The sequence below is a fragment of the Lithobates pipiens genome, unplaced genomic scaffold (assembly GCF_037356315.1).
Source record: "Lithobates pipiens isolate NorthernLeopardFrog02 unplaced genomic scaffold, aLitPip1_a1.2 Scaffold_19, whole genome shotgun sequence".
Taxonomy (NCBI): Eukaryota; Metazoa; Chordata; class Amphibia; order Anura; family Ranidae; genus Lithobates; species Lithobates pipiens.
Window position 1 is genome coordinate 468,660,428 of NW_027507764.1, and position 136,860 is coordinate 468,797,287.

General features: G+C 42.9%; 1 protein-coding gene across 1 annotated transcript; it reads right to left on the reverse strand.

Annotated features, from left to right (window-relative positions):
* Positions 1–1,040: 1,040 nt before the first annotated feature.
* Positions 1,041–65,550, reverse strand: TRAM1 (translocation associated membrane protein 1). The gene is made up of 11 exons (XM_077492855.1): positions 65,320–65,550; positions 48,032–48,095; positions 36,124–36,242; positions 32,879–32,995; positions 28,793–28,851; positions 25,359–25,443; positions 15,890–15,960; positions 14,925–15,029; positions 12,747–12,890; positions 4,580–4,728; positions 1,041–2,348 (listed from the first exon to the last, which is right to left on the reverse strand). The coding sequence occupies exons 1-11, from the start codon at positions 65,440–65,442 to the stop codon at positions 2,275–2,277; spliced, it is 1,110 nt and encodes a 369-aa protein (XP_077348981.1). The 5' UTR covers positions 65,443–65,550; the 3' UTR covers positions 1,041–2,274.
* Positions 65,551–136,860: the final 71,310 nt, after the last annotated feature.

Below are 136,860 nucleotides of genomic sequence, written 5' to 3' on the forward strand. Positions count from 1 at the left end.
CACTCCCAAAATGCCCTGCCCATTAGAATGAATAGGCAGTGCTTCAAAAGCACTTTAAAGCGGAGGTCCACCCTAGAGTGGACCTTCCGCTCACTGGAATCCTACCCCCCTCCGGCGTCACAATTGGCACCTTTCAGGGGGGAGGGGGGTGCAGGTACCTGTACAGTACAGGTATCTGCACCCACTTCCGGGATAGCTCTCTGCGGAAAGGGGCGTAGATTACCCCCCTTTCCGAAAGTCCCCCGCTGCCTGCTGGGAAACACACAGATCCCAGAGGCAGCGGGTCCATCCTTATTGCGGAGCGCGACTTGCGCATGCGCAGTAGGGAACCGGGAAATTAAGCTGAAAGGCTCCACTTCCTGATTCCCATACCCAAGTGAGCGGCGGCAGCACCCAAGAGACGATCGAGAGATCGGCTTCGGGTGCCGACATCGCGGGCTCGCTGGACAGGTAAGTGTCACTATTTTAAAAGTTAGCAGCTGCAGTATTTGTAACTGCTGGCTTTAAAAAAAAAAAAAAAAAAAAAACGCGGACTCCCTTTTTAACATGGGAGTTTTTAAACCCCTCCTTAAGGTTAAAAGCATCCCTCTAGCGTCTAAAAAGCGCCACTTAAACAGCAGTAAAGCTAGCTTTAAGACCCCCTGTGTGAAAAGGGTCTTAAAGCTAGCCATAACATGTGGCAACTTCCTGGCACTTACAATCATCCATGAGTTGAATATACGGTATGAATGAGTGGCTGTCTGAAACCAAGCAATATACTACCTATGAGTTTGATCGACCACCTGAATCCAATAGATTGAACTGGGATATAAATTGACAGCCAATATAAAGTATTGTAATTTTTTTTTTTTTTGCAAAACCACAGAAAGATGAATTTCTTAGAAAGTGATCACATTTTTTGCCAGGTTGGATGGGAGGTAATGCCAGTCCTATCTTCTTGCTCTTGATCAAACCTCTAATTTCTACAAAACACTTACCGTTCCCAGCTCAATATAAACTGAAGTCCTCTGGCCTCATCAAATACAGCCATTGCACACAAGCACAATTACATTTTTTGTTTTATTGTTTTTAATCAAATAAGAAAAAAACATTGGCTTATAAAAAAAACTGAAGTGAAAATACATGTATCACAGCATTTACATCTTTTAAACATTTCAGTTGGCATATCAAAAGAGTAGGATGCTGGAACTGTACAACAGGAAAAGGACAATTTTACCAATACTCTTTTGCAGTTTTGCAAAAATGTTAAAAAATGACTCCAGTTTTATGTACTTTTTGTACCCCATTATTATTCATTGATTGTGTATCTTGATACATTCGGCTTTGACATAATTGATATACCATGATGCATTGGATAAATGGGGAACTGCTCCTCCCTGATTAACTCAAGTAGGGCACACCCCTAAATTACATGTGGCAGCCCCCCTCCACCAGGAGAGATAAGCCAACCTTTTTCTTTTTGAGTTTTTTTTTTAGTTAATTTCAAATGTCCAATCTGATTAGACACTCCCCTCTTGCAAACATCCAATATATACAATAAAAGGACTCTTTAATATCTTGCTCTCGTTCTAGTGTGGGTGGCATTTTTTGGCGATCAGAGGCAATGAACATAGAAATTCTACTGTATTCCATGACCAAACTAATAGATTTTACCAGCGGTGGTGCTGCCGGTAACTGTACAATTACAATCCCTGACATAATGTAGGAGCTTCAGATGTGGGTAAAATCTGTTTTACTACACTGAGGGGTCCAAACAGATAGAGGGTTTCCACTTAAACTGGAAATCCCTCTAAAAGGCCAATTATTATTTTGTCCTATTTAGCACTGAATTTCGATTGTGACAGTTCTAGCAGTAAAGAAATGCTAAAAATGAAAATATTAAAAAAGGAAAAAAAAGGAAAGACACCCTGTACAGTCAAAGTATACCTGTCACCATTTATGCAGGAGGCAGCCAATTTGTGGGCTGAACCAATGCACACCCCATCAATTCACCAGAGGCCATAACATGACTGTGGCTTGAAGTGCCTTACAGAATGATGAAGTCACTAGTGAATGGATAGGGTATGGTCCACGATCGTTCCAGCTCCAGAAGTGGCCACCTTTCCTGTATATGCGTCACAGATACTCTTGAAGGTCATGGCATATGGTTGCTTAGAAACACGCTGCATTTATTGTAACAGTAAGAATTCTAGCGCTGTGGGGCTCTGTACAGCACAAGGCAACTTCTCTTTGGGAGCAGAGTACATGAACTGCAAAATGACTTTTTTTCCTTTTTTAGGAGTGTTTTTCTTTTCGGCTGCGGGGAGAATCTGCTCCATTAGAGGTTACTGTTCCATTAACGCCGTTTTCTGGAAAGAAGAGAAAAAAAAAGTTGAAATACTGTGTATTTTTGTACCATTAATGACAATTAACCAATTTGCGATCCAACCTCCCGGCCCTTTAAGAGTTCTAAAAGCCAGGACGCAGAGGCGGGCATTCTGGTCACGTGACCGCTGTTTTTGTCTGTCACAGTGGTCACATGATCGCAAAGTTCCCAATTGCAAGTACGCATTGGGAGCTTACCGATTCCCGACAGCTACCATGTAGGGAGCGGGCTCTCAGAATGACAAGTTGTAAACACATGGCCCCATATATGCGGCTGCTCTGAGACAAAGCCCACCCGCCAAGAGGTCACATACAGTATCTCACAAAAGTGAGTACACCCCTCACACCAGAACCAAGCAGCGCCAACAGCCAATCCCCTCCTATGTGTTCCTACTGGCCAGTAAGGCCACCTAATGTATAAACGCATCTCTAACTGTAGGCATTCACTGAGGCTGAAGAGGCCATCTGAAGGCATGCATGCCTGACTTGCTCTGTGCTAGCAATATACTGCTATGAAGTTCTTTTACAGCACAAGCAGGTTAACTTATGGTTAACTTGACTTTCGTGGGAAAAAACAATTAGCAAAAAAATATTATAGCGTAAGCAATTGAGACACAAGCTATAGTTTTAATTAAGTTACTAAAAAATCTCTTTTTCCATCTGCAGCACTGTTTTCTGTGAAATGCAATGCACTATGGCTACCTGGCTGCGTTCTATACACAGTGTCCAGAACGCCCCCCAGAAATGTAATTTCCTGTTTGTGTGATTGGCTGAATGATTTTCTCAGAAGTCTGAACTAAGATGCAAGCCATGTTTTAAGCACCCCCTGCAACAAAAATAAAAATTTTGGTAAGATACTTTCAAAGGGAAATCAGGTCAAAGGGATGCAGACCCTTCTGAATTCCTCATTAGAGCCCTGCAGGTGCAGCAGCTGGCTGATGATTATAAAACCACTCAACCAGATTCACTTAGCACATGGACACAGATAAACCGTTATTTCTTCAGGATAACAAAAGGTAGGACTCTGCAACAAAGTTTGTCACAATACCTGCAATGCACATAGATCACCCAGAGGGGAATGTTTTTTTTTTTTCCTCAACAAGTGGACTTATTCTTCAAGCATTCCATTCTGTGCATGTGGTGCAGAATGAGAAAAAGCCCAACAGAGGTAATCTATTAAATGCTAATCTTCAGGTGGATAGTAAGAAGGTCAATTGTATTCATTAAAAAATCATGTTTTACTTAGCACCAATATGTGTACCTTAACAGGAAGTCAAGTCTCAGGGATGACCTCATCAGTGAGCTGCTGTTCCTTCAATGTCCACCAATAACCTGAACCAGGCTGTAATACCTTAAGCCCAACTCTCAATCAATTTCCATACCCCCTACAGGACCCCTTGGATATATGTATTTTTTTCTTTATTTTTTTTTAACACCCATTTAGAACTCTTAAGGGTTATTACCTGAAACACTAGCCTCTTTTGCCTTCTTAAGGGGGCTCTAATGATGTAAAGAGCAGCTCTGACATGACACCAGTAAAGCTCTATGCTTTATTACAGTATGAACGAAGGGTGCAGTGGAGGTTTGGAAATGACACCCTGTACTCAAAGTAGAATATGGAGGATATCTTGGGGCAAAAAGGAAGTGCTGCTGGGGACTGCTATGGTCTGAAGGAGAGTATTTCAGCTGTTTTTTTTTATTTTGTACAAAGCCAGCAGGCCATTTTAACCTCTTCACGCCAGTAATGTGCATATGTACGGTCTCTCAGAAGGTGGGCCTCAATACCGAGCGGCCACATATATGCAGCCCTGTGTAAACCACTTACCGCGCTGAGTGCGCGCTCCCAGTATGGTAGCCGGCAGAGATCAGTAAGCTCCTGATGCATACTCACGATTGGGAGCATTCCTATCACGTGACAGCCAATCACAGCGGTCACATGACCTGCCTCCCAGCTTTTAGAACTCTTAAGGGGCCAGGAAACAATCAGTGTGAGAGGGTTAATAAAAAAAAAAAAAAAAAAAAAAAAAAATTGTGGGGAGCCGAGTTTTAACTGCAGTGTTGGGCTTTAGTCTGCTCAAAGTGTTTGACAATGAAGTCTGGATCACAAGACTTAATAGAATCAGAAATCCTTTAACAGGTAAAACAGATTACATATATGCATTTGTGTTTTTTAGCGGTTTGCCTCGAGTTCAGCCTAATAAAAATTGTAACGCACCTTTTCCTTTCTTGCTCTTAGAAGGAACAGTTCTCTTCCTCTGGGAAGGCTGTGGGGATAAGTGCTCTCTCCACCGTCTCAGCTGGAAATTAATGAACTTCCACATCATAAATGCCTGAGTTATGCAAATAGATGCCAGCACGCTGATTCTGAAAGATGAAGTGAATTATAGATCATATGCTTTAGGAGTTCATTTAATCAGGTAACAGTCTTCCACTTTCTGGAATCAAATATGCACAGGTCTAGGGTTTTCCAGTGTTGCTCTGGTGACTTGTACTGCAGCAACGGTAGGTATTTTAGAACTTTTAAATGCAATGATGGCTGTACAAACACATGGACAAATATGTATCCAACAAGAGAAGGCTATGTCACATAATTGATCTGCAGCAGTTTAAAAAAAATAAAAAAATAGTATTTTTTATAACAGCTTACCTGTAAAATCCTTTTCTTTGAGTACATCATGGGACACAGAGCCATAGTATTAACTTAATGGGTATATAGGCACTTTCAGGTGATGGACACTGGTATACCCAATACAGGAAGTTCACTCCCTATATAACCCCTCCTCCTACCAGGATTACCTTAGTTTTTGTAGCAAAGCAACATACTTAGTGCCTTGCGAAAGTATTCGGCCCCCTTGAACTTTTCAACCTTTTGCCACATTTCAGGCTTCAAACATAAAGATATAAAATTTAAAATTTTTTGTGAAGAATCAACAAGTGGGACACAATTGTGAAGTGGAACGAAATCTATTGGATTTTTGAAATTTTTTTTTAACTAATAAAAAAATGAAAAGTGGGGCGTGCAAAATTATTCGGCCCCCCTTGCGTTAATACTTTGTAGAGAATAATTCTTGCCCATTTTTCCTTGCAAAACAGCTCGAGCTCAGTGAGGTTGGATGGAGAGCGTTTGTGAACAGCAGTTTTCAGCTCTCTCCACAGATTCTCGATTGGATTCAGGTCTGGACTTTGACTTGGCCATTCTAACACCTGGATACGTTTATTTGTGAACCATTCCTTTGTAGATTTTGCTGTATGTTTGGGATCATTGTCTTGTTGGAAGATAAATCTCCGTCCCAGTTTCAGGTCTTTTGCAGACTCCAACGGGTTTTCACCCAGAATGGTCCTGTATTTGGCTGCATCCATCTTCCCCTCAATTTTAACCATCTTCCCTGTCCCTGCTGAAGAAAAGCAGGCCCAAACCATGATGCTGCCCCCACCATGTTTGACAGTGGGGATGGTGTGTTGAGGGTGATGAGCTGTGTTGCTTTTACGCCAAACATATCGTTTTGCATTGTGGGCAAAAAGTTCGATTTTGGTTTCATCTGACGAGAGCACCTTCTTCCACATGTTTGGTGCGTCTCCCAGGTGGCTTGTGGCAAACTTTAGACAAGACTTTTTATGGATATCTTTGAGAAATGCCTTTCTTCTTGCCACTCTTCCATAAAGGCCAGATTTGTGCAGCGTACGACTGATTGTAGTCCTATGGACAGACTCTCCCACCTCAGCTGTAGTTCTCTGCAGTTCATCCAGAGTGATCATGGGCCTCTTGGCTGCATCTCTGATCAGTCTTCTCCTTGTCTGAGCTGAAAGTTTAGAGGGACGGCCAAGTCTTGGTAGATTTGCAGTGGTCTGATACTCCTTCCATTTCAAAATGATCTCTTGCGCAGTGCTCCTTGGGATGTTTAAAGCTTGGGAAATCTTTTTGTATCCAAATCCGGCTTTAAACTTCTCCACAACAGTATTACGGACCTGCCTGGTGTAGTCCTTGGTGTTCATGATGCTCTCTGCGCTTTCAACAGAACCCTGAGACTATCACAGAGCAGGTGCATTTATACAGAGACTTGATTACACACAGGTGGATTCTATTTATCACCATCAGTCATTTAGGACAACATTGGATCATTCAGAGATCCTCGCCGAACTTCTGGAGTGAGTTTGCTGCACTGAAAGTAAAGGGGCCGAATAATTTTGCACGCCCCACTTTTCAGTTTTTTATTTGCCAAAAAAGTTTAAAATATCCAATAGATTTCGTTCCACTTCACAATTGTGTCCCACCTGTTGGTGATTCTTCACAAAAAACTAAAATGTTATATCTTCATGTTTGAAGCCTGAAATGTGTCAAAAGGTTGAAAAGTTCAAGGGGGCCGAATACTTTTGCAAGGCACTGTAAAGCGGAGGTTCACACAAAAATGGAACCTCTGCTTTTCGGAACCCTCCCCCCCTCTGGTGTCACCTTTGGCACCTTTCAGGGGGGAAGGGGGTGCAGATACCTGTCTTCGCCTCTCCCGCACTGCCCAAAAAGCACTAACCGACCTGGTAGAGTGTGCTTTGACTTGAAGAGGGAATCTTACCCCTTAAATAATAAATCTAAATTATAACTTGCTGAATCCACTTAGCGACAGTGGATTTCAACGCCGTCTGTTATTTTTTTAGGATCCTCTGGCAGAATAAATAAGACAGTCTTCTGACTGAGCAGTCGTCTTTAAAATAGACTGACAGCTCTCATCACATCAAGAAAACGTAGTGACTTTTCTTCCATGGAACATGGTTTTGGAAAAACGATGGCAGGATAATGTCTCAGTTCTGGTGGAAACCTGAGACTACTTTTGGTAAAAAACCTGGACGAGGGCGCAACACCTCTGTCTTCATGAATAATCAAATATGGCTCTTTACAAGAAAGAGCAGCCAATTCCGAAACCCTCCTTGCTGAGGATATAGTAACCAAAAATACCAACTTCCTTGTCAGAAGGACTAAGGGAATATGTTGTATCGGTACAAATGGCTGTTTTTGTAACACTGACAAAACAAAGTTCAAGTCCCAAGGGTTCAAAGGAGGTTTGACTGGCTGGTTTAAGCCGCATCCCACCTTGCATAAAACCCCAGACTAAAGAATGTGTAGCAAGTGGTCTTTGAAATAAGACTAATAAAGCTGAGACTTGACCCTTAATAGTACTCAAGGTCAACTTCATCTCTACCCCTAATTGTAGAACGGCAAGAATTCTGCCTATGATATACCTCCAAGAGTGCCAACCCTTGGATTCACACCAGGAAACATAAGGCCTCCAGACTATAATATATAGTTCTGGAAGCTGGCTTCCTTGCATTAAAATCAAGGTAGAGTTAAAGGACCCGGAAAGCCCACGTTTCTTCAGAATGTGGGTTTCAATAGCCAAGCCGTTAAATTTAGCGTTCGTAAGGTAGGATGGAATATCAGCCCGTGAGACTAGGTCTGGCCGTAGTAGAAGGGACCATGGATCCTCCACCGCCATCCAGTACCTTCTGGACCATGCTGGGGATATCAGAATTACTGACTGACTTTCTTTCCAGCTTAATCCTGCAAAGAAGAAGTCGAGGCAGCAACTGAATAGGGGGAAATGCATAGATCAGTGAGAACTGATCCCACGGGGTCACCAACACATCTGTTCCACATGAGTGGATCCCTTGTCCTGGACACAAAGTTGACTAAATTTATGTTGAATCTGGACGCTAGAAGATCTATGTCCAGAGTCCCCCTTTGGCAAACAGCCCGAAAAATGTCAGAGTGAAGAGACCATTCCCCCCGGGAATAACTGCTGGTGACTGAGGTAGTCCGCCTGCCAATTCTCTACTCCCGGAATGAAGACTGCTGATAGGCACGGAACATTCCTTTCTGCCAAAGAAAGAATATGGTTCACCCCCGTGATGATTGATATAGGCCACAGCTGTGGCATTGTCGGATTGGATCCTGACAGGACAATCCCGTAACCTGGAAGTGCAGGCATTCAGAGCCAGACGCACTGCCTGAATCTCTAGGATATTTGATGGGCAAGGTTCTTTCGGCTCTTGACCACTGTCCCTGGACAGTTGTCTTTTCTAGTACTGCTCCCCAGCCTGCATCTATCATTACCACTTTCCAGATAACAGGTCTGAAGGATTTTCCTTTCAGTAGATTCTGGGTTAGTAAACACCAACTGAGGGCTTTGGGACACCCTTGGGGACAGACGAATTGGCAAGTCTAAAGCCTGAATTGTTTTGTTCCAAGTAGACAGGATAGTATTTTGCAACAGTCTTGAATGTAACTGGGCATAGGGGACAAATAAGCCACCATTTGTCCTAGTAACCTCATGCAAAGGCGAATCGAGGGATTGCCTTTTGACCTGACCATCCACACCAGCTCTCTTATGGAGTTGATCTTTGAGGCAAGAACACCTTTTTCTGGGCTGTGTATGATCAGACCCAAGTCTTTCCCCCTCCGACCCTGGTGGGGGGGGGGGGTGCCTCTTCATAATGAGGCTTTAGGATTCTGCTTTGCAGGTTTCCAGCAGAAGCCCCTGGCACAGGAGAAAGAGCCTGTTTAAATGAAGGGCTTTTATACTTTCTTTTGACTGGCAAAAGAGTACTTTTCCCACTAGAAATTGTTTGGAAGCGTTTGTCCAAATCATCCCCAAAATAGCCGATCCCCATGAAAAGGGAACCCACTCAGGAGCTTTTTACATGGTGCTTCGGTTGTCCAATTTTTTAACCACAGGATTCCATGCATGTGTACCAACATTAGCATAAGGCGGGATGCCTGGTGAATAGAATCTTTAATGGCATCTATGGCAAAGCATAATGCTTTTGGTAGTTTGGCCAAATCCCAGGCTTGTTGTGCAGGAAACTCTTTAAGGGCCTGTCTAAATTGGTCCTTTAGGGACTGACAGACAGTAACGGCACCTGCCAAGGAAAAAGTGAATTTTAACAGGAATTCCAACCTTTCATCTGTTGGATCCTTAAGCATTTGTGCATTGTCTACTGGACAAGTTACTTTTCTTCATACTGGAAATCGCAGCGTCAACTGCTGGTACCTTCCATTTTTTGGTGAATTTCTCCTCCACGGGATAAAGAACTGAAAATCTCTTTGGAGGAAGAAAATGCTTATCCGGGTGATCCCATACAGCATAAATAAGCTGTTCTAGTAATGCATGGACAGGAAACGCATGCAACGGCTGTGAAGGTTTTAAAGCACCCAAGGAAGAAACCAAGCTTTTAATAGACTCCATTGGGGTAGCATGAAAGTAGAACAAACCATCTCCGTAAGAGATTGTATCAGCAATTTCTCAGATTGTGAGGCTGAAAAAGGTTCATCTACCGTTTTTTACTCCACAGAGGAATCATCGGCTTGTCTTTCCTCCTGATCGCCTGAGGGTAACACCTCATCCCGTGCCCACTGTTCCCCTTGCATAGGGTCTAAGGTGGGGATCTAGCACGCTTCCTATCCATTTGAATGGAGGATGCGATTAAAGCCGCTAATCTTCCTTCCAGGCTCTGCAGGGTGGAGGAAAAGACATCTTCAGTCATGTATACAGGGGCTGAGATGTGAGAAGTAGCTGCACCACAAATTTGTTCCAATTGCTCACACTGGCTTGCCATAATTGGTATTTCAGGCGAGGATGACAGTGTGGAGACACGACTGGAGTTCTTAGCACCTGGGGGTGAAATTTTTTTTTTTTTGTGGTGTCTTTTGGTACGCATAGTCCTAAGCGCAAAAGCAGAGACACTATTAAAATTGTACTACTTGCTGAACAGTCATGACAGAATGATGCCTCTATTAAGTTCAGCTTAGTGCTGGGAAAAATGTCCTTCCGTTATTAGGAATGCTACTTGCAGCCCTTATGTGCCTTACTGCTTCTGTGTCCCATGTGCAGCCTGCTTGCTCCGCCTTGCTATCAGCCAAGGAGAGATTGCTCCAGCTGATTTTTAAGTCTGCTTGTTTTGCCGTGCGTCCTCGTGGACGTTACACGATGCCGCGCCTAGGCCCCGCCCCCTTTGTAAAGGCTTTGACATGAGGATGCAAACTCCTCAAAATGGCCCACTCCATACAGACACAGCGCAAAACAAAATATGGTAAGTTGGTAATGGGAACAACCAGCTGCAGGGAGGCTATGGGCAACGCTGGTGACTACTTTGCCCTTTACTTGCCTTTTTTTGAGAAAATACAAAGGAATGCGCTGCTAGGCTTGTGCAATTCGTTTCGTAACGAATCGAAATTCGGCCGAATTTTGCATCTTTCGGACATTCGGATGCATCCGGATGTCCGAATAAAAAAATAACGAATTACAACGAATACGAAAGAAATAACAAATGAATTTGAATGAATTCGACATGATTCGGTAATTCTTTAAAGATCTAATGAAACAAAAGGTCAGCTCAAAGTAAATCTTATAGTCCAATCAGCTAATTAATTTTTTGCTGGAGGATGGATTACTGGCAAAGTGCATTCCTGAGAACTGAGTTAGAAGGGTGTTGTATTGTATTTGAGCCGAAGTACTAAATGATTTCAACATGATTCGAAATTATTTCAACCGCATTCGAAATGATTTCAACATGATTCGACATTATTTCAACCGCATTCGAAAATATTTTGTGACCCGACTTTAGGGCCATGTATCTCGGGGTCACTTGGTGCTAGTAACTCCAAATTTGGATATGTTGTAGTGCTAGTACTATTGTGTTTGCATACCAAATTTAGAGATACGTGGCCCCAAATTTGGGTCACAAAATGTCAAGCACTTTTCTGCAGCAGAGAATGACATTTTTACGACCCGATTTTGGGGCCACATATCTCGGGGTCACTTATAGCTAGAAACCCCAAATTTGGTATGCAAACACAATAGTACTAGCACCAAGTCACCCCGAGATACATAGCCCTAAAGTCGGGTCACAAAATATTTTCTAATGCGGTTGAAATAATATCGAATCATGTTGAAAACATTTCGAATGTGGCCGATTTTTCGAATTTGGTAGAAAACTAAACGAAATCCGAAAACGAATTTAAGGAAGTTAACGAATATGACTAAATGAAATTAATGAATTAACGAATCAAAACGAAACAAAACGAAACAAATTTTTTCATTTTGCACATGTCTATGCGCTGCAGGACAAATTTTAGGAGAAAAGCAACTTTATATTGTTCACAAGAAATATTTTTACTACATTTCACGCATTTGTGGTAACCATCTACAGCTGCTACAGACTAATCATGTGAATAAACGGACAGCAGACACTGCCCATTAGCAGTCGGATTTAGAAAGTGCTGGCATTACATTAATTCTTTTCTGGAGAAGTAATGTAGTAATTGGGACCTGTAATTGGCATGTATATATTTTGCCTATGGGGCATTTTATCACCCCCAAAAAACTGGAGTTTCACATTCATTAAAGCAACAACAAAAATCAGTATAGCCTTTGTTTTAGTAGCTTCCTGTTCTACTCGAATAACAGAGCTACTTTACTCCCATGGCTAATCCTACTTCCCAAACACTGAAAATGTGCTAAGATCAGATTGGTTTGCTTAACTCACCTTAAGGGAAAGCTATACTGAGAGAAATGGAGTGGCAGCCTCATTATTTCTCTTAGTACAGGTTTCCTTTAAAGCTTTAATCCCTGGGACACTCCAGGCAAGTAGCAGCTAATACAAGATTCCTGCATCTAGCACTCCCTGAAGTATTGGATGCTGAAGATTTTGTTGATTTATATAGATCTGTAAGACAGCAAAAGATTGGAGGCGCAGGTATCGGGGAAGGATTCACTCTTATTTAAGCAGTTTTTTATTTTCCTTTGCACAACGTCAAAAAAGTTGAACTGCTGCGGTCAAGCTATAGACAGGCAAATATTTACATATTCCTAACAAAGCAGTACATTTTTTTTTTTTTTTTTTTAAAAGCTAAAGGAAAGCTCTCACTGACTTTTGTGGAAGCAAGTCATAGCTCACAAGTGATGCAGTCCAAGTCAGATCTCAGCACTTTACTTTCACCTTTTTGGTGCTCCTAGGAGGAAGGCCAAGTCACTGCTGAGAGGGGGGAGCACAGTAAGCAGATCTGCTGAATTTAAAGCGATAGTGTCCTTGCTGTAATGGTTGAAAATGAATCCAGTTTGTCTGCAGCAAAAGAAGCTTCTTTAGACTATATAAATATCTGAATGGCAACAGCATGGCCATTTTTCTGCTTACAGCTCACTACCTGCAACTGGTACATGTCAACCTGTAAATGTCAACAGTATCTATTTTATTCTAAAGCTTTTGGCAGCCTCTAGATCAGCAATGCCACTTTACCAGCTAAGCTGTGCCTTATAGAAGGGGACTGTGCACAATACACAGTGCACAAAAGTGACAGTAAAAACATGCAATGACCACAAACATAGGGGTTCTACCTGATTGCTAGAATATTGAAATTTCCAGAATTGATGTCCAAAACTTGGTTCTCTGCTCGAGCGAGTCCGAATCCAACAGTAAGAACAGATAGTATGAGGGTAAGAAGACGCCCCAGGACAAACAGAATAGCCCACAATGTAAACCTGGCAAGAGAAAATCAGTTAATAGAATCACAAATTTTCTGACATCAGTAGATATACCAAACATGATGAGGAAAGATTAAAAAAATAAAATAAACACAAGAAAAAAAACAAAAATACACAAACAGTGGACAATTAATATGTATTTATTTTATTGGAGCCAGGTATGTCAACTGATAATAGAAAAGAGATCCGAGAAGTTAGGTGCCAAAGTGTTTAAAGATTGACTGGCTATCTGGATCCATGGATTTGTCAAGCCTTGGGTAACTGAACTAGAATGAAAAATTAAGGATAAAGACACTGAGGAGTCAGCGGTTTAATTGTAGTGGCGCTTTACCATAGTTTTAGAGGTGTTTTTCGGCCGCTAGCAGGGAGCTTTTAACCCCGGCTAGCAGCTGAATAAAGGGTTAATAGCGCCTGCAAAGTGACACTACTGCAGGCGCTTCAGCGGCGCTGCCCATTAATTTCAATGGGCAGAGGCGCTTTAGGAGCGGTGTATATTTATTCAAAGATGCTGCTTGCAGGACTTTCACAATGAAATGACAGCAGAGGCCCTTTGCAGGCGATATTTTGAGCACTGTGGTGCCTGTAAATCACCTCAGTGTGAAAGTGGCCTACATTTTATACAAGATTTAGAGAGGAAGTAAACCGCGATGGGTTTACTTCCTCTTTGTCTCCCTGCAAAGGTAAAGCATAAAGGGCTACTATGCATCGCTCACTCAACGCCGGAGCAGTGATGACGTCACTCACGCGCACGGAAGCCGCCACTAACAGCATATAGCCGTTAGCAGCATGCGCCATAGACAGCAGTGCCTGTCTTTTAGTAAATATCTCCTTGGACCTACAGGTAAGCCTTAGTCTAGGCTTACCTGTAAGTCAAAGTGGTTTGTAAGGGTTTACAACCACTTTAACAATAAGGTGAACCTTACTCACATTAGAAAATACAGCAAGGAAACAGTGCCTGCCACCAATTATGTTACACCACAAATCAATGCTTTTGTACTACCAGGTACCTGTGTTATCAAATTACCCATAAGAAAAAAGAACTTGAACTGTGAAGTAAATGGCAGTGATTTTCCTCTACGATGTGTTTATTTTAGGTCTTTTTTTTTTTGGGTGTAAACAGGGTTTGTGTTTATTCGATGCTGAAATGCATTAAATCGTTTGTTACCCCAACACTTCATATTCCTGATATGTGCCTGCTGTACCATGTACTTTTATAAGAAAGTATCCTTTTCTCTTTGTATTGCTTCCTTTGTGTGGAATCCCTGGTGTGCTTGCTAGTCCCCTTGCTTTCCCATTTAAAACTGACCACACTAAGCAGGAGAACACATCGTGGTCAGTTTTCCAGCTGTGCTGGGAACTGTGTGTACTCTCCAATGCTCAGACCTGTCCTGAGACACCCCCACTGCACAGCCCTTCACTGGCAAGCTTGTTGTGCTACTCTTCTCCTCCTCCCCCAGCTCTTATGCAGCTGAGAACAGAAGAAATTGTATTTATAAAAAAAAGGGGAAAAGGGGCATTTCTACATGTTTTTTATTTATAGCTATACAAAAATGGTTTGCCTTTCATTTCTACTTTAAACTGAAAGGGTTGTTTTACAAGGTAATCGTTGGCAACCACTTTAAGGGCCAGTTTACATCAAGAGTAGGTGTGCAGTCTGCTGTGCCAATTTACAGTATATATACTGCAATAGCATGTGATTTGGTGTGGTGGGTTTTTGAAAAGTAGAGCATGCACTACTATTTGCTCTAGTGTGATTTCAGCTTATTCAAATGAGTGGGCTGAAAACACGACACTGAGTCAAACAGGCATGCAGACTGTATTCCCGTGTGATTTATGTGTGAACTGGCCCTAAAACTGCTTGTGGACAGTCAGAAATTGGAACTAAAGTGTAGACTTCATCTACCTGTATGTAAAAAAAAAAAAAAAAAAAATACCCAAAGAGAAAAATAAATCCGGGTTCCAATAATGCCAACATTACCAATGTGTCATTTTTACTTGTGACTGCAATTATGAACTAGTATTGATACCTACCCTTTCTGATATTTCTCATTACTGAAGTAAAAAAGTCGAGAGATGTGAAACAGAAATTCTACGAAGTAATGAAGAACCAGCAGAACAAGGCCAAGGTGGGTTAGGCTGTAAAAAAAAACACAGAAAAAGAAAGTGTAGGGAAAACGCATAGATGTTTTTCAAATAAAACACATTTCATAGTGACCATAATAATATCAAACATAGGTCTGTAATGTGATAACGATACATGCACTCCAGGGACATCAGGGGAGATGGTGACCACATGCAGATGGTGAAGCTAAACTCCTAACATGCATCCTTTTTCTAGAAATACTGAAATAATGAACCTATTGCCTTGACAGCCAAAATTCTAGTATTTTCACCAAAACACAAATTCCATATAGCTTGGTCCAGGTTTAATATAAAGGCAAACTCCACCCTTTCCATCATGTTGCAGCCGAATTTATGGTGAAAATGGGACCCTGCCAACCCTCCGCTTGTTTGCCTCCCCCCCCCCCTCCCCCTGTAAAGTGCCAAATGTGGCAGGTGGGGGGGGGGGGGGGGGAGGCAAACAAGCGGAGGGGAGCGGGTACCTGGTTTTGAAAAGGTACTCGCTCCCACTTCTGGCTGACTTTGTCGCAGCGAACTCAGCCAGACGTTTGGCCCCTCCCCCCTTCAGGCTAGTCACAAAGTGCAGCCCTGCTGGTTTCTCATAGCCAAAATGGCAGCAGCAGCCCCCAAGAGCGGATTGAAAAATCGGCTTGGGTGAAGACATTGCTGGATTTGTGGACAGGTAAGTGTCCTAATATTAAAAGTCAGCGCTACAGTATTTGTAGCTGCTGACTTTTTTTTTTTCTGAAGGAGCCTGGAGCTCTGCTTTAACTGGCCGATTTCCCTATATTGCACAGTGTATAGTCACAACCTTCAGCTTCACTTTAGTAATAACCTCAGATGAGCAAAATTATAGAACTCATAAGTATACTTACTTTAATACATATGCACCTATAATATGAAAGAGGTATAGTCCAATATACACCAGCTGACGAGGTATATCTTCCTGAAAAGCAGAGAATTCACTGTGAACATCCTAATCATGTTTACTTTTTAATTCAAGAATATGTACAAATTCACATATGTCCTGCCTGCTAAACGTCCACAGAAAGCCTGAATCTGCTTCTCCACCTTTAGCTAGCAAAGTGTTCCTGTGTTCACAAGTATAAACCGCGTTTTAGAAAAGCTTAAAAACAAATTGGGGAATATAAATGTATCCCCTTGGATTATCCAAAGTGCAAGGCTTTGCATACATCCAAATAATTTAAAATGACTATCCAGAAGGCAACATATAGATCATGGCAATATGGTACCATCAACTATGTAGCCCATCAAGGAAAGTGATAAAATCGGACATAGCTATGGTGTTGTGCTTTTGCTCCCCATTTTCCAATGCCACAATTGCACCTGCATAAAAAGGTGGCATCTGTGTCCAGGGGTACCGAATTGTAAAACTTGCAATGTTGTTAGCTTTTTGATGGCCCTTACGATGTTACTATGTTTTCAAAGAGTTCCTTCAAGAGACTCAATGTGAACACTATTAATGCAAGTTAGAGTCAGTAAACTTCTTATGCTTCAGTGTATGTGGACATCGATCGCTTGACCACTGAAACAGCTTTTTAATGTTCACCAACCATACTAAAGTGGTGTTTTTGGCAGTTTTAATACACCCTGCATGTTCCTTGCTGCAAATGTCATGTACTGTGTACACCTTTGCTGTGTAGGTCTGGGTGTGCTCTGTGCTAAAAATGGGCCCAGCACTATTCCCTTCACCTCCTGAGAGTGCATGCCACATTCAATATACTACAGGGTGGGCTCATCATAGCATTACATAACCTTAAATAATCATCTAATTATTAAACACTAAAGTCTGGCACAAGCCAAGTTTTTTTTCTGTTCAACCCAAAAAACAAACAAAAAACAAACAAAAAAAAAAACAATTTTATACAAATATGGAAGACACGTAATCTGTATTATGTAATCAGGCTAGGTTCACAAATGTCCAGCTGCGGTTTGCAGTCCGGAGCAGTTTTATTCACTGGTTCAGGTGCGATTTTTTACTTGAATTCACACCTAAACTGGACCCAAAAATCACACAGGACCCTTTTCAAAAATGGACCGTGGCCGCCCAAGACATGTGTGAACCAGCTCAATTGAAAGCCAGTCCAATTCACATGTTATGCAAATTGAATGTGGTTAAAAATGCATCCAATTCGCATATATATGTAAACCGAGCCTTATAAAGGCATGCTGACAGATAAGTCTTGTGTTAGAGTTTTTGTGTGTGGTTCTAGTGTGCTCAGTGTGATATGCTGAGTCCCTCATGAATGTTAGTATGACATAGAAAGAACATTTGGGCCAATGACAATCTTCTTTTCTCCGTGTCCAAACAAAGCAATTGCCGAGTGCTTGCAATTCCTCTGCCTTTTTTTTTTCTTAGATTGCTGAAAAATAGGATTTTTGTACTAACCGTAAAATAATTTTCTCTGAAGTTCGCTAACTGACACAGCTCCATTAATCTTGACCATAGGGTTGTTACGCCACCTTCAGGAGAGGACTAGGCAGAACATGTTATACATGTGAAAAAACCGAAACTTAAACGTTCTGCCCAGGGGGCGGTCCCTCCAGTAATTACCCCTCAGCCTGCTTCCTGCAGCTCAGTACGTCAACAAGCAGTATAACGTAAACCAATAGGAGGGGAGGGTGCTGTGTCAGTCCGTGAACTTCCGAGAAAAGGATTTTATGGTGAGTACAAAAATCCTATTTTCTCTCTTTCGTTCACCGACTGACACAGCTCCATTAATCTTGACCATAGGGACGTCCCCAAGCAGTGTAATAACGAGGGGTGGGAACAGCATAAAAACTTCACCCACAACCAGAAGTGCTCCCTAACAGGGGAGTCACCACCTTATCTAGCCACATCAGAATTTGCGGACAACAATGCATTATACTCAAAAGTAACCATTTAAAAAAAAAGCAGTAAAGAGTGCAGAATTGCAACATTACATGGCCGCCTGCAAAACTCTGCGGCCACAGCAGGCATCAGACGATGCACTTACATCCACTTTGTAGAATTTGGGAAAAGTGTGAATGGACGACCAAGTGGCCACCTTACATACTTGAGCGACTGCCGCTTGATGTCGGAAAACCCAAGTGGTTCCAATTACCCTGGTGGAATGGGCCGTGACAGGAAATGGGGGCATCTGCCACCTCAAAGGAGCGCGCCATACCCTTTTTCAGACCAGCTACCAAAACAAACAGAGTGACTAACGAAAAGGGAGCCGTGGCAGACAAAAACACTCTTAGAGCCCGGACCATGGCCAGGGAATGAAGGGCCACCTCCTTAGGATATGTCAGTTTAGGACAGAGAGATGGTAACAATGTCTTCATTGAAGTGGAACGCCAAAACCACCTTCGGCAGAAAAGAAGGTTGCAGACACAACACCACCTATCCTTATGGATAACCAGATAGGGGGACTTGCAGGACAAGGCCGCCAGTTCCGAAACCCTCCTGGCCGATGTAATGGCCACTAGGAAGACCAGTTTCCGGGAAAGTCAATAAGGGAATTTCCCTGATGTTCTCCAACGGCGTTTTCTGAAGCGCCGATAGCACCAAGTTCAGATCCCACTGGGGTATCGGTGAACGCACTGGAGGAACTACATGCCGGACCCCTTGAATAAAAGTGCTCACTAGAGAATGAGACGCCAGGGGTCGTTGGGGAAAAAACAGCCAAGGCTGATATTTGTCCCTTAATGGTGCTTAAAGCCAATTTTTGGTCTACTCCTCGCTGTAAAAACAGCAGGATCCTGAAAACGGAATAGGTGTGGACGCCACCCTTTCTCCTCACACATGGAGATGTAGGCCTTCCAGGTACGATGGTATATCTGAGAAGATTTCCATGCTCTCAACATAGTTGAAATCACAGAGCCCGGCTCCTTAGCACCTGGCTCTCAACAGCCATGCCATTAAAACCAGCGATGGTAAAGCAGGATGGAGAATCGGACCTTGACACAGAAGGTCCTCTCGTAACGGTAGTCACCAGGGAGCGTCCACAACCAGGCCCACTAAGTCGGCATACCACGGGCAATCAGTATTACTGGAATCCCTCGGTCTTCACACTGCGGAGCAGACGTGGTAACCGTTTTAGCAGAAGAAAGGCGTAGATCAGTTGGTACTGACCCCACGGAGCCACCAGCGCGTCTGACGTCTGCCCAAGGATCTCTTGTCCTGGATACGAATCTTCGCACCTCCCGATTGAGACGGAAAGCCAGGAGATCCAGGTCTGGTGTGCCCCACCGCAGGCACAGTAGCCTGAATACCTCTGGATGCAACGCCCAGTCTCCTGGGTCCAGCATCTGGCAACTTAGGTAGTCCGCCTGCCAGTTTTCTACTGCCGGTACATGTCGCTCTTCCCACTGAAGAATGTGAGCGACCTCCCTTGCTGCAGCCGAGCTTCTTGTTCCTCCTTGATGGTTGACATATGCCATGTCTGACTGGATCCTGATCGGACATCCTCATAGTCTCATCGACCATGTGGAGAGGCATAGCCTGAACGCTCGAAGCTCAAAGCTCGATCGGCAACTTGGATTCCTCCCTCAACCAGAGGCCCTGGGTCAACTGTACTCCCAGTACTCCACCCCAGCCGGTCAGGCTGGCATCCATTGTGATCACTGTCCAATGTATAGGTAGGAACGACTTTCCGGACTGACTGGCTCACCCGAATCTGCCGATCCGGGGATAATGGAAATTTGTCCCAATTGGTCAATATCTCCTCCTGCAAGAATCTGGTGTGAAACTGTGCGTACGGTACTGCCTCGAAGGAGGCCACCATGAGGCCCAGGGCTCACATGCAGAAGCGCAGCAACGACCACCGGTGGTTCATCAATAGTTTTACAGTGGCTCTGAGAGTTTGTAGTTTGTCTGAAGGGAGAAAAACGCTCGCTTCCATGGAGTCCAGTAATAAGCCTAGATACGCCAAGTGCTGAGTCCGTATGAGCAGCGACTTTAGGTTCAACAGCCACCCAAATTCCTGCAGGGTTTGCATGGTTATCACCACATCCTCCTTTAATTCTGAGGCGGAAGCTGCTCTCAGGAGGAGATTGTCTAGGTAACCTACGATCGCGATCCCGCGTTGTCGTAACAATGCCAAAATCGGAGCCAATACCTTGGTAAAGACTCTGGTGCTGATGCCAAGCCAAAGGGGAGAGCCACAAACTGGTATTGGGCTTCCCCAATTGCAAATCGCAGAAACCTCCGATGCCCGAGGCATATGGGCATGTGCAAGTACACATCCCGGATGTCCAAAGATGCCAGGGAGTCCCCATGATGGAGTGCAGTGACCACCGAGCGAACTGATTCCATTCTGAACCTCTGACTTTTACAAAGCTATTTTTTAGGTCCAAGATTGGACGTACCTCTTCCTTTTTGGGAACTACAGATTGGAGTAGAACCACTGGAACCTTTCCGACTCCGGAACAGGTACTATCAACCCACGGCTTAGCAGGTCCCTTACTGCCCCCATTAGGGCCTCCCGGCGAGCAAGGGTATGCTGGAGGGGAAGAATCTGTTTGGTGGCCAAGAGAGGAACTATCTTGTAGCCAGAGGAAATCAGTTCGCAGACCCATTGGTCGGATAGCCGAGAGGGCCACCGGGCTGCAAACTCCCGAAGGCGACCCCTCACCCGTGTGATGGGCAGGGGCAAACCTTCATGCGGTAGCACTTTTGTTCGCAGGCTTGCGGTTCCGGGGACGCTTTTGTCCCTCAGAGGTCATCCTGTCGGACTGGGAGCGTTTAGTTCAAGTCCCGGATGGACGAAAAAGCCTCTTAAGTGGAAAATGAGGGCCCTTGCCTGCAGCTTGGCTGCTTAGTTTTCCTGGCCTGTGGGAGCAAGGTACTCTTCCCACCTGTGACAGTCTAAATAATGTCATCCAACGAGGCTCCAAAGAGCCGCTCGCCAAGGAAGGGTAAATCCATCAAGGCTTTAGATGCCTGGTCCGCAGACCAGCATTTTAGCCAAATCAGGCGCCTCAGCATCACTGCTGACACTGAAGCCCTGGATAGCAGGGGAAGCGTATCAAGGGTCACGTCACAAACGTACTTAAGGCCGTGCACTAACTGGTCTGCTAGTTCCACACAGACGGGAGTAGCCAGCTGCTTCTCCAATTCGCCGGTGCAAAAGTTTTGCCCATTCAGTGTCTGCAACACGTGCTGTGGCCAGTACTGGTCATATTGTGGACCTCACAACCATAAACAAGGAACGGCCACTGCCTTGGCCTTCCTGTCATTAGGGTCCTTAAATGCAGGAGTCCCCTCTAGCAGGATCGTGCTTACTTTATTTAACCTGGATACTGGGGGGGGCCCACGACCAGAGGAGCCATTTTTTTTTAAGAAGGCTCTCCTCAAAGGGGTAACACACCGCCATTATTTTTGGGACCAAAAAGGTCCGTTGCGGGCTTACCCATTCCTTGTATATGAACTTATCGAAATAAGTCAGATATGGAAACACCTCAGGTCTACGGGCTGGTTTACGGGACCCAAAAGGGGCCGCTACTTCAGCAGAGGGACTTACGGTATCCTGAATTTTCAGGGTATCACGCACAGCTGTGATAAGTGCTCCAACTAGTGCTTTGTCTTGCGTGGACCCAGAAGGGAACTCATCCTTTACTGTCCAATCGGTCCTGGTCAGTGTTATCTGAAGCAACAGAGCAGGGGCCGCCAGTCTCAGCGGGGCCCGAGTGTGTCAGAGCTCTCCATGGAGGACGGGGGGGGGGGGGCAGGGGCCTTTTTTTGTACCACTTTTGCACCCACACACCGCCTCCACCCTGGCAACTAACCTTTCAAGGACCGCTGACAAAGCGTCCAAAGGCACTGCACTGTTTGCAGAAGAGCCGGCTGCAATTGCAGGGAAATCAGAGAAGAAACACCAGTTTATGAAGCCATGCTGACTCACCCTGTCTGCCACCCTTGGGGACTTAGGACAGGTGGACAGTCCCACCCCTCCTAGCTGCAGACTGAGGAGCCCCCACCGCAGGGCTCACCACCCCGACCGAGTGCTGTGCCGTTCAGTTAGAAGTGCCTGTGTCCAGTATCAGCTCCCAGGTGTCCTGAGCGAAAAAAGGCACTGTTCTGAGCAGCAGGGACTAGCGATGAGCATAAAAACCACGCTGGGCTATAACAAAATGGCTGCCCTGTATAAAGGACATAAATCACAGAGAAAATGGTCCCCGAGCTACAGAAAAAAGGCTCCTGACCATGCTTTTCACTGAAGCACACCAAAAACGTCCACTGTACTTACCATCCAGACGAGCAGGAGACATGCCATCACAAACCCACTCTCCGATTAGTACGGGGTGGCTGCTGGCCATGGCACACTGTGACAAAGACATCGGTAGTCCGGTCATATGTGCCCCGGAGCATTGCACTCACTGCCCGCCCCTGGAGCCTGAGGGGCATGTCGTGGCCGACCCAGCACATAGCTAGGGTCTGCACATGCTCAATGGCCAGGCTGGGGAAACTACAAGGATCTAGATTATCCAGCCTGTCACCCAGCCGGCTGTTGATAGCAGATCACAGGATCTTAAAATCTTGCGCAAAAGGCAAACTTCAGCAAAAAAAAATCCCAGGACCGATGGTCCTGCAGGGATCCTAGTGCCATCTCCTTCACTAGGCAGAAAAAAAAAAAAAAAACTGCAGGAAGTAGGCTGAGGGGTTATTACTGGAGGGACCGGCCCATGGGCGGAACTGTAAAATTCTGTTTTTTCACATGTATAACATGTTCTGCCTAGTCCTCTCCTGAAGGTGGCGTAACAACCCTATGGTCAAGATTAATGGAGTTGTGTCAGTCAGTGAACGAAAGAGAAATTGGATTTATAGGATCTGATTTTTGCCAGTTACTACACAAGGATGAAAGACGCATTATAAATCTTCCTGCTGGCTATCTTTTAAAGCCTTGTACACATGATAAGAATATCAAATGAATGATGGTCTCTTTATTTTAACATGCTAATCTCATATCGAAAACCAATAGGTTACTGAAGTTATGAAAATTCTCGTACAACAATACAACTTTGGAAGTGATTTAATGTATTCAAATGGAATAATATGAGAAACTGCGCTTAGAGGATGGTTATAGCTGCTGGCATTTCACTAGAAAGAAAATAGTGCATAATCAATCATATACATTATAGTGCAGCGCTAAAAGTAAAGTAAACACCGGAAATACAATAATGTCAGAGATTTTTTTTTTTTTTTTTATGAATTCAGAAATCAAAAGTTTATTTGCATATATGGAAATAACCTGAAACAATTATAGTGCAAGAAAATATATAGTCCTGCAAATGATGGAGACAAAATCAGTAACCCAATAAACAGATATCAACAATCTGTGATTCACCACTAAAACATAAAGCAAACTCGCTTACCAGAAAACGTGGATTCATATACTATTAGTACCGAGTCAAAAAAAAAGCTGCTGAAAGATCTCCATCTTTCCAATAAGGCTCAATCGCACTATGTGGGGATGCTTGGTATTCCTGTACACGTATCCATGAGGCGGTGACCTATCTGGATCTGGAGCATTGGGAGACATGCAACACCTTCTATTGTGTGATTGAGCCTTATTGGAAAGATGGAGGAGATCTTTCAACAGCTTTTCTGACTCAATACTAATAGTATACGAGTCCACATTTTCTGTTAAGCAAGTTGACAATGTGTTTGGTGGTGGATCACAGATTGATCGTTGAATCTTTGGATTTCGTACTTCATGTGGTAATCTGGCCACACTTATCTGGGGCTTACTTTTCACAGTGATCTTTCTGTTGATTGGGTTACTGATTTTGTGTTTCCATAATTTGCAGGAATAGATACAGTGCCTTGAAAAAGTTCATACCTCTTAAAAAATTTCCACATTTTGTCATGTTACAACCAAGAATGTAAATGTATTTTATTGGCATTTTATGTGCTAGACCAAGATAAAGCGGCACATATTCGTGAAGTGGAATAAAAATGATAAATGGTTTTCAATTTCTTTTTTACAAATAAATGTGAAAAGTGCGGTGTGCATTTGTATTCAGGACCCTGAGTCAATACTTTGTAGAACCACCTTGCGTTGCAATTACAGCGGCAATTCTATTTGGGGATGTCTCTACCAGCTTTGCACATCTAGAGAGTAACATTTTACCTATTCTGCTTTGCAAGATAGCTCAAGCTCTGTCAGATTGGATGGAGAGAGAGTGTTGCCACAGATTCTCAATTGGATTTAGGTCTGGACTTTGACTGGGCCTTTCTGATGTGAATATACTTTGAGCTAAACCATTCCACTGTAGCTCTGGCTGTATGTCTAGAGTCGTTGTCCTGCTGGAGATTGAAACTCTGCGCCAGTCTCAAGTCTTTTTTTCTTCTGAGATCACCCTGACCAGCTTCCCTATCCGTGCTGAAGAAAAGCATCCCCACAACATGATGCTGCCACCACCATGGTGGGAATGGTGTGTTCAGGGTGATGTGCAGTGTTAGTTTTGTTTTTAGGTCAAAAAGTTTAATTTGGGTCTCATCTGACCAGAGCACCTTCTTCCACATGTTTGCTGTGTCCCCCACATGGCTTCTCAGAAAACAGGAGTTTTATGGCTCTTTCAACAGTGACTTTCTTTTCGCCATTCTACCATAAAGGCCAGATTTGTGGAGCACACAAATAGTTGTCCTGTGGACAAATTCTTCCTCCAGAGTTACCATGGCTGCTTTTCTGAATGGCTGCTTTTCTGAATAATGCTCTCCTTGCCCGGCCTGTCCATTTAGGTAGATGGCCATGTCTTGGTAGGTTTGCAAGAACCATTTATCATTTTCCTTTCACTTCATAATTATGTGCAACTTTGTGTTGGTCTATCACATAAAAGCCCAATAAAATACATTTACATTTTTGATTGTAACATGACTAAATGTGGAAAATTTCAAGGGGTATGAATACTGTATTTTTTTGCACAGTTTTATATTAGTTCCATATATGCAAATAACCTTTTTGTATTGAATCAGTTTATATCTCTGACATTATTGCATTATTTTGGGTGTTTATGCACTTTACGTTTAGCGCTGCACTATAATGTAAATAAGTGATGCAATGTATTGTATTCTTTCATTTCAGAGCATGTGTGGTCTTGGTCAGTCACACAATTTTGTTTTCACACAAATAGCATACTAATTACATGAAAATCGTTCGTTCTGATACCGTACGAGAACATTTTTCATGAATGTCCCTTTGGATATTTTAGCATGAACTGTCGTGATCAACTCTCAAAAGCTGTGTACTAATGATCAGATCGGACGGTCGCTCTGCAAGTGGTATTTTTCAACCGATTTTCTCATCGTGTGTACTAGGCCTGGTTCTTAACGATAAGGGAAACATTCTAATTTACCTTCTTTGTTTTCTGGAAATAAAGTTCAGGGAAGGCATGGAACCAGTAGGCCAGTTGTGAAATATAGAAAAACTTCATCTGGAATCTACAAATAAAAAACATTAAAGAGATATTTAGATTTCAATTATGAATATAAAAGTGTGTAAAACAGGACAATAAAAGAAAACTTTTGTGCACTATACTGTAACACAAAGTATTGTCATTCTGCAAAGGAAGGTCGGAGCTGGAATCTAAGTTTTCTTCACTCCACTTTTTAGGTATAAAGGTTATACAAAGATCGGTGTGACAGTTTGAGCTTTGCTTTTACTCCTGCGTACAACGGTTAACGTACAAAGGGCAAAATGTATAGACAATGCATCCCAAACGCCTGTGTATACTAGACATTTGTTGTCACATACATGAGACCTAGTGCTCCATGGCCAATTCTATTCTGAGAAATGGGTTACTTGTGAACAAGGGCTATACAAAATGCAACGAAGGTAAAGACAAAAATAAAAAAATCTGTTTCACAAACATTTTTACAAAAAAAAAAAAAAAAACAACCCCATAAGAAAAAAAAAAAAAAAAAAACACACACTTATTTGTTGCAAGGACCTGGTAAACTAAGTTACCAGTTTATCTCTAACTGCTTTCCGACCACGATATAGCGGAATGACTACAGCACGGCTCGATAACTCTGGGAGGGCGTATATTGACATCCCCCCAGAATCTTGCTCCCAGATTTTGGCCCAAACTTGTGTTGTATACACATGGTTGGACAAAGTTGTCGGAAAATCGGATCGTTCAGAAGGAGGTGACGTAGAACACGTACGACGAGACTATAAAGAGGCCAGTAGCCAATAGCTTTCGTCTTGTAATTTGTAAGCATGCGTGGCACTTGGTCCATCAGAATTCTCTACACACGATCGGAAAGAGTCAGATTGGATTTTGTGGTCTGAAAATTTTAGATCCAGCTCTCAAACTTTTTCCTTCAGAAATTCAGACGGAAAAGGTCTGATAGGGTCCACACGCGATCGGATTTCCCGACAACATAATCCGATCAGACTTTTTTCCGTTGGAATTTCCGACTGTGTGTACAGGGCATTAGAGGAGAAAAAGTCTCCCATTTGCTGCTAGAGAGTATTCCTCCCAAAAAAACAAACAGCAGCTTAAAGAGGGATTCCGCCCAAAAAAAAAAAAATATTAAAAGCCAGCAGCTATAAATACTACAGCTGCTGACTTTTAATAAATGGACACTCACCTGTCCTGGGTTCCAGCGATGCCGGCAGCCGAGGCCGATCGACCGCTCGGGCCTCGGCTGCTGCCGCCGCCATTCGAGGTGAGGGAATCAGGAAGTAAAGCGAATCGGCTTCACTTCCCGGTTCCCTACTGCGCATGCGCGAGCGGCGCCGCGCAATAGGAAATCTCCGCGCTGTCACTGGGACCCGTGTGTGTCCCAGCAGACAGCGCGGCAGGGCAGGAAATGGCGTAGACTCCCGTGGGAGTCTATGCCCGGAAGTGGGTAAAAATACCTGTCTTTGACAGGTATCTCCATCCCCCTCCCCCCTGAAAGGTGTCAATTGTGACACCGGAGGGGGGGGGGGGGGTTCCGATCAGCGGAGGTTCCACTTTAGGGTGGAATCCCGCTTTAATGATTAGTACTAAAAAGTAATAACTAAAATTTTAACAGAAATACGACAGAAAGCACATGTTTACATTAGTTATACCCCATTATCATAGGCACTTACTTGCTGTTCCCAAATATGAAGTGGGGTGAATCATAAAAACTAGGGCAAGGTGTGGCTCACGGGAGCCAAGACGACTTTCTAAAGCCAGTAAAATAAACCAAAAAAGTACAGCTGCGTGTTATAAAAATATATCCACTATGCACTAGTTTTCACACATTAGCCATAGCAGGATACCCAGCATGTCACTGCAACATTTGAAAGTTGAACTCAAGGCAAACATCTGAATATGCAGCCCAATTCAATGCATGGATAGTATGGGCATAAAAACAGGTTATAAGGAATGTTAGACTTGGCTTGTAAGCCATTTGTACTACTAAAAGATGATTACTGCCAGCATATTTTCAGGCTTGGGGGAAAGTTAAAGACTTCCGTTAAGGAAAAAAGTAATAAATGCATTTTTGGAGAAAAGAAAAAAAATTGCGTATTTATTCTTTTTTTTTTGTCCCCCCAGGAGCTTATTCACTGGCACATATATATATATATATATATATATATATATATATATATATATATATATATATATATATATATATATATATATATATATATATATATATCTTTCATACATTCAAAATGTATTGAGTACTATGTAACTATTAATGTGTACTTATCTTACAGCAGCTCTTTTGCATATGGTGTACCAAGGCCTGCTAATATGAAATACCTTGTATTACATTCATCAATGTTTACTATCTTTCATGTGCTGCCAAGTTGACATATATGTATCCATTATGTTTATACCATGTGCGTATGTATGTATATATGAAAATACTTTACTAGTGTTACAAATAATAATGTTTACTAAATACTCTACCTCCAAAAGTCAATTGCCTAATTTAAAGTCCCACATTCCCTCTTACGTGTTAATGAATAATGCGGCAGTGAGAGCACAGCCCCACACAGCCGATTTTAAATGCGATAGGGACTTTGGGGGAGAAGACCCCCCACACGCTGTCATGGGGAAATAGCCTCAGAGGGTGCTTAGGACCATGATACATGTTACAACCTAAATATGGGTGTAACATGTTCCAAAAGTTGAACTTATTAAAAAAATATATAATAATGATAATAAATAAATGCACTTTTTTGCAAGTAACAAATGTGCATTTATTTTATTTTCCTAAGGGGCCTGCAGAGCATTGCACCAGCGATCAGCAGATCACAGGTGCAATGTCCAGCTCCTGCAGTCTCAGGATAAGTGTCTGCTCGTACCTTGTAGGAGGGTAAGGCAAAGTTACCCGAGAGCAAGAAAATCAATGGATTACAAGGACGCTTACTAGTGTCCTCGCAGCTCATTGAAGACTACAAGTCATCAGCCACAATGGCTTAGGGTACCTGTAGGCATTCATTCAAAAGGAACTGTGAATAAATAATGCAGCCCAGTGGGCAGAGCCCTTCACAGCTGTGCTGTTTTCAACTAGTGACAGCAGGTACAGGGAGAAGATCCCTGGCTCACTATCACAGGGAGGGGAGTCTTCGGATGCTAGATAATGTTTCAAAAGTGAACTCATCCTTTAAGGGTTCATTGAAAGGGCGTACTGCTTGTGATGGCGCTACCTTTACCAAAACGCTGCGCAACAAAAGAACAAAGATCCTGCACTGTTTGGAAGGAAAAAAAAAAAAAAAGCAGTGGCCAGAATCTGCTGGACTGAAATGCCATTTTGTTTTGTTTAAAACATAAAAAAACAAACCAATTACTGTACTTACGGGAAGTAGGTGTGCGGGTAGCCTTTCCATAAACTTGTTGGATCTGCGAAATAATTTTCCTAAACAGACAAGAACAATTAGCTCTATAATTACAACTATAAAAAAATATTACCACTAACAGCACAGTTGCATGTTGACTGAGCATCACAAAACATTTTTTGCAGTAAATTAGGCTGCATTCTTTAATCATTAAAGCAGTATCCAAACATTCTAATTAGTGGTTGTGCAGGTAGCTATTTTGCTGAAAATAACATTACTGTTCAGAAATGGTCTCTATGGCAACTAATGCCACAAACACGGCACACTTCAGTTTAGCAGAATGACAGGGAGTTAGATCTATTCATTCTGAAGAGGACATCACAGCACTGCTTTGCCAATATTATTCGATGATTAATGGCACACTGCTAAGAAAACAGTCCGGATTATATTGTTGACATGTGTAAGCCTCGCAAAAAAGAATTTCCCCTTTAATTTTCACCAATATTATATGCAAAGTGCAAAAGAACCTTGCAAAACGAACACCACACCTTACACTGCTACACATTACACACACATGCCTAGCCCAGATTTTTATCAATTTTTCTCCAATTTTTATTGGGTACCACTGAGCTGAAGCTTCCACTATGTCACATCCTACTTACATTGAGCATCATCACTGGAGTCCTCAATGATAAAAAGCCAACATATTACTTAACATGTCAGTAACCACCCAATGCTAAAACACCTGCTTTGGGTGGAAGTGTCCTTATGGCTGGGTTCACACTGCTGCGGGGGGAGATCCGGATGTGATTCGCACCGAAAATCACATCCGATCTCCGTAGCGATGCGAGTTCAGCCATACAGATAGTATGGCTGAATTCGCAGCGCTCCCGCAGCAAACTCGCACGGGACCTTTTTTTGGTCCGCAACAGAATCGGATCGCATGGGTGTTCACACCATGCGATCCGATTCCTGTGCGAGTCGGCAGATCGCACTGCGATATGCGGACGGATCTGGGGGTGTCATTAACATAACATTGACACTCCCAGCCGTCCGCATAGGGCAGTGTGAACTGCCGGCGGGAGGTGTGCGATGCGGGAAAACGCCGCGGATTCGCGGCGTTCCCGCATCGCAGCGGTGTGAACCCGGCCTAAGGGCCCTTTCCCACAGGTGGACCAATCAGATCTGCCTATAATTTTGCAGACTGACCCTCCGGTCTCCTCCATCTGGCCATCTGTCCATTGATAACCGCCAACATCCGATACTATACGCCAGTGATGGCGAACCTTGGCACCCCAGATGTTTTGAAACTACATTTCCCATGATGCTCCTGCACTCTGCAGTGTAGTTGAGCATCATGGGAAATGTAGTTCCAAAACATCTGGGGTGCCAAGGTTCGCCATCACTGCTATACGCTCAAAACAGTTGGAATGGAATCGGAACAAGCAGCCCATTTACAACCGACCGCCCATAGAGGAGAGCGGGCTGTGTCTGTCTGCATAAGCAGAGCAGACACAGACCAGACTTGAAGTGGAAGTAAACTCCCCTATCGTTTTCAGCCAAGGAAGCTGCCATCTTTGCCTCTGTTTAATCTTCAACTGCTATGGTGCTGCACATGTGATTCATTATGACACCAGCCATTGGATGGTTTGATAGTTTGGCTGAGAGCACAGCCAATGTGCAGTTAGCATTCTCGGCATGCCTTTTTTTTATTTTATTTATTTTTTTAACTGTTTAAATCGATGGGTTTCCTTCCACTTTAATGAATTTTGATGCCCAATATAATATTACCGGACGCCTTAAATGCTTATTCATTTCTTTTATTTTTTTTACACTGCCTTTTTTTTTTTACCAATTTTATTCCTAATCACAAGAAAATGTAAACATTCCTTGTGATATAATTAACAAATGATAGGTCCTCTTTAAAAAGGAGAAACCTGGGGTCTATAATACCTCAGATATCTCCTCTACCCTGAAAAGCATTAAAAAAAAAAAAAAAATAAAAAAAAAAAAAAAAATTAAAAAAAATAAAATAAAAAACACATATCTAGGAGAAAAATAATTATTGACACCACTTTCGGCCTCCTGGGGTCATAGAGACAGTCTGGTCCTCGGCCAGCCCTGTGGTAACCCGCCACCGCTGGATCAGATATCTAGATACCCAATCACATGAGAGAGCCAGGAAGGCTTCTACATTGTAGGGAATTGATGGCTAAAAAAATAATAAAATAAAATTTAAAAAAAAGGTGCCTGGGTGATGTCTCTAGCTGCAGGCGTTATCCCCATATCTCTGCTCATAGTCCAAAAAGGTGAAGTCAGTATTTTTTTTCTTAGTTACATTGGTTCAGTTTGGTCCATTGTACATTATTGCATGTGCCATACCTGTGGAATTTCCCTGGAAGCTGGAAATCACAATAGTAAGCACTGCTACTACAGTGATTCCCACGAATTCCTGGTCCTAAACCAAGCAGCTGCATTTCTTCTTGATGCAAGACAGGAGGTCGCCCGCTCAGCACTAGCGCCATTCAGATAACACTTTGCATTTTCAGTACAGAGAGAATGTTTTATCTTTTTTATACAGCATGACTGGAGCCAATTCTCTATGTGGATTCTCCAGTGCATTTGACCTTTTTTATTGTTTGCTAATGAGAGCAATTTGATCCCCAATGTCAGAAAAGCAGGTGGTTTAGCACACAAGAAAACATCAATTTTCTTGTTCATTAAAATTTTCCAGGAAGCCACATGGCATCATGCATACAAGTCCAAGCTTATCCACACATCATTTAGGTTGTCCAAACCAAGGTCAGAAACAAATGGACCAATCTCAAAAACACAATGCAAGAAAAATAACCATAAAGGATATTGCTTTTCTGGAAAAATGAATCTAAGTAGAGCTTACAATCTAAAGGGAGGGGGTGATGGTACAAAATGTAATAGCTGCAGGGGATGATATGATTGAGGTGACTCAAGTACGGTATTTTAGGTGGAGTTGGGGTAGGCTTCCCTGAATAAAATTAGTTTTCTATTATTAGAATAGAAATCGAATTTATTCAGGGATGCCTAACCTCACCTCCACCAAAAAAAAAAAAAAAAAAAAAAAAAAAAAAACACACACACACTTCAGTCACCTCCATCAGATCTCCCCCTCCCTTAAATTGTAAGCTCCATGAGCAGGGCACTCCTATTCCTTCTGCATTGAACTGTATTGTAATTGTACCATCTCCCTTATAATATAAAGCTCTGTGCAAACTGTTGGCGCTATATAAATCCTGTATAATAAAAAAAAAAAAAAAAAATAGAAGTAGAATAGTTTATTAGTCATACAGCTGCTTTATAACTGGGGCCCCTAAATTGTCTCTTTATAACTTTAAACAACTGTCAATACTACATACGGTAAGTTGTACATAGGGATCTAACTAACACATTGTAATTGCTTCCGGCAAACTTTTTGTTTTAGATAGAATGATGAGGTATTAGGACCCCTGTCAGGTTTGTATTGCTATCTGTGCTCCTGCAGTTGGGGAGATTCACCCCATTAGGTCTGTTTACCATTATTGCTGAAAGTAAAAGTTTTGGGTTGTCCCCAGAACAGGAACAGAAGAAATCTTCCAAAATGGGAACACTAGTTCTGGTGACAACCAGATATTTCCTCACTTTAGGGGGATTTTCTCTCACTTCCTACTTTGTCTATGGGACAGGAAGTGAATGGAAATCTACTCATCGGGACACAGATGGCTAAAAATTAACCTTACATGGATTATAAACCTCCCTTACTTTATCAAAAAACAAAACCCAAACGTTGCCTTTAGTTCTACAATAAAACCGAGACTATAGATTTCGATTATAGAGAGATAGAGAGATAGAGAGATAGAGAGATAGAGAGATAGAGAGATAGAGAGATAGAGAGATAGAGAGATAGAGAGATAGAGAGATAGAGAGATAGAGAGATAGAGAGATAGAGAGATAGAGAGATAGAGAGATAGAGAGATAGAGAGATAGAGAGATAGATATAGATATATAGATACATATACACACACACACACACACACACACACACACACACACACACCGTATTTTATGAGACGGTTATCCAAGTGTTTTACTTACCGAGACAATGATGCTCGTCCCCCATACACAAGAGAAAAGGTAGAAAGCGCTCAGCTGCCCAGACTCATTGAACTTGCTGTGTTTTGTCTTGGAGAAGTGCATGCGCCTGTTAATTTTCTGAAAGAAGACAGCTAGATTAGATAAACTAAGTTAACATCTCATTGAGTGATCTAAAATTCAGAATGATACACGAGATAAAGAATAAATCAGTGAGAACTGTTAAATATTTTCAAAAAGCTGACGGCAGATGATTAGCAACACTAAGGTTGAAAATATATAATAATGGTAAAAAGAAAAAAAGAAATAAAAGAAAAGGGGGCACTATTCACATCTATGCATGTTAGATGCAATGCATGATCAGTGCACTGTGTGTTTTAGACATGTTTTATGTGCTTTACCACTGAACGCTAACTTGTTTGGAGAAAACAGCATATCTTTTTTCAAAGTACCTAAATCACAATCACCTAAAATGTGCAGATGTAAACTGAGCTGTAATCTTCTGGTGCTCACACAATCCAAGCACTCTCCTCCAACTACTAACATGGCTGTTAAATTGTAACCTTTAACCGCTTCCCGACGGTGCACGCTGATTTACGTCGGCAGAACGTCACGGCTGGGCAAATGGGCGTACATCGCTTTAAATTTGTCACCGCGCCATCGCGTGTGCACACAATCCAGGACCTCCGTGAGTCGGGTCACGGGTCCTGCGGACTCCATCGCCGCAGGGATACACGCGATCGCCTCACGGAAGGAAGAACAGGGAGATGCTAATGTAAACAAGCATCTCCCCGTTCTGCCTAGTGACAGTGTCACTGATCTCTGCTCCCTGTGATCGGGAGCAGAGATCAGTGACGTGTCACACGTAGCCATGCCCCCCACAGTTAGAAACACTCCCCAGGACACACAACCCTTACACTGACCCCTAGTGGTAACCCCTCCACTGCTAGTGTCATTTACACAGGAATCAGTGCATTCCCAAAAATGTGTCAAAAATGTCTGATGTGTCCGCCATAATGTCAGTCACAAAAGGAAACAAAAAAAAAAAAAAAAAAAAAAATCGCCGATTGCTGCCATTACTAGTTAAAAAAAAATCTTAATAAAAATGCCATAAAACTATCCCCTATTTTGTAAACGCTCTAACTTTTGTGCAAACCAATCAATGAATGCTTATTGCGATTTTTTTTACCAAAAATATGTAGAAGAATACGCATCAGCCTAAACCGAGGAAAATACGTTTTTTCTTATATATTTTTGGGGGATGTAAAAAATAATGCGTTTTTTTTTTTTTCAAAATTGTTGCTTTTTTTGACTATAGCGCAAAAAATAAAAAACCTCAGGGGTGATCAAATAACACCAAAAGAAAGCTCTATTTGTGAGAAAAAAAAAAAAAGGATGTCAATTTTGTTTGGGAGCCACATCGCAAAAAGTGCTCTGGTTAGGAAGGGGGTAAAATCTTCCAGGGCTGAAGCGATTAAAATGTACTACTACAGACTCTAGACTTTTTTCCGCCAGTGCTGCCCCCTTTAAACCACAGTTTCCAGCCTTACAGAACATCATGCTGATCGATCAGCCATGAAACCCTAGGGTTCCTCCAGAGGTTATTTGGGTTGTGGCTGATCATCTGATGCTGCTGCATAGTTGGAATCCAATGGTAGTTGTCAGAGCCAGCAGCAGGACACCAAATTACCTCCAATTTAAAAGAGGAGCTAAGGGTTTCAAAGAAAAAAACATTTATACTCACCTAGGTGGAAGCAGCATTGATCCAATGCCAAATCTGTCCCCTGCCAGCTCTGTAGTGAGAACTGAGTGATCAAACATAGCTAATCGCTCGGTTCTTCCCCTCTACTTTAAGCAGAGAGCCGGGGGTTTCCATCAGTGACTCTCTGCTTTCTTCGCAGTAGGGGCTGGCTCAGGCTCTCAGTGGATCGCTGAGACTGAGCCAGGTGCCATTCCAGCCTTCTGGGCGGATTTCGACCATACGGTCAGGCATTTTTTTGGAGCCTGGACCAGCTCCGCTGTCAGCTGACAGCAGACTTCAGCACAAAGTCAGCTGAAAATGGATCACAGGAGTGCACTCCTGTGATCCATAGGAGAACTATGGCCATACTTCTTTCATTTATTTTGGCAGGGGTCCCCAGAGGCCTCAAAATTTTAAAGCGTTCCTCTGCGGTAAAAAGCTTGGGAAAGGTGAAGACAACCAACATGGACATTTTTTTTTTGTCAGTTATGACATTCTGTGGAGCAATGGGGGACACACTGGTCCTGACTACTAGGACAGGGATACCCTAAGGCCCCTTTCACACTGGGGCGGTGCGGCCGTCGGCGGTAAAGTGCCGCTATTTTTAGCGGCGCTTTACCGTCGTTTTAGCGGCGGTCTGCGGGCACTAGCGGGGTGGTTTTAACCCCCGCTAGCGGCCGAAAAAGGGTTAAAACCGCTCGCATAGCGCCGCTGCAGCTGCGCTATGCCGGCGGTATTGCCGCGCTGTCCCATTGATTTCAATGGGTAGGAGCGGTTTAGGAGCGGTGAATACACCGCTCCACAGATGCGGCTAGCAGGACTTTTTTCACCGTCCTGCCAGCGCACCGCTCCAGTGTGAAAGCCCTCCGGCTTTCACACTGGAGTGAAAGGGGCCGGTTTTTTTCAGGCGCTACACAGGCGCTATTTTTAGCGCTGTAACGCCTGAATACCGCCCCAGTGTGAAAGCAGCCTTAAGCCCCATACACACTATCAGATTATCTGCTGACTTTTTCCTTCAGATTTACCAAAACCATATAATACGAGGACAAACCTTAGGAGTTTCAATGTGTATGCAATCAGGCAGGCCCTTCTACTACATGGTTTTGGTAAATCTGAAGGAAAAACTCAGCAGATAATCTGATAGTGTGTATGGGGCTTTAAGCAGAAAGCATATTTTAACCTGAAGGCCTTTTCCTGTCACGTGGACATTTCATTTACGAGAAAGCACATACATTTTTGGTGAAAACGTTTTATTATGAACTGCCTGCATGTTGAAAACTACCAACTAATTCATTTTGTTAAGCGCTGTGCAACCCGTTAGCACTATATAAATCCTATATAATAATAACTAAGCCGCAATAATAACTAAGCCGCATGGTCCCTTCTTGAATACAAATGGGCAGACAGAATTCGAAGTACACTTAGAATTGTGCAGATTTATCAAATGATCAAGGTAGTTATTTGAAAGCAATAAAAAAAATAAATAAAAAAAACACACTTTACTTACATCTAGGACATATTCTTGTATGACAGCATGTAATATTATTGCCACAAGCATATAAAAGAAAACCGTTGACACGTCTTTGATGCCATAGTGATAGAATGAAACTGGTTCACCTAGAACCCCTGAAAAACAAAGAAACAAACCAAATCAATGTCCTGAGATTAAAACCAGAAACATGTACATGGCTAGGAATCGATGGATACCCTTTGACTTCCACATCATATAAAACAACGTACTGACGTGGAGGTTGGTGGGTAGAGCCACTGATCATTTCTGTGGGGGACACATGAGATCACCAGTCTCGGGAAACGCTGGTTTCTTAGTATTCAGGAGGAAGAAGTCTTTGCATCTGGAGGAGCAGTCAATGGGAGGAATATTTACCCTCTTTTGGAGAGAGCTTACTTTAAAAATGCCAATTCTGTGTAACCTAATATTCAGTGTCCGTGTCCTACCTAATATTGTGTCCGTGTCCAACTTTGTCCAAATACATCATACTACTACTCACAAGGTAGATTACACATAGCTGAACAGGGAAAACCTATTGTGTCACTGTAGTAGTTTATTTTTTTTCCCAGGCTCACATCTGTACAGCTATGAGCAGCTGAAAAGGAGACGGCGTGGACAATTCAAGTTCTCATTTTCTGGAAATGCAGTATGATTATTATACTATGTCAGGAAGTTAGATGCAAACCGAACTATGTAAAATTTTTCTGACTAAGAAAAATGGACAGATGTTTGTGACATGCTCTCAGTTATAACATGTACCTTCTGACAACCAAAGACTGGGAACTTTTCATCTGTCATAAGTGTACTGCTATTTACCTGTAATAAAAAAATTACCACTTGACACATGTAACAGCTGCCATTTAACATCATCTGAAGTGCTGCCAAAAGCCAAGGACGTGCCAAATATATTTAATTCAAGGATTAGACAGAATGTATTAATACAGCAAGCATAGGTAAAATTATAACTCAGACATCCAAATGTAGAAGACAAAAAAGGAGTTTGCAGACTTGAGCAACCCTGGGAGAGCCATGGCCATCCAGCAACCCCAGGGGACTGTCCACTGTCCTATGGCTGAAAGTTCATCAATAGCTGGATGGACTCAAGGATTCTCATTTTTAATATTGGAAGGGATTCTAAACTTCAGGGATGAAAATACATTTACTGATGTATCAAAGATCACAGAACTGTGCCAATTTGGTCCTGACATTCAGTTCTAAAAATACGTGCTTGCCTAAACTATTGCTTCCGGCTGAATCTAACGTTAAACCCAAACTTCATAACATAAAATAAATAAAATACCACCTTTATAGTGGTGCTCTGTTATGTCTAGGCAGGGCTGGTGCAAGGATTTTTGACACCCTGTGCGAAACCTAATTTTGCTGCCCCCACGTGGCTCTGCCCCTGACCCCACCACCTTTGCCCTGCCCATGTGACAGGAGCTGGAGCTATACAGGAAGTCTTGGCTCTGCTTCCTCTAGTGCTGGCTCCGTTCTTCAAACTGATGCTCAGGGACGGCGAGTTGGGACCTCCAAAATCAGGGGTTGCCAACCCACCATCCCAGAGGAGGAGGTGGCGAGCCACATCAGAGAGCCAGCAGTTGGGCATCCCTGCTTTAAGGAATGCATTGTGCACAAGGCAGAGCTGGATCAGAGAGTCTCAGAGACAGACAGGTCGGTCACTGATGATCATAGGGGCATGCAGCAGCAGGGGATGTTTGCTTCTGTTCCGTTGGGAGACCAGTGCTGTGCCTCTAGTTACACTATAGGTTGGACGGAGCGGCTGCCTGAGACTGAGTTAGTTACATGCTGCAGCCTGGAGAGCATGCAGACGCAGAGGGAAACCAGTGGCTGGGCACCCCAGGCGGCTGCCTAGTGGTATCACCAGCCCTGTGTCTAGGGGGTAGAACAGGTTGTATTACTCACTTTATACATTATTCTGGCACTCAATTTCTCCCCAAAGCTCCATGACAGGAGTGTGGCTGCATCTCACAGTGCCTTAGAGAGGTGGCTGCGGGGACTGGTCACACCGCTGGAGGACAGAATCAGGTTATTTCTCCTTTTTTCCATAACCCCTAGACATAAGAATTTAACCATAAGTGCAGAGGGGCCCCACTGCAAGGATAGGTTTTTTTTCTAATCCCTGGAGTTGGGCTCTATGGACATGAAAAATCTTTACCTCTGCAGTGGATCCCATTACCCACTACAATGATTGGCTGCTTGCTTTGTGTAAGAGATGATAAATTGGGTAATATACTTACCTTAGCCCTCACTGTCTTGGCTCTCCTTTGCTGTCTGACACTCTTGGGTTGAGAGTGGGTCTGTGTCCTGCATTGGTCAGGTTGATGTCAAAGAGCTGTGACCAGTCAGACAGCAAAAGAGAAGGCTTAAGGGGACTGCATGAATGAAATATATATATATATATATATATATATATATATATATATACACACATACACACACACACATATACATATAGTTCAATATCGATATTGAGTTTGCCCACCCTTTGCAGCTGAAACAGCTTCAACTGTTCTGGGAAGGCTGTCCATAAGGTTTTGGAGTGTCTATAGGAATCTTTGACCAATCCAGAAGCACATTCGTGAGGCAAGGCACTGATGTGGATGAGAAAGCCTAGCTTGCAGTCTCTGGTCTAATGCATCCCAAAGTTGTTCTATCAGGTTGAGGTCAGGACTCTGTGCAAGTCAGTACAGTTCCTCCATCCCAAACCTTGCTTTGTGCACTGGTGCGCAGTCATGTTGGAACAGGAAGGGGCCACCCTCAAACTGTTACCACAAAGTTGGGAGCATGAAATTGTCCAAAATGTCTTGGTATGCTGATGCCTTAAGAGTTCCCTGCACTGGAACTAAAGGGCCAAGCCGACTCCTGAAAAACAAACCACACCATAATCCCCCCTCAACCAAATCATTTGGATCAGTGCACAAAGCAAGGTCCATAAAGACATGGATGAGCAAGTTTTGGGTGGAGGAACTTGACTGGCCTGCACAGAGTCCTGACCCCCTGTAGAACACCTTTGGGATGAATTAGAGTCTGCGAGTCAAGCCTTCTGGTCCAACACCAGTGCCTGGCCTCGCAAATGTACTTCTGGAAGAATGATCAAACATTCCCATAGACACACTCCTAAACCTTGTAGAAAGCCTTCCTAGAAGGGTTAAAGCTGGTATAGCTGCAAAGGGTGGCCCAACTCAATAGTGAATTCTACAGACTAAGACTGGGATGCCATTAAATTCCATGTGTATGCAAAGGCAGCCACCCCAATATCATAATCTGGCAGGACTTTATCCACTATTGCTTTAAATAGGACTTTACATAATAACTAAGCCAAATTAATAAAAGTTCAGTCCTGGTACATCGCACTAGGATAAGCACAAGCCGTGTCTTTAAATAGAACAAAGCACACAGATTGCATCTAGTTTCTATTCTGGAACTTTTCTTTTGGATAACAAGATAACATGGATTTTCTGCTTGCAACCGATTTCGTAAAAGCTTTATAAAAAGCTGGTCATTAGGGAGCATATACGAACATACAAGAGTCATGGCTAGTATCTGTACTCCAGTTGTCACGGAGCTGAAATTCTAATGCTGTCAAAGTATAAATATGACATACATTACAGTCTGCATTCCAGCCCCATCAGTTTACAAAATACAACCTATAGAAAACGCTGGTCATACATGCATTAGTTTTTTTATGTGATCAACATTTCTAATTGCTTTCATTCTCCAGATGTCTAAACTGATTGCTGGGTGTAAAATAAACAGGATTTTTAAAACCGCTTACCTGTAAAATCCTTTTCATTGAAGTACGGGGCACAGGGCCATAGTAGTTACTATGTGGGTTATAGGCCACCTTTTAGGTGATGGACACTGGCACACCCTGAATTACAAAATGCCCTCCCTATGTAACCCCTCCCACTGGTGGGAGTACCTCAGTTTTGTAGCATAGCAATAAATGTGTATACCAAGAAGGGGAGGGACCTCTGTGTCCCGTGATGTACTTCAAAGAAAAGGATTTTACAGGTAAGCGGTTATAAAAATCTTATTTTCTTATCGTACATCATGGGACACAGAGCCATAGTAGTTACTATGTGGGATGTCTCATAGCAATGCCAAATGAAGGGAGGGAGACTAGAGGACTCACTGTACCCAAAGGCGATGTCCTCATGCCTTTTACATCTACTTGATATAATCTGGTAAATGTATGGACTGAAGACCAAGTTGTGGCCTTGCAGATTTAAGCCAAGGAGGCTTGGTGATGCACTGCCCAAGAAGCACTAACAGCCCTGGTGGAAAAAGGAGGGATTTTCCTCTTTAAATCATAAGTTTGAACAATCATTTGACAAAACCACTTAGAAAGTCGATTTGGATGCTGCCTTGTCCTCTTTTAGGACCACCTGGCAACACCAACAAAAAGTTTACAAATCTGATCGGTCACTTTCAATAGACCTTGACCGCCCTCACCACATCAAGAGAATGTAGTGACCTCTCTTTCACAGAAACAAAGTTCTGGAAAAAAAAAAAAAGCAGAACAATATCCTGGTTTAAATGAAAACCCGATACTACCTTTGGTAAGAATATAGCTAGCTATACTTATGACATGACATTTCTTGGGGTGCCAACCCCTGGATTTACACCAGGAGACATATGTCTTCTAGATTGGTTAAATGCTATTAAGCCGGCCTCCAGAGTCAAAGTAGAACTACTGAGGCTATCAGCCCACAATCCTACAGAATGTGGGTCTCAAAAGCCAAACTGCTAAATTTAGCATTTGTAAGGTAAGATAGATAACCGGACATCGCGAGAGAAGGTCTGGCAATACCGGTAGGGTCCAAGGGATTCCACCGCCATCTTTATGATCTCTGCAAACCAAGATCTCCTGGGCCACAAGAATCACCTCCTTCCCTTCTTGCTTGATCCTGCGAAGAAGGTGCGGAAGCAGCAGAACAGGAGGGAATGCATAGATCAGTAAAAAACTGATCCCATGGGGAAAAAAAAAAGTTCCACATCCGGAACTCCCCATCTTCTGGTATATCAACAAAAACATGTCGGGGTGAAGGGACCATTCTCCCGGGAACAATTGTTGGCGACTCAAGTAGTCTGCCTGCCAATCACTATTCCTGGAATGAAAGTTGCTAATAGGCAAGGAATGTTTTCTGCCAAGATAGAATATGATTCACCTCTTTCTGGGCCACGTGACTTCTTGTGCCCCCTTTGGTTAATGATAAAAGCCAGAGCTGTGGCACTGTTGGATTTGGATCCCGATAGGACAATTCCGTAGTTTGAGCGTACAGGCCTCAAGGACCAGGTGTACTGCAGAAACTCTAGAATATTGATGGACAAGGTCATCACTGATTTGGACCATTTCCCTAGGACAGATGTTTCTTCCAGGACTGCTCCCCAGCCCAGAAGGCTGGTGTCTGCTGTTATCACCTTCCAGGTAACTGGTAATAAGGATCTCTTTTTGAAGATTCTTGGATATCAACCACCAATTGGGGCTCTGACGCACATTGTGGGATAAACGCATTGGGAAGCCCAGAGCTTGGGCCTTCTTGTTCCCAGTTGACAGGATACGGTTTTGCAGCAGCCGTAAATAAAAACACACATAAGGAACGGCCTTGAAAGAAGCCACCATCTTTCCCAACAAATTCATGTAAAGCTGAATAGAAGGATTATTCTTGAGTAACTTAATCAGTTCCCTTATTGAATTGATCCTTTCCTGTAGAAAAAAATAAAATAAAAATCCTCTTCTGAGCTGCATCAATGATCAGCCCCAAGTACTGCAATCTCCTTGATGGATTTAAGGAGGATTTCTCTAGGTTGAGAATCCAACCTAGGTAATTCCAGGTAGCTAACTGCGGTGACCAAAGTTTGGATTAAGCAGGCTACCAAATTGATCTATGAAGAGAAGATCTAAGTAGGCTAGTGTTGTTATACCTTGAGCCCTTACCCTGGCTAAAGGAGGAGCCAGGACCTTTGTAAACACTTGAGGTGGTGTAGCTAGACCGAAAGGCAGAGCTACAAACTGGAAATAAAAGATTTTCTACCTTGAAGCATAGAAATTTCTGGTGCGGGGAAGATCGGCACATGGAGATAAACATCTTTGATGTCGATCGAAGCCAGAAGTTCTCGCCCCTTGTAGGAAGGAGACTACTGAACCGATAGAGAAAAAACGAGGAGACGGGAACTCTTAGAACTCCAGCTTGTACCTTGGAGCTATTGAGGAAGTCCCCTATTCGTCTTCCTGTCAGATCCTTTATAACTGCAGAAGAATTTCCCCTATTGAGCAAGCGGGACGGCTCATCATGAGGAGGCTTCAGTATATTGTAGGTTTCCTCCCCCAAGACCTCTTTTGTCCCTGGGGTTAAATCTCAGGATTACCTTTTGATCCTGAAGGCAGAAGCCATGGTGACTGCCTGGAGGCTGATGCCCCTGGAACAAAACAAATAGCTTTAAAAATGAAAAATATATTTACTCCTTTACTTAAATGGCAAAAGGGGGTACTTGTCCCACTAGAATTTCTTTGGATGAATTATCCAAACATTCTCAAATAGCTGTTTCACCGCAAAAGGAAGACTAGCCAGGAGTTTCTGCATGGTGAAAGGAAGTTTATCCTCCGCTGATGTGTGTTCCCCCACTCATGTGTTTAGCTGTTTATGTTAGCAACAATGTGCACAAAACCATAATAGCACCTGGCATTCTCAGGCGGTCTCCCATACAGGTACCAACCAGGCCTGACCCTGCTTACCCTCCGAGATCAGACGCTTTCAGGGTGAGGTGGCCGTAGGCATCTCAGCAGTTGGCTAATTTATAAGCAAGCACCTGCATGAGGCCCTTGTGGAGGTTCTACAATAGAAACTCAAAGCAATTATTGCAAACATAAAGCTGCTAGATCCTGGACCTGCTAAGCAGGATACCTGAACACATGTTAAAATGGCCTCACAATGATTAAGCAATTACTGTCAGCGCAGGCTGCTCAATCTGCCAGAAAAAAAAAGTGTTTTTTTTTTTTTTTTTTTTTTTTAAACAGGAATTCCAACATTTTATCAGATGGATGCCTAAGCATTTGAGCATTGTCTGCTGAATAAAATCCCTTATTCACAGAGGACATAGCAGCGTTAATTGCTGGTATACTCTACTTAGTGAATTTCCACCACCATAGGATAAAGTGGAAAAAAACTTGGAGGAAAAGGGAGGGGGGGGGGGGGGGGATAAAAAAAATAAAAATAAAGTTTATCTGGGAGATCCTCTCAGATACAAAAAAAAAAAAACTTTTCCAATAATAAATGGACAGGGAAAGGCATGCACAGTTTGAGGCGGCTTTCGCAATCCCAAACACTCAGTTAAGGGAGCATAAATGTGGAGCTGACCATACAAGAAATTGCACCATCTTAAGATTGAAACCAGCCGATTCTCCCACATTTGGAACCTCAGAAGAAGTCATCAGCCTCACCACGTTCCCCTGAGGGGATTCGTCTTCTCCCATCCCTAGTTCCTCAGTTTGAGGGTCCTGGGCAATGGAAAAGAACCTGTGCAATTAAAGTCGCTAAAAAAAAATGTTTTTTTTTTTTTAAACCCATCATGGCTGAGGGAAAAAAGATCTTTTGGTAAAAAAACAGGGGCTGCAGTGTTAAAAACAGTTGCTAACATTTCATGGCCCCGATGCCCATTCTGACCAGCCACTCCTTCTCAGGGGAGGATGGCCTTTGTAGAGATGAGTAGGCTTTCCAGAGCTTGAGAGGGACCCTATTAGCCCTATTTTGGGGGTGTTTTAACCCCACTTCTGTCCTTAGCCCGATGCACAAAGCAGAGGTACCATCAGAAGAAATCGCATCCACTTCTTGAGCAATAGTCCAGCCACTGCCGCTGCTATTAATGCTCAGCCTCATGCAAATAGTAAATGTGTTAAGCAGGAAATGCCTGTGTCACCAAACCTCTTTCATGCTCCCTTTGCTCTCATGTCTCTGTGACAATTTCAAGCACAAATGGAGTTTTTTTTGTTTTGTTTTTTAATACACTCACGCGTTGGAGGGCGCAAATGCAGCATTAAGCCGCGCCCCCACCTCGCATTACGCCCCCGCGCCTTCCTCTTTCAAAAAACTTTTTCCTGTGCAAGCACGGGCCTCCGATCCAACGGGATCGGCTTGTGAGAGTGAGGGAGGGATGACATGGAGGAGACCTGGAAGCCGCCCCGTGTAGGGGTGGTGAAAGAAAACGGCATTGACGGTTGTTTTCAGTTCTCCCTTATACACGGCCTCATGAAGAGGGGAAGAGTTCAGCCCAGGTGGGGGTGTCTGGAGGAAGCAAAAACCCCCAAAACTTACCAGAGGACTGCCTGCTGGCTGGAGGAAAAAGTCTGCTGCTTCTGTGACACAGCGTGATCTCTGAGAAAAGCATGAGAAGGTATGTGCTCCAAACAGCCCCCAGTGGTGACACATAGGCATAACATTTACTTTAAAGGAGACAATTCATAAGAAAATTTTAATAATTTCTTAGAAAAACTCCACTTACCTTTCCCGCCGCAGGGCTTTCTGTGGTAAACCAACAGGCCCAATCTTCAACCTTCCGTTAGACCTTCAGGAGCTGGGGATCCTAGAGGAAACCCACAATCCTGGACCTGCAATAGCACACCGGCAGTAAACTTTATGGCCTTAATACCAAAAAGTACTGGATTCCGGGGTCCAGCTCTCAAAATTGAAGCATTCACAGGAAAAAAACCTTGTTTCTTTGGACACGAGACCCAGATACCATTCAATTCGGCCAGAAAGACACCTGGAATGGATCCGTCTGCATAGCTAGCCCCAGCAAGGATTGCTCCAGAGGAGCTCAGCTCAGCACATTTTTACTTCGTGACCAACACCTAGACACTGGCAAAAAAAAAAAAAAAAAAAACTGAGGTACTCCCACCGGTGGGAGGAGTTATATGGGGAGTGCACTTTTTAATTTAGGGCGTGCCAGTGTCCATCACCTGAAGGTGGCCTATAACCCACATAGTAACTATTATGGCTCTGTGTCCTGTGATGTACGATAAGCAAAATGGCACTTTTGCCTTCATTGTGGTCAAAAACCTATTGAAGAAAGTAAACATAACTGGAACGTGACAGGTTTCAGAATCTGAACCCAACAATTACAAGCAATTTAGCAATTTTTGTGGAAAACCTGTCTTTGCTCCACTATGTATAAATAGACTACTGTATCATCATTTTTTCTGTGTATTTGTTCACGATCTATGATAGAAAATTGTGTTTTATTGTTTACTGCATAACACAGATTTAAAAAATATTCTACATGAAAAAGTAAAAAAAAAATAAAAAATTGATTTCACATGGGTATTAATTAGGGAGGAGCTTAACCCTTTCATGCCTGAAGGTAAAACAAACGTTAATGCCTAAGCATAATTTTGCAACTTTGACATGGGTTAGTAAAACTGTACATATTGTCAAAACTACTTTGTCCATCCAGGTGAATTATAATATATATATATATATATATATATATATATATATATATATATATATATATATATATATATATATATATATATATATATATATATATATATATATATATATATATATATATATCCGAGGGCTTTCACACTGGAGCGGTGCGCTGGCAGGGCATCAGAAATAGTCAGAAAAAAGTCCTGCCAGCAGCTTCTTTGGAGTGGTGAGCTCCTCCACCGCTGCTCCCCATTGAAATCAATAGGGCAGCGCTGCGATACCATGGGCAAAAGGCCACTCCGGCAGCATTTTGCGGGTGGATTTAACCCCTTTTTGGCCACTAGCAGGGGGGTTAAAACCGCCCCACTAGGGACCAAATAGCGATGATAAAACAGAGCTAAAAATAGTGGTGCTTTACAGCTGACGCTGTAGGTGGCGCAGTGTGAAAGGGGCCTAACACTGACACCAAGTTAAAAAAAAAAAAAAAAAAAATTGAATTGTACCCAAATTATGCTCACCTTGATCTCAATCCTGGAAAACCTTGATTTTTTTTTTCTTTATTTTTAGTATAATTTTTATTTATTTTTTATACACACGCTTTGGTTTGTTTAAAGTCTCGCTCTTCGTTCTTGGGCAGGCTCAGTGTGACTGATCACTGCGATAACCAGTTAGAGGCCATCACTACAAGCTCAAGTGGCCCAGAACCCAAAGGTCTCAGTCCAGATCGTTGACAAAAGACAAGTCCTGGGAGCATGCACACTTTCCGGGAGGTCGCATGTATGATGGGAAGGGGTTAAGGTTCAGTCCAAACACAAAATTCAGATCCAACTTTGGCTGCTCAGGTGTTTGAACACTGGACTTTATGCTCATTTAGTGGGAGCCAAAGATATATAGCATCAGTATTTCTACTGTATATGACAGCTTCCTTCCCGTCAACCCACTGCGTCCTTAGCAACCAGTGATGTCACTCAGCCCTAATCATTTGCTGGCTGGGAATCCCTGGCCAAGTAAACAAAAGGGCTGCGGATATCATTGACTGATTGCCATTGGTTGAGAGCGCTGACCGGGAACCAGTCGGCTGACCTTTCTCAGTCAAGCCCCTTCGACAGAAGCCGGCCATAGTGCAGGCTTCTGTTGGACCGGCTGCAGTACACATGGGCTGAATGTCAGCAGTTTCGATAGAAACGCCTGACATTCGACCCATTTAGGACTTAATATTGACTTCTGAAGCTGGTTTTCAACCAAAAAAAAAGGAAGGGAAAGGGCCAGGCTTTTCTTCAGAAATCCAGTGGATATATGCATACTGTACAATGGCATCCAGAGACTCAGGGTGTGCTGAAATTGAATTAGATCTGACATGCAGGTGGCTGGAGACGCTTGCTCTGTGGTGGTACTGGTAGTTGAGGTGCTTTTTATGAAGTCTTGCAGTGGTGCACAAATGCTTTAATGTTAAAAGATAATGATCACACATTTATTCACTTGCCAAATTAAATTAAATTAATTTGATGCATTATTTTGGCAAATAAATTTGATACTTGGATGAATAAAGTACTGGGAGTTAAACTAGAATTTTGAAATAAGCAAACAGTCGATGACAGATATATCCTTATTTGAATCTTAGTGTGCTTTGGGTTTTTTCCTGATCTATGTAGTAATCGAATGTGAAACATTGCTTCTGTTCAGGAGCTTGCTGTGATAAAAACCAGTCACTGCCTCTCTGTCCTTGTGCAGGGTGACCCGTCTCGTATCCGCCCCCTCCTGCAGTTTTCAGCTGGCAGCCTGTACTTGGTGAGCCTGCTGGGACCCTCCCACAGCTTATTACCTTATGGTGGACACGGACAATTTTGGCGCAAAAATTGGGACCATTCACATTTATACAGCGATCAGTGCAATTAAAAATGCATTGATTACTGTGTAAATGTGACTGGCAGTGAAGGGGTTAACCAGTGACAGTTTCATTAGGCAGAACGGGGAGATGCTTGTTTACATTAGCATCTCCCCATTCTTCCTCATCGTGAGACAATCGCGGGTATCCCCGTGGAAATCGAGTCCGCGGGATTCACGATCACAGTCACGGAGCTCGTGGCGGGCACACGTGCCGCCTCTTAAAGGGCCACATGTAGGTACATTAATCTGCCTGTACGTGCTCTTCTGCCGCAGTATATCTGCGTGAGGCGGTCGGGAAGCGGTTAAGCAATGGATATGAACCTGCAAAGGTTTCAAAGAAAATTGCAAAGAGGTTAACCTGCAGAAGTCAGCAAGGGTACAAAGAGCCAGAGCCGACAAAGCAACCCCCACCAGAGCTTGTCAGATTCCAACAGCTCAAAAAACCCTATTTGTTATGTTCATATAATCTAATTTTTTTTTAAACCAGGTTTTACATGCAAAATGATCATGTACCAGATGTGTAAAATGTATAATTAGCAAATTATGTGTTTGAGAGAACTTACCTTCTACTGGATTGGTGACATTATACTGTAATGTGACAAACATAACTGCCACTTTTGCTGTAATCTAGAAAGAAAAAGGACTGGTATAAGTTAAAAGTGCAAATAGAAAAATAAAAATTGGAATATAATATATATACATAATTTATTTTTTGAACAGCTGTGTCTGTGCCCACTCCCTCACTCTTATGGAAAGGGAGTTCTATAATCTTGGTACACTTTGTCCTAGAGTGACAATGCTACTTCCCCAAAGATACAGTACAGCGAGTAGGCGTTGTCATCAAGTGGCAAGAAGGCTGTATTCACTCTTGAGCCGACGGTCTTTGGTCATTTTTTTTTTTTTTTTACAGGATTTTAAAATTCCTTCTTTTTTATATTAGTTTTAGGCACTGTAAAGCTAGTTACTAGGGAGAAAAACAAAGACATTCATTTTCCCACTGAAGTCTATTGGGGACAAAAATGCTTGAAGCTTGTAGCTCAGAAGCCGCTCATGTACTTTTCAGGTACGAGCTTCAAGCGGCACTGCTCAGCTGTGAACAGGTACAACTGAAAACTAGAGGATTTAGGATGTTTTGAAACTTTGAGCTACAAAGCACTCAGGGGTGAATGGGGCTAAAAAGGTGTAATTTGCTAGATCACCAGGGTAACCGTCAGCAGAGCCGCTGATCGATTCTCCCCTACTCGCGCCATGTCAGCGCAAATAGAGGAAAGCCGGACTCCCTGGTTACGCTGTGATCCGACACAGCTGATCACATGGTAAAGAGCCTACATCATAGGCTCTTTATCGAAATTGGAGATGCGGTGTGCAACACTACACTACCAATCGCCGCTCTGCAGGTCCCTGGGAGCGCGCACAAGCGGAATTATTCTGCTGGACATCATATGATGCCCAGTCAGGATAATGGAACCACTGCCCGGCAGTCAGTCATTCTACTATAGGCTGGGCAGGATGTGGTTAATGCATTCTATGCATTAAGGTACAAAAAAAAAAAAAAAAAAAACTATTTGGATGCAACCCCTTACTCCCCTGCCCTAAATACTCACCTGAGGCCAAACTCAATACAGCGCTGTGCCCGAGACTAGTGGTGATGCTCTCGCTCTTCACTGGGCTCATGCTGCAGTCAATCAAATCCAGTGACAAGGGAGCAGGGGGTGGGGCCGAGCCACACTGGCTCAATGGACTCCTACAGTGCAGCTTGCGATTGAGCCCCCTAACAAGTGGATTGCTGGGGGGGGGGTTAATCAAAGGCAGCAGGAACACCGGTGGGGAACCCCAGAAGAGGAGGATGATTGCACTTAGCAGGTAAGAATAAACATTTGTTAGAAAAAAAAAAACCCTCTACAATCACCTTAAGACTGGGTTCACACTAGAGCACGGAGCGGCTCACAGCAGGGGTCCGGTGCATCTCCATGCACCAGTTCAGGTCTGATTTCAGCCCGCATTTTAGGCTGAATTCAGACCTGAAACTGACCAAAAGATGCAGAGAACTCCTGTGCAACTTGCACCAGAGCCGTTCTGGAGATGTGTGAACCGGCTCCATAGAGAGCTGGTCAGAGTCTCATGCTATGCGAACTGGATGCAGGGAAACCTGCATCCAATTCGCAATAGTGTGAACCCAGCCTAAAACAAAGAAGAAAAAAAAAAACATCTGAAAACAAATGCAGCCACTTATCTGTAATATTGCATTCATTTTTGCTCTCGGGTTTAGATACACTTTAAGGGGATAGTTCATAAGCAACAACGATGTTATACATTTCCACAAAGATAAAGCTTAAAATCCCCTCAAAAAAAAAAAAAAAAAGTCCCAGAAGGGATGCATATTTGTGAGGTTTTTATGTTGCTGTGAACTAAACTTCTTCCTAGCACTGCTGCTGAGACAAGTAGATCTGTGCTGCCACGTTAACATCGCTGAGCAATTCTAGGCACGGAGCCAGCACAGCACGCTGCAGCCACTGGAACAGATACCATATCCCACATGTACAGGCCACCCAGAGCCTTTTCATGTACTAGAAAGCAGACAAAGCCTGCAAGCCATAACTTTCCTTCATTTTGGATCTTTCAGTGCCCATCGGCACACAATGCACAATTAACCCTGCAATGCAGAAGAAAACAGCTTACGCAGGCTTCGCCGACAGTAGACTGACTGAGAGGAGTTCAGTTATTTGGCACTTGGTTAAACAGGTGAGTAAGCAGAACCGCCGTACCCAGCTAGCAGCAATTTTGGCAGTGAAAGAGGCAGAACACACTTAGAGAAACTCTGTCAATTGTGTCCTGCAGGGCCGAATTTTATAGTCACACACTGCCACTTTATAGCCAAGAAAAATTCTTCCATAGATATGGCATACACTTACCTCTACAAAATGACTCTCCCCAGAGTTAGATGGCTTATAATAAGCAATTATAAACCAGATCAATTTATCAGACGTCGCACTGCATCAGTCTGGCAGAAGAACTTCTAACCGACAATGGGTTAATGGTAATTCCCATACCAAATAAGACTTAAGCTGGCCATACATGGCTTAATTTATGGCCAATTAGTGCTGAATGTGGATGGCCCTGCAAGCATCACACGGATCGATTTAAAAAATCGACTTATTCCCATAGAAAATGATTGGCCTTTATTCTCAAACGCTAAAACCTTTTGGGCGGTGGAAAATGTATCTGATGTTCAAGAAGCCACAGAATCAGTTAGTGTAAGAAGCAATTCACTGGAGGCACAGGCATTGCTTTAATGCTCCCAAAATACATGTGCGCTGCCATGGGCTTTTTAAAGCACTGTGTTGTGTTATTCTAACATGTTTCTGCTTGCTTTTCTCCTCCAGGCTTAAAGTGGGTCTTCAGTCTTTTATCTTTCCATCTATTAAATCTTCTGCCCTTGTTGTTTTAATTTTGGATAGTATTATTTTTTTCCTGCCAGTAAATACCTTATATAGCCCACTCCCTTTTTGGTCATTCGCCTAGTCTTAGGACATCTCTCTCTATAAGAGACAGACACAGAGACACAGAGACACAGAGACACAGAGACACAGAGACACAGAGACACAGAGAGCCACGGGATGAGTCATAAGAGGGCCAAGAGCTGCAGAGCTGGAGGTTTAGGAAAAATGACCCGCACTCCAGTTGTTGCTCTTTTAAAAAAAAAAAAAAAAATCTTAGTTTTATTGACAAGCCACAGTGAACAAAACGCAGATGAAAACAGTTGACGCATTTCAACCTATAAGACCTTAGTCATCAGAGCTGGAGGTGTGCCTCTGTAAATCCAGGAAGTGAGCAGACAGCAGCTTCTGCTGCCCACAGTTAAAATGGAGGCAGGGAGGAAGATTTCTGTAGAATATTTGGCAAGTATAGAATCACAGTATATAAAATAATAAGCAAAGTGGTTGGAGGGAAGCTTCCGAATGGCAACAATGTTTTTATTACAAATTATGTGAGCAGACTGCAGTTCCCATTTGAGCATTAGGTCACTACTTGTGCCAAACAAGCTGCAATAAAATGTGAGGCTCTATTTTTTTTTTTTTTTTTTTTTATCAGAGCAAACCAACATAGGACACTGGTGTGAACTGGTCTGGCTCCACTGAAAACATGGCATTTTCCTTGACTTTGCATTGGAATTGTGTTCAGCATCACAGCCCCATTGCAGGTTATGTGAATAAACCTTGAAATAATAAAAAGCAAAAAAATCTAAAGCCATGTACACACCAAGATACATGCAGTTTGATACACACTTTTGATGCGTTAAGATGATGGGTCTTATGTGAGCCTAGAAATCTGTGATGATGATATGACCAATCACTTTCTACAATTCTCAGCTATTACTGCACTCTTCTTTATATGTTAGCACTCAGACTGGGAGAAGGAACTGTACTTGTGCTGAAAATGAATATGCCAACCTGAGAAGAAGGAAACCTCATCAGATGGCTGCTATCCTTCACTATCTAAACACCGGCTGAGGCCAAGGACATGACCTATTGCTAATTTTTAGATGATAAATGTCTGGTCACCAACATTCCTGTGCTGTCTGCAGGACAAGGATTGCAAGTCTTTTGGCAGTTAAAACCCATACCATGCATGTAGATACCCCTTTGTTTAAAATTTGGTTTCAAGTCTGATTCCTAATCTAATGCTAAACGTGAGCTGACCAGCTTACCAAGCGATCTGATAGCAAGGTTGAGTCACTGAACTTCTTACAGTAGCAGGAAGTCATATCAAGTAACGCATTTCAGTTAAACAATGTACTGCCTGCTGATACACTGTTCTGCATTAGAGAAGTGAAACAATCATACTGCTTGAATATACACTAGCAGGACACGTCATCACATGGTAAACTGTAGCTTGCTGAATTAGATAGGAGAAATCTTCTGTGATGACAGCTGTTTAGGTAAAGGGAGTGTCCACATAGATTTGATGAGATAATCAGGCTTCAATTTCTGATCGCTCTCCGGAATATGCCTGCCAGTCAATACAGATCTGCAACAAGTATGCAGATGGACATCCTTATTCTACATCAGTGACAACACAGCAGCTGGAGGGACAGCATGACAGCCAGGCAGATAACATTATTATATGGACGCCTACATTGGTGGCCATTAGGGATCAAAAAACTCATGGTTTGGATCGTTCCTCAGATCAGAGTCACGGATCGGATCATTTCGGTAAATGTAAAAATCAGAGGTGTTCTGTCACATTGGCAACCATGTAAAGTCAGGAGGGGTCGGGAACCATTTACAACGCGAGTGCTGGTAGCAGGTGGACTAAGGAGAGGAGCGCATGAGAGAAAGGGGTCACATGTAGGAACAGGCTTAGAGCGCACCCCGACTCATGGCTAGATAACACGAACATGTGAGTGCAATCTGTTTTCATTTTTTAATAAACTAGTTTAAAATTTTACACTATGATGGTTCTACATGTTTTTTATGAGTATGAATAACCAGTGGATTGCTGACTGGCGAATAATCGGGTATAAGGGGTGGTTATCCATTAAATGAACCAAAGGCAAGCTTCCATTTATTTCTGGTGAGTGGCAATTTCACAAAGTGGTAGGGGCACGAAGGGTGAATTGTTGGTGTGGAGCTACACACGTGAACATAGGAAAACTTCATTATATACAGAGGAACTGTTGCTTTCACTCTGAATTGTAATAGGGGAGTTGTACCTCTGACATATACATTTTGAAACCGATATATACGGACTTTATTTGGAATACATATACTTTTTTTTAGGTTTTTTTGCTTTGTTTGTTTGAGATTGATTTGGAACACTAAATAACATGTCATTTAGCTGAATAGCACAGGTGGTATTAATAGGGTTTTGCATGTGATTTATGTACAACCTCAATACAGAGCACAGCTGGTACTAGTGGATATTGATATATTTTATAGATTCATTATTTACACGTTTGGGTAGTTTACGCAATCCATAATTTGTCACATGTTAAGTCAGCAAGTTTGCTGCTGCTTTTAAAATTTAACAACTAAACAGCCCGTCTGATTTACAAATATTGTTTTTAAGCATATAAGCTCCATTTTGTGTTTTAAATAACTGAAATCTAAAACTCCGGTGGGTGTAACAAGATGTCCGCTTGCCCCCTTCTCACTATCATTACTATGCAGAAGTGTGGGGTGTAGCAAGATGGCGGTGTCGAAACATCACTTCCTGACGAGACAACGGCCGCCGGGTGTACCAAGATGGCCACTGCTCTGGAGCTAGGCCGAAGCCCCAGCCTTACCAAAGCCACGCGATCAGCGGAGTGCTCCGCGGATTGCGTGGTGTGCCGATCCGAACAGGCTGACCCGTTCAGATCATGGATCGGCGACGATCCATTGCACCCATAGTGGCCATCATTTTTCTGCAAGTCTAGGTTTGCCTAAACTGAAAGTTAACTTTATAAAAGTCTCAAACACTTTAGAAACACAATACGGTCTTCATGTGCTCTGACCCATCAGTTATATTCTTGTGTTAAAGCGGGAGTTCCGCCGTTTTTTATTTTTTTATTTATTTTTTTATTTTTTTAAAAGCCAGCAGCTACAAATACTACAGCTGCTGACTTTTAAAATAAGGACACTTACCAGCCCAGCGCGCCCGCGATGTCGGCACCCGAAGCCGATCTCTCGATCGTCTCTCGGGTGCTGCCGCCGCCATCCTGGGTATGGGAATCAGGAAGTGGAGCCTTTCGGCTTCATTTCCCGGTTCCCTACTGTGCATACGCGAGTCGCGCTGCGCAATAAGGATGGCTGCCTCTGGGATCTGTGTGTTTCCCAGCAGGCAGCGGGGGACTTTCGGAAAGGGGCGTAGATTCTGAAGAATCTACGCCCCTTTCCGCAGAGAGCTATCCCGGAAGTGGGTGCAGATAACTGTACTGTACAGGTACCGGCACCCCCCTCCCCCCTGAAAGGTGCCAATTATGGCGCCGGAGGGGGGGAGGATTCCAATGAGCGGAAGGTCGAATTTAGGGTGGACCTCCGCTTTAAGTGCAAAATGGACAACTGTCACAGCTGTTACATTTAGAGTGTCTTCCACTTAATAAGGCTGGATTCACACCTAGGCATTTTTTGTGCTGTTTGCATTTTGCAGATTTGCCCTACAGATTGTGTTCCATAGGAAACCATGTTAAATGGACTGTAATACAAATCTGCAAAATGCAAAAAGCACTAAAACTGCATAGGTGTGAATCCAGCCTAAAGGGGAACTCTAACTAGCCTTGCTTGAATAACTCACAGTATTAGTCTGTGGGAGTAACACAGCCAAGATACCTAAAAATTGGTGTGTGCTTTTAGTTTATTGATCTATATATACACACTCAGCTGTCCTCATATTTTCTGTCTGCTGTCTGGATGAAGAACATGGTAACAGTGTAATCATCACCAAGGTGGTCCAAATGAATTATTTCCTTTACCAATACAAGCAGCTGCTGTCAGTGCTGTAAAAGCTATATGCAGAATCAGCTCCCAAACAAATTCAAATTTTGGCTAAGCACTGTTGAGCCATTTTAAAGGTGGCTTTTTATTTTATGAATACAAGGCTTCCTCTGATAGGGTGAGGTGGGAAGGTGGGTGGATGATTTCACAATCTCAACCTTAGCCAATCAGAGAAAGCCTTGTATTACCCCACTAAAGCTTTGGGAACATGTTGTACCTGTTTTTAGGGTGAAACATGTCCCCACTGCTCTCTCTCCCTGTGGCAGCAGTATGGGGAGATGTTTCCCATACTAGCTGTCACTTATTTAAAATAAAGCGGCCGTGCAGAGGGGTCCACCCACACGGCTGCATTATTCATACATAGAACACTGTATGAATGTACAAGTCCTGCCATCCTTTGCCTGTGTCGGCTTATAGTTTTCAATGAACTACCAGGGCATTGTTGATCGCTGTGGTAGTTCATTGAGTCTTCCTAACAGTGTGAAACTGCTTGGCTGTATGATGTACGGGGCAGACAGCTCACACTCACTATACAGGAGACCTGCATGGCAGCAGCGATCTGCTGATCACTGGTGCATTTCTTCCCAGGCACAAAAAATATATATAATATATATATATATATATATATATATATATATAAACGCACATTTTTTTACCTAAAAAATAAATATTAAAAAATTCTATTTTTTTTGCAAAGTGAATTTCTCCTTTAAATATAAAAGCTTCCTGTGAAAGGATGTGAAGTGCTCAGCCTGACTAAACTTTGTTCCCAAACGGGGACGGGAAGTCTTACTTTCATAAGCATTTGTGCACATCGCCCTGTTTCAGCATCAAATTCTCCTCCAAAATATAAAAGGTTTGGCAAGCAAATATTAGCACACTGACAAAAAAAATGTAACATAATACACATTTCCAACACTTGTCATAGTGAAATAAGGAGCCAGCATTACTATAAATAAAACAGTTGATAACCTTGAAAAAAAAAAAAAAATGACAAGGTCATCTGCAAAAGAGGATTTTTGGTTATTTGAAGAAAAAGGACTTGGTGAATATCAGTGACTAAACGTGCCCAAAAATAAAACAAAAAATAAATAAAAAAATCTAACTGAACAGATATTTCCCCATGAAATGGTGATTTCAGCTTTGGCCCTTTTAGGTGTAAGGCCTGGTTAACGCCTATGCGAATTGGATACCGCTTACACCACACCCAATTCGCATGACGTTTTAAAATACGTTCATTTGAATGAGGCTGCTTCACATATGTGCGTTGCAGTCGCACTCCGCATTGCCCAAAAACGTGGACGTTTTCTGGGCATTGAGGTGCGAGTTGCAAGCAGGTTATCTTCTATGAGAATGCATCCGATTCGCAGATGCATTCCGTTGTGAACAGGAAAAAATACTGGCCTGAAACACCGAACAACTGATTTTCCTCTTTGCAGGGACACCTGAGCTTCAATTGGCACCGCACATGTGTGAACCAGGCCTAAGCCGCAGATCAGTGGACAAATCTGGTAAACACGTGCCATCTTCCATGGCTCCAGCCAGGCTGGTACATGTACTTTACACAACAGATGTGTGAACTGGAAGATTGAATCTCCAAACTGCTCTTTCAGGCCATAGCTTAAAATATTTAGGTCAATATTGATTTATCATTACCAAAGCTCAGATCATCATAGGACTACACTAGTGTAGAGAATGGGCCATTTGCACCATCCATATGACAGATGGTCTCAGGATTGGTTCCAGACAGAAAAGTAAATCATTTTGTGTGGAATCATTACATTTACAAGCATATAGGACTAGTAAAGGCCTCTAGTTAATAGCAACTTGGTATTATTCAACTAGACTTGTTCTGTAATGTTGAAGACTTTTCGTAGCTTATCCAAGCCACCAAGAGTCTGAAACATACCTCTCAGTCACACAGGTAGAACAGACACCTGAATTCAATCACCATGGAATGTGCAGATGGTGATTGCCCAAGAACACCCCCAGCCTGTACCCAGCATGTACCCAGCCCATACAACCAACGTCTACAAATCCCTGTACGATGCTCCTGTGGAAGCTCCGTTATACGCCATGTGACTCAAAGCCAATATGTTAGCTCACTGGACAAGTAGTTTGATTGTAAGCATATTGTCCTGTACTGCCTTGTTATAGAAGTAAAAAACCTCCAGGTTCTATTTTACGGTTTCAATGACTCACATTTTCCTACATTGCCTCTAATTAGTTGATAGTTTTGCCTATAGCTGCCCACACACAGTGATAATGATCTGTTAGATCAACCAAATGTATAGACATCTAGGCCCTCGCCAATTCATAACTAAATATTATATGCAAATTTTATCCACTCATGTACGACTAAGGCTGCATTCACATCTGAGCGTTTTCAGCTCATAAAACGCTCTTAAAACACCCAAAAAAATGCTCCAACAAGCAAAATCCCATTCATTTCAATGACGCCTGTTCACATCTGAGCGTTTTGTCACCTGAAGCAAAACGCCAGAAAAACAACCTAAGCTCAAAAAAGAATGCGAGCTTCTTCAGGGCAGATTACAGGCATCTTTCTGCCGTTGGTGACCTGAACAAAATCGCGGCAAAATCGTGGTAAAAATGCACTTTGAAACGCTCAGGTGTGAATGCGGCCTAAAGGCAACCTCAGACATTAGTTGGTGGTCTAACATGCAGACATTATCCGACGGCTGTTAGGTATTTATAGCGGAGTTCAACCCAAAAGTGGAACTTCCGCTCATTTGTCTCCCCCCCCCCCCCATCCAGTGCCACATTTGGCACCTTTTCGTCAGGGAGGGGGGGCATGGGGGATATGCATTGTACCTGTATCCTGTCCCCACTTCCGGGAGTCCGGGCCACGGCGAATTATGTTAGTAATTTAGTAAGTTAGTAGGAGAGCGCAGCAGTCCCTCGCACATGAGCGGTAGGGACCTAGAGTGAAGCCGTAACACTGCGCTGCTGGGTTCCCTTATCCGCAATGGCGGTGGCAGCACTCGACACCTGATGGAAACATCAGTTGCGGTGCCGACATCGCTGGACTCCAGGACAGATAAGTGTTCTATTATTAAAAGTCAGCAGCAGTAGTATTTGTAGCTGCTGGCTTTTAATTTTTGCAGAGGTGGGCGGACCTCCTCTTTAAGTTGGCCACCAAGGCCCATGAGCAGTGAACATACTAAGTGGAGATCACAGGGGGAAAACAAAAGCAATGAGTTGTTTCCAAACAAGCTCAGCTGTTGCGTCTAAGGCTCCATGCACACTGGAGCTGATAAACTGCAGTTTATTGGAGTTTGGGCTATTTTGTAAAAGCCCATAAACTCCACTCTATGTTAGCCTATGTGTCCATGCACACATGGACGTTTTTTAGCTTTAATGAGCAGTGGAGTTTATAGGCTTTTATCTGAACGCCAGAAGTTCGCGTTCAAAGTGCCATTTTTCACCGGCAAAAAACGTCAAACGCTTATAAACGCTTATAAACGCTCATTAACACGCGTTAATTAGTGTTTGGCATTCTATTTTTTCAATGCATTGTGGGAGTTTGGAGTGTCCTCTGTGTATTTTTATTGAAAACGCCCATAAACGCTAATAAACACTCATAATTTTAAACACTAGTACAAAACGCTGTTAAAAGCAAGTTTTTCAACCAGCGTTTTCTGCCAGCAATCTGGCGTCCAGAAAAAGCTTTTTTGAGCTTTAGGCTCCATGCACACTGAAGCTCAAAAAAGCTATTTCTGGACGCCAGATTGCTGGCAGAAAACGCTGGTTGAAAAACCTGCTTTTAACAGCGTTTTATACTAGCGTTAATGAGCGTTAATGAGCGTTTTACAGCGTTAGCGTTAATGGGCGTTTTTTATAAAAATACACAGAGGACACTCCAAAAATCCCACAATGCATTGAAAAATAGAATGCCGAACACTAATGAACGAGCGTTAATGAGCGTTAATGAGCGTTTGTCGTTTTTTGCCACTGAAAAACGGCACTTTGAACGCAAATTTCTGGCGTTCAGAAAAAAGCCCATAAACTCCACTGCTCATTAAAGCTGAAAAACGTCCATGTGTGCATGGACACATAGGCTAACATAGAGTGGAGTTTATGGGCTTTTACAAAAAACGCCCAAACGCCAATAACTGCAGTTTATCAGCTTCAGTGTGCATGGAGCCTAAGTGTGCATGGAGCCTAATGATGCCAAAAAACATTAAAACTTAATTGATGGATTCAGAAACAGTCATTTAATGTGTACATGCGCCTTAAAAATGACCCATATGTGAGATAAGTTACCACAACTGTCTGCTCTCTGCTTGATCGGGTGGCAATCTCACACCTGTGAATGCCCGCAGACACCACAATGAACAAGCATCAGATGTTCTTCTCCATCCAGTGACCATGTGAAACTAACCTCAGGCTGAAATTACATGTTCACATTAAAAGGAGAAGTATAGCCAAAGCTATTTTGGCTATACTTCCCCTGTAGTCATCAGGAGTGCAGTTCGTTTTGCACTTCTGTGACCTGTTTTCAGAGGACGTCACTCAGCTAGTCCAGGCTCAGGAAGATCCAGACTTTACAGTTGGGATCCACCCAGATGCCTGGACCGGCAGCTGGATCAGCATCTCAGCGATCCACTGGGAGACTGAGCAACTAGCTCCCGCCCCCTCCACAGCCCAGCGATCCAGTGAGCGCTGGAGGGGCAGAGCAGAGAGCCGGTATATGGACAATCAAGGGGGTCTCTACTCAATGAAGACTGAGAACTGAGAGACCAGCAGTCTTTGATCACTCAGTTCTCAGTCTTAGAAGTGGAGGGGGACAGATGCAGCATTGGATCAATGCTAAATCCACCTAGGCCAGTATATATATATATTTTATTTTATTTTTATTTTTTTTTAAACCCAAACTTTTCTTTTATTTTTCTGCTCTCCCAGCTGCTCCATTAAGCCACTGGGGGTAAAGAAAGCAACTGATACTTCTGGAAATGGAGGGGCATAGAATTCATTCTTCTTCCTTGTGCGATAGCCAAGGTGTTTGGAGACTGGCACAGCATTGGCACATTGGGGTTGGTGAGCTCTCAGTAGTGTAAAGTAGGCCATACATTATACATTTTTCTTATGCAATTTCCTTTAGATTTACCCCCAACTATGTAGTGTAAGGGACTGCCTGCTTGCATACAAATTGAAAGTGTTTAGGTTTAAAAGGATTCCTATAAAAATAACAAACATGTTATACTTACCTGCTCTGTTGCAGTGGATTTGCAGATATCTTCCCAGATCCTCCTCTTCTCGTGTCCCTCTTCTGTGATCCTGGCCCCTCCCTCCTGTTCATTGCCCCCACAGACAGCTTGCTATGGGGGGCACCTGTGCTGAGTCACAGATCCCCGTGTCCATTTAGACACTGAGCCCGGCCTGGCCACCCCCCCTCTCCCCCGATTGGCTAGCTGACTGATTGACAGCAGTCAATGGTGCCATAGAATGCAAAAAGATAAAAAAAAAAAAAAAACCTTCTGCCTTTACAACCCATCATATTATATGGTTTTGGTCAATTCAAAGGAAAAATCGTATAATGTATGGCCAGCCTTGCACAGAGCTTCCCTTCCTTTCTCCAGGCAGCTGAAAAGAAAGGTGGGGAGTGAAAAAACAAGGGGGTATATGTGGCAGTATTAAAGTGGAAAATAAACTGCAAGCGGGCTGGCTGGTTCTGACTCTTTTATATTACAACAAACCTACCTGCCCATTTGCAAACCGAGTTGTGCTGATGCAGCTTAGGCCAGCCATACATGATGCAAAGCTCAGCTGGTTCAGCAGGAACTGATTAAGCTTCGATCCGTTAATGGGCAGGCTAAATGTACCAAGTTGATTGACCGATCAGCTTGGGTACAACCAGCCTGCTCATTAACGGTTCAAAGCTTAGCCAGTTCCTGCAGAACCAGCTGAGCTTTGCATCATGTATGGCTGGCCTAAGCTGCATCAGCACAACTCAGTTTGCAAATGGGCAGGTAAGTTTGTTGTAATTGCAAGCTGCAATAGGCTCTTTTTTTTTTTTTAAATCCGAGCACACCAACGCAGGACATTGGTATGAACTGGCACCACTGAAAACATGGCATTTTCCTTGACTTTGCATTGGAATTGCATTCAGCATCACAGCCCCATTGCAGGTGATGTGAATAAATCTTGAAATAATAAAAGCAAAAATAATCTAAAGCCATGTACACACCAAGATACATGCAGTTTGATGCACACTTTTGATGTGTTAAGATGATGGTCTTATGTGAGCCTAGAAAGCTGTGATGATGACATGACCAATCATATTCTACAATGATCAGCTATTAATGCAATAGCGAAAATCACTGCCTGCTCCCAACTCCCACTGGGAAAAAGACAATGGCTGATTCCCCTGTCAGCACTACCTGTGTTGATAGGGGAAATCAAACAAATTTCTTTCTAGCAACCTGTGGTTGCAAGAAAGAAATTGGCACCATGTATGGCCAGCCTTAATGTACATTCCTGGCACACCTTGGTGGCAGAATGAATTTGTATGCATATGGGCAGGCTTTCCATAAAAAATAAAATAATTTTGGGAGAAAGATGTCACCAGAAAGGTAAATAAAAAGGATGGTCAACTAGAGAGGTGGCCATCAACCCTGTCCTCAGGGTCCACTAACAGGCCAGGTTTTACATATTACCTTGGGGAGATGCAGACTAGAATACTGCAATCACTGAGCAGCAAATGATATCACCTGTGATGTATTTCAGTGATCTTGCAAACCTGGCCTGTTAGTGGACCCTGAGGACAGGGTTGATTACCACTGAACTACAGCATTATTGCAAAAAATTATGAGACTTTATTGGTGAAACAGTCCACAGGCATTAAGTTCATCAGAATTTAATGCCTGTGGACTGTTTCATCAATAAAAGAAGAAGAGAGAATCCCCTAAACGGACTTTAAAGGCAACTAATATATATTGAACATGTACTAGTATAATACCATAATAGAAAAAAAATTGTATTTAAAGATTAAACATGATTAAAAAAAAAGCTGAAACAATGATTAGCTGAACACAGTCAGTTGTATATCACCATAAAACACATTTATATGCTATAGCTTCTTTACACCCAACGCGTTTCAGGATAACTTCTATTCCTTCTTCAAGGGTGCAAAGAAAGGAGGAGTTCATATAACGGTAGATGAGGAAGTTTTTTTCAAAGTTTTGTTCATTAACATTAAAAATTACAAGCAAAAAACACAGCACGGGGCAGATGTGCCAGTGGGGGTGCTATCTCGGGGCAGAAGAGGGCATCAGGAACATTTCGTAGGCAAAATTTAGATTTTTTTTATCATCTAGTGGATGGAAAAAGTGTTTCCTGCATCTCAAAAGACAAAACGGCCGGCCCAAGGAATATACTGGAGCCGAACATGGGGACCCCTGTTAGTGCTGTAAATAAGCGAGTCAGGCTGGGAGCCAGACTGGCTAGATGGCCGAATGTAGCCACTTAGTATACAGAAATAAGTGTGATGCGCGCACATGTGCCAACCTCCAGCCAGCTAATGTTTCATCAATAGTCTTATTTTTTGCAATTATGCTGTAGTTGACCCTCTTTATTTACCTTTCTGGTGACATTTCTTTGTCCCAAAATTATTTTATTTTTCATGGTAAATGGTTGTTTTTTGAGGAGATATCCCGTTTGATGGACGACTCAGTCATTGCTTAATAATGATGCATTAGTTAATTCAGTGGTAAGGATTCAGGTTCTTTTAAATTGTATTTCTATGGGCAGGATTTACCTGTGCTAGCTAATAAAAGGTGGCCAAAGACCCTGCATCAAAAAAAAAAAAAACACTGGAGCGAGGCTGTTGGTGCCAACAAGGGATCTCGCTGACCTTACATCGCAGGAATGAAGGCGCTTGCTGACTTTAGTTCCACTTTAAGATGAACCTATTACTTTGCCCTATATGGTCAAATCATATTTTTTGTTAAAGAGCCCAAAGCGATTATGGCAATTCTCTTCTATGTTTATCACATCCCATAATATTTAACTTTACAGCCAAAAGTACCCATATCACCGAATGGGAAGTGTGCCTTTCAATAGAGACAAGCAGGCCTTCTTTGTACAGAGTAGACATTCCAGCTGTAGCACATAAAGGGGTGTGCACACACTTCACACACTGGAGACTGATGGCTGAGAAATAACACGTAAGCAATGTGTCTGTTTTGAGTAGGATAACACGTGTGAGCTCAGCTGGCATATTGCATTGCAGGACACAGAGACAACACAGCATTACACGCTCCTACAAGAAGACTGGCAGATATAGCACACCACTGGAGGACTGGGCATGGCAGCATGCACTCTACCGCTAGAAAAGCAAAAAGTTTACCAAGAGTTGAAGGAATACAGGAGAAAGACATCACATCCTGTAATCTATGTAGCATTGGAAAATAAACTTGTAAGAACCAATCAAAGCAGAGAAGATTGGAGCTGAACACAGCATATGGCAGCCTGGTGTGCTATGAGTCAGGCTGTGCACAAATCAAGGTGTTCAAAGTTTAAACAAGTGTGGGCTCTGAATAATCACACACAACGTTTTCTCTGCAAAAGATCAAACCGACAAAAACTGGAGACATCACCCAACGACTACATGACCAGGATCGAATGCAGCTCCAGAACAATTCAACTGGCAAATATTACAGCTGATGCTGATCAAACCAGCTGTGTCAGTGGAAAATATCATACAGACAGCTCATCAGATAGAGCCAGGGATGCCTCATCAGTGTGAAAAGACAATGGTATATACCAGGGATAAGCAATTAGCAGACCTCCAGCTGTTGCAGAACTACAAGTCCCATGAGGCATAGCAAGACTCTGATAGCCACAAACATGACACCCAGAGGCAGAGGCATGATGGGACTTGTAGTTTTGCAACAGCTGGGAGGTCCACTAATTGCATATCCCTGGTATATACTATATAGGAAGCACCAGCAACTGACAGCTTACAGGGAAACTAGAGAGCAGCATCCTCCTTAGTGTGCTGACTGATCCGGAGTGACCGGCCACTCACACCGCTGACAATCAGTTGTCACTGATATCAGACGAAATGACATCTACAACTTGAGGGCTTCAAGTAGCCATGGTGCTGCCTATTAGTACAAACTGCCAACAGCTGGCATTGTGGGACAATATGACCATACATAGGGGCACCCCAGGCTGGCAGAATTCCTTATGCTGTAAAGGGCTGAGTAAACTGTTGGTGCTATATAAATCCTGTATAATAATATTCAGTACAGGCGAGGGTATAGGACCCCCTAGGCTGGCAGTACTCTTGAGTATTGTCCCCCCCCCCCCCATTTCCTTGACAGTACACCTGCGTATGGGGCACCCTAGACTGGCAGTATACCAGGGTATGATGTCCAACAGAATGATACGAGTTATGAGGTCCAACAAACTGGCAGCACTCCGGGGTATGAGGGCCCCCCCCCCCAGACTGTCAGTATGCCTGGGAATAGGGACCCCCTGCCTAGCAGTAGACCCGGGTATGGGGCACCGCAGACTGTCCTATGTCTGGCAGTACTCCTGGGTATGTGCCCCCCCCCCCAGACTGGCAGTACTCCTGGGTACGTGCCGCTCCCCAAGACTGGCAGTACTCCTGGGTACGTGCCGCTCCCCCCAAGACTGGCAGTACTGCTGGGTACGGGGGCTCCCCCCAAGACTGGCAGTACTGCTGGGTACGGGGGCTCCCCCCAAGACTGGCAGTACTGCTGGGTACGGGGGCTCCCCCCAAGACTGGCAGTACTGCTGGGTACGGGGGCTCCCCCCAAGACTGGCAGTACTGCTGGGTACGGGGGCTCCCCCCAAGACTGGCAGTACTGCTGGGTACGGGGGCTCCCCCCAAGACTGGCAGTACTGCTGGGTACGGGGGCTCCCCCCAAGACTGGCAGTACTGCTGGGTACGGGGGCTCCCCCCAAGACTGGCAGTACTGCTGGGTACGGGGGCTCCCCCCAAGACTGGCAGTACTCCTGGGTACGGGGGCCCCCTCAGACTGGCAGTACTCCTGGGTACGGGGGCCCCCTCAGACTGGCAGTACTCCTGGGTACATGGCCCCCCCTCAGACTGGCAGTACTCCTGGGTACAGGGGCCCCCCTCAGACTGGCAGTACTCCTGGGTACATGGCCCCCCCTCAGACTGGCAGTACACCTGGGTACAGGGGCCCCCCTCAGACTGGCAGTACACCTGGGTACAGGGGGCCCCCTCAGATTGGCAGTACACCTGGGTGCAGGGGCCCCCCTCAGACTGGCAGTCCTTCTGGGTACGGGGACCCCCAGACTGGCAACCCTGTGGGTACAGGACATGCTCCCCCATATGTTTACCTCCCAGGCCCCTCTCTCACCTCGAACATGAGCCCGAGCAGGAAGAGCATGGCCAGGCAGGAGACGATGTCGGCATGGTTCTGGATGATGAACTCATGGCTCAGCACCGGCGGGGTCTTGCTGCTCTTCTTGCGGATGCCCATGATGACGGATGGCGCCTGTCTCTCGCACTCAGCAGGGCACAGACGGAGCTCTGCCTCCTCCTCCGCCTGGGATGACGCCGTACACACTCACTGCTCTCACCACGTCAGCAGTCCGGGGAGGAGCTTCGCCCTGAAAGGCTTCCCGTGACCACCGACGCAACGTGTCTGCCGCGCCATATTTGTTACTGGAAAACCCTCACACTTGTCCATGCTAGCAACATGGACTTCCCCAGATTCTGTGCGGACACAAGTCCCAGCCTTCAGGAATGTGTACACACCACTGTAATGACACAATGCTTGCAGCCATAGCCTGTGATACATTGCTGAACATTTATGTGTATACCGTAGTATGGGTTACATATCTAAACACAAGTCTTCATAACTGTATCTCATATTTCATACACAGTGACGCAATAACTCCTGGTACACTTCCCTATAAAACACGTTGTAACAACTTTGCTGCCAGTACTTTACTGTTCACAAATGCAGTCTGCCAGCAATAAAAATGGCGTCTTAGGTCGTGACATCCCCAGATAGTGAGACGTCGCGCTATGGAGTGTGTTCTGGACACAGGGGGCGGGGTTTGTGTGATCCAGTAAGGATGTGGTTGTCCGTGGTTGGTTGCCTGTTCTGTCACGTAGCTGTGTGTAGCTCTCACTGCGTGCTGTGCTGGGGCACCGTGTATAGGGCGTCCTACTGATGCTCTTCCATAGACCAGGAATGGTGTGTGGTGTGGTCTGATTACAGCCTTGTGCTGCTGCCACATGTGCACTGTGTGTGGGGACAACCCAACCCAACATTCCATACTAAATGTATGCAAAGTCTGCCGGTGTCTTGTCGACTACCGTCCCCCATCGGATAGTGTCCGCCCTGTACAGCGCCTACGCAGTACGGTGGACAAGGACACGCCGAGGGTCTCCGAAGATGAACGGCGCCTGCGCACTGAGTCCAGGTTCAAGCCCCACCATCCAAGTGGACATAAAGTTAGAATAACAATTGTCAAGCGAAGCGAGGCAATGCCCGGAGTGTGGTGAGCGGCCCTCTTACTAAGCGCTGTTTAAAGCGGGAGTCCACCGGGACTCCGCGTTTTTTTTTTTAAAAGCCAGCAGCTACAAATACTGCAGCTGCTGACTTTTAAAATAGTGACACTTACCTGTCCAGCGTGTCGGCACCCGAAGCCGATCGCTAGGTCGTCTGTCGGGTCCTGCCGCCGCCATCTTGGGTATGGGAATCAGGAAATGGAGCCTTTCGGCTTCATTTCCCGGTTCCCTACTGCGCATGCGCGAGCCGCGCGGCGCAATCCGGACGGTCCCCGCTGCCTCTGGGAACTGTGTGTTTCCCAGCAGGCAGCGGGGCACTTGCGCAAAGGGGCGGGCAGTTGCGGAAAGGGGCGTAATCTACGCCCCTTTCCGCAGACAGCTATCCCGGAAGTGGGTGCAGTTACCTGGATTATCCAGGTAACTGCACCCCCCTCCCCCCTGAAAGGTGCCAATTGTGGCGCCGGAGGGGGGGCGGGATTCCGATGAGCGGAGGTCCATTTTAGGGTGGACCTCCGCTTTAACTTCATCTATCCTATGTCCACTTGCATGGTGGGGCTTGAACCTGGACTCAGGGCACAAGATACTATTAAGTGCGCATGCGCTGCTCATCTTCGGACACTTTCGGTGTCTCCTTGTCCTCCGTGATGCGCCTGCACAGTATGGGGTGGACACTATCTGATGACAGTTCTCAGCAGAATACCAGCCATAGTCTGTCCTCTGCCAGTATGCTGCAGAGAGGGACCCTCAATGTGGAAACAGTGGTCTCTCTGCAGCAAACCTAGGAGCTCTTAAAAGTTTAGGAGATTAAGATTAGGGTAAAACAAGGAGAGGGGGCAATACCTAGTACATTCCAGTTAAATGGACTCAATGGTTTCCAGTAGCAAATATTATTATTATTATACAGGATTTATATAGGGCTAACAGTTTGTGCAATGCTTTACAACATGAGCTTTTCTATTCAAATTTAAATTTATTCTATTCAAAATTGAATTTTGGAAGATGGTTGTATTCTTTCTATTCTATTCTGTTGTTTTTTTCTATACTATTCTGTTATATTCTATTCTTTTCTAATCCATTTAAATTCAAATTGAATTATCCATGCTATTCTATTCTATTGTTTTTTTCGATTCTTTATTTTCTATTATATTCTATTCTGTTCTGTTTTCTTCTATTCTTTTCTTATGTATTCTATTTGAAATTTGAATTTCAGAAGATGGTTAGATTCTTTCTGTTATTCTATTCTACTCTATTTGTTTCTATTATATTCTAGTCTATTCTGTTCTTTTATCTTATATTCTATTTTGTTCTGCTTTACTCTATTATCTTCTATTCTTTTATTTTCTGCTATATTCTTTTCTATCCTATTATTTTTTTATATTCTAGTCCTTTATTTTCTATTCTATTTTATTCTCTTTGGAAATTGGATAACTATTTGAATTCAAAACTTTTCGAATTAGAAAACTATTCGAAAAGTATTCGAAAACGATTCAAATTCGAATTTCATCCAAATGAGTTTTCATTATTTCGGATTTGTTTAAATTCAGTACTATTGTAATTCGGATACATGCGCATTCCAAAAATGAAAATTCGTCCGAATTTTAATTCGGAACTAAATAACCTGTCACCTCTGTCCCCTCTCTCTTTTACCTATATGTACCACTTTCCCACCCACTGTCACCTCTATGTACCTCTATCTCCACGCCCCCGCCCCATCACCTCTATGTATCTCTATCCCACCCCCTGTAACTTCTATGTACCTCTATCCCGCTCCTGTCACCTCTATGTACCTCTGCCCTGTCCCCATCACCTCTATGTACCCCTACCCCACCCACTGTCACCTCTATGTATGCCTATCCCAACTCCTCTCATCTCTGTACCACTATCCCCACCCCCTGTCAACTCTATGTACCCCTATCCCACCCCCTGTCACCCCTATGTACCCCTATCCTGCCCCATCTCACCTCTATGTACCCCTATCCCACCCGTCACCTCTATGCACCTCTATCCCACCCCCTGTCACCTCTATGTACCTCTATCCCACCCCCGTCACCTCTATGTATCTCTATTCCACCCCCTGTCACCTCTATGTACCTCTATCCTACCCCCTGTCACCTTTATGTATCTCTATCACGCCCCTGTCACCTCTATATACCCCTATGCTACCTCATGTCACCTCTATCCCAACCCCTGTAAACCTCTATGTGCATCTATCTCCACCCCTATCACCTCTATGTTCCTCTATCCCATCCCCTGTCACCTTTATGTATCCCTGTCACGCCCCTGTCACCTCTATGTACCTTTATCCCTGCCCCCTGTCACTTCTGTCCCCTCCCTCTTTTACCCCTATGTAGCTCCATCCCACCCCCTATCACCTTTATGTACCCTTATCCCACCCCCTGTCACCTCTATGTACCTCTATCTCCACCCCATCACTACTATGTACCTCTATCCCACCCCCTGTCACCTCTATGTTCCCCTATCCCGACCCCCTGTCACCTCTGTGTATCCTTATCCTGACCCCCTGTCACCTCTATATACCCCTATACTACCTTATGTCACCTCTATCCCAACCCCTGTAAACCTCTATGTGCATCTATCTCCACCCCTATCACCTCTATGTACCTCTCTCCCACCCTCTGTAACCTCTATGTACCTCTATCCCACCCCTGTCACCTCTATGTACCTCTATCCGAACCCCCTGTCACCTCTATGTACCCCTATCCCTACCCCCGTCACCTCTATATATCCTTACTCTGGCCCCCTGTCACCTCTATATACCCGTATGCTACCCTGTCACCTCTGTGTAACTCTATCCCAGCCCCTGTCACCTCTATGTTCCCATATCCCCACCCCCCTCACCTCTAACCTGCCACCTCTATCTTGCTCCCCGCTAGCTCTATGTACCTCTATTCCGCCTCCTGTCACCTCTATGTACCCCTAACCCCACCCTGCCACCTCTATCCCCACCCCCTTTCAACTTTTTTTACCTCTAGCCCCTTCCCTTGTGACCTCTATTTACCATTTATCCCCGCCCCTTGTCACCTCTATTCACCTCTATCCCAACCCCCTGTCACCCCTGTGTACTCCTGTCCCCACCCCCTGTCACCTCTATGTACCTTTATCCCTGCCATTGTCACTTCTATGTACTACTTTTTTTTTTGAGCCCGCAGTGCACTGTGCAAAAAATGTACATTAGAGTAAACCAAAAATGTGCATGTGAACAAATACACATAAAAGTACACAAGGGTGTGTCAACTGGTCCCCTCCCAAAGAGGAAGACCTTTCCCTGAAAACCCACAAGACTCCTGATGGGGATAGAGTACACTCAGGTCCACCTAGCCAAAAGGCCTGACAGACCCCGCTCTCCATCATCAGCTGAAGCCCACCAACAAGTTCTGGTGGGAGGCTCTCCCGAAGAGAAACCCCCCCTCCCCCAAGGTAGTAGAGAAAGGAACCTGATGGCCACACATCCTGCCCCCAGACTTCAAGTTAGGCTCAAAGACCCACACCCTAAATCCTGAGTGAAAGGTGACACGCAAAAAAGTGAAAGTGACAGACCCAAAGAAAAATAAATAAAAAGTGCCAATGTGCAAAAAAATGGCTAGGCCTTACAGCCTGGTAACAAAATTAGGTCTTAACCAAAAGGCCAGGCCCATGAGGCATTGTGCAAAAAAAAAGCTGTGGTGTTGTGGCCGAGTGCCCTTTGTCATGTTGGGGTCCCACACCCATATAGATACTCAGAGCACCTCTGAGATGCCACTGCCAGGAGGGCTTAACACTGCGAGTTCTCTGCCTTCCCAGCCCCTGGCCAGACCAGGTAGCACTGCTCAAATTAGGAGGCACTGGTCTCTTTGGAATCCTCCACCAGGGAATTCTCCCAACCACGAGGAGGATTCCTCAGGACCCCTATCATACCAGCAGGCATACTGTACAACCAGCCATCCCAACCATAAGGACAGAATGACGGTGGTGCACCACTACTGGACACTAAAAAGAACACATACAATACTTGATCTTAGCGAAAAGGTCTCTATGTTGTATGTTTATGATGGTAATATCAATGGACCGTGTGTGCGCTGTGTGTCTTCATTGGAAGCCTGTGTGACAGGTGACATTGACAATGCAGGAATCCAACTGGTAAAATCACAAGATTACCTTTCAGCTCATTCGAACAAAGCTCTTTTTCTGATTGCATCTTGTTTCTACTGTATGTGTGTGGTTAGTACTAAATAAGATAAATGAGGTCCAGTACACCTGACAATCTTATAATCCTTTTTTGCATTTATTAGTCTGTAGACGATCATGTTCAGCAACCATTTATAGAACAGTGCAGGGAAAATGCATTGTTGCATTGTAAATCCTTAAATCCGCATTTAAAGGCTAACTCCATCTTTTGGACCATATTACATGTTACACCCATATTTTCCATCTGAAAATTTTAGTTGCCTCACTGTCTCTGACTTTAATCGGTTCTGAGTTTCTGACCTAGAACAGCAATTCAAGAGAGAGCTTCTGTTGTATAATTATCCTGGATTAGTGAAAATATTGGAGCCCAAGAGTTATGCCGCGAACACATGATCGGACTATCCGGCGGACTTAGTCCAGCGGACAATCCAATGGACTTTGCAGCTGAGGTCCACCGGACTTTCAAGCGCACGGACTTGGCCCCACACGATCACTCCAAAAGTCCGGCTGGTTCGAACGTGATGACGTAGAATAAGGAAGTTCATAGCCAGTAGCCAATAGCTGCCCTAGCATCGGTTTAAGTCCGCCGGACTAGCACACAGACGAACGGATTGTCCCCTAAAAGCAGAGTCCAGCAGACAATTTTGAAGCAAGCCTGATTTCTGAATCCGCCGGACTTTTGGGAAGAAAAAGTCCGCTGGAGCCCACTCACGATCGAATTGTCCGGCGGACTCTGGTCCACCAGACTAAGTTCGCCGGATAGTCCGATCGTGTGTATGCGGCATTAGCCTGACTTTTAGGAAACTAGTATTTCCACAGCAGCTCCTGTCTTTCTCTTATAAAATATTTCCTTTAAGAGTATGTCGAGCCAATACCTTTACTTTTGGATAAAATAGAGAATGCCCCTATCAGAGTTTTTGCTGCGGCTGTCAAATCTAGAAAGCACCATACCTTATGTGCAATATTCAGTGGGGCATGGCTGATGGTGATACCATATTACAGCCTGTTGGAATAAATAGCCAGCACACCAAAAATGAAGCACACCTCAAAGATTTATTAAGGGGCAATTCTAAAATGCATGGAGATAAAGTGCATATTTGCAGGGGGCAGGTATGACCAGTTTTGAGCAAAGGGCCATTTTCTGGGTTAGGTGTGTGTGGCACTTTTAACAGGAAGACATCTCATTATCCTCACCATCTGTCATCATGTCTCCTCTACTCCTTCTGATATCCACTGACTCCAGTCATCTTTCAAATACCAACCTACTGTGCATGACTGAAGACTTTATCCTTAAGATGCTTCTACTCTCTCTCTACACCTCTTCCCTGGACTAATTGATAACCACCCACAGCTTCTAATAACACCTATTCACTGATGACACCCAAATCTACATCCCCACTCCCTCAATCTCCTTACTTATGACTAATTTACAGAGTTAATTATCAGTATGGATGTTACACCACTTCTTCATACTCAATCTATCTGAGCTTGTAATATTTTCTCCTCCCTGATCCTCCTGATCCTAAATTTAGCACTGAGATCAATAGCACAACCATCAGTCTCTTAAAGTGGTTGTAAACCCTTTCAAACCACTTTGACATACGGGCAAGCCTAGATTAAGGGTTACCTGTAGGTCCAAGAAATATCTCCTAAACCTACACGGTTTAGGAGATATTTACAAAAAGACAGGCACCGCTGTCTACGGCGCATGCCGCTCCTAACGGCGATATGCCATTAGTGGCGGCTCCCATGCGCATGTGGGGGAGTGACGTCATCGCTGCTCCGGCGCTGTGAGTGGCCGGAGCAGTGATACCCGGAAGAAGATGGATGCTCCATGCTACAGGGGACAGAGTTGACATTGCTGGCTCCTGTGTCAGGTAAGTGACACATAATGGGCTACAATGCATCATAGTAGCCCATTATGCTTTACCTTTGCAGGGAGACAAAGAAGAGGTAAACCCATCAGGGTTTACTTCCTCTTTAACACATGCCAGGGTGCTATGTACAAACCTAGGCTTCAAACTCACCTTCGGGCCCAATATCTAATCACTAGCTAAATCTTGCCATTTTCGTCTATTAATATTTTCAAAATTCGCACTTTCTTTACTAATGACACCACAAAACAACTCATTCACTCTTTGGTTATCTCCTGCCTCTATTGAAACTCCTTTCTCGCTAGCCTACCTCTACGCAGGCTACCTTCAGTCTATCATGATTGCTGCTGCTAGACTCATAAACCAATCTGTGGCTGTCACCCCTCTCTGCCAATCCTTCCACTGGCTTCTACTAGTGCAACATATAAAATTCAAATACTAACAACAACATACAAAAATAACCACAACTCTGTCCTGAGTTATATCACCAACCTCATCTTGGCATAGTGCCCAGATTGTCCACTCCGCTCTTCCCAAGACCTCCTGCTTTTCAGCTCCCTTGTCACTTCCTCCCATACTTGGCGCCAGGCTTTTCAGAACCTCTCCAATCCTCTGGAACTCCCTACCCAAATCTGCTGGTTAATTTGCGCTCTGTGCTCTTAGGCGATCCCATAAAATCAATCTGTTCAGGAAACTTCACAATGCTAACTGGTTAGCACTTCCACCTGGCGGCACTAGGGTCATTGGTTCGAATCCCAACCACGGCACTACCTACCTGGAGTTTGCATGTTCTCCCTGTGCCTACATGGGTTTCCTCCCTGTACTCCAGTTTCCTCTCACACTCCAAAGACATGCTGGTAGGTTAACTGTCTCCTGTGGCCCTAGTATATGTACTGTATGTATGAATGTAATTTAGGCACCTTAGATTGTAAGCTCTTTGAGGGCAGGGACTAATGTGAATGTACGATATATATGTGTAAAGTGCTGCGTAATGTGACAGCACTATATAATAGACATGTGCATTCGTTTTCGTCCGAATGCATTTTCGTCCGAATTTCAGCTATTTTCGTTTTCGTTTTGACAAACGATAACGAAAGCACAAAATCCGAAAAACGAAAGATCCGACATAAATAAATGCTTTATTTTCGTTTTCATTGTTACAACAGTTCGATATAGAATAGGAGATTCGACATGACTCTGACAACAATCTGTGTCTATAGAACCTGTGGTCGAATGTGCCTAACCTTACCTCTATTAGTCCAAGATTATATAGAGAAAATATTCGACAGAGAAAAAAGATTTGACAGAGAGAAAAGATTCTGCAAGTTACTGTCCTAAAAAGTGTTTGGGGACCCGGGTCCTGCCCCAGGGGACATGTATCAATGCAAAAAAAAGTTTTAAAAACGGCCGTTTTTTCGGGAGCAGTGATTTTAATAATGATTAAAGTGAAACAATAAAAGTGTAATATTCCTTTAAATTTCGTAGGGGGGGGTTGTCTATAGTATGCCTGTGAAGGGGCGCATGTTTCCCGTGCTTAGAATTGTCCCTGCACAAAGTGTCATTTATGCAGGAAAAAAAGTCCTTTAAAATCACTCGCAGCTATTATGAATTGTCGGCTCCCGTAATACAGAGAACACTCATTGAAAGTCATTGATAAAAAAATAAATAAATAAATAAAAAAAAAAGCGTGGGGGTCCCCCAAATTCAATTTCCAGGCCCTTCAGGTCTGGTATGGATATTAAGGGGAACCCTGCCTCAAATTTAAGAAAAAATTTGACGTGGGGTTCCCCCTAAATATCCATAACCAGACCCTTCAGGTCTGGTATGGATATTAAGGGGAACCCCGCATCAAATTTAAAAAAAATTTGACATGGGGTTCCCCCTAAAAATCCATACCAGACCCTTTATCCGAGCACGCAACCTGGCAGGCCGCAGGAAAAGAGGGGGGGACGAGAGAGCGGCCCCCCCTCCCTCCTGAACCGTACCAGGCCACATGCCCTCAACATTGGGAGGATGCTTTGGGGGTCCGTGACCCCTCAAAGCACCTTGTCCCCATGTTGATGAGGACAAGGGCCTCATCCCCACAACCCTGGCCGGTGGTTGTGGAGGTCTGCGGGCGGGGGGCTTATCAGAATCTGGAAGCCCCCTTTAACAAGGGGACCCCCAGATCCCGGCCCCCCCCCCCTGTTTGAAATGGTAAGGGGGTACAAAAGTACCCCTACCATTTCACAAAGAAAGTGTAAAAAATGTTTAAATAAAACAAACACACTTTTTAAAAATTCCTTTATTAAAAATAAAAAAAAGATTCCAGCGGCGGTAATCCACTCTTGCTATCCAGCGACGGACGGTCAGCTCTCCATCGATGTCTAATGTCATCCAGCGCAGCGCAGCATCCTTCTTCTGTCTCCGTGGAGGAGACACTACAGACATTCCGGCGGCTTGACGTTTCTTATATAGGGTGGGCGGGGCCACCGGTCATCTGACCCCGCCCCCCTCTGACGCAAGGGGAAACCCGGGGTTCCCTGTGACGTAGGGGTGACCCGCACCCCTCTGATGTAACACAGGCAGGTTTCCGTTACATCAGAGGGGGGCGGGGTCACCCATACGTCACGGGGAACCCCGGGTTTCCCCTTGCGTCAGAGGGGGGCGGGGTCAGGTGACGGGTGGCCCCGCCCTCCGTATATAAGAAACGTCAGCGCCGGAATGCCTCCAGTGTCTCCGTGGAGGAGACAGAAGAAGGATGCTGCGCTGCGCTGGATGACATTAGACATCGATGGAGAGCTGACCGTCCGTCGCTGGATAGCAAGAGTGGATTACCGCCGCTGGAATCTTTTTTTTATTTTTAATAAAGGAATTTTTAAAAAGTGTGTTTGTTTTATTTAAACATTTTTTACACTTTCTTTGTGAAATGGTAGGGGTACTTTTGTACCCCCTTACCATTTCAAACAGGGGGGGGGCCGGGATCTGGGGGTCCCCTTGTTAAAGGGGGCTTCCAGATTCTGATAAGCCCCCCGCCCGCAGACCTCCACAACCACCGGCCAGGGTTGTGGGGATGAGGCCCTTGTCCTCATCAACATGGGGACAAGGTGCTTTGAGGGGTCCCGGACCCCCAAAGCATCCTCCCAATGTTGAGGGCATGTGGCCTGGTACGGTTCAGGAGGGAGGGGGGGCCGCTCTCTCGTCCCCCCCTCTTTTCCTGCGGCCTGCCAGGTTGCGTGCTCGGATAAAGGGTCTGGTATGGATTTTTAGGGGGAACCCCACGTCAATTTTTTTTTTAATTTGACGCGGGGTTCCCCTTAATATCCATACCAGACCTGAAGGGTCTGGTTATGGATATTTAGGGGGAACCCCACGTCAAATTTTTTCTTAAATTTGAGGCAGGGTTCTCCTTAATATCCATACCAGACCTGAAGGGCCTGGTAATTGAATTTGGGGGACCCCCACGCTTTTTTTTTTATTTATTTATTTATTTATTTTTTTATCAATGACTTTCAATGAGTGTTCTCTGTATTACGGGAGCCGACAATTCATTATAGCTGCGAGTGATTTTAAAGGACTTTTTTTCCTGCATAAATGACACTTTGTGCAGCGACAGTTCTAAGCACGGGAAACATGCGCCCCTTCACAGGCATACTATAGACAACCCCCCCCCCTACGAAATTTAAAGGAATATTACACTTTTATTGTTTCACTTTAATCATTATTAAAATCACTGCTCCCGAAAAAACGGCCGTTTTTAAAACTTTTTTTTGCATTGATACATGTCCCCTGGGGCAGGACCCGGGTCCCCAAACACTTTTTAGGACAGTAACTTGCAAATTAGCCTTTAAAATTAGCACTTTAGATTTTGAACGTTGGAGTCCCATAGACTTTAATAGGGTTCTAAAGTATGCTATATAGTTAGCTCCGTCGAATCTTCTTTATACATTCGACAGACACCATAAGCCTTCCAAGACAGATTTGACCGTAATTCATGTGGATTTTCGGACGAATGCAATTTTTGAACGAAAAACGAAATAAATAAAAACGAATTTCGGGAGTAACTAAATAAATTAAGTTTTCAGACGAAAACGAAATTCCGAAACGAAATATTTTACTCTGCACATGTCTACTATATAAGTACCTGTAATAAATAATAAAATTGTACTTTGACTATGTCCATCAGCTCACTCCCCACAGCTATTAATATTTGTACCACTTCCCCCTCCCCTTTTAGATTGTTAGCTTCAGGAACAGGGCCCTCCTAGTCCTCCTATATTGAACTGTATTGTAACTGTACTGTTTCCCTTTATATTGTAAAGTGCCGCACTATAGAAATCCTTTTATAATAATAAACATATAATCCACCAATGTTTCAGGGTCACACTGGATTCTTTACTCAAGGTAACATCCGTCTTCAGATGTACTCTAAAGGGCTTCAAGAAAGCTACGTAAGGCCTTGCCCGTATGGCTATACTACAGCATACCCCGCGCAAGGGCTGTGCAGTAAGTCCCGTTCATGTCATCTGGGACATAGCTGCTGCACAGACACAGCCGCTGCTCCCAATTTGACAACTTTGTGGGTGCGGGTGCACAGCTCTGAAAGCACACAATTTGCATTTGGGGCTGTGCACCTGCATGGCTGTTGAATTGGGAGCAGCGGCTGTGTCAACACTGTGTCTTGACATAATTGTGTCTACCACAGAGATGCATGGAACACCTGTGCATTTGTAGAAGCAAGAAGAAATACTGTGCTTACCTAAACAACACCCGAAAATACACAAAATATTTAAAGCCGCAATTATTACGATGTGATACACATCAAAGACAAATATAAAACAAAAATTATAACTGCGCTATCCCACATCATCCTAATCTGCCTCTTCCTCCTCCGCGGAAATCTCCTTTCTTCTCTCCTCCATGTGGCGTCTTCTGGGTAATGGGTCGCGCTGTGTTCTGGGAACTGTGTGTCCCAGAACACAGCGCGCCCCATTCACAAAGCGCTGCGCGACTCGCATATGCGCAGTAGGAAACGGGCAGTGAAGCCGCAAGGCTCCACTGCCTGTTTCCCTTACATAGAATGGTGGCGCCGGGACCCGAGAGCCGAGGGACGGATCGGCCTCGGGCGGCCGACATCGCCGTCGCCCTGGATAGGTAAGTGCTTATTAAAAGTCACCAGCTACAGTGTTTGCAGCTGCTGACTTTTCATTATTTTTTTTTTTAAACCGGCCCTCCTCTTTAAGGAGCAAACTCAACATCTGCGACATTGGTAATAACCCGTCAAATTAAAAAAAAACTTTTTTAGAGATAGGGGGATTCAAAACATTAGGTGCCAACTTATCCCTAAGCGCGGGAGCACCTTTATACACTATCCGTGGCCTAGCTGGTATGACCTCATTCAGAACTGGGTCATTACTCAGAATGTGCCAATGTTTACTAATTATCTTTTTTATAGTGTGATGTTGCACTGAAAACGTAGTTATAAAAGGAGCCAATCCAATTTGATCATACAAATTAGTTTTTGCTTTCTCCTTTAGTAAATCTCTTCTATCAATAGCTTTAGCAGCTTCAAGGGCTGAATTAAGTATCTTTTCTTCATAACCTTTGTCTGCAAAGTGTTTAGAAAGGGTATCTGCCTGTGCATTGAAGTGGTCTAAGTCTGTACAATTCCTCCTTATTCTCAAATATTGACTCTTGGGTATAGACCTCAGCCGGACTTGATGATGGCAACTGTCTGATGGAATATATGAATTCCTATCCGTACTTTTAAAGAAGGTAGAAGTGAAAAAACGATCCTCAGATTTATATATAGTCAGGTCTAAAAAGTTGATACTAGTTTGGCTGGCATCAAACTCAGCTTAATCCCTCTCTGGTTGGAATTCAGAGACTCCATAAAACTATTCAAATCGTCACGATCCCCGTCCCACAGGTGGAGGATGTCATCAATGTACCGAACCCACAGTTTTAACTGGGGTTTAAGGCTAACATAGATGACATCCTCTGCCCACTGGGCCATAAAAAGGTTTGCCAAGCTGGGGGCATATTTAGCCCCCATAGCTACGCCCCTATCTTGATGAAACAACTTCTGGTCAAAGCAGAAATAATTGTGTGTAGCTGCAAACCTTAAGAGTTCCATGATGAACACAATTTGTTCATCAACAAGGCCTGAATCACGCCTCAAAAAGAATTCTACTGCAAAAAAAAAAACAACTCATGGGGAATAATAGAATACAAAGATGCCACGGCGGCCGTCACCAGCCACATGTCATCAGTTGAAGTATAGCCCGATAGAAGATTAATAACCTGATGTGAATCCTTAAGATACGAACGCATATTACAAACTAAAGGTTGCAAAAAAGAGTCTATATACTTGCCCACCCGGGACATGAGGGAGTCTATACCACTCACTATAGGCCGCCCCGGGGGGCAAGTAAGACTCTTGTGAATTTTTGGCAAATAATAAATAATAGGCGTACGGGGTGCTTTAAGAACGAGATAGGCCTTTTCTTTTTTGTCAAGAATACCCAGCTTGAATCCCCTCTCAACAATATCCTGTAATTCATCCAAATAGAGGAGCTTGGGATCAAGCCTAAGTACAGAATATGTGTCGTGATCGTCTAGAATGCGTTACATTTCCACCATATAGTCAGTTCTGTTAAGAACAACAATCCCGCCCCCCTTATCGGCGGGTCTGATAACAAGATCTTTATTATTACATAAAGAGTCTAATCCTGTTGTAAGTTCAGATTGCATGGTGACCCTCCTAAGGGGCATTGCTTCAAGGTCTCTGAGAATAACATCTCTAAAGACGCGAATAGAAGGAGCTAACGCACCCGGAGGGTTGAACATTGAAGCATTAGAAAGCCCAGAGTGCTGATAGTCAATAGGTCTCACAACCTTCTCTTTGATGGGATTAGAGAGCATATATCTCTTGATATTTAATTTGCAGATGTATTTATGCACATCCATATAGGTTTCAAAACGTATTAAGTTTACGAGGAGGTGCGAATTTCAATCCTTTGTCTAACACAGTTTTTTCTGATTGAGTCAGATCAACTGTGCTAAGATTGAAAATACCAGTTCCTACTATGTTTATTTTCGCTTTTGTTTGTACCCTTCTCCCTCCTCTAGTTCCTCTTTTCTGTCTATAGTTCTTTTGGTTCCCTGACTGGGCCTGTGAAAACCCCACTGATTGGGTTCACGACAAAGAGGCCCAGAACTAGCATAGTCAAGTCCCATGTCACTGGAACCCTGAGTATTGCTAGGAGGGCCATTCCCCGTCGTGATAGGTTGATTAGACCGAATAAGCTCTCCATCCTCATTTGGACCATTAAGGTCCCGTAAGGGATAAAAGCTATTCTGTAGATTGCTACCAAAATCAAACTCATCCCTATTACCATGACTGGTATTAGGAGGAGGGCCAAAGTTAGGAGGACCTCCTAAATGGCCAGAATTGAATGAACTGTTAGGTTACATGAAACCTGAAAATGGAGGGGCGGAATATTTCGATATCCTTCATTAGTTTATGGCCCTTGTAGTTGAGGTGGGGGAAAATATCCCTGATTGTGAGTGAAGGGAGGGGGATTACCCCGCCCTCGACCACCTCCGCCAAAATTAGGTTTGAAGGGACGATAGGGGGGGCAATGGGAGGATAGGGATAAGGTAAGAATCCATTCTGTGGCCTATATTGATTTTTCTGGAATCTGTAAGGGGATTGCTGAAAGCCTCCCTTGCCCCTAAGAGGAGGCCTTATTGTATTCTGCTGTGGGACCCTAGTCTCCACAGAAGGCCCCACCATTTGACGGGCACTACCTCCACCTGGAGGATGGGAGGACGCCGCATCCACATTAATTTCATTTTGTTCAGACAGAATTTTCTTCTGCCACTCAAATACCCCACCTCCCTGATAGTCGGTCAAGTCTCTATAGTACTTCTTTTTTTTCTTTATTTTTTGTTCGCATTCCTCCTTTTCTAAAATCTTTAAAAGGGACTGAGGCCGCGTACACACGTGGGGACTGTTCGCCCAACTTTGTCCGCTGAACAGTGTTTCGGCGGACAGTCCGCTCGTGTGTGGGCTTTCAGCGGACAGTTTCAGCGAACAGTCCGCTGAACAAGGTTTTTCGGAAATTCCGTAAAACTGTCCGCTCAAACTTTGTTTCAGCGAACAGTCCCCTCGTGTGTAGGCTTGTTCGTCAAACTAAGTTCCGCACATGCTCAGAAAGGATTTACACGCCGAAAGTTATAATGCAGTGTATAGGACGTTGTATTTTCCGTCCCGTCGTACGTGCCGTTCACGTCATCGCGCACGGTTTCAGCAAACTGTTCGTTCGTCGTGTGTGGGCAAGTCCGTCCATGCTAATTTTGAGCGGACTGTTTGCTGAAACTGTTTGACGGACAAAGTTGGGCGAACAGTCCCCGCGTGTGTACGGGGCCTCAGATTTCTCTTTCTATTCAGCTGTGTATCTAGGGATCATTTTTTCTATAATACTCTTAATCTCTTCATCTAATCAAGATAATCTAGCATTCTTCCTTTCTAATAACAATTTCAAAAAATTTACTCCTGCTTCATTAAAGTATTTAAACCAGTCCTCCAGCAGGACATGACTTCCCATCTGAGACTTCTGGGGACCATATTGTGTTTAACATAGGTCTCCAGATAGGCTATATCCCACTGTGTGTGAGTTTCAGAGATGGTGATGTTTTTTAATCTAGTAAACAACCCTCCAAGGTCTCCCTCATCGTTTTTATAACTTTCGAAGACCCCATCAATATTAACCACCCTAGAGGCCCTATATTCAAATATGTCCATATTGATAAGATGAAATTCTCTATTATTAACTACAGCAGCAGTAAGGATTGTATCAAAAGGTACACAAATAGAAGCAAGAAAAAATACTGCACTTACCTAAACAACACCCGAAAATATTCAAAATATTTAATTTGCAATTATTACGATGTGATACACATCAAAGACAAATATAAAACAAAAATTATAACTGCGCTATCCCACAAATTTCTACCCTAAAAAATAATTTACATATATAATGACATATATTACCATATGGACATATGATCTCCAGTAATAATTCGTATGCACATCAAATCTAATGATAACAGTCCCTTAATCATAAAAAATCAATATACACCTCATATGAATAGTGATACATAACAATAAATAAACATAAATTACTTAAATGGATATATCAAAAAAGTGATAATATTAAATATATATAATTAAAATAAAATAAAAACTCATAAAATCCCACCGTGATATATCAAATAAATAAATAAATTAATTTATTCATGAATGTGCCCAATAAAGTGCTTAAGAAAAAAGAGTGCAACAATTCATTAAGTTAAAAAATAAATACATTTGTTAATGTGCCCAATGAAGTGCTTCAGAAAAAAGGGTGCAACAGTCCGTTGAGTCAAAAAAGAAGAAATGATTCCTCCAGCAAATTTCAGTGCAAAGAAAAGCTTCCTTCACCACCAGTGTGCTGATTATCAATCTGAATGTGCGCTTACCAGACTGAAACAGAATCCAAGCTCATAACTAATGTCACTAAAGCTCCCGAAAATACCATCAAGGTGGAACAGCGAAATTTCTCCAAACGACCTAGTATGCGGCGCATACTAGCTTATTATGCCTTTTCCCTTGCAGGTCAGCAAAAAAATTTCAGCGGGTTTACTCCCGCTTTAACTAAAAATACAGTATAAATTAATATCAGGTATATTTCGCGATAATACAAATAAATGGATATATATATATATATATGAATATAAATTCTTTTAACCTCAAATGTTCTGACAACTGCATGTGGATGTTAGCATACACACACACACACACGTGGTCAAATCAGAAACGCTGAGTCTGTTAACCACTTGACCACTGGGCACTTAAACCCCTTTAATAACCAGACCAATTTTCAGCTTTCGGTATTCTCACATTTTGAATGACAATTACTCAGTCATGCAACACTGTACCTATATGAAATTTTTGTCTTTTTTTCACACAAATAGAGCTTTCTTTTGGTGGTATTTAATCACTGCTGGGTTTTTTATTTCTTGTGCTATAAAAGAAAAAAAGACAGAAAATTCTGTAAAAAAATTAATTTTTCTTTGTTTATGTTATAAAATTTAGCAAATTAGTAATTTTTCTTCGTAAATTTTGGCCAAAATTTATATTACTACATATCTTTGGTAAAAATAATACAAATTGGTATATATTATTTGGTTTGTGTGAAATTTATATAGTCCACAAGCTATGGTGCCAATATCTGAAAATTGATCACACCTGAAGTACTGACTTGAGACCCTAACATGCCACAAAAGTACAAATACCCCCCAAATGACCCCTTTTGGAAAGTTGTAATTTTTTCCCACAATTCTTTGCAATAGCAAGATTTTTTTTCTTTTTTTCACAAAATTGTCATATTATCAGGTTATTTCTCACACACAGCATATGCATACCACAAATTACACCCCAAAACACATTCTGCTATTACTCCCGAGTATGGCGATACCACATGTGTGAGACTTTTACACAGCGTGGCCAGATACAGAGGCCCAACATGCAGGGAGCGCCATCAGGTATTCTGGAGCATCCCAGCCAATTCTGACATTTCTCTCCTACATGTAAAACTCATAATTTATTTTCTAGACAATTATATAGAACCCCAAAACATTATATATATATATATATATATATATACAGTATATATATATATATATATATATATATATATATTTTTTTTTTTTTTTTTTTTTAGCAAAGACCCTAGAGAATACAATGGCGGTCGTTGCAACTTTTTATCTCGCACGATATTTGCGCAGCAATTTTTCGAACGCATTTTTTTTTGGGAAAAAAACTGTTTTGTGCTTTAAAAAAACAATGTTTTTTCATAATGAGAAAGATGAGAAAGATGAAGTTACTCCGAGTAAATAGATACCTAACATGTCACCCTTCAAAATTGCACACACTCATGGAATGGTGACAAATTTCGCTACTTAAAAATCCCCATAGGTGACGCTTTAAATTTTTTTACTGGTTACATGTTTTTAGTTACAGAGGAGGTCTAGGGCCAAAATTATTGCTCTCGCTCTAACGTTCGCAGCGAAACTTCACGTGGGTGCTTTGAAGCACATGGGGACAGGGGCGCTTTTAAAAAAATAAATATTTTTTTTATTGTTCATTTTGCTTTATTTATTTTAGTTTGACACTTTTTTCTCCAAAAATCCATTTTTTGATTACTTTTATTCCTATTACAAGGAATATAAACATCCCTTGTAATAGGAATATGGCATGACAGGTTCTCTTTACAGTGAGACATAGGGTCAATAAGACCCCACATCTTGCCTCTAGGCTAGGAAGCCTGAAATAAAAAAAATTTAAAAAATGATTCTGGCTTTGATCGTAGCGGTGAGTCAGGAGAAGCACCGGAGGGCGTTGGGAGGGGGGATGTCCCCTCTTGCCTCCCGTAAGAATGATCAAGCAGTGGAACAGCCGCTATGATCATTTCTATGGTGTAGGGAATCGCCGGCTGAAAAAGCTGATATCTGAATGATGCCTGTAGCTGCAGGCATCATTCAGATATCCCCGCACAAAGTCAAGGACGTCATATGACGGGAAGTGGTTAAAATGCTTTTTTTTTTTAACACAAAGTTGTCCATTTACACAATATTTCTAACACATAGCATGTACATACCAAAATGACACCCCAAATTAGATTCTCCTACTCCTCCTGGGTACAGCGATACTACATGTGTGAGACTTCCACAGCCTGGCCACATACAGTGGCCGAGTACAGCCGAGCATGGCTGAGCATGGCTGGGTATGGCTAGATATGGCCGAGTATGGCTGGGTATTGCAGGGTATCACCGAGTATGGCTGAGCATGGTCGAGTATGGCTGGGTATTGCAGAGTATGGCTGGGTATTGCAGGGTATCACCGAGTATGACTGGGTATTGCAGGGTATGGCTGGGTATTGCAGGGTATCACTGAGTATGGCTGGGTATTGCAGAGTATGGCTGGGTATTGCAGAGTATGGCTGGGTATTGCAGGGTATGACTGGGTATGACTGGGTATTGCAGAGTATGGCTGGGTATTGCTGGGTATGGCTGGGTATTGCTGGGTATGGCAGGGTATGGCAGTTTATGGTAGAGTTTTTCTGGTTATTGCAGAGTATTGGCAGGGTATTGCTGGGCATTGCAGAGTATTGGCAGGGTATTGCAGAATATTGGCAGGGTATTGCAGAGTATTGCTGGGTATTGCAGAGTATTGGCAGGGTATTGGCAGGGTATTGCTGGGTATTGCAGGGTTAATTGGCACTGAGCAGAGCAGTGGGCACTACAGAACTAGTCCACAGCGCTGCTGCCACCAATCTCTCCCCCCTCACACTGTACCAATTGGTACAGAGAGGGGAGGGAGGTTTGTTTACAAGTGATCTATCTGTCATCATGGCCGTTTATCACGATCCATGATGCACCGGGTCCACGGATGTTCTCAAGTGCATGCCCCAGGGGGCGCGCAAGAGCAGAATTCTGGGAGGACGTCACTGTACGCCCTCCCAGAGTTAAGCAACCGCCCTGTAGCCCTCATTCAGCTATGGGCCGGTTGTTAAGTGGTTAAGAGTGTCTCTGCCCTGCCACTGCACCTGTCACACTGGTTGAGCGCTGTGCTCATTGATGCTGAATCTTCTTAAAGTGGAACTTCAGTCATTTTTCATCTTTCCATCTATTACATCTTCTGCTCTTGTTATAACTCTGGATAGTAAAACATTTTTTTTTCTGCCAGTAAATACCTTATACAGCCCACTTCCTGTTTCTTATCTGGTCATTAACCTAGGCTTAGGATATCATGCACAGCTCTCTCTCTCACTGAGAGAGAGTTTGCCAGGAAGGGAGGGAGGGGGGTGAGTCAAAAGAGGGCCAATGAGAGCTGGAGGTGTGCCTCTGTGTGTCTGTGTAAATCCAGGAAGTGAACAGACAGTAGCTTCAGCTGCCCACAGTTAAAATGGATGCAGCCAGACTCAGTGGAGGGAGATTTCTGCAGCATATTTGGCAAGTACAGAATCATCACAGTATATATAAAATAATATGAAAAGTGGTTAGAGGGAAGATTCAGAATGGCAAAGATTTTTTTATTACAAATTATGTTAGCAGACTGCCATTCCTCTTTAACATGCTCAGCATCACTGAGGAACCTTATTTGCTGTACCTGCCTGTGTGACCTGGATTTACTAGGCCCAGCCTTAGGGCTCATTCAGAGGTATGGCAAGGACAACCGTTCCTCTAAAAAGTGTTTTTTTGAAGGAGGGAAGGTGATATGTTGCCTCCTCACCACCTGATTTAACCCTTTAAATGCTGCACTACTGCCCCTCAATCACATTCAGTGCATGCAGTTGTGGGGTAGTTGCAGAATGGCCCCATAGACCTGCATTAGTCACATTTAGCAGCAACACCTGCTGAAAACGGCATATTGATTTATTTGTGCCATGGCCACAAAGCACAGCTTTGCAGTCCCGGCATGTGTACAGCCATGAGCAGCTGCATGTCAGGCAGGCACTGATAACATACCTCCCAACTTTTAGAGATGGGAACGAGGGACACATATTATAGTTTCATAGTTAGTAAGGTTGAATAAAGACACCAGTCCAACCTGAGTGAGTGTCTACAATTGTCCCTATCCCTGTACATTGTACACTCACATTGGTCCTTACCCTCAAGGAGCCCACAATCTAGGGTCCCCATTCATATACTAGGGCCAATTTTGGACAGAAGCCAATTAACCTACCTGTATGTCTTTGGATTGTGGGAGGAAACCAGAGTACCCGGAGGAAACCCACACAGGCACAGGGAGAACATGCAAACTCCAGGCAGGTAGTGTCGTGGTTGGGATTTGAACCAGCAACCCTTTTTACTGCTAGGTGAGAGTGCTAACCACTACACCACCGTGCCACTGAAATAGCAAAAACAAAACAGAAACCACGCTAAAAATAACCCAATTAAGTAAAAATAAATAGCATAAATAAGCAGCAGCATAAGGTGAGATATACACACAAAAAGTAATTTAAAGAGAGAAACTGCGTTAAAAAGTCTCAGTCAATCAAGTCCAGAGAGTAAAAAGTCCATATCAAATCACTATATCCTTATATTGACACCACAGTGATTTTGCTCCAACAGGAGAGTGCTCAGCCACCGTAATATAAATCTGCTTACCAGATGCCAGGCATTAAGGGCAGGTGGGTATAACCCAACCGTGGCCTTTAGCTTAAGGTGACCAGATTTTTAAAATGAAATCCTGGACTTGATTGACTGAGAATTTTTAGCGCAGCTTCTCTCTTTTAAATTACATATTAATAAAAGTATGCAGGCATAGGACACACCCCCTTTTACACCCCTTTAAAGGAGAATTATACAAAAAAAATAGTTTAACCTTTTTTTTATTTATTTTTTTACCTGTACTATTCCTTTATATTGGCTTTTGAAATTTACAAATGCAGCAATTTAGAAATTGGATGAAAGGTTTAGCACTGGGAAACACTGTTTAGAAAGATAAAAAGTGCATTTTAAATACAACTATATAGATCAGACCAAAATAAGGGACAGATGAGGAGGAAAGAGGGACAGAGGGACTTTGTTCCAAATCAGAGACAGTCCCTCCAAATTTAGGGACAGTCCCGCAAAATAAGGCACAGTTGGGAGCCATGTGATAAGAATGTTTACAGTAAATTGGTTTCATTCACATGTAATGCATATCTGATGGCAGTTCTCCTTTAAAAAGACTATAGTTCTTTTATGACGTACTGTTGATATGCTCTGTAAATCTGCATCAATTATAGCCCCTCCTCCCACCAAAATTCCATTTGCAACACAACATATTTCACTCTTTGCCTTCTGCTTATTCAGGAAAGGAGCCAAATGCAGTACGCAATAATACTGCTGTAATATTTTATTGCATTGGAGGTTTCTATAAGTAGCAGAAAACTGAAAAGCAGCTTGAACGAATCTTTACTTTTTTTTTTTTTTTTTTTTTTTTACTTCACCTTTTATTTTAACACAAATCATTGGGCTAGAAATAGGTTGAAGCTGCTATTCCTTTTCATTTTCCAGCTTGGTCACCTTTTTTTGTCCTGACAGGCTAGAATCAGCAGTCTGAAATTATTAAAGCGGACCTAATGTCTGATTTTTTTTTTCATGTGCACACATTCTACAAAAGTGCAATGCTCTGTACACATGATCGGACTTTCCGGCGACAAAATCCGTCAGATTTTTTCAGACGGATTTTGGCCAAAACTTGTCTTGCATACACACGGTCGCACAAAGTTGTCAGAAAATCAGATCGTTCGATTTTTAGATCCCGCTCTCAAACTTTGTGTGTCGGAAATTCCGACGGATAAAGTCAGATGGAGCCCACACACGATCGGATTTTCCCACAACACGATCCGATCGCACATTTTCCGTCGGAAGGTCCGACCGTGTGTACAGGGCATAACACTTGCAGGCATATATTACATTGCACAGAGATCACAGTGCTCCCACGAGAATGGTCACATGTTGCTTTCTCCCAAGGACAGCGCAATCTTTGGTCATGCATTATCCACAGGCAGTATGTACTTTTGGGAGTAAAATACTGACCTGTAGACAACAGAATCATTTAAATCGTTGTCACACAATAATTAATAATCTTTATATTCGTGTTGTGTCAAATTAGCCCCCTGAGGCTGTCTCTCACCTTGAGAGCTGCCAAAAAGTTACAATGTACAGGCTGAGTAAGTGATGACAATGGCTGACTAACATAATTTTATATATACCGTATATATATATATTTTTTTTTTTACTTTTGCTTTATATTGTGAAATGTAAGGAGGGAATTCATGTAGACGTGTAGAGTTACTTCTAGGTTTAATTAAAGACTGGTGAATTTTAATTGCTGGTTAGCAAGAGATTTAAAACCTCTTTGACAATGGCATGTAGAAATCAAAGCAGTGAAAATGAAAGACTTGTCAACAAAGAGTTAAATATCCTCCTTGCAAGCGATCATAGTAGCCTAAACTTTAGGCTGTTGGGCAGAAGTTTTTTTTTTTTTTAATCTCAGCCTTTCCTGCCTAAATGAGAGATATGGGGACTCGTAGACCCCAGATCTCTCTATAAAGAGGACCTGTCATGCCCTATTCCAAGGGATGTTTACATTCAGAAGAGGAGAGGCATAAAGGGGCAGAGGCCCTTATTCGGACTTTTCAGGCAATGGACAAAAGTATAGTAAAACAAATATTTTATTGTTAATAACAAGATTACAACAGACAGGTCATATATAGAAAAGAGTTAAAAACATACAATATATATTGACAAAAAATTGACACTGAATAGATGCTAGTGAGCCCCTGTGTGTTTGAGAATTTTCGTACCATTTTAGGCATTAGGTCATTAGGCATTAGTTAGGATGCACAAGGGCTCACTAGCATCTATTAGGGGTCAATTTTTTGTCAATATGTATTGTATGTTTTTAACTCTTTTTCTATATATGACCTGTCTGTTGTAATCTTGTTGTTAATAAAAATATTTGTTTTACTATACTTTTGTCCATTGCCTGAAAAGTCCAAACGAGGACCTCTGCCCCTTTATTCCTCTCCTCTTCTGAGTTAAAGATTATACGGATGTGGCCTTAGGAGTGTTGTTTCATTCATTTACAATTTATAGGATGTTTACATTCCTTGTAATAGGAATAAAAGTGATTAAAAAATTTTTTTTTGAGGAAAGAGTAAAAATAATAAAGTAAAAATAAAAAAAATAAAAAAATAAAAAAAATGTATAAGTGCCCCCGTCCCCGCATGTAGAAGTGAACGCATGCTTACATATGTAAACGGCGTTCAAACCACACATGTGAACGTTAGAGCTAGAGCAACAATTCTAGCCCAAGACTTCCTCTGTAACTCTAAACTGGTAACCTGCAAAATTGTTTAAAGGGTTGCCTATGGAGATTTCTAAGTACCGAAGTTTGGTCGCCATAACACAAGTGTGCGCAATTTTAAATGTGACATGTTGCGTATCTATTTGCTTGGTGTAACACCACCTTTCTCAAAAAAATTGGGCTATCTTTAGTGTTTTGTTTTATTCATGAAACGTTTTTTTCCACCAAAAAAACGAGTTAAAAAAATTGCTGCGCAAATACTGTGTGACATAAAAAGTTGCGACAACCGCCATTTGATTCCCTAAAAAAAATATATATATATATATATATATATATATATATATATATATATATATATATATATATATATATATATATATATATATGTAATATATATAATATATATAATGTTTGGGGGTTCCCAGTAATTTTCTAGCAAAAATAATTATGATTTTTACATGTAGGAGAGGAACGCCAGCATAGGTCCGGTAAGGAAGGGGTGTTAAATTGTATTTTTACTGACCCCCCACTTGGGTAAGTTTCCCCTTGTTCCAAACAAAGTTGGGAAAAGGATGTGGGACCTATTGCTGTTGATATCTGGGAAACTATTGTACAATCTAAAAAAAAAACATTCTAAAGCTAATCTACTCTTTCCCTCACATAGGGTGACTGTTTTTTTATTTTACATGGTCTACTGTCATAGCTCCCAACTGTCCCTGATTTCGAGGGACTGTCCCTCATTTGGAACAAAGTCCCTCTTTCCCTCTTACATCCTCATGTGTCCCTCATTTTGGTCTGAACTATACAGTTGTATATAAAATTCACTATTCATCTTTCAAAAAGTGTTTCCCAGTGCTAAACCTTTCATCTAATTTCTGCATCTGTAAATGTTGAAAGCCAATATAAAGCAATACTAGAGGTAAAAAAAAAAAAACACTTGTGGGTTTAAGTAACTTTTTTCCCCATCATTCTCCTTTAAGGGGGTGTGGCAGGGGTGCGTCCTAGGCCTACATACTTTTGTTAAAAGTTGGGAGGTATGTCTAATATACCCTTACATTTTTGCACAGAATTGGCCTTTGTAGTGATTTCTGCAGTAACAGACGCAATCAACTGTATATTACCCTGATTTGTTTTTGGTGGCCTTGTCTCAAGCTTCACAACAAGTATTGGGAAGGTGTGATTTTGACTCTCAATGGAGTCCATGGTACAAACAAAAGCGGTCGATCCTCAGACATTTATTTTGGGATATTTTGATATATATTTTTTTTATCCTGATGATTGCACATCTCTTGCTATTCCTAGGTCCATATTTGTGGCCCATGAAACGCGTTCACCCTCCTTGGTGGGTGAGTGGATACATTAACTGAACAGATGCATCTCCTTTGAGAGACAAAGCCATATGCAACTCTGACCATATACCACATGGTCTAGTTAGTCCTTTGGTGTAATAAAGTGAAACTTCACCCTAAAGGGCTACAATGTATGGGGGGGAGTTTCTGCCCAGGCAATACTAGCAAAACTTCAGCCCCACTCTCCTTACCAGTAGCATTCTGGGACATGTCATCATTCACAAAGTGCAGTGTGGCCCACATATGTGCAGTGGAAAGCTGGTTGTGTCGCTGCAAGGAGTCAAGGCTGGCTTCCCTTAGTATAAATGCTGGCTCTGGGGACCCGAAGACTGGTGAAGAACCGGCCCATTTGAGGACAGATCTGGATCCCTGGGCATTAAGGGGGCTTTTATTAAAGTGGTTGTAAATTCTCCCCCACAACTTTGTCCCATGTTTTTGTTCTTTAGAATGACATCACTGAGCATGCCCAGATCTCCCCTGATTTACGGCACACTCTCTATGTGCTTATCTATCTGTTATCAGGACTTCCTACGGCACACCACTGATATCCCAGGAGGCTACAGAATCATTCAGAGCTTCCTCCTACACACCATGTGACATCACATTCAGTGTAAACCTGGCCATTACTGCAGTCTTATCAGCCGAAGCTGATAAGACTGACAAAGGCAAACATTAGACAATCAGCACAAGTAAATACCATGAAATTAAACAAGTCAGCTATGAACAAGGAAGCAGGGTTGCCATAGAAATGTTGGATTGAGAAGGAGGCTTGGTAAACAGTACAGGGAGTGCTCAATGTAAGGGCAGAAATACACTCCACTATGGACTCAGAAAACAATACTTAAGATGGTGCTGCCTAACCCCTGGAAACAAGTTTTTTAAAGCTGCTTTAAATAGTAAGTAATATGCAATTTGGGCTGGATTGCAGTGGCTATAGTTTGATAATTATATATATATATATATATATATATATATATATATATATATATATATATATATATATATATATGATGCTTTCCAGGGTAGAGGAGATATCTGGAGTATTATTGACCCCAGATGTCTCCATAAAGAAGACCTGTCATGCCTTCATGCCTTATTCCTATTACAAGGGATATTTACATTTCTTGTAATAGAAATAAAAGTGATAAAAAAAAAATTCAAAGGACAGTGTAAAATATAAAAAAACAAAAACAAAACACATTTCTTTTAAAGCGACCCGTCCCCTTGTGCTGGCACACAGAAGTGAACGCATAGTAGGTTGCGACCCCCATATGTAAATGGCGTTCGCACCACACATGTGAGGTATCACCTTTATACTGAGAGCAATAATTCTAGCACTGGACCTCCTCTGTAACTCTAAACTGGTAACCTGTAAACATTTTTAAAGCGTAGCCTATGGAGAGTTTTAAAGTGGAGGGCCACCCTAAAAAAAAAAAAAAAAAAAAGCATTAATATTCTTAAAATGTAAAAAAAATAAAAATAAAAAAATAAAAATTTTACCTGGCCAGAAATCCCTGTTGCTAGGCTTCCTAATCTGCCTTCTTCCTGCTCCTCGGTGATCTTCGGTCTTCTCCCCTCCTCCGCGCTGTCTTCTGGGTAATGGGGCGTGCTGTGTTCTGGGAACTGTGTGTTCCCTAACACAGCGCGTCCCATTCACAAAGCGCCGCGCGACTCGCGCATGCGCAGTAGGAAGCGGGCAGTGAAGCCGCAAGGCTCCACTGCTTGTTTCCCTTAGTTGGAATGGCAGCGCTGGGACCCAAGAGCCAAGGGACATGTCAGCCTCGGCGGCCGACATCGCGGGCGCCCTGGAAAGGTAAGTCTCCTTATTAAAAGTCAGCAGTTTCAGCTGCTGACTTAAAAAATTTTTTTTTAGGGCTGAAACACCGCTTTAAGTAGCAAATCTTTGCACCATTCGACGAGTGTGTGCAATTTTAAAGTGTGACATGTTAGGTATCTGTTTACTCGGCATAACATCATCTTTTATATTTCACAAAAAAAACTGTATTGTGTTTTTTTGCAATAAAATTCATTAAAGTGTATCTTTTCCCCAAAAAATTGCCTTTGAAAAATTGCTGCACAAATACTGTGTGACATAACACATCGCAACAACCGCCATTTTATTCTCTACGGTCTCTGCTAAAAAAAAAATATATATATAAGGTTTGAGGGTTCTGAAGAATTTTCTAGCAAAAAAATATATATTTACATGTAAGAGAAAAATGCCAGAATTGGCCTGGGTGGGAACTGGTTGAAAAAAATTTTATAAAAAAAGTATCTTTTTGCAAAAAAAAGAATGTATTGATTTGTTAACATAGCAGTGAGGAGAATGTTTTATCTATTTATATTTTTTCAACTTTATCATTATAACATTTTCGCCTAATCTGCACACTTTTGAATTCTCCTCTATTGCAAGATATGCTGGGAACCATTGTACTCTGAAAACACAAAGCAGTATCGGCTTCACCTTGTCTGAATACTTGTCACACAAAGGATGGGTTCTCAGCTGATACGATCAAGCTTCAAGTATCCTGTGAGACAACAGTTGAATATTTGGTTTGTGAAAAGCGCATGTGGTTTGTCAACAATTACAAAACCGTTTTTAAAAAGTGAATGATATCTTACTGCTGAGCTAGTTGCAGATGAAAGTATTCCCATAAATAATGTCATCCAGGTCACCACAGTGATATCTTCAGCGTGGAAAGTGTAAATGTCATTAAGATACACAATAAAAACCAAAAGATTAAAATGATAAAATATATATTTTAAATGTAAAAAATACTGTACATTGGAAACAATAAATCAACATACCTATCATGGACATTGGGGCTATGCAGAGAAGTTTGAGATTTTCTTTTAATACATCTATGAAGAAAACAATGTTTCATGTATGGCTAATTTAAATGGAACCTGTCACATCCTTATGTACCTGACGGAGTCAAGACTATTATCCAGGTCTGGTTACTGCCCTAATCCATGAAATGGTATACAACTGTACAGTCTCACACATGGAAATATGTGATGGAAACAGCATCAGAGGTCATACAACAAATGGCAAAAGAATTAAAACATTAAGCTTCACTGTGCTCTGCTTTATTATGATTATACAGGATTTATATAGCACCAACAGTTTGTGCAGCGCTTTACAACATGGGAGTGGACATTACACTTACAATACAAATGATACAGAGGGATCGGAGGGCCTGGCTCATTAGAGCTTACATTCTAGAAGGGAGGGCCAAGTGGAACAAAAGGTAATAAGTGTGGGGGGTGAGCTGATGGAGAAAATGAAAATACAGTTGTTAGGTGTGTGTAGGATAGGCTTTTCTGAAGAGAAGTGTTTTCAGGTATAGTCTATAATCAGACAGATTGGGGTAAGGCATTCCATAGGATTGGAGAGGCTCTGGAAAAGTCCTGGAGGCAAGCATGGGAGGAGGCGATGAGGGAGCTAGAGAGGAAGAGGTCTTGAGAGGAACAAAGAGAACGAGTACTTTGGTATTTAGAGACAAGGGTAGTGATGTAGCTTGGGGCTAAATTGAGGATGGCTTTGTAAAGAGTTGTTAGTATTTTGAAATTAATTTGTTGTGTGAGCGGAAGCTAGTGGAGGGATTGACAGAGAGGAGTAGCAGACACAGAGCGATTGGTAAGGTGGATGAGTCTGGCAGCAGCATTTATGATGGATTGAAGGGGTGAGATTATGTAGAGGTAAGCCAATGAGAAGGCAGTTAGGCTGCTTTCACACTGGGGCGGGAGCGGCGTCGGCGGTAAAGTGCCGCTATTTTTAGCGGCGCTTTACCGTCGTTTTAGCAGCGGTCTGCGGGCGCTAGCGGGGTGGTTTTAACCCCCCGCTAGCAGCCGAAAAAGGGTTAAACCCGCCCGCAAAGTGTCGCTGCAGCGGCGCTTTGCTGGCGGTATTGCCGCGGTGTCCCATTGATTTCAATGGGTAGGAGCGGTTTAGGAGCGGTGAATACACCGCTCCTTCACCGCTCCAAAGATGCGGCTAGCAGGACTTTTTTCACCGTCCTGCCAGCGCATCGCTCCAGTGTGAAAGCCCTCCGGCTTTCACACTGGAGTGAAAGGGGCCGGTTTTTTTCAGGCGCTACACAGGCGCTATTTTTAGCGCTGTAACGCCTGAATACCGCCCCAGTGTGAAAGCAGCCTAAGGCCGCGTACACACGCGGGGACTGTTCGCCCAACTTTGTCCGCTGAACAGTGTTTCAGCGGACAGTCCGCTCGTGTGTGGGCTTTCAGCGGACAGTTTCAGCGAACAGTCCGCTGAACAAGGTTTTTCGGAAATTCCGAAAAACTGTCCGCTGAAACCTTGTTTCAGCGAACAGTTCCCTCGTGTGTAGGCTTGTTCGACAAACTAAGTTCCGCGCATGCTCAGAAAGGCTTTACACGCCGAAAGTTATAATGCAGTGTATAGGACGTCGTATTTTTCGTCCCGTCGTACGTGCCGTTCACGTCATCGCGCACGGTTTCAGCAAACTGTTCGTACGTCGTGTGTGGCCATGTCCGTCCATGCTAATTTTGAGCGGACTGTTTGCCGAAACTGTTTGACGGACAAAGTTGGGCGAACAGTCCCCGCGTGTGTACGCGGCCTTACAGTAGTCAAGGTGAGAGATGACCAGGGAGTGAATTAAGAGCTTTGTTGTGTCATTGGTTACAAAGGGGCGTATTTTGGAGATGTTGCAGAGGTTGAGACAACAAGATTTGGACAGTGATTGGACGTGGGGCCTAAAGGAGAGTTCAGAGTCCAGGACTACACCTAGAACCTTGGTATGCGGGGATGGGCTTATAGTTGTGCCATAGATTTTGACAGAGAGATCAGGGGAAGGGGCACATGGGGGAGGAAGAATTATAAGTTTGGTTTTGGATAGATTGAGTTTGAGGAAGTGGTGTGACATCCAGACTGATATGTCTGTTAGTGAATTAGTGATACGCGAGGAGACAGAGGGAGTGAGCCGAGGGGTAGAGAAATAGATTTGGCTGTTGTCAGCGTAGAGTGGTATTGGAAGCCATAGGCAGCTATCTGCTGACCCAGGGAGTACGTGTAGACTGAAAATAGGACAAGAACAGAACATTGGGGGACCCCGACAGAGAAAGGAAGAGGAAAGGAGGAGTTGTAAGAAATGCTAAAGGTGCGGTTGGATAAGTAGGAAGAGAACCAGCGAAGAGTACAGTCATGGAGACCAAAGGCGTGGAGTTTTTTGAGGAGGAGGGGGTGGTCAACCATATCAAAGGCAGCAGAGAGGTCCAGGAGTAGGAGTACAGAATAGTGTCCATTGGTTTTGGCCATTAGTAGATTATTTGTTAGTTTTAGGAAAGCAGTTTCTGTGGAGTGTTGAGGACGAAATCCAGACTGAAGGGGATCAAGAAGGCAATTATCAACAAGGTGGATGCTCAGTCGGTTGTAGATCAGACGTTCAAGGAGTTTGGATAAAAAAGGGATAAAAAGCTTTATCAATAAACAATAATGAAATCAAGAACAAAAATGTAATATGTTGCGGGTTACAGACTTTAGATGTGATGTTGCATTAGATTTATTTTTTTCAATCTAAGATCCTTTTTTTTAGCAAATACAGAAAACACTTGTTGGTCTTTCCAGAAGTGCAGTGTCCTTTTCACTTCCTGTGAGCTTCACCAAAGAATATCTTTCTTCTTATCTATGTTCTGTGAACGACCAATTGTCCTGCCACCCTTTTAAGGGAGATGAAGAGATATGGACATGTTTAGAGTCCAGGAGCAGCCTAGATTGAAAACCCTGGCTCCATCCAGAAATACTGTGGATAAGTGATGTAGCCACCCTGGGAAAGAAGTGTGTTATCTGCAGGATTACCAGGTGAAAATAAAGAAATTTGAAAAAAGAAAGCAAATGCAGCCACCACACCAAGCACCAGTAATCTGCAATATATTACATATTTAGATTTGGGTTTACATAATGTAAAAACAAACAAAATATATTATATTGCAATATTTTGTGTAATTACATAGTAATACAAATGAAAGGTATTGGGCCTGTTAGGCTGCATTCACATCTCTGCGTTTTGAATCGAGGGCAGATTTGCCACGATTCTGCCCACGATTTCAAAGTGCTTAGCTATGAATGACAAATTGCACATCTGAGATGCCATACTTGAATGGTACCTAAAATCGCAGTGCGGTTCTGCTGCGACTGTTGCACGATAAATCGCGCTACAATTGCGGCAAAACCGCATCGCGTGAAGCATATCTCCCAAAAGTAGCTCCTGAACGTTTTTTGGGCAACAAGCTTCACGCCATGCAGTTTGCTGGGATTACAATGGATTTATTGCTCAACAATCACGGCAGAACTGCACGGCGATTTTAGGTGCCATTCAAATGAATGGCATCTCAAATGTGCGTTCTGCAATTTGTCATTCATACCTGAGTGCTTGTGTTCTTTAGACTGCATTCACACCTCTGCATTTTGAATCGAGGGGCAGATTTGCTGCGATTTTGCCCTCATTCAAAATGCAGAGGTGTGAATGCAGCCTAAAGAACACAAGGTAAACCAACATATGGCAGCATCTTCAGACATAGAGCATCCAAGCAACCACATGGAACAGATAATGTGAAAAACAATATGAAAACTTACCACAATATTGTTTGCAACAGTCTTTACTATCCCAAAAAAGCCTCATATACACAATTGGATTTTCCGGGGGAAATGTGTGATGACAGGCTGTTGGCGGAAAATCCAACCATTTGTATGCTCCATCGGACAATTGTCAGATTTTCCGCGGACAAATGTTGGATGGCAGGTTTTAAAATTTTCCGTGGACAAATGTCTGTTGTCGGATTTTCTGAGCGTGTGTACACAAGTCCGTCAAACAAAAATACAAACATGCATGCTAGGAAGCAAGGAAGAGCCCGAAGCAGTCGGTCTTGTAATGGAGAATTAACATTCATGACATTCATGACATGGCATATTATGAAATCTCGAAATGCAGCGCACAATTCTCTTCTTCTTTAATGGGCTAATAATGAAGCTGCCTTGCTGGTGATACTGATGGAGTTATTGCAAACAAATACTCAAAGGCTTTTTATTTCCAGCAATATCAAGAATAATATTACGCTTTTTTTTTTTCTTTGGGCAAGTTACCACAACACCATTATCCTGTAGTTTTTAAGATCAAAGATACAACTATGTTGGTGTCCCTTGTCAATTTTACATTGTATTTTTTTAAATGTAACTGCCTACTCCCAAACTATCATTTGAAAGAAAAAACATAGCCAAGTATTATTCTCCACATTTTTTTTTATTGTGCATTAAAAAAAGAAAACAAATAAAATTAGACATGCTATCTGCCAATAGAACTTACCAAAAAGTGCATTTTGTGCATCCAAAAATATAGAAAATATAACAAATCAAATCATTATTCAACCAAAAAATAAAATAAAAACCTCATGCATGTGTCTTGCTTCTTAATATAGGGGGGCAGAAATGCCAAGAGTTGGTGAAAGCAGGGGTCCGTCATCTAGAGGTAATTCCGAAAATCATCCGGATTATTCTCCTGGAGCTCCCGGCAGAAAAGGCATATGACGTAATTGGTCACGTTTAATAAAGCAACCAATTTTTGATCTCAGAAATCCTCCTCCTGCTATATCAGTTGGAAAAGAAGTCTACGTTGGCAGAGGAGTTAAAAAAAGGAGAGATCGCTAGAGAATATATTGAAAGGACAGAAATGCCAAAAATAACAGAGGAAATGGCCAGAGAAATAGATGTACCAATCACTCTAGAGGAAGTTGCAAAAGCATTAAAAATATTGAAATTAGGTAAATCACCAGGTCCAGATGGATTTACTTTGTCATATTATAGAATGTTCGCGGAGAAATTGGCTCCGAGATTCGTGGAAGCTTATAATTCAATACGGGAAGGGAAGCAAATTCCAACAGAAACGTTATTGGCGCATATAACAGTAATACCGAAAGAAGGAAAGGATCCCTCTCAGTGTCCCAGCTACCGACCTATTTCGTTGTTGAATGTGGACCTTAAATTGTTCACAAAAATATTAGCCATGAGATTGATAAATTTGATACCGGAACTAATACACCCAGATCAAGTGGGATTCGTCCCAGGGAGAGAAGGAAGAGAAAATACGCAACGAGTGGTGAACACAATTTACCTGGTACAAAAATTGCATAAGTCAATGGTGATAGTATCTGCGGATGCAGAAAAAGCGTTTGATCGGGTGGATTGGATATTCTTAAAAGCAGTACTACAACATATAGGCCTGGGGGAGGGGATGCTGAGATGGATCCTAAACTTATATTCAAAACCAAGTGCTAGGGTGAAAGTGAATGACAGATTATCAGAGCCATTCTCCATTTTAAATGGAACACGCCAGGGATGTCCCCTCTCACCCCTGATATTCATTTTGACAATAGAACCTTTTTTAAGGAAAATACGTGCCAATGTGGATATCAGGGGGGTAAAAATAAAAAATGAGGATCAGAAGTTGGCAGCTTATGCAGATGATTTGATCTTTTTTGTAACGTCCCCAATTACATCTCTCCCATCTTTACTAATGGAGCTACGAGAATATGGGAAAATATCTAACTTTAGAATAAACTATGGAAAATCGGAGGCAATGGGAGTAGAGATGGATTCGCCTCAGTTGCAAGCAGTGTCCACGCAATTTGATTTTAGATGGACGAATTCATATATAAGTTACTTAGGAACAAAAATGTCAAAAAATCTAAATGAACTGTTTGAACTTAATTATATCCCACTGGTAAGACAGATCAAAAGTGATCTTCAAAAATGGGACAAAGAGATTTTTACATGGTTCGGGAGAACCAATATTATTAAGATGAATGTGATGCCCAGACTGTTATACATAATTCAAACTATACCAATTAAGATCCCTTCAAGTTTGTTTAAGGATCTTAGATCAAGATTTATGAAGTTCATCTGGGCTGGGAAACCAGCAAGAGTACGCCGAGATATTTTAGTACTCCCCAAAGGAAAAGGAGGGATAGGACTTCCAGATCCAATAAAATACCAGGAGGCCTCACACTTAACTAGAGTAGTGGAATGGTGTAGGCTTAAAAACGAAAAACCGTGGATACAGACAGAACAAGCAGCGACAGATATCCCATTGGAAGGATTAGTGTGGATTCCAGATACAGAAATACCAATGGGATTGAGAAAACATCCAATACTAGGGGAGACATTACGAATAACTAAAAGAGTATTCAGGAAAACATCTATTTCAAGAATTCCCAGTCCGCTCCTTCCTATCCTTGGTACCCCAGCATTTCTACCGGGAATGACAGATCCAAAGTTTAAAACAATACAAGATAGAGGTATGAGTAGAATTTGTCATTTCTCGGTAGGCAACCGGTTAATGACTAAAAAAGATATTGAAAAAGGAATGACATTAGGATTAGACCCTTTCAGAATGAGGCAATTAGAAGCCTTTATTAGATCTAAATCAAAGGTATACGTAGAAATAAGGGCATTGACTGAGTTTGAAGAGATCTGTTTGAAAGGAGAGGAACTGAGACATCTGATGTCTTATTTTTATAGTATGTTAATAGAACAGGAGACTTCACAAGATTTGCCCTTTTTACAGGCTTGGGAAAGAGATTTAGGGACTACGTTTTCCCCAGAACAAAAGGATAAGATGCTGTTGTTTAATCAAAAGGCCTCGATGGCAAGCAGATATCAAGAAGGGGGATACAAGATCCTTACTAGGTGGTATAGAACACCAAAAGTGTTACATCAAATTTACCCCCAGATATCAGAGACATGTTGGAGATGTCATGGAGCAGAAGGAACATTATTACATATATTTTGGGAATGTCCAAAAATTAGAGTGTTCTGGGAGATGGTAGCCGATACTATTGTAAGGATTACAGGAATTGACCTGGGAGATAAACCGGCAACTTTTCTGCTGCTGGACATCCCAATGGCAATAGAAAGATTCAAAAATTCTTTGCTGAGACATTTATTGATAGCAGCAAGGGCATGTATCCCGGTTCTGTGGAAAAAAAGCAACCCTCCAGCTAGAGCACAGTGGTTTCAGAGAATTGCAGAAATCCAACAAATGGAAAATTTAACAATGACAATGAGAGATCAAGACGAGAAATATCAGAAGATCTGGGCTCCATATCTAAATTATAGAGAAAGTATGATGTGAAACATTTCGAAATATGATAGAGCAGGCGGGTGGTGGTGGGGGGGGGGGGAGTGAGGGGGGGGATTATAGTGAAAATTCAAACTTTTTTTTTTTTTTTTTTTTTTTTTTTCTTGTTTGTATATTTATTTATTTATTTTTCTGGGAGGGAAGGGTGAGGGAGGGGGGAGGATGACATGGAATTGAGGTATGGATTGAAATATTATAAGACTGTTATAGCTGTTAAAGAAGTTGTAGATGTAAAACGAAATGTAATGTGAAATCTATGGAAAGAAAAGATGAAAAAATAAAGAATTTATAAAAAAAAAGAAATCCTCCTCTTCCTGTTCCTGGACTGGACTTGGTCAAAGCAATAACTCCAAGGCCAATAATAAATAACACGTTATCGCCTCTGATTCTGCAACATGGATGGTTGATGAACAGCCATTCAGAAACTAACTAAAAAGCACAAAATGAAAAGCGCGAACTGAAAAGCGCTAAATGAGAAGCTCGAAATTAAAAGCACGAATCAACACTCACCAAACTTCTACTAACATGAAATTCGCAGAAGGAGCCCAAATGGTTCGTGTTTGCTGGCTGACAATTTCTTGCTGTTTGTATGCAAGACAAAATCCAGACACACGCCTTCGGACAAAAGTCTGGGGTTTTGTCTGCGGAAAATCCAATCATGTGTACGTGGCTTAAAACTCCAATGTTATGGACTGAATTGAAAGTTTCTGCAGCAGGATTGGCAATCAACAGTCATTTGTCTGGTCTTATCTGAATGCTTCCTCCTGTCCTCCCAAACCTACTTTTGTTATAGTATGATAAATTTATATATATTATAATATTTACCTGTTGGTCAATAAGGCCACCCATAGGTCCAAGAGGTGAAACAAGGCATGGCTTTTATTGGGAAAACCTGGGATGTAAATATAAATTAAGCTGCTCATATTTGTGGATCCACTGATCTTTTTAACATGCAATTTTACAATGGGTAGCCTTTCAGTATATATTTTAAAGGCTGTGCTTAGTTGAAATTGCTCGGTTTTGTGCAAAGTCGGATTTAGAAAGATGGGCCCCTTGGTGCCCAAAAAACCCACTCTTCAATAGGATTAACTGTTTCACATTTTCTTGATTTGTTGGTCCTAATATCGCTTACTATATTGTGACAACATTTAGGTTCCATGCACACTGAAGCTCAAAAAAGCTTTTTCTGGATGCCAGATTGCTGGTTGAAAAACATGCTTTTACCAGCGTTTTGTACTAGCGTTTATGGGCGTTTTTAATAAAAATACACAGAGGACACTCCAAAAATCCCACAGTGCATTGAAAAAATAGAACACCAAACACGAATTAACGCGTGTTTATGAGCGTTTATAATTTTTTGGCGGTGAAAAACTGCACTTTGAAAGCAAATTTCTGGGGTTCAGAAAAAAATCATAAACTCCACTGCTCATTAAAGCTAAAAAACGTCCATGTGTGCATGGACACATAGGCTAACATAGAGTGGAGTTTATGGGCTTTAAAAAAATAAATAAACGCCCAAACTCAAATAAACTGCATTTTATGAGCTCCGGTGTGCATGGAGCCTTACTCAATTACTATACTTCTACTGAAGATAAAGACAAAATTGCATAGCTAATGACTATACAATAAAAAGTTACTTATTTGCTTCTGCTGCCTACTCTGCCTAATGGTAAATCTGGCCCTGGGTTTGTGACAGGTTCAATTTAATAAAACGTTTTACCTTATATTAATTTGGAGCAGTACAGTATGATTATACTCCATGAATAAGCTGAAGAACATCAGTTAATATTTACCCTAGTCAACCATCAAGTTGTTTAATAACCTGCCAAAAATAACACTCACTGGAAACCTATTTCAATGACACAGTGTTATTGCAGGTTGTGCACCTTTCCAAATCTAAATGGGGAGTTCGCCAGCAGAGTATGAATTGCCTAGTAGGGTGAATGGTTTACTATAGCTAAAGCTGTCTTGCTCAGTCTTCTTTGCAGGAGGTATTTGCCAATACCTGTTGGTAAATAAAGTATTAGATGCATAGTGGTCAATATATACGTCTGCTTCTGGTGTAGGATAAGACTCAAAAACTTAATGAAGCTTGTGGAAATTACCAAATTGATGATATGTAGTTTTGTGATGAGCTGAATGTATTTAACTATTCAGTACGGAATTCTTCATTTTAATGTTATTTAAAAAAAAAAAAAATGTAATCTGTTACATAGTTAGTAAGGTAGAATAAAGACACCAGTCCATCCAGTTCAACCTGAGTGAGTGTCTACAATTGTCCCTATCCCTGTACATTGCACTCACATCAGTCCCTACCCTCAAGGAGCCACAATCCAAGGTCCCCATTCATATACTAGGGCCAATTTTGGACAGAAGCCAATTAACCTCCCTGCATGTCTTTGGAGTGTGGGAGGAAACCGGAGTACCCGGAGGAAACCCACACAGGCACAGGGAGAACATGCAAACTCCAGGCAGGTAGTGTCGTGGTTGGGATTTGAACCAGCGACCCTTCTTACTGCTAGGTGAGAGTGCTAACCACTACACCACTGTTCTACCTTTATTTTTTGGTATCCTATACCACAAGCTTGACTTACGCAACTTGTTTTTTAATTGTATAATGTTTAATATAGCAATGGTGTTTACTTGAGTCACCTAATGCCGCGTACACGCAGTCAGACTTTCCGGCAGAAAAAGTCAGACGGAATCTTTTCATTGTATATTCCGATCGTGTGTATGCCTCATCCGACTTTTTTATTCGAAAATTCTGACGGACCTAGAAATAGAACATGTTTTAAATATTTCCAACGGATTCCTATCGTGAAAACCTCTCGTCTGTATGCTGTTCCGACGGACCAAAAACGACGCATTCTCTGAAGCAAGTACGAGATGGCAGCTATTGGCTACTGGCTATTGAACTTCCTTTTTCTAGTCCCGTCGTACATGTTGTACATCACTGCGTTCTAGACGGTCGGACTTTAGTGTGATCTTGTGTAGGCAAGACTGTTTCAGCAGAACTCCTTCGGAAAAACCGTCAGAGTTTATTCCGAGGGAAAAAACGGTTGTGTGTATGCGGCATAAGACACATCCTTCTTTATCATAAGATGATCCTGTACTGCCTGTTTTGGGTGGTGAGCAAGGTGTTGGCTAGTTTTGGCATTTAGGGATCTGGTACTTAAGGGCCTTTTTTAGTTTACTTTAGGAGTTACAAAAATAGGATCTGTAGTCAGGGAGTGTCTCTAATTTGATAATTTACAAGTCCTTAATGCAGCCTTTTTCAACTAGGGTGCCTTCTGGGATCTTCAGGGGTGCAAGCTGGCAGGTGGATCTTGCCTGCATTGCATTTTTTTTGCTGGGATTCTAATAAATGATGATGTCATAAATTGATAAGGAAGACATTGAGCACCTGAGGATGCCCTTGTTTTTTCAAATGTTGGGTGTCCTAAGCGTGTCGATGTCACTGTATTATGTAAAACGATTACTTTATTTTACATTTTTGAATGGGGTGCCTCGAGATAATGTGCATAATTTTAAAAGGTGCCTTGACTGGAAAAAGGTTGAGAAACATTGCCTTAATGGCATGTACTCGCAATCAGAGACTCAAACTAAAAATGCTGCTTTAGAAGTGATCGTACGATAATCGGATTGTTAGTACACAACTTTTGAGAGCCAATCATGGCAGTTCATGTGAAATTATCCAATGGGACAAGCACAAAAAAAATTCTCGTATGATACCAGATCGTATGATTTTCGTTTAATCAGCACAACACATTACATCACTTCCGAATTTTTTTTCTGTCGTACGAGAACTTTCGTTACTTTAGTAAACCCTCACATTTTTGATATGAGACTAGCATGCAAAAAAATAATAATAATAAAAATAATACACTATCGTTCTTTTTTTTATTTAACCCAGCGGGCTGAACGGAAAAAAACCCGACAAGCTCGGGGGGGAGATCCTGTACTAACAATCCAATGTTAGTATGTTAGTACAGCAATCTGCCCCGGTGAGCTATCGTGCTCTAACTGACAGGGGGACGGCCCCCCTGCCAGAACACACCACTCAGCCATTGGCTGACAGTGCTGATTGGATGCCGATAGACAGACCTTTTTCAGTCATGCCCCTTCGACAGAAGCCGGCTGCCTTCTGTCAGACCGGCTGTTGTACACACTAGCCAAATGTTGTTTTTTTTTTTTTTTGAACCGGCCGATACTGCCCAATATTTTCCCTAAATTGCAATGTCCTCAGAAATGACTAAATAAATCAAATCTAAACAATTCATAAATTCTACACACAGCAAAAAAGTGAATAGTGCTGATTAAAATGTTTATGTAATCAATCTTAAAAAAAAAAAAATCCATTGTGCAAAAATAAAGTGCTCCTGCAGACAAGTCTCTTAAGCCCCATACACACTATCAGATTTTCTGCAGATTTTTGTTTTCAGCTTTACCAAAACCATGTAGTACAAGGGCCTGCCTGATTGCATACAAATCTTTTTTTTATTTTTTTTTATTTTTAATAAAGGAATTTTTCAAAAGTGTGTTTGTCTTATTTAACTATTTTTTACACTTTGTTGGTGAAATTGTAGGGGTACTTTTGTACCCCTTTACCAATTTAAACAGGGGGGGCCGGGATCTGGGGGTCCCCTTGTTAAAGGGGGCTTCCAGATTCTGATAAGCCCCTCACCCGCAGGCCCCCACAACCACCGGCCAGGGTTGTGGGGATGAGGCCCTTGTCCTCATCAACATGGGGACAAGGTGCTTTGAGGGGTCACAGACCCCCAAAGCATCATCCCAATGTTGAGGGCATGTGGCCTGGTACGGTTCAGGAGGGAGGGGGGCCGCTCTCTCGTCCCCCCTCTTTTCCTGCGGCCTGCCAGGTTGCGTGCTCGGATAAAGGGTTTGGTATGGATTTTTAGGGGGACCCCCACGTCAATTTTTTTTTTAATTTGACGCGGGGTTCCCCTTAATATCCCGACAATTCATAATAGCTGCGAGTGATTTTAAAGGACTTTTTTTCCTGCATAAATGACACTTTGTGCAGGGACAGTTCTAAGCATGGGAAACATGCGCCCCCTTCACAGGCATACTATAGACACCCCCCCAGGTACGAAATTTAAAGGAATATTACACTTTTATTGTTTCACTTTAATCATTATTAAAATCACTGCTCCCGAAAAAACTTTTTTTTGCATTGATACATTTCCCCTGGGGCAGGACCCAGGTCCTCAAACACTTTTTAGGACAGTAACTTGCATATTAGCCTTTAAAATTAGCACTTTAGATTTTGAACGTTGGAGTCCCATAGACTTTAATAGGGTTCTAAAGTTCACACGAAGTATGCTATATACTAGCTCCGTCAAATCTTCTTTATACATTCGACAGACACCATAAGCCTTCAAAGACAGATTCGACCGTAATTCATGTGGATTTTCGGACGAATGCAATTTTTGAACGAAAAACAAAATAAATAAAAACGAATCTCGGGAGTAACTAAATAAATACATTTTTTGGACGAAAACGAAATTCCGAAACAAAATATTTTACTCTGCACATGTCTATCGTTCACCGCTCCAGCGGCTGGCATCTCTCCGGGGGGTTACTTCCAGGTATCGCAGCTCCGGCGCTGTGATTGGCTGGAGCCGCGATGACTACACTCCCACACATACACATGGGAGCCACTGCTAACAGTACAACGTGCCGTTGCTTCTGTTTGCTTAAGTGTGCGTGTGCCGATGACGTCGGCACATGCACATACAGGGATATCGTCTAAACCATGCAGGTTTAGGAGATATCCAGTGTAGCTACAGGTAAGTCTAATTGTAGGCTTGCCTGTAGTATAAAGTGGTTATAAAGGGCTTACAACCACTTTAAAGTAGATGTAAACCCTCGTGTTTTTTCACCTTAATGCATCCTGTCACACTGTGCAAAATGAACTGCACAGTAGAGATTAGTATAGCATATTTATTATCTTTTTTTAAAAACACAAAGCTTTACAATCACTTTAAGTTTAATTAACCATATACCATACTATAGCAGCAGCACTAATATTAGTGAAAAAAATTTAATTTATTATTATTTAACCACATAATTAGCACTATTTAGTATATTACCATAGAGCAGTTGTAGTGTCTTAATTTTTAATATATGAACTCAGTTCATACAGTACTTGGAATTATACATTTTTATGGTGTAATTGGCCAAAGACGAGCTCACAACTAGAACAGCAACAACAGTACTATTTTGAGGGATGTGTTCAGTGACACTGTTATGGGGCGTAAATTATCTCTTCTAGATTCTATTTGCTATAATTGAAAGCTCCTGGGATTTAATCCCCAAAGTAATTAAAAAGGGAGTTCTCTCTCTGTGACTGTACAATCTCTCAGAGAGTAAACATAAGATGGAGAAGGTTGGTAGAGCTCATTCTTCCCATCTTTATTGACCAATTTTCAAGGTTTTATTAAACCTAATAGAGCATATGTCTTTACACAGGTGTGTGACTGAACATTTTACTCAGCTCCTATTGAGGTTAGTAGAGTGCCCTGAGTGTTGAACAGCTCTTTTGATATTTCAACCCAACTGAAACCAATGATTAGTAGGCTACCCTAAGGCCCCTTTCACACTGAGGTGCTTTGAAGATGCTAAAGTGCTAAAAATATCACCTGCAAAGCGCCCTCAAAGAGCCGTTCGATGCAGTCCAATGTGAAAGCCCCGAGGGATTTCACACTGGAGCGGTGCGCTTGCAGGACAGTCAAAAAAGTCCTGCAAGCCACATCTTTGGAGCGCTGTAGGAGCGGTGTATTTACCGCTCCTAAAGCGCCCCTTCCCATTGAAAACAATGGGGCAGCACTTTGCGGGCGGTTTTAATCCTTTTTCGGCTGCTAGCGGGGGTTAAAACGCCCTGCTAGCGGCTGAATAGCGCTGCTAGGACAATGGTAAAGTGGCGCTAAATATAGCACCGCTTTACCGTCAGCGCCCGCAACGATTCAGTGTGAAAGTAGCCTTAAGCTTCAGGACAAGTATTCCCTAACTAAAGTATGCTAGTGGGCAGGTACAAACCTTACTACAGTCCTGCCCAGGTTCATTGCTAACTACTTAAAGTGATAGTAAACTCATTTTTTTAAGTTGTACCTACAGGTAAGCCTATAATAAGGCTTACCTGTAGGTACAGTGAATATCTTCTAAATTTGTGATGTTCAGGAGGTTTTCCCACTGGATGCAGCTGGTGACATCCCACTCTGAAAGTCCAACATACCGGGCCGGACCTTCAGAGCTCCGAGCCATAGTGACATCATCATGGCCCTTGCCAATCATACAGCCAGAGCTCACAAACCCGGAAAGGAAGACTGGGGGAAAATGGAGGAATTCGTACCAAGATAAGTATTTCATAATGTGCTAGTATTGTTATTATACAGAATTTATATATCATCAACAGTTTTTGCAGAGCTTTACAATATAAAGGGAGACAGTACAGTCACAATACAATAAAATACAAGAGGGTTAAGAAGGCCCTGCTCATAACAGTTTACAATCTAATAATATGTGATCATACTAGCACATTTTTTTTATTTTTGAAAACAGTGTTTCACTGTTGGGCTTTCTATTGCTATCTGGAGTTTCGTTTAGCATTCCCCTCACTTTTTGTTCACTTTTCTAAATTTTCTTTTTTGTGTTAAATAAATAGAAGTATATTATCATATAGGTCAATATTTCACTTTTTAGGGCCTGATGTCACTAACACACTGTCTAGAGAAACAAAATGTGCCACTGCAAAATTCAGGTACTATCAAATACATCACTTTCTCTGCTTTCCCATCTACAGTATAAAAAAAAAGATAAATACCCTAACCCCATATCAGAAGAGATGCATGCAGACTTATGCCTCATACACACTGTTGGATTTTCAGATGGAAAATGTGCGATCGGATCATGTTGTTGGAAAATCCGACCGTGTGTGGGCTCCAACTGACTTTTTCCATCGGATTTTCCGACGCACAAAGTTTGAGAGCAGGATCTAAAATTTTCCGACAACAAAATCCGATCGCATAAATTCCGATCGTGTGTAGATAATTCCGATGGACAAAGTGCCACGCATGCTCAGAATAAACTAAAGGACGAAAGCTATTGGCTATTGACCTCGTTCAGAATGATCGGAAATTCCGACAACTTTGTGCGACCGTGTGTATGCAAGACAAGTTTAGGCCAAAATCCATCGGAAAAATATCAGACGGATTTTGTGGTCGGAATGTCCGACCGTGTGTATAGGCCATTAGGCTCGATTCACATCTATGTATGTTGCTTTTGCGCATTTCTGAAGTGCTTTTTGCGGTGCATGCCACGTCTTTGGACATGCGGTTTTACTGCAATTTTCATTTTTTTACACTGTATATAGCTGGTTGATAAGGAGGGGGTCAGGAAGCCAGCCGCCGCGTTCATAACAAACCGATGAGTCATCAGCTGTCTTATTGAGCTTATGATCCTGATACACATTGTGAGTGCCTTTTTAATGTTTTTGCACTACTGAAGCCCCTTTTTTTGTGTCTTTGAACCGACTTACCCACTGGATTTTTTCTACATATGGGATCCATCTTCCCCTGAGGCAACTGGATAGACCACCATGGATGCTTAATTTATAAAACACTATTGGACCTATGAATGGGTCTGTATATGAGGTGAACATGCATGCCGGTGGTGGTGCACAGTCACACTTTGTTATTTGAAGAACCACAGGTGCCTGCTATCACGTACCTAATGACGACTGGAATGTAGTGAAGGCCTCTCTTGCACCTCCTGCCCAACACTCCTGAAGGTGGAGACAAAGAGTGTGTGGGCATGAGTGCCAGAGTAGCTGGCTGGTGAAGTCCACCCTTAGGTGGATGAAGCTGTGGGTCGCAGTTCTAAGAACAGAATACTGAAGCAGCTTGGCACCAGAGCAGGAGATTGTAGTAGAGTCGGAATGCAGGCAGCGAGTTGCGCCACTTCCGCCCCTTGCAATGCAGCTGGAGAGCAAATGGCGTTTCCTTGTAAATGGATTCTTAGCTGTGATGGATACTTGTGTTTTTAGCTTTTAAACCTTTGAATAAATCATGACATACTTCACCATGGAAGTCCTTCTCTTCTTTTCATCTTTCCACCGATGATTGGACAACTGTTTGGACCAGTGTTGTGGTTGTGAGAACCCCCTTATTGACATAATCTTCAAGCATTTTTGACTACCTGTAATAGGTGTCATGGAATTCTGGTGAGTAGGATGTGTGTCCGGTGATGGTGCTGGAAGATCTACAGTCACTCCTTATTGTTCACCAGAATCAAGAAGATTCACATGCACTTAATTGAATTGAATTATATTGGACACTTATTAGATGTTGTCTTTTATGGACTTTACTTTTCTCATTTACTTTATGATTGTGTTTTCTGACATTGTTTGATGCACTTCTTTGCACTTGAACTATAATTATTTCAGGTCTTTTCACTTTGAGAGAGAGTGCGGTTCAAATTAATTCTTTCCACTTACGTTTATTTTATTAACGAGATGCTTTCAGTATCACCATTATTATTGATATCATTATTCATATTTTATTATTATTAATATCTGTTTACACTTTGCACTATTTGCGCAGGTTTGGGGTGTTCAAATAGTTCTCCAACTATTTTCTCAACGAGTTGTGGCAGCTGGGTAACAAGGGGCCGAGTCAGCAGGCAGAGCAAGTCCAGGAAGCAGGCCAAGGTAGGTAACAGCCTGGCAGTGCAGGCAAAGACGAGTCCAGTAAAGATGCTGAGGTCACAGCTATCAGATAACCAAGATTAACGCAGGAGTAAAGGCAAAGTCCAGGAGAAAGCCGGGTCACACACAGGTAAGCAGGTTCAATGGATCAGTTCACAGGAATACAGGTACAATCTGAAGACCATTCAGTAACTGCTCCTGGTGACAGGCCAGTTTAAATAGGCCTCTGGGCGCCAAGAATATACACTAATTTGAATGTGCATGTGCACGTATACAAGTGCATGCAGAAATGCGAGCACGATGAACTGGAATAGTAAACCTATTGCCTCTTTGTCTACAAGTATTAGGATGTGAGCAATGAGCATGTGCACAATTGTGAGCTTAAGCCCGCACTGGTTTTCTGGTGCTGGTAATGCGGTTTACCTTACACCTGCTGGTAAAGATTAATGCGCTATTTGGGACTAATATTGTGTGTGTTTAAGGCTGTCATTTATCTTGCCCATTATGATTAAGGGAGACCCGTCTATTAAGGGCGCACAGGCGTCGCCCCCTGTCCATTGCCGCCCCCCCCCCATCCATGCGTCCAGCCCCTTTCAGGCCACTGGCGCATGGATTCCAATGCGGGGGGACTGTTTTTTGAAGCACCAATTAGAGCCAGAGGCTCTATTAGGCTTCAATATAGGGTGGGATTGGGTAACAGAAAGTGCTCTCTGATCCCACCCAGGTGTGTTACAACAACAAATGAATGTTCGCTGTTGTAACACTGATCCTCCTCCCAGCCAATCAGGAAGCCGGTTTTGACACCGGTCACCCGATTGGCTGAAAGGACAGGCGATCCTATTGGATGCCTAGGAGGAGGAGGGGAGGAGCTGTAAGCCACCATGGAGGACACAGAGCCGCTGCACCATGCTGTCTGCCGCACGCCACCGCCAATGGGGTAAGTGGCGGACCAACTGGACTCATAGTGTGTACCAGACTTAAAGTGGTTGTAAAGGCACTTTCATTACTAACTAGTATGCCCTCTGTTACAGCAGGTTAAAGCGGTAGTAAACCCGCTAATGTTTTTTTTTTTTTTTACCACCTGCAAAGCAAAAGGCATAATGAGCTAGTATGCACCGCATACTAGCTCATTATGAAATACTTACCTTAGAACGAGGCCCCGACATCTGGCCCGATCCACGCCAAGGGAGCTGACATGCTCCCTCTGCGTTTCTTCCGGGTATCGCGGCTCCAGCGCTGTGAGTGGCCGGAGCCGCGATATCGTCACTCCGGCCGAGTCCGGCCACTGCCGGACTTTCAGCCGAGAATCCCCTTGTGCGCATGCGCCGCTGCACTCAGCGGCACATACCGAGGGGAATATCTCCTAAACCGTACAATTGGGGATATTCATTATAGCAAAAAGTAAAAAATATTGAATTTTTTTCAAAATTGTCGCTCTATTTTTGTTTATAGCGCAAAAAATAAAAACCGCAGAGGTGATCAAATACCACCAAAAGAAAGCTCTATTTGTGGGAAAAAAAGGGATGCCAATTTTGTTTGGGAGCCATGTCGCACGACTGCGCAATTGTCAGTTAAAGCGACGCAGTGCCAAATCGCAAAAAGGGAAATGGTCCTTTAGCTGGAAAATGGTCCAGGGCCTAAGGGGTTAAGTATATTCAAGTGATTCACTCATCTTTGGTACATTCACTTATTTTGAATGGTGCACTTTTATATTGTGCCTGCATATATTATATATATGTGTGTCACTTATTTTATGATATTTGAGATTTACTATAATTGTATGTTTACATATTACATGATTCACAGTTAGCACGTGACAAGGTATTTGCATCCCTGAAGGGGGTTTATTCTTCATGTTGATCATCTATTGTCACTTTATTGGGAGGTTTTAGTTAGATGAGCATTGCAGCATAATTTTTTTCAAAGGTTGCTGTACATTTCAGATAAACTGTAATGCTTTTGAAACCAGACAGCTATTAGTTTTCAGCACTTGTTTTGCAACTTGTCAAGTTTTGTACAAGTTGCTGCACAAAGGGAAACTGCAGCATGTGGTGATAGGAGGACTTGTCTCAAATGTATCTTCTACTGTGACAGTGATCACACAGCACTGGTTGTTTCATGTGGATTTGTTTCATCACAGCAGCTGGTGACACTGATAAAGATGAAACCCTGTCACAATGTAACTGACAGTTTAGCAGGGGACAGGTGAGATTCAATCCATCTATGGGCAGGCTGGTTGTACCCAAGTCGATCCATTGATCGACTTGGGTACAATCAGCCTATCAGAGTTTTTACATGCGATTATTGCGGGATGCTATAGCCTATAGCTAATAGCAATAATCATTGAGCATGAACTATCGAATGTTAGTACAGTGATCTCCCTACTGAGCTATTGTGTTCTGACAGGGGGATGGCCCCCCGCCAGAACACACCGGTCAGCTCTTCCAGCCATTAGCTGAGAGCACTGATCCAATCGGCAGACCTTTTTTGGCCATGCCTCTTTGACAGAAGCCAGGCATTCAGCCGGCTTCTGTCGGACCGCCTGCCATATATATGGGCCGAATGTTGATACTGCCCGGTATTGCTTCAGGCAGCCCATACATTAGTCTTTTTTTTTTTTCGTTCAACCAGAAGGGATGACATACAATTTTGATTTGTTACTCTTAGAAGCCAATTCAAGCTGTCAGGTTAAGAAAGCTTTTTTGTTACAGCACCTCTAGTTTTCACAGCCTCTGCTTTGATAGAATTATAGTACTTCCACTGGCCAAAATTCAACCCAAAGGTGGATCTGATGACACTGCCTGGCTTGACAATCTTCGGTCTAAAAATTAAAGGAACCAGATGGAAAATTTTTGGCCAAACAGTAACTGTAACCAATCAGATAGAGCCATTGTTATAATATTCTGACAGTTGTGGGAGCATTGGCCTTCAGAATACAATAGCTGGCAGGGGTGATGTGTTTGGTCTTGATGGTGAAATCTTTGGCTGAACAAGAGAAATTTGAACATGTGTGGTTAGCCTTATGCCGGCCATAGATGGTTGGAATCTTGGCCAGTTCAGCAGGGACTGTCTGAGATTCGAACCATGTATGGGCAGGTTAAATGTACCGAAGCTGATTTTACATGCGATAATTGCAAGCGGCTGCTATAGAAGACAATGGCTCAGCAGGGAGGATTCCCCCATGAACACTGTCTATGTTGACATTTGGGGGAAATTTCTTTCCTGCAAACAGGAAGGCGTAAAGGTTGTATTACACTGGCTACAGACAAAGGTCTATAGAAAGTAAGGGTCCATCTTTATCTTTTATACATCAGTGCCAGGTTTACTTCTGCATGTTGTATTAAGATAAGACTCACTTCTTTGTTTCCACATGACACAGTTTGAAGGTGGATGCGTCACCTTCAAGGACAGGAGGAACATTTTTGTGATAAAATCTTAAAAAAGATTTTTCTTCCCTATAAGGTTGTGTGACCCCCCCCCCCTCCCCCAGTGTAAATTAGTAAAGTATGGAAATATCACTAAACACATGTAGCACTGACCCCCGAAGGAGCTGCTGGTTTGATTGGGCTTACCGTTACCTTCTCCTCCTCAATCTGTGTCTAGGGGTTCCCATGGTAGGTGACCCAGTAAACTCAGAGACTGATGACAGATCCGCATAAAGGGATTTTTATTTGAAAAACTTAGACAACAAACAGTCTCTCAAAATAGGATCAGAGGGTTAGGAAAGAAGTTCAGGTACTCTTAGTGTCAAAGTCAATAATGAAGGACTTGCTTACTTTGACTAAATCCAGAGAATAGCCATTCGCAACTGGATGTTCACTCAGGTTGGATAGTCCCTCTTTCACAAGGCCTAGCAGCCAACAAGGTGCTTTACTCAGGAACAAGTCTCTGCCACAGACGGTGTTGTAGACTTCAGGAAACTAACATTTTTGGAACACTCTGTGATACCTGGATCTTTCAGCCAGCTTGTCGATATCCACTAGACTGGTTTCCCTTCCAGGCTCTTGCTAAGAAACCAACCCGTACGTGGTCTTCTTCTGAAGAGTCCTCCCCTGGATAGCGATGAAGTTACTGGCCTCTCCAATTACCGGAGACGGCACCAGACCACCTCGGAATCCTGCTTTAGTTTCCTTGCCTCAGGCTATCCAGCCCAGAGAGAACAAGTTGGTGGATTCGCACCCCAGGCCATAGCCTTCCTGGGGGCTGGTCAGGAGGACCAGGACCATGGAGTCAGAACATCCTTCTGGACCGATACCCTGAACCACGTGACATCCGCATCTTAAGTACCCTCTCCCAGGAAGCACAGCAAGAGTGACACTCCCACTGGGCGGGCTCTGAAAGAGAGTAACTTAAAGCACCCAACTAGACTGTGGTTCAATACCTGCCAGAAGAGACAGTGCCCCTTATGGCCAGGCTGAACATTCTATAGTCCAGTCAGTCTGATGCTGAGGTCCAAATTTAGAACAATTGTACCTGAACCAAACTGCACTTCAGGTGTAACCTTAACTTTCAAAAAACATAGCGCATGCTCTTCAGGAGCCGGCACTACACACAAATAGGTAAAAACATACCTTATCACGTAGTAGTGATAGCCCAATATGCTCTTTCAATCCTGTTCCTGAAGTTCAGATCCAATGATTTTTGTCATTTCTTTTTATTGTATGTATTTAGTTAACATTCCCCCTGCAGGAAAAAAAAAGCTGATGTTCCAAGGCTATTTACTACCAAAGCAAGAGGACCATGACTTGCCAGTTGCTCCGGGCTGGTATATTTGTGCTGCACACGCTCTTCTTTTTTTAACCACCTCCTGTCCGCTAAAAATTGGTCTGGGCAGGAGGGGGGTTTAAGTGCCCAGTAAGCAAGAGGTTAAAAAAAATACATTTGAACCACTTTAGCTCTTATACCTGTATTTGCCTTATAGATCAGAGCAATGTTTACATTTCTGCTAAAAGAATGTTTATTCTGCAATAACTTTTTGATTACTTGAGATAAAGTACTACAGTAATGTAATCCAAAAAAAAAAATCTTAAAGTGGAAGTCCATGCAAAATCTAAAATCCCTGCATCTATAGACACCAGGGATCTAACACTAACCTCTCTATCCCTGTAAAGAAAAAAATGAGTATACATACCTTTTTGGAAGCCAATATGACCCGCTCGGACTCGATCTCCAGGCTGCCGCACTCACGCAAACACAGCATGCAAGACCCGTACAGATGCGAACCTAGACTGAATGGTCAATTTGACCTTTTTGCATTTGCATATAAAGCCTGTATCTGAATACAAAAATCAGATTGCACAGTGCTGTGATATAATTGCTAAAGCTACAGGTGGTTGCATGGCCTAACGCACCATGTGAGCGGACGTCTTTCTTAGCAGCTCCATGATCACCTCTGCTTAATCTTGCGCAATCCTGTATATCTGCCTCTGTTTCTCAGCTGATTTTCTACCTGGCTGCTTGGTGAAGGCCCAGTGCTCCCTTCTGTGCGTTTAGTGGATGGGAAATCGCAAGAAAAAGCAGCCCCCGGCCAAAATGAATTTCACCACACGCTCCAGACAAGATGGCTGCCACTCCACTGCTCCAGGTGCATCCCTTGCATCCACACCAGAATTGTTTGGAGAAGAGCTGGACCTCTCTCCACCACCCTCCCTTGGGGCTCCCATTCCACCGGCGATGCTATCCCAGACCTCCCCCAGCGAGGATGTCATAAAGGAAAACCCGGAGCCTACTCTGCTGGATGTTCCCAAAATTATCAAGGTAAATCATTCAGATCTTATGGGCAAGGTGGAGGAACTTAAACTAGACATAACAATAATGCGCCAGGACATGCACAAGGTCCGGGATCGGGTCTCTGACACGGAGTGGTGCATTAGTGATATGGAGGAGACTGTTCATGCCTGCTCTTAAAACCTGTGGCACCAAAATCAGATCACTGGAGGATAAGGTGGGCAATTTGGAAAACCGTCTGTGCAGAAACACTCTGTGACTGGTGGGCCTCCCTGAGTGGGTTGAGGGGTTTAACCAAGGATCCTTCCAGGAATGCTGGTTTACAGAGGAATTTGGGAAAGACTGCCTGTCCCCCTGCTTTGTCCTGGAAAGAGCCCATAGAGTTCCAGGCATACTGCTCCTTGAAGGTAACCCTCCTCCCACCATGGTTATCCGTCTACTCAACCACTGGGACAGGGACACCATCCTACGCGCTGCTCACCTGAAAGGGAGCCTCAAGATCAACAACGCAACGGTGTCCCTCTTCCCTGCCGTTCGTACATCAAGGAGCAAATACCAACAAGTCAAGCAGCTGCTGCAGGGAAAAGCCATTCAATACTCCATGTTATTTCCTGTCACACTGCGGGTCATTTACCAAGGTAAGGTGCATTTCTTTCAAACCCCAGTGAATGCTCTCTCCTTGTTTGAATCCCTGCAACAACCTAGTCGTTTGTCTGACCAGGCATCTGGGACCTGAACTGGGCTCTCCTTTTGGTAGTGAATCCTACTCCTACTTTTTTCACTTACAGCTTCAAGAATCGTTACAGAGACGGGTACTCAAACTTATTTGCTCTGACAAGAGGATATAGATCTCTACGAGGGAGACTAAGCTGCTAAGGTTACTTTCATTGTTGATCACTGACTGATCTAACATTTTTTCATTAACTTCAGCTGTATAGGCCAAGTCCCCTTCCTTTATTAGCTGTTTGGGGTTTAGGCTCATTTCTTTTTTTTTTGTAGCCGGACAGGGGTCAAACTCGGGTAGAGGTGTTTATTTCAAATGTCCTCCTTTCAAATTGCTCGAGTGTCTGCTGATATGTTTGCTGGTATGTGTGTCATATGTTCGTGTGTGATTCCCTTTTGCCTTGCCTCCTCCTCCCAGTGCGATTGCAGCCGCGTGGAGGCCTACGGTCAGTCCAAGGGGCTGCTAGCCCTTAATATGCTAAGGTTTCATATAATTTTTCTTACTCTACCATGTCTATGGTCACGTGCATCGGCTGGAATGTGCGGGGGTTAAATTCCAAGTTTAAAAGGGCCTCATTGTTTGATCTCTTCAAGGTACATAAATTGCATATCTTGTGCCTGCAGGAGACACATTTAATGGGGTCCAAGGTCCTTCCTCTGAAAAAACATTGGGTACTGTGCGGATATCATGCCACCTATTCTATTTATGCCCCGGGGTGTGTCAATATTAATACACAAAGGACTACCCTTCTCCTGTGAGAGGGTGGTTTCGGATCCAAGGGGTCGATATATTTTTCTCCTCTGTAAATTATATGCGGTGCCATTACTACTAGTGGTGGTATATGCTCCCCCCCCCCCCCCCCCTGTACGACTGAGGTCTTCACAGAAATGAGTATTCACTTGTCAACCTTACCAAACATTGCAACTCATCGTCAGAGACTTTAACTCGGTGCTTGACCCAAGTCTAAGTTGTTGGTCAGTGGTGTGCTTCCTTTGGGTATGTTGACCTATGGCGACAGAAGAATCCCCTGGCTAGGGTGTACTCTTGTCAATCCCAGACCTACCATGCTCTTTCCAGGCTAGATTCCCCCCTGGTGACATCAGATCTAGCCTCCTCTATTCACTCAGTCTCATATATAGTGCAAACAATATCAGACCACTCTACCCTTACAGTAGAGCTGTTATTGGGGCATAGGCCCTCATTCTGGCTGTGGAAGCTCAGTCCACTCTGGCTAACCACTCCTGATCTGCAGGACCCCATACACCAGGATATGTCTCATTACTGTAAAAAAGAAGAAAAAAACGCGCTTCTCCAATCACAAGAAATAAAAAAAAAAGTGCAGCAGACCCAAATGTTATACTACATTCAGCAAAAGTAAGAAAAAAGGGTGGGTTGGGCTAAAGAAATAAACAAAAATAAAATATAAAGTGAATGTTAACACCAATCCTATGCGGAAGTATGTGCAAAAATTACAATGAAAATAACAATATACTTTATATGAATAAAATGGAAAAAAAACACACTCCTATGTATTAATGAAAATACAAAGAATAATGATTAACCGGTCATGTGACAAAAGAAATTATCAAACTGTGTATGTATTACAGGAAATACAAAAGAAGGTATATATATTAATTGACTAATCGTGTGACAAAAAAAATCAATTAAAAACAATATGAAAAAAACTTTGATAGTAGTGACTTTAAAAGGTCCATATAAAAAAGTCCCAGATTGAAGAAAAAGTAATAGTGGTTCCGCAGTGATGAAGTGATGACAGACCATCCAAATTATTGTGAGTAGTGAGCACCTCCACCACAATTAACACTGCCGCTTACCAGAAGTATATGGTTCTTTATTACAGAGAAGCATAAAGCACGAATGACTGACTCTCCCAGTCCAGGGTATTCCAAGATGGATAAAGAGATAAGGGCACTTCTCACAGCTCAAACCAATCCTTCACATCAGCGTCCATAAAAAAATATAAGGCTCGCAATAGTGTAAAACCAAACACTTTAATAAAGCAAATAAAAAAGCCAATTGCGCACTTACATAGTATCAGTGAACAGATCGCATATAAAACTCGAGCCGACCGGTCTCGATACACAACGGCCGATACTTCCGGGACAGACACGCAAAGCGGTGACGTCAGGACGTCGCTCCTCCTCCCTACGCATTTCGTCACTAGGGGACGTGGTCACGGGGTTATTTGTATATTAGTATATTGTTAGTATATTGTTATTTTCATTGTAATTTTTGCACATACTTCCGCATAGGATTGGTGTTAACATTCACTTATTTAAATTTTGGAGATATAGTATGTCTCATTACTGGAGGGACAATGCGGGGTCCTCCCCCATGGGCTCCACTTGGGATGCCTTTAAGGCGACTGTGTGGGGCTCTTACATCTCCAATATCGCCAAACATAGGAAATCCACCCAGGCTACCGCATTCCCATGGTGTATTGTTGGGGACACCTAAAGCCCTTGATCTCCAAAGGATGGATACCACTCAAAAACAACAACTATATTTGTCAGCTAGGTTACATGAACACAGTGGAAAGAATGGCAAATTGCTGGCATATCTTTCTCGTACAGCATACAGTGATAGGTCTATATCACAAATTAAACTCCATGATGGATCAGTCTCATCGGATCCTTCAATCATTAACCAGACTTTTAGGTCCTTTTATGAACACTTATACTTGGCTCCGGTGCCCCCCCTGCTGAGCTTGAGTTGGCAGGTTTCTTTGAATCCATCCAATTTCCCAAATTGGAGGACTCCCACAGACTTATTTTGGATAAACCTCTAATGATTGAAGAAATTACAGAGGCCATATATTCTCTCCCTCCAAATGAGACTCCGGGGTTAGATGGTCAAAAACTACATTCTCTGTTTGAAGCTGCATTGGAGGTAGGGGAGCTTCCCGCCCCTATGTGCAAAGCTTTGATCTTGTACTCCCCAAACATGACAAAGACAAACTATTATGCGGGTCCTATCGTCCAATCTCACTATTGAATAGTGATGTTAAAGTGCTGGCCAAACTCCTAGCAATAAGACTACAGAAGGTTATTCTTCCCCTTGTCCATCAGGACCAAACAAGTTTCATACCTCATAAGAGCACATACGATAACAATCTGCGTATTTTTTTTTTTTTTAAGATATTTTTATTAAACTTTTGAGTCAACATACACAGAGAAAATAAAAGATTTGATTTACAGCATTATAATACTACATAGCACTGTAGTAGATAAACAGTTTTCATTTATCAAATCTCCTGTATGCATTAATATGAATTACCAGGAATGTGCAGTATGTATTTCTCTGATTGCATGACCATCAGGTGGGTGTGTGCTTGGTTCTGGTCGCGTTATCTGTTAGGAACACTACCTATCTAGTTATCTGTCTTGTGGAAGGGTTAACGGGCTGGCCAGCCATCTATTCCAGATTTTGTGAAAGTTTTTTTTTTTTTTTTCTAACCTCGAATGTAAATTTATATAAAGTATAAAAAAAGGTATGTAGCGCTGCCTTTTAAAATACACCACCTATTACGTGACAAATAAATACGTACATAAATGTGCAAATATAGAAAAACACTGTGCATCCATAAACGTGCAAAACACAGTAGTGTATAATATCTAAAAAGTGCAAAAACACATATATCAAAAGTGATACATCCAAATGACATGAAATGTGCAAATATCGCAAACAATATGTGACTGAATCACAATACAAAAATGGCTAAAAAATAAGAAAACTAAAAATAAAGAAGTCCATATGCAAATACAAGTGTTCAAACAAATGTTCCAGTGCTATTCAGTAGCTCAATATCCAAACGTGGCAGTATATCTAATAGTCATGCAGTGTTGTCACAGATGCAGACGTGCTTCACAAAAAGAGAGAGAGAGACAGTCCACCTTCAGTGCTCCACCAGTGCACCCCCGTTTCCCCCAGCCTCTCACCTCAATGTAAGACCCCTTAGGGTCGAACACACTTGTAGGGGAAATTGCTGATTTGGCTCCTTACAGATGATTCGTTCAGCCTCACATTAAAATCCCAATACCAACGATCATGGGGGAAATAAAAGGGACTCTCATGTGTAGAAATGTAAACATTAATGAAATAACATAAAACATCCACTCACATTAAAAGACGGAATCTTGCGCTTGTAAACAAGGGAACTTCTAGTCTCAGCTGCGACCGGAAGTGACGATCGTGACACCTGGCTCCTCTCTGACGCGTTGCGTCACAGACACGTGACTTTTTCAAAGGGTCAAGGAGTCAGGTGTCGATGAAGTTTAAATAGGGCGGGCGGTGCTGCTATAGCAACTCAAAACAACAACTGCCCCATACATTGATACTACTAGCTTCCTAATACAACTTGAAAATAAAAGCATATTCAAACTACATCCACATCTACTAATAACATTACTAAAAACACAAAGTAATTGTTAAAACTTTCTCCACATAAATAAGTGTAAAATAACGTTCTAAATATATCGTTCCACAGACACTGCCATCTTGTGGTTAAATGCCATACTACATAATTGTATATAAGTAATTCTAACTGTGTTCATCTAGTCATTCAAATACATAGCAATATTATAAAAAAAAAAAAAAAAAGTACAACTATACCATAGCAATATTTTAACTATCTCATAGCTGGTCATAATGTTGGTTTTGACTGGACCAATCTATTGGGAAATTAATCACGGGAAAAAAACCCCGAGGGCATCAAACCCCAATGTTATCTATATATATATATATATATATATATATATATATATATATATATATATATAAATATGTATAGAAAAATAAAATATATGTAAATAAAAATAATATTAATAAAATGGCCAAAAATCTTGAATTAATAATTAGAAATAAAACAATTAAGATCAAAGTCAACGTTATGTCCAAAAGGTGTTAAAGTGCATAATTCATGGATCCATTGGGATTCAGCTTGGCTAATCCTAATAATTTTATTATCACCTCTCCAATGGGGCTTGTATTTTTGAATACCACAAATTAATAAAGATGAGGGGTCTTTTTTTATGGAACTTCGCATAGTGTCTCGATAGGCTATGTTTATCAAAACCCTTTTTAATATTTTGAACATGCTCTCTTAATCTCTTCCAGAGTTCTCTTTTTGTTCTTCCCATGTACTGAATGTGGCAAGGACATTCTAGGAGATACACTACACCAAGGATATGCAATTAGCGGACCTCCAGCTGTTGCAGAACTACAAATCCCATGAGGCATAGCAAGACTCTGACAGACTTAAGCATGACAGGCAGAGGCAGAGCATGATGGGACTTGTAGTTTTGCAACAGCTGGAGGTCCGCTAATTGCATATCCCTGCACTACACCCTCACTTCTACATGTGATGAAATCCTCTATTTCGTACTCTTTTTTTAGTCACCATTGAAGAAAAACAGGATTTTTTCTTTTTATTTTCTTTTGTGTGTCAACATGCATAACATTTCTTACAGGGATAGAATCCCTTTCCTTCAAAGAAGGAAAAGGGTTTCTTGGGGGGATCTATTACATTTTTTGCTAGGTTATCTCTAAGGGTGGGCGCTCTTCTGTATACAAACTTCCTCTTAGGTAAGTGATTAGATAGTAAATGGGATCAATTTGGTTTGTGCTAGAATAGGAGAATATGTGGACTTCTTTTTACAACCTATTGTAAAGGAAACTAAATCGTTCTTGAGAGATACGAAACATCTCATTCAACTTTTGAAGGAAATCACATTGGATGAAAGACTCACGTATCTAGTCATAGCCGATGTGGCCTCGCTTTATACTATCATCAACCATGAGGAAGCAATTCAGGCCACTAAGTGGGGATTAAGAAATTTTAGTGGCTTGAAGTGTAAACAGAGAAGATATTTGTTGGATTGTTTACGATTTGGATTAGATTCCAGTTACTTCTGGTTCAATAATAGCTACTATAAACAGATTTGTGGTATTGCCATGGGAGCTAAATATGCTCCCAGTGTTGCTAATTTATATATGGCAGAGTGGGAGGAGGAATCACTATATACTAACTGGCCCCAGCAGTTAATGTTATACAAACGATATATTGATGACCTGATTCTAGTTTGGGTAGGAGACAGGGAAAGTTTGGAAGATTTTTGTTTTAATTTAAATATGAATGTAAAAAATATTAAACTTACATGGGAAATTAGTGCTGAAAAAATAAGTTTCTTAGATTTAGTCATCGAGAGAAAAGATAATAAATTAAATACATCTACTCATTTTAAAACAGTAGATAGGAACAGTTACCTATCGCTGGATAGCTGTCACCACCATAGATGGTTGGAAAATATACCAAGAGGTCAACTCATCAGACTAAGGCGCAATTGTTCGAATGATGAAATATTTCTCCAACAAGCTAGAATAGTTGGAGATAGATTTATACAAAAAGGATATCAGGTGGACTTCATTAATGATAAAATTAATAGTGTTGCACAATTGGACAGGAATATACTAATACAGGATAATAAGAAAAATGCTGAAAAACAAGAACTGGTTTCTATTATTATGGACTATAACATCCAATACAAACAAATAGAAAAAAATTATAAAAAAGCATTGGGGAATTATTAAAACAGACCGGGTGCTTGGTAATCACTTACCTGAGAGGCACAAGTTTGTATACAGAAGAGCGCCCACCCTTAGAGATAACCTAGAAAAAAATGTATTAGATCCCCCCAAGAAACTCTTTTCCTTCTTTGAAGGAAAGAGATTCTATGCCTGTAAGAAATGTTATGCATGTAGACACACGAAAGAAAAAAAAAATCCTGTTTTTCTTCAACGGTGACTAAAAAAAGAGTACGAAATAGAGGATTTCATCACATGTAGAAGTGAGGGTGTAGTGTATCTCCTAGAATGTCCTTGCCACATTCAGTACATGGGAAGAACAAAAAGAGAACTCTGGAAGAGATTAAGAGAGCATGTTCAAAATATTAAAAAGGGTTTTGATAAACATAGCCTATCGAGACACTATGCGAAGTTCCATAAAAAAGACCCCTCATCTTTATTAATTTGTGGTATTCAAAAATACAAGCCCCGTTGGAGAGGTGATAATAAAATTATTAGGATTAGCCAAGCTGAATCCCGATGGATCTATGAATTATGCACTTTAACACCTTTTGGACATAACGTTGACTTTGATCTTAATTGTTTTATTTCTAATTATTAATTCAAGATTTTTGGCCATTTTATTAATATTATTTTTAAGAAATTTTTTTATATTTATATTTTATATATATATATATATATATATATATATATATATATATATATATATATATATATATATATATAGATAACATTGGGGTTTGATGCCCTCGGGTTTTTTTCCCGTGATTAATTTCCCAATAGATTGGTCCAGTCAAAACCAACGTTATGACCAGCTATGAGATATTGCTATGGTATAGTTGTACTTTTTTTTTTTTTTTTTTATAATATTGCTATGCATTTGAATGACTAGATGAATACAGTTAGCATTACTTGTATAAAATGATGTAGTATGGCATTTTACAAGATGGCAGTGTCTGTGGAACAATACATTTAGAACGTTATTTTACACCTATTTATGTGGAGAAAGTTTTAACAATTACTTTGTGTTTTTAGTAATGTTATTAGTAGCTGTGGATGTAGTTTGAATATGCTTTTATTTTCAAGTTGTATTAGAAAGCTAGTAGTATCAATGTATGGGGCGGTTGTTGTTTTGAGTTGCTATAGCAGCACCGCCCGCCCTATTTAAACTTCAACAACACCTGACTCCTTGACCCTTTGAAAAAGTCACGTGTCTTTGACGCAACGCGTCAGAGAGGAGCCAGGTGTCACGATCGTCACTTCCGGTCGCGGCCGAGACTGGAAGTTCCCTTGTTTACAAGCGCAAGATTCCGTCTTTTAATGTGAGTGGATATTTTATTTGATTTCATTAAAGTTTAAATTTCTACACATGAGAGTCCCCTTTCTTTCACCCATGATCGTTGGTATTGGGATTTTAATGTGAGGCTGAACGAATCATCTGTAAGGAGCCAAATCAGCAATTTCCCCTACAAGTGTGTTCGACCCTAAGGGGTCTTACATTGAGGTGAGAGGCTGGGGGAAACGGGGGGTCCACTGGTGGAGTACTGAAGGTGGACTGTCTCTCTCTCTCTGCATCTGTGACAACACTGCATGACTATTAGATATACTGCCACGTGGGGGCGTGGCCAAGATGGCAACCAGCTAGGACGTGTTTGCAGAGAGCTCCGCACCTGGCAGGCTATTTATCCGGCATACATATATCTATCCTCGTGGGCCGGTGAAGCGGTGGTGAGGCTTGGGGATGCGCAGGGGTAGCTCCGGTTCCCATAGGTTCCCAAGCACACAGCACTGGGAACCCCGCCGGGAACCCCCGCTACAGACCCGCGCGGCACGCGGGCAGGCCTACACCAACATGGCGTCTCAAACGGACCACGCTGACACGCCACCGCTGGGTGCTGATCAATTCCAAGCTCTTATGTAAGCTCTCACAGGCTGCCAGACTACCCTAACCACTAAGATAGAGCAGATACAGCTCGACATGGGGCTTATCCGGCGAGATATGGATAAACACCGGGAGCGGCTTACCGAGGCGGAGCGGAGGGTTGGAGACGTGGAAGATGTTACCCGCGACCATGATGCCTCCCTCCGTACCCTGCAGGTGCGGGTGAAGGCGCTGGAATCCAGGCCTGAGGACCACGAGAACAGGAATAGGAGGAACAACCTGAGGTTGGTGGGCCTGCCGGAGGTGTCGGAGGGCCGTGACACCGAAGCCTTTACCGAATGTTTGCTACGTACACTTCTCCCGCTCGCTGAGTTCTCTCCTCACTTTGTCGTGGAACGAGCGCATAGAATGCCGTCGGTTCGTGGCCCGCCGGGAGCCCCGCCGCGCACGTTTATTTTCCGTCTTTTGAACTTTAGAGACAGAGACCTGGTTCTTCGGGAGCCGAGGAAGGTGGGGGACCTGCGCTTTGAAAATGCTAAATTAATGCTCTTTCCTGATTATTCTGTGGAGACGCAGAGGCAACGCAGGACATTCGACCAAGTCAAGGCCCAGCTGCGCACCAAAGGTCTCAAGTACAACATGATGTTCCCCGCGAAACTCAGAGTGATTGATGGAGAATCCGTTCGTTTCTTTACCTCCCCGAGTGAGGCCTCCAGATGGATCGATTCCCTTCCCCGGCAGGGATAATCCTTGATGGTGATTACCTGACTGGGGTCCACACGCATCACAAGCTTCGCCCAGTGGTACGCGGATCGGTTTCCCCCCCCCCCCCCAGCTCTGTCCCTCCATCTCTGAACTTGGAGCTCCGGTTGGAGTGCCCCCCTCCTTTCCATTAGTGGTTTTGGGCAGGGGGCGAGGAGCCGACCTGATATTCTGATGCTCCTTGGGGGGGGTCTATGGGTTCATGTTTCCATATTACTGCCTTACGGGCCTTACCCCTCCCCTAGCTTATGCCCGGGGGGGTTTGCATGATTACTTCTGGACGTGGACATACTGTACCGAGGATGCTGGACCCGTTACTCCGAAGTTGTCGTCCGAACTTTTGGGGGGTTTTTTTCTTTTTTCTTTTTGGTTTTTGTCTCCTTTTTGTTGGACGAGTTGTAACTAAGAATGGGCCCTTGGAACATTCCAAGAGAATCTTGCACTTCAATCTGAGGCGTCACTTATACTATTGTTTGTTCCCCTTTAACTTGTTTTTTTGCCTCCAGGAAGCGGCTGCGCTGGAGTCTGTCTACTCTGCGCAGGAGACTCTGTCCTAGGTGTGCTGGTTGATACGCACCGCCCCCACGGGAGATTTCTCCTTTAAATGGGTTTAATTACGTTTGGTTTGGGTTCTCAAACACCCTGGGGCTGTTTTTCTGGGGTGTGGGGTGGGAAGGGAGGGGAGTTCTGTTTTTTTTTCTGTTTTTTTTGTTGTTTTTTTGTTACATGCTTCCATGTTTTCTGCTATGGACAGCGCTACTATAACGAATGTACAGGGTATATCATTGCATTGCTTAAGATGAGATATTTGTGCCTTGGCCCCGGTCGGGCGGTCATATCCGTTGGTCCCCCCTGTCCTTCCAGGTTATGGCTCCGTTGAAGATCCTCTCCTGGAACGTTAGGGGGCTTAACCAGAAGATTAAACGCTCTCTTGTTTTTGACTACATGAAAAAATATGCTCTGCATATCTGTATTCTTCAGGAGACGCACCTAGTGGGGGGAAGGATTATGGGTTTGAAGAGGCCCTGGGTGGGATACCACTATCATGCCACATATTCCGGCTATGCCCGGGGGGTTAGCGTCCTGATCCATAAGTCCCTTAATTTTGAGCCTCTTGATATTGTTACAGATAAGGACGGGAGATACGTGCTGGTGCACGCCACAATAGACATGATAGAGATGGTGCTGGTGGGTCTTTATATGCCTCCTCCTGCGGATCTGTCTTTACTACATAAATTGACTGCCCTGATAGGCCAATTTCATACTGACAATGTGGTTATAGCAGGGGACTTTAATATTCCTCCTAATCCTTCCCTGGATAGGTTGACGCCTGACCGGGCCACAGACTCTCCAGTTTCTCGCTGGGCACAGGTGTTTGGGCTGGAGGATGTCTGGAGGTGAAAACACCCATCAGATCGCCGGTTTACGTGCCACTCCTCCTCCCACAACACACTCTCCCGTATTGACCTTGTTTACGCTGGTGCCCCCATGCTTCCCAGGGTCCTTGGAATAGAGTTACTTCCTCGGGGCATCTCTGACCACTCCCCACTGTTGTGTACATTGCAGACCTCTACCACTCAGAGGGATAGACTATGGCGATTGTCTAGGTACTGGATTGAACACCCCACTATTGCCTTTGAGATGGGCGGTGAAATCCGGGGATTTTGGGCCTCAAACGTGGGCACGGCTTCTGGGGGGATGGTCTGGGATGCCTTCAAGGCCTATATGAGGGGGTGTTACCTCTCTTCCATTGGTCGGGAGCGTAGGAATGATAGGATCACGGTAGAGGAGGCAGAAGCCAGGGCCCAAGAACTGGAGACCCGATTCACCCTCACGGGTAACCCGCTCACGGCTCAGGATATGAAAGTAGCGTACCGAGAGGTGGTGCTGCTTAGGGTGGCTAAGACAAGCAAACGTCAACTGGCTCAGACGCAGAGGATTTTTGAACAGGGCGAAAAGACGGGGAGGTTGTTGGCCTGGATCTCTAGGGAGCAGGCCCCAATCTCCACTATCCCTCGAATACAGAATAGTGCTGGGACACTGGTGACGGATCCCCTTGCCATTAACGCTTGCTTTGCAGAGTTTTACTCCACCCTTTACTCATCTAGGGTGCAGTACTCAGCGCAGGAGTTAAGTGCTTTTTTAGAGGGGGTGACACTCCCTGCCCTTACTTCTGAGGCCAGGGATGGCCTGGACTCCCCGATCACTCTGGCGGAGGTCCGACTTGCACTGGGGTCCATGCAGCCGGGGAAGACCCCTGGGGAGGATGGGATACCCCCGGAATTTTATAAGCACTACCTGGAAGAGGTGTCAGTTAGAATGCATGATATGCTTACCGCGTCCCTCCGGGAGGGAGATCTTCCTCCATCTATGGCACAAGCCATCATAGTGGTGATCCCTAAACCTGGGAAGGACCCCCAGCTGTGCTCGTCATACCGACCCATCTCCCTGCTCAACTCGGACGCGAAAGTGCTGACCAAAATCCTTGCCAGGCGACTGAATGAGGTTATACTTACCTTGATCCATGAGGATCAGTCTGGCTTTATGCCAGGGAAGGGGACAGATATTAATATTCGCAGGCTTTTTACTGTCTTGGCCTCGGGGGATGCAGAAGGCGGGGAGGAGGTTGTGGCCTCCCTGGACGCGGAGAAGGCCTTTGACTCCGTGGAGTGGGACTATTTGTGGGCAGTCCTCCGTAGATTTGGATTCGGTCCAGCCTTTATCTCGTGGGTCAGGGCGGTGTACAGAGCTCCCACGGCTAGAGTGCGCACGGGTGCGGTCCTCTCCCCGCTCTTTCCCCTCCACAGGGGAACCAGGCAGGGGTGCCCCCTGTCCCCGGGGCTTTTTGCACTGGCAATTGAACCTATGGCGGCTCTCCTCCGCTCCTCTCCTGAGGTTCGGGGTATTGTCCGGGGTCCTTTGCAGGAAAAAGTTTCGTTATACGCTGATGATACCTTGTTGTATCTCAAGGACGACGGAGCCTCCCTACAGGCGGCATTGTCGCATATCGACCGGTTTGGACAGTTCTCGGGTATACGCATAAACTGGGCGAAATCAATTTTATTCCCACTACATGATGGTGCGGGTGGTTCCCGGGTGGATGGGCAACTGCAGAGGGTTTCTCAATTTAAATATCTGGGAGTGGAAATACACAGAGACTTGAAACAATTTATTACCCTTAACCTGAGTCCGGTGGTCACCCAATTGACCCAGAGGTGTATTGGGTGGAGGTCCTTGCCGCTTTCACCAGTGGGACGGGTCAATTTAATTAAAATGTCGGTTCTTCCTCGGTTTACCTATCTCTTCCGTCAGACCCCAGTCCACATCCCGCTTAGATTCTTTAAGAAACTAGATGGCATTGTCTCGTCCTTCGTTTGGAATGGTAGGCCCCCTAGAATAGCTAAAACAACCCTCCAACGGCCCCTTGTGCGTGGCGGTCTGGCACTGCCCTGTTTTCTGAAATATTACTGGGCGGCAGTCCTAGTGACTGTCAGGTGGTGGCTCTCCGAGGGCCCAGTCAACCCTGCATCCTCGTTGGAGGCGGCGTTGTTGGGCTCTTATGCGGAACTCAGGAACCTGATCTATAGGGGACCCCGATCTAACCCTGGGATAACTCTTCCGATGCGCACGACTCTTAAAATATGGGAACTGGTGAACAAAAGGTTGGTGGGCGCAGGGGTGTGGGCCCCGGGGACTCCCCTCTGGGGGAACCCCCGCTTGCCCCATTTTCAATCCATCCCTGATCCGATTGTTTGGGCCAGGCATGGAGTTACAACACTAGGGGACATAGTGTCTCAGGGGCAGCTACTCTCCTTCGATGCTATTAAACAGGCCAGGGACCTCCCGAACCATATGTTTTTCAGATTTCTGCAGTTGCGACACGCCTTCCGATCTCAATTCCCATCTAGAGTGACTCTGGGGGTGTCGGCGGTGGAGGAGGCGCTTGGTCCTGCGGGGGGAGGGACGCGCACACTGTCCACGATGTATGCCGCGCTGACCGTATTGGACGAGACTAGGATCTCCCATTTGTTTGAGCTCTGGCACGGTGACATTCCGGAGCTTACTGAGGAGGACTGGGAGGAGGGTTTACAGCAATACCTGACCCTGGCGATTTCTGCAAGGGATAGGTTTATACAATTGAAGTTCCTCCACCGGGTATATTTTTCACCGGCACGCCTGGCAAGGATTTACCCTGACCGATTGACTACCTGCCCTAGATGCAACGAAGATGATGCTGACTTTTTTCACATGGTGTGGTCCTGCCCTGGGGTAGTGGGATTTTGGAGGGGGGTCCTGGCCGACATTAATGCTGTGGGGGAGCTTACGATTCCACTTAGCCCGCTACCTCTCCTGCTGGGTATCTGTGATTTTTTGGATATCTCCTGGGGGAAGAAACTGTTTATTTTTTACACTACACTCTATGCGAGGAAAGCAATACTACTGCAATGGAATCAACCTCTCCCTCCTACTAAACAACTGTGGCAGTCCCTGGTGAACGCGGCTTTGCCGCTCTACAAACTCACATATCTGGGCAGGAACTGCCCTGGGAAATTTGGAAAGATTTGGGCGGCATGGGTTGAGGCGAAGCATTTGACCATTGCTTAGGCTAGGGGGAGTGGGGGGTGGGGTTTCCCTTTTTTGTAATTTCTGTGGTTTTTTGTGTAGTGGGGGGAGGTCTCGGGGAGGTTTTGCATTCTATGCTGCAATGATTAGTGACTCTACACACTGTTAAGAACTGTCTGTGCTTTCTATGTGATACAATTTGATTATCTGTCTACTCAAAATATGTATGTACCCTGCTGATGCATGTCTGTTTTCTGTTTTTCTTTTGTTTGAAACATAAATAAAAATCTTTGTTAAAAAAAAAAAAAAAAAAAAAAAAGATATACTGCCACGTTTGGATATTGAGCTACTGAATAGCACTGGAACATTTGTTTGAACACTTGTATTTGCATATGGACTTCTTTATTTTTAGTTTTCTTCTTTTTTTAGCCATTTTTGTATTGTGATTCAGTCACATATTGTTTGCGATATTTGCACATTTCATGTCATTTGGATGTATCACTTTTGATATATGTGTTTTTGCACTTTTTAGATATTATACACTACTGTGTTTTGCACGTTTATGGATGCACAGTGTTTTTCTATATTTGCACATTTATGTACGTATTTATTACAGTTATTGATTTGTGTCACGTAATAGGTGGTGTATTTAAAAAGGCAGCGCTACATACCTTTTTTTATATTTGACTAGATAGTGTGGAGAGCATTATTTATGTTAGCAGCTTCCTTTAATGTTAGTGTAGTTTGATTTAGGTTTAATTTTGAGGTTGTGCGCATTAGTACCTTATTCATAGTAAATTTATATAAAGGTATTGAGTCATCAGTTTTAGCCACAGGGATTTTAGGGGTGTCTGTGATCCTTTCCATGACAATAGTATGTTTTTTCTCGCATAAAAGTGGAGGATACGAAGAAGTCTTTTTGCATGGGTTGAAATGTGGAGATCCCCAAAAATTCCCTGCAGGCAATTTTTGGGGTGCAAAATGTTTGGGAGGCCCATCGTTGATAAAATGAAAGTCCCCACTTCCATCCAAAAGTGCTGGACTATTGAGCAGGTCCAGAAACAATGTAAAAAATCTGACGCCTGGCCACATCCACTAAAGCATTCTGCTGTGGGTGTTAGTCCCAGTTTATGTAACCTAGCAGGGGTTAGGTGGGATAGATTAATTTTTTTTATATTAATGATGCGGTCCTTGGATGATATTACTGACGTCTTGTATGTATCACTAAATTCTGACCAGTCATCTTCAGTAAGTGTAGAGTCCATAAGGGTCCATTTTATTTGAGCCATTCAAAATATGAGGTTGCTATCAGTCATGAGGACAGCATAGTATGTGGGAATAAGTTTAATGGGGTCAGGGTGTCGCAGAAATTTCTCTAACTGAGGAATAGCTATGGGATTTTGTAACGAGCCGAATTGGGTACGTATGGCATGCCAGAGTTGGTAGTAGAAGAGCATATAAGAGCATGACAAGTCAAAATGAGCCCGCATTTGTTGGAAGGATTTAAATCCCTGTGTGTCATATAGATGGCACAGGTATTTAACTCCCTTGGAGTACCACCGTTGAGGGTCAGGTAAAGAGTACAGTTCTTTATAGTTAGGGTTAAACCACAGAGGGTTATTAGGGGACACCGACCCTGGTTTATTTGTAATCTTGGAGACAATCATTTTAAACAGGGATAGTGACGTAGTTAGCATAGTTGTGCCTGGGTAAACTAAAGCCCAGCCTCTGTAGATGATATTATTGAGTGTCTCCAAGGAGGAGGCAATGGCTCCTTCAGTGGACGTGCAGGCATTTTCTGCAACGGGGTGGAGCCAGTCATGGATATGAACCATTTGGGAGGCTAAATAATATAAATAGAGGTTAGGAAATGCTAACCCCGCTAGATGCGCCGGCAGCCGTAGCATTTCCAGTGCTACCCTGGGGGATTTACCATTCCATAAAAATGCCGTGCATAAGGTGTATATCCGTTTAAAGATAGATCTAGGATCCTGCATGATGCATTGGCTAGTATATATTACAGTTTGGGTAAATACATAATTTTTAGGACGTTAGCCCTTTCCATTAAATCTAAGGGAAGGTCCATCCATTGCTTAGTCTGCGCTAGTAGTTGGGTCAGTAAGGGACACAAATTGTTTTCAATATATGTGGATAGGGGTAGTTGCACTATGACCCCCAGGTATCTGAAAGAGGACACCACTTGTAGTCTGGAGTCTGGGTATATCTGCACCGTTGCATCTGGGTCCAAGGGAAAAAGGTTAGATTTGTCCCAGTTCACCCGGAATCCAGAGAAATCACCAAACTTATCTATCTCTAGTAGCAGTGTCTTTAGTGAGTCCTGAGTATCAGCTAGGTATACTAAAGTGTCATCTGCATATAGCGAGATCCGCTCTTCTATAGTAGCGATAGGGAGGCCTTTAATCTGCTGAGAGCAGCAAATGCGTACTGCCAGCGGTTCCACAGCCAGGGCTAATAGGAAGGGTAACAGTGAGCACCCCTGCCTAGTGACTCTAGTAATGGAGAAGGTGTCTGTAGTGTGTGAGTTAACTCATATGCGAGCCTGTTGGGAGGTGTAAAGGAACAATACAGGGGCCGTTGTCGGACCTGAAAAAGATAGGACCATTCCACACTGTCAAAGGCCTTACATGTGTCCAGGGACACAATAGTTCGGGTAGAGTCTTGTGGATATTGAAGATTCTTGAAGTCTCATAGATCTGCCAGGTATAAATTGATCCTTGATCACATCTGACCAGTTTCGCAACAACAGTGTTTAAACAGTTGGCCAATATTTTGGCAAGGATCTTAAAATCCACGCCGATAAGAGAAATTGGGTGATATGAGTTAGATTTAAGTGGATCTTTGCGTGGTTTCAGTAGTAAAATAATCAGGGCTTCCCTCATCGTGGGGGGAAGAATTCCAGCTGTTAGGGCTTCATTATATGTTTTCAGAAGAGAGGGACAAAATAAGTGCTGAAATTGGGAGTACCACTCAGCAGGGGAAGCCGTCTAGGCCTGGTGTCTTATGTGCTGGTAGTTGCGAAATGGCCAGCGTGATTTCCTCAACAGAGAGAGGTGCCTCTAAATCTGTACTGTCCTCTTCTGAGAGTGAAGGGAGTGATATTTGGGCCAAGTAGTCACTTAGTTGGGAGTCTGTGTATTCTGCTCTCGATGAGTATATATTTTTATAAAAGTCCCAAAAATGTCTCCATAATGTCTCTAGGGGCGTCACTGATCTGTCCCTGTGCAGTAAGAATTCGGGGGATTGAAATGGGGGAGCATTCAGGTCTGGCCAAATAAGTCAATAGGCGGCCAGCCTTGTTACTGTGCTCAAATGATTTTTGTGTGGTATGTAGCATGCGTTTTTGTGTAAGGTCTAGTAAACGGAGCTCATATTTTCTGTGACACTGCAACCAAGAGTCTCTGTTAACTAAACTAGGGTCAGAGGTATAGGTATTTTCTGCGGGCGTCATTTCAGCCTCTAGTTCCACAGTATGTTGGGTATTTTTACGTAAAATGCCAATAATAGACATAAAGGTACCCCGCAACGTGGTCTTAAAAGCCTCCCACTCAGTGAGTCTACTGTACCAGTATTTTTGGTCCAGTAGTTCAATATACTCTTCCCACATTCTCCCTGTACTATCTCATCCTCCAACTAGTATGGGTTTAGGCGCCACACAGTCAGGCCTGATTCTGGAAGGAGAAGGAGATCCACCACCAAGGGAGCATGATCTGATACTCCCCTAGGTAAGTAGGATATGGCAGATACCACCGGGAGAGTATCCCATGTGCCAAATGCCAGGTCTATACGGGACATGGTCTGAAAAGAGTCCAAATGGCAGGAAAATTGGCACTCATCTGGATGTTTCCACCTCCATAACTCAGTAAGTCCATGCACTTGGGCCCAGTCAGTGAAGGGGTGATAGGATCTGTCCCCACCCCCCCCCCCCCCCCCCAGACGGTCCATGGCTGGGCTCATTACTGCATTAAAGTCAGCTACATATAATAGTGGGCCTGGGGGCCTAGACAATAGCAAAAGCAACAGTTTTACCAACACATCTGTGGAGAATGGGGGAGGTACATAAACGGTTACCAAGGTAAAAGTCAATTTGTATCGTAAGGACGACATATCTACCTTCTGGGTCAGTTTTAATCCGCAAAACCTTGGCATTTAGAGATTTAGCCAGCAAAATTGAGACCCCTATGGAGTAAGCCGTATGAGTAGCATGATAAGATTGAGCCAGCCAGGGCGGCCTAAGGGAAACTGTTTTAGAATCAACAAAATGTGTTTCCTGGAGACAAATAATGTGGAGATGTTGCTTCTTTAGGACTGAGAACACTAGGGAGCGCTTCTGAGGTGAGTTCAGTCCTCTAGTGTTCCAGGAAATTATTTTTAGCTGTCTGGCCATTGCACAGTATTCAGTATTAGGTATATATTCTGAGGGCTTGTGACATAGGCACACCATTGCATGCCATGCCGTCCGGGATATATACAAACAGAGACATACAGTGACACAGTGGTCATCAACCCTGTCTTCAGGGCCCACTATCAGGCCAGGCTTTATGTATTACCTTGGGGAGATGCAGACTAGAATACTGCAATCACTGTGCAGCAAATGATATCGCCTGTGATTTATTTCAGTTATCTTGCAAACCTGGCCTGTTAGTGGGCCCTGAAGACAAGGTTAATGACCACTGCAATAACAGGTATAAGGCACAATTCAAGTTAAAGCAGCACAAATACATATGAAAATCCAAAGTACAAAAGAAAAAAGTGTTCAAAAACAGAACCAAAAATAAGGTCAGCCAAAAACAGAAAGAATTTGGAAGGTCCTGGAAAACCCCGTATCCTCCTCCCCACTCGGCCAACCCAAATATAGCAAGCCTTGGATCCCTGAATGTAGAAGAAAAAACCTTCACTTAAGTAAAGAGAGAACTGTTCCATGGCCTCAATGATAGTGTTTTATTCCTGCGCTACCACTGGTGATCTATCAAATGTCAGGGGCTGCTGCTACTACCGGAATGGATCACACCGTATCCACTTAATATGAAACTAAAAATATGTTGGTATTGCGCTGCCCCTATATTAAATAACCCTCCGAGGGTGATAAGTATAATGCCTAGTTACATAAATCAATAGTGTAATATAAAAAAAAAAAATATATATATATATATATATATATATATATATATATGTCTACTGAATAATATCAAAAAGTGCAAAGTGCTACATTAAATAAAATAAAATAAACACACCACAGAGGTGATAGAATGCAAATAAATGAAAATCAAGTGAACAAAGGTAAGTAACTAAAAACAGTCTCTTAAAAAATTACTATTTTGATAAAGTGCAGAGAAAAAAAAAAAAAAAAAGTAAACGCACTACAGAGTCAATTGAAAACCTCCGCGGAAACACAACTGCTTCAATTGAGTGCAAAGCCAAAAAACAGTGAATTGATCATAAAGTGCCAAGTGCGTCTTATAAATGTGCAAATAAGTAAACACTCTCCAGAGGCGATATAAGTGAACCACCCTAATAATAAACAAATGATATACAAGAAAATAAGAAAGAGTATACCTAGACCAAAAAGAGGGTACCCTCTCCTGATCACATGGGAATAAACTTTAGAATAAACAAAAAATATATATAAAAAATATATATAAAAAATATAAAATATATATATATATAAAATATATATAGTAGTAAACGCAGTACAGAGCCGGCTGTAACATACGTTATATCACAATGAATCCGGCCTCTCTAGATTAAATATACATATTGAAATCCATCAAAAATAAAAAGATATAAATATTCAAGTCCATAAATAAACAACAGTCTCCTTTAAGTGCAAGTGCTTTGTGCAAACTTGTGCAAATTCAACTGAGGTGTGGATCTCCCAGTGCTTAATCCCGCTGTGATCACACTTTAGTGGGC

Excerpts from the sequence above, each read along its gene's own strand:
- TRAM1 (XM_077492855.1), bottom strand. The coding sequence starts at position 65,442 with ATGGGCATCCGCAAGAAGAGCAGCAAGACCCCGCCGGTGCTGAGCCAT. Across the intron at positions 12,891-14,924 it reads AATGAGAAATATCAGAAAGG|GTTTACATTGTGGGCTATTC; the intron begins GTAGGTATCAAT and ends TTCTCTTGCCAG. Across the intron at positions 4,729-12,746 it reads TTCAATATTCTAGCAATCAG|AATCAGCGTGCTGGCATCTA; the intron begins GTAGAACCCCTA and ends TTCATCTTTCAG.